The following is a 144,179-nucleotide window of genomic DNA, read 5'->3' on the forward strand; positions in this document are numbered from 1 at the left end:
GACCTTCCTGCCACTGCCACTGCTCCCCAGCTCTTCACTGCCCTTTGCTTTTTGTCTCCCTCACCTTGTGTCTCAGCCCTACCCCAATGCTGATGTCAGCATCAGGAGTAGGGCCAGCCTTGCCTCCTTTGCCTGTACCACCCTTCTCTGTGCCTCATCTTTGGGGTATGTCAGGATTTTAAGTTGCAAGTCAGTGGCAGAGGCAGCAGGAAGGGATACAAGCATGGAGTAGTGGCTTCTGCTAGTTGCTGCTACTTTGCTAGCTGGATTGCTTTCTCACGCCCTCACCCTCCCCCCCCCAGCCACTGCGTGTTTCATTGCATGTTATTCTACAGTTGCAGCAGCAACAACAATTTTATTGGCTGACCTCTAACAGTAGTTTTCTGAGGTTTTATGATACAGTTGTTTTATGATGCACGAAACCAGAAAAACCTGAGCAGCTTTGGCTCCGTTGACAGTCTCTCTGCAAAGTCTCACGAAGTTCTCTGTGTGCCCTGATGGGTGCCTCCTCCCATATGTACTTCCCCATGTTCTAGAATGGTAAGGAAGGTATTGCTTCTCTGTAGCTTGCCAAGGTGGGAGAATTGTAGAAGCACATGGCTGCACTTTGTGGTGGCACTACAAACCAAGATCACTACATAACTACAACATGCTCAATGACTGAGCATGTGTTTTACATGCAGAAGGTCTCCGGTTCAGTCCCTGGTATCTCCAGAGAGGCCTGGGAAAGGCCCCTGTCTGAAACCTGGGCAGTCAGTGGCCATCTTGGGTACATTACTCAACAGTAATACTCAGGAATTACTCTAAAGGACTAATATCAACAGGCCTTCCTCTAGTAAATTTAGTCAGGATGTCAGCCAGTGTACTGAGCTCGATGGGCCAAAGGTCTGACTCAGTAGAAGGCGGCTGCATGTGTTCTTATATTCCACCCACAGGGTGGAACCAATTGCCAGCTGAAGCTTGGGTGGCCCAGTATTGTTGCTGTTTTCCTGAAGAAAGAGGAAAATGTAGCTTTTCAAGCCAGCCTTCTTAATTAGCTACATGGCTGAAGGAGCTGGTTTGTTGCTGGATTCATGTGGAATTTTATATCACTGTGCTTTAATTTTTTTGCTTGGTTTTGAATCTGGTGGTTTTTGGCTTCGTTGTTCTGATGTTTAGTAATTTTTTTGTGGGGGTGAAGGCTGTACACTGCTTTGGGAACCATGTAATGTGAAATATAAATAATTGAATACATCTTTAGGGAATAGCCTCTTGGTGGTACCATTCATGTCCAACTGGCAATGAGAACTCAAAAAGATTGGTTGTGGTGACTGCTCCCAAACCGTCCCGACAGAGAGTTTTGCAATTGTGTTAATGGCTCCTGAATTGCCAGTTTGTGCCACATGCAATGCAACCATTTCTAGTACACAGCCTTACACAGGGTTGGTCCAAAATGCTTTGCTACCTGAGGAGGACAATATGGCACCCCGCCCACACACACCCTGCATCTGTAGCTGGTGCTCAGCATTCTCAGGCCATGTGGCTGAAACAGCAGTGGAAGCAGCACATAAGCTCTCTCAGACTCTGCCACCAAGTTGGGGCAGCTGGGGCATTTCCAACTCATACCAGGTGGGCAGGGGGAAGAAAGGAAAATGAACAGCATGCCCCATTGGAGGGTGTGTGTGGCAGCAGCAGCAGGTGGCACCTGTGTGGTAGCATCCATGGCGGCAGGAGGACACCACTTCTCATCCCTTGCTCCCCTCTGGGCTACACCTGAGATAAGTGCCTCATCCTGCCTCATGGAAGGGCCACCCCTAGCCTTGCAGCTGACTGAGGACTGTGCACTGGCATCCCATGTCCTCTTTACCACTGTAAGACACACCAGTGTGCTGAAATCCTAAGCCAGGAACAGCAAATGATCAGACTGATCATGGGCTGAGAATGCTGAGCACCAGCTGCAGATGTGGGGTGGGGGCTGGCATGCCATATTGTCCTTCCACTCAGGCAGCAAAACGTCTTGGACCACCCCTGTGTAAGGCTGATCAGCAAATGCTCAGACTGCCTTCAAAAGAGAACAAGATGCTGTAGTTGCTGTGTGGCCTCACCTTATCCATGTTTATTTGGAAGAAAGCCCAACTGCCTTCAGTGGAGCTTACTCCCAAGAAACTGCATTTAACATTGTAGCCTTGGTTATATAAACCATATAAACCAAGCTGCAATCAAAATAGTTTTGTCATTCAGCAGCTCTGTGAATTTAATAGTGTTTTCACAGGACATTCTTCTCATACTGAAGCTCAATAGATTAAAAGACAGATATATGCAATAGCAAAGATGGAAGAATGGAGGACCCAAACTCATGTCATAGAAGATGGCCAACAAATGCTGTCCACTCTTTGCTGCAAGAGTTATCTGCTAGGTACAGCTTATTAGCTGACTGGTCATTTCTTTTTTGACCTTTGTTGTCTTCTCAAATGACATGCTCAGAGATCTCAAGAGAGGTTCCAGCAATCATAGGAGAGAACATAATAAAGATTAGTTCATCTTCTTTTCAACTGTGTGATGGTGTTATATTAATTAGGCATCAACATACATGACAGCACTTTGTGTATTTCTATTCTGATGAGAAGCTTTGCTATAAAGTATCTATATTATTAATTCTCCAAGACGGGCCATGCATGGGGACGTGGTAGAAAGGAGACGATTGGCTGACAGAGTTTGCAAGCAGAAGCACTTGATTGGGCAGTGGGGATTCAATATGCAGATAGGGAGGAGGCGCTTGTGGCACTGTGGTGATTGGGCGGTGGGGATTCCCTATGCAGATAAGGAGGAGGAGCCTGTGATGGTTAAGGTCAGTTGGAATGCAACTGTTACTGGTCGGAAGATGTTCTTGATTGTAGAGGAGAGGAATCTATATATATATAAAAGGACAGCAGGCAGGGATCTGCAAAAAGATGAGTCATGAGGGAGGAAGGAGCCCCTTCAGGAGAAGGAGGATGCCGTTGTGTGAATTAGATGAGGAAACAAGATGAACAAAATCTGTTAACACAGGGAGGGAGGGAGAGAGAGGGGAAAAACATGAAGGGAGGGGGAAGAAAGAGTGGGGAAGAGCGAGTGGAGGAGACAGAAATAGAAAAAGAAGGGAGGGGGAAGAGAGACAGAAGGAAGGGCAAGGGACAGGCCTGAGCCTGTCAGCAGCCTGAGGGGAATGAGCGGCCATGGCAGCACTAGCAGCAAGGAAGGGCCCAGTCAACCACTGCTGCTGTTTGGGGCTACCGAGGCCATTGTCAGAGGGAGGCAGGAAGGCAAGGGATGGGCCCGGGCCTGTCAGCGGCCTCAGGGGAACGAACGGGGCCTCAGGGGAACGAACGGCCTCAGGGGAACGAGCGGCAGCAGCGAGGAACAGCCCGGTCAACCACTGCTGCTACTCCTGGAGGGAGGAGCAGGAGTGGGGTTCAGGTGAGGGTGGGGAGGTCTCTGGGGATAGGGGGCTGCAGCTTGGCCAATAGGTGGCAGCAGTTCTGCAGCCACGACCAAGAAGGGTGAGGGGGTTGGAAGCAACGAGATGGAGGAGGAGCAGGAGTGCAGCTCAGGTGAGGGTGGGGAGATCTCAGAGGTGAGGGGAGCAATCAAGTACTAACGTGCAGATGCTCTAGAGCATGCAAGTGTTCCAGCATTGAAGCGGAGAGAAATAATGTCAGCAGCCAGGAGGCAGAGGTGGAAGGCCGGCAGGCGAAGCCCCTCTGGCCAGGAAGAGGAGGCAGTGGTGGGGAGAAATAATGGCGGCAGCAAGGAGGTGTGCAGACAGCGGGCAAAGTCCTACCAGCCAGGAGGAGGAGATGGGAGGTGGTGGCGGGATGGCCTGGACCTGGCCCGCCCAATGGGGAGAGCTGCAGGGGGAAAGAGCGAGCGAGCTGTGGGGGGGAGAGCGAGCGAGCTGCGGGTGGTGGTGGTGAGGGAGAGCGCTGCGGAGGGGGGGGGAGCGAGGAGATGTGCAAGTTTGCTCCCATCTGTTGAATGTGGGCCCAATCCCCAGAAGTGCAGGCTCATTCCCCTGGACTCTGAAGCCATTGTGGGGGTTTGTCTTGGACCTGGGTTATGAATACAAGGCACTCAAGCCTCTTCAACAGCATTGGTGCCAAGGAGTGGGAAGGAAGCTTGCTTCCTGTTTCCTTCCCTCCCCCAGAGCCATCAAAGAGGCATGTGCTAGGCTGAGGAAGGGATGGGAAATGGCTTCATACATTTTCTCTAGTGTGGCAAACAGCAGCTTCAGGGGTCAATTTCCATCTTAAAAAAGGGTACAGAGGGAAAGGGTTAGCCTCACCGCCTGGCTCCATGGTCTGATCCAATGTCAAAAGAGATGGATTTGCATTTCTCTGGCGTGTACAAATGAAATCATTAGCAATGAAGTGACCAAAGTGGAAGAATGATCATCAACAAGAAGAACAAGAAAATGTGTCATTAGACAGAAAGAAAGACACTCTAAAAGCAGGAATATGAAGCTGAAGAAATATTAGGGAAAGAGCCACCAATTTCCCTTTTCAATTGAGTATATAATGAAAGGAGACAAGTTATGTAAGCTTTATTAAAGGAAAGATTTATTAAAGTAAATACTCTTTCTTTTTTTATTAATACAGATTATAAACCAACACTCTAAAAAGTCTTCTTGTCAGGAAATATAAAGTTCTCCCTGTATAATTTTACCTTTGAAAAATAAAGTTCTTGCATAGATTTGAGAGGATATTCTTTCTAGGTGTCAGAAATGGCCCTACTACACAAAGCTGACTTGTACTGAACACTTCAGTAATATTAGGAATTATTTGGTAACCTTCTACATAACAAAAACAGAAATAGTAATACAGAAGAAGAGGTGCTTTGGGAACAACTATGTTTAGCTATTCCAGTCACACAGAATTTGAAACCAAGCAAAAAATACAGTGGCCCACAAACCTCTCAGTGATCTGTAGGCCCAAGAGGGGACACATGCACTGCTGATGTGCCACTCGTCAGCCTTCCTGTGCTACCTGCAAAGTTGGGGCTGCTCTGTGCCTACTATGGAGTGTGTCATCTTAGATGAGATGCTATTCTCATTGGGAATGCTGGGGTAGAACTGCAACTGTTTTGCGCAGGTAAGGAGCTCCTGCGCCTTCACAAACAGCATGGACAGGCTAAAGAGTGGCATGTAGGCAGCATGTATGCCGCTTTCTCAGCCCTACAGATCTCTGTGTGGCACATGGACCACTGGAACAAGGCAGAGGCCATTCCCTCTTTTGTCGTAGTTGGGGCATGAGGACTCTGAGTTTACCAAATGCGTAGTGAAGCTATCTTGTCTGTAAATCCCACCTTGGGTTCAGCTACAGAAATTCTGAAATACATTCGCTCCCTCCAGCCAGTTTCGGAAACAGTTGAGCCCCCTCTCTCGTATCTGTTTCCTTCCTTTATCTGTGATGACTTCTCCAGTTTGCTTAACAATCACAAGTTTAGGGATGGCTGTGATGTTATACTTCTTCTTCAACTCACTGCAAAGAAAAAGAGGAGGAAAGTGGAGCACACTGATCTGAAACATACAAGCAAGCGAGTTGGATAAAAAACAGTGTTTAAAAATGACAACATTTTCCTGTTATTTATTTATGATATGGTCCCCCACCCCATCCCGGATATTTAAATCAGATTTTTTTTAAAAAAAGATGTATAGGAAGGTTCAAAATGAAATCAGGGTTTAATATCTTGAAGCTTACTCTTAATTTATTTATTAAAAAGAAACATTGGTCCTACCTGTGAAAGGTTCTTTTTCGCAGTGTCTGATTTTATCCTAGATAGTGGGTTGTGTTCCAGATCATGCCTCAGAAAGACAGGAAGTAGCATTCAAAGTTGTAGGCAATATCTGGTAGCTAGGTAGGCGGCGTCCTATACTCCAGTTCCGGACTGTTGAGCCAGGCTACTGCATCCACTAGAAGGAAAACTCGAACCATACAGGAGAAAGCAGAACAAGGTTTAAGTAATAGCACTAGGGAGATAGGAGGAGAAACTGCGGAAGGACCCATACAGGTCAACACTCAGGAAATCAAAGAGGATATAAAAGAAAACACTGTAACCTGGGAGTCACCGCCTCCCACTACTGCGCCCATACCAACCCAAAGATAGGAGATGCAGTCTGCAGGAGTGCCGGATAAAATCAGACATTGCAAAAAAGAACCTTTCACAGATAAGACCAATGTTTCTTTTTCCGCAGTTGTCTGATTTTATCCTAGGTAGTGGGACATGCCCAAGCTGTGAAGAGATGAAGGGAGGGAGAAATGGATGTTAGATCACCTGTTACAGAACTATGGGCCGTGGCTGCCTGATCAGCATGAAATGAGGAAATCTTGTAGTGTTTGATGAATGGAGAGATGGAGGCCCATGTAGCAGCCTTACAGATGACCTGGAGCAGGGCATTCACTGAGAAGGCAGCAAATGTGCTGGCGCTGCGCGTAGAGTGGGCCATGATACCTCCCGGGATGGGAAGGTGCAGTGTCTGGTAAACTAAGCAGATAGTGGCCCTTATCCACTTGGCCAAGGTAGCTTTGGAAACCTTGAGACCCAGTGACCTGGGATGGAAGGAAATGAAGAGGACGTCTAATTTGCAATGGGGTTTGGTGCGATTCAAGTAGATCCTGAGGGCCTTGCGCACATCAAAGGTGTGCCACGCCGTCTCCTCGGGGTGAGGCGCTTTCGGGCAGAATGAAGGAAGAACCACTTCCTGGGACCTGTGGAAGGTGGTTCACCTTCATTCATTTTAGGAATGAAGGTAGGGTCCAAGCACAGGATGACTGCTTCCTCCGTAAATGTACAAAGGTCCTTGTGTGCCAAAGCACCGCTAGTTCGGAGACCTTTCGCGCTGAGGTAATGGCAACCAGAAAGAGGACTTTGTAGGAAAGCACCTTCCGAGGCGCTAAACGGAGACACTCGAATGGGGACCGTGTGAGCACGTTGAGGACCTTGTTCAGGTCCCAGGATGGGAATCTGTGGTTTGGGGGTGGACCCAGGTTGTTGGCTCCCTTGAGGAAACGACTGAGATGCAGGTGTAGCATGGCAGAACCATGGGAACTGAGATCTAAAACTGACACCAGTGCTGAGACCTGTCTGCGCAGTGTTGGGTCTCAGCCCCAAATCCAACACTCCTGAAGGGAAAGAGAGAACTTCAGGAATCCTTGCCATGGTAGGGGATAGCCACTTCCTATGTGCCCATCTGGAAAACGCTGACCAGGTGGCTTGATATATGTGGTTCGTGGAATGGCGTCTGGAGGCTAGTATGGTATCCTGTACTGCTGGGGAATAACTGGCCCATTCTAGGTGGGAGCGTTCAACCTCCACGCGCATAGTTGGAGCCAGTCTGGGTCCGGATGCTGAAGGGGGCCTTGAAGGAGCAGGTCCTGGTGGAGGGGCAGGGGCCAAGGTTCCTGGATGGATAGCGATATCAGGTCTGCAAACCATGGGCATCTGGACCACCTTGGTGCGATGATAATGATGTTTGCCCTTTCGAGAACCATCTTCTGCAGAACCTTGGCAATGATGGCGGTTGGGGGGAACGAGTATAGAAGGCCTGGAAGCCAGTTTGCTGTGATGGCATTTGTGTCCTCAGCTAGGGTACAGTGGAATCTGGTGTAAAACTGGGGACGCTGGTGATTTGGCTGAGAGGCAAAGAGGTCAACGGAGGCATCCCAAACACCTCAGTGATCTGCTGGAAGACCTCCACATGTAGAAACCATTTGGCCGCATCTATGGTTTGGCGGCTGAGCCAGTCCACTGTCAGGTTCATTGTCCTGCTCAGATGTTCAGCTGTGACCAAGGCCAGGTGTTTTTGAGCCCAGCTGAACAGGACTGTGGCTTCCTTCATCATAGAGCGGGACCTGGTGCCTCCCTGATTTGCGACGTATGCCTTTGAGGCCACACTGTCTGTGCTGACCAACACATGTTGGCTGTGGAAGAAACTGGCCAAGTGCCAGACAGATGGCTCGCAGCTCCAGAAGGTTGATGTTCAGTGAGGCTTCCCCATGCAACCAAGTGCCCTGTGCCAGATGGTGGATGCAGTCCATCAGACTTCCCCAGCCCATCAGACTCGCATCTGTGGTTACCATGATCCTGCGTGGAGGAGCGAGTGGGAGCCCCTGATGGATGGCCAGAGATATCCACTAGCGTAGAGACAGAATGACCTCCGTGGTGACTGTGAGCATCTTGTGAGTCCTGGATGTGATGACCTCCTGGAAGGGCCAGAGAAACCACTGGAGGCGGTGGGAGTGCCAGTGGGCTCATGGAGTGCATTCCGAGTTGTGCTAGGATGGTGAGATCTGTCCATGGCTCAGTCAGGAGGGGACGGACCAGATCCGCCATCCTGGATATGCGTTCCGATGAGAGTGAAATGTTGCCTTGAACTGTGTCGAAGAGGGCTCTGAGGTGCTGCAGAGATTGGGAGGGCACCAGGTGGCTCTTTTGCTTGTTGACAACGAAGCTGTGGGAGTCCAGGAGCTGTAGCGTTCTTTGCACATCTCTGTGGGCTTGCAGAAGAGAGGGGGCTTATCAGCAGGTCGTCTAAATAGGGGTGCATGTGAAGCGCCTCCTCTTGCCTCCTGGCTATGAGGGCCACCATGATCTTGGTGAAGACCCTGGGTGCAAAGGACAGGCCAAAGGGCATGGCTGTGTACTGAAAGTGCCTGTCTAGGACACAGAAGTATAGAAACCTGCACTGGGATGGATGAATGGGAATGTGGAGGTAGGCCTCCAACAAGTCTATAGACGCTAGAAATTTCCTTTTGTTTATAGCCTCCTTGGTGGTATGGAGGGACTCCATCCTGAAGGGTTTCCTGATAAAATGGTTTAGGCGTCTCAGATCAAGCACCTCTCTGCACGAGCTCTCCTTTTTCGGAACCAGGAATAGAAGAGAGTAGATTCCCTGGAAGTGTTCCACTGGAGGGACTGGCTTGATAGCATGTATTTGAATCAGATGTAGGAGGGCTTGAGACATCCACCTCATCGTCATTGGATTTTTGGGATTGGGGGTGAGGGTGTAGAAGTTGTAGGGCTGAACAGTGAATTCCGGGTAGAGGCCCTGGGTGACGGTATCCCACACCAACGCGTCTGATGAAGAATGGCTCCAAGCTGTTGAGAAGAAACAGAGCCAACTTCCCACGGGCAAAGAGTAATTGTTTTCAACTCTGCTGGAATCCGGACCTGAAAGGCTGCCTGGTGGACTGGTTCCTGTTGTTCCCTCGGAATCACTGCTGCTGACCCTGTTGATGCCTGGTGTTTCTGTAGGAGTAGTTGGGAAGTTGATAGTCCCTGGAGGTGTTGGAGTAAGGTCAGTAGGTGGACCTATAGGAATGAAAATAGTTCTGAGAAATGTGCCCAGACCAGGGGCATTCCCTACGGGGCTCAGACATTGCCTTCTTCTTATCTCTGGTTTCGACTAGGACCTGATCTAGGGAGTCCTCAAAAGGTTTAGCCTCTGAAAAAGGGGAGGACCCCAGGTTGAGCTTAGACTTGTGGTCCACTCTCCAATTTTTTAACCACAAACACCTCCTTACTGCCACCTCAGCAGCCAAAGACCGAGATGCATGTTGTATGCAGTCTAAACTAGAATCAGCAGCGAATGCTACGGCTTTGGCAAGTTTATTAATGCCCTGTCTAAGCTGCTTGTTTTCCAGGGGCACGAGCTGAATCCACTCTTTGGCCCACAGTACTGTGGCCCTCGCGAAAATAGAATTAGCGGAAGCTGCCTTGATGACCATGGCTGCGTCATTGTGGACCTTACGGAGGAGGAAATCATACTTTTTATCTTCCAGAATCTTCAGTTGCTCATCACTGTCCTTGTTCATTAGCATCCCAGAAACCAATTGTGCCACCCGGGCATCTACAATGGGAGAGACTAAAAGAGACATAACATCATTGGAAAGCGTGTACAACTTTTTAGGACATGGGGCAGCTGGCTTAGATATGAAAGGTATCTTCCATTCCGCAAGCATGGCTTCCCTGAAGAGCGGGGGGAAGGGAATTGATGAGGGAGAGGCCGAGGTAAAAGGGAAGACCGCCTGGTCAAGGCTAGATTGAGGCTGAGAGACGGATTCAGGTGAAATCTCCTTAATGACCCAACATGCTTTGGCCAATAGCACTTCAAAATCTGCCTGTTGGAAAAGCCTGACTGAGCTGGCCTGAGTGGATTGCTCTTTCTCCTGGGACAATTCACCCTCTTCAGTACAAGAGGAGGCCAAGGAGTCATCTGACTGGGGGAGGTGTGGTTGGGAGGGGAGAGAAGGAGCTGGTACCGAGGAGGTGGGGGTAGGAGGAAGGTTCTTTGGAGTGGAAGGGAGGGGATCAGGCAGGATGGATGGAAGCACCCATTTCTTGCTAGGTGGGCATAAAGGACCCTCTTCTGAAGAGGAAGCTGAAGGTAATTGAATGGTCAGCCTCTTGGCTTTTTGTGGTCTGGGAGGACTGGGACAGAACTGTCCTCTCTCATTGGGAGGAATAAGCCCCCTAGTGGGGCTGTAGCCCAGTGAGGAAGAGAGGGAAATAGGTCTATTGGCCTAAGAAGCACCCCTTGGAACGGCAGAGGGAATGACAGACAGTTCAGACCAGATAAAATTCCTGACCCAGCATTCAAATTCTGGTGCAGGCTGTTTAAACTGATTATCCGAAGGAGGGATAGTGTTGCTCACATCCAGCGGGATCTGCCGTGCCAGTTCCAGGCCAGTCCCGACTGGTACAGAACTTGGGCTTGTGGTGCTGGAAGTTGATGGCTGGCATATGGGGGGAATGGCCAGCATGCCAGGTTCCCCCTCCCCCTGGAGGTAGCCAGGTCCAATATTCATGGGTGTACACAGGTCGCCTGTCCCAATAGGAAGAACTGTAGAGGCCCCTTGCGCTTGTAGCAAGGCTGGAGGGAGGTGTCTGGGAAGCCGCTGATGGCAGACCGCTTGCAAAAGCAAGTGTTCACTAAGACGTGCTACAGGCATTTTCACTTTTCGTTTGTGGCGTTTTTGCCTGAGGTAGCTTTCTGCCTTTTTGAAGAGTTGGTGCCCTCTGTTTTGTGGTGTTTTGTCTTTTAGGGAGCTTTACGAGGTGAAGCCTGCACCCCAGTGGCCAGGAGCGCAGTCTCCTGTGCTTGGGTACAACTGGGGAGGACACCGAGCAGATCGGTGTGTGGGGGGCATGTTTGCTGCCGCGGGAGTCCATATTGTGGGCTTTATCCCTGGGGGGAACCAGGTAGGGTTTGGAGGGGTGACCCTCTGAAAGAGAACCCTCCCCCCCAGTAAGTCCCCAGCATGAGTGGAGTCCATTGGAAGACCAGGAGGAACCAAAAACAATTATAACGGAAAGCAAGAATAAGGTGTCCAATAGACGAATTAGTGAACAGAAAAAATGTTTGGAATTTAGATAACACAAATATAAAGACTTCCTTCCCACTTTTGCACACAAAGAATAGGATAATAGAGAAACCAGCCTGAGTAGGAAAAAACGCAGAGCTCTCTCAAAAGGTGTGCTGCCTGAGGCAAGACAGGAATGGAATTGGAGTACTGGGCGCCACCTACCTAGGTACTTGATATTGCCTACAACTTTGAACTCTACTTCCATTCTTCCTGAGGCATGATCTGGAACACAACCCACTATATAGGATAAAATCAGACAACTGTGGGAAAATGTACTCTGGGAGTACTTCTTGACCCAGGCTTCTCTCTGGTTTCTCAGGCTGAGGCTGTGGCCAGGAGCACATTTTATCAACTTAGGCCAATACACCAGCTATGGCCATTTTTGGAGAACAACCTTAAAACAGTGGTACATTTGCTGGTAACCGTCATGCTTGACTACTGCATTGTGCTCTATGTGGGGCTGCCTTTGTATGTAGTCTGGAAACTGCAATTGGTACAAAATGCAGCAGCTAGGTTGGTCTCCTGGGCAACCCGAAGAGACCATATTACTCATATTTGAAAAGCATTACACTGCGTACCCATATTTTTCCAGGCAAAATATAAAGTGCTGGTGATTACCTATAAAGCCCTAAATGGCTTGGGCCCAGCATATTTAAGAGAGGGCCTTCTCCTTCAGGACCCCCACTGCTTATTAAGATCACCAGCGTGGTGTAGTGGCTAGAGTGCTGGACTAGGACTGGGGAGACCCGAGTTCAAATCCCCATTCAGCCAAGAAACTAGCTGGGTGACTCTGGGCCAGTCACTTCTCTCTCAGCCTAACCTACTTCACAGGGTTGTCATGAAAGAGAAACTCAAGTATGTAGTACACCGCTCTGGGCTCCTTGGAAGAAGAGCAGGATAGAAATGTAATAATCATCATCTTCTTCTTCTGGAGCAGTCTGCCTGCAGCTGCCACCAACTCACCTGGTGGTGACTCATGGCTGAAGTTTTTCTATAGCTGCCCTGAGGCTTTGGAACAAACTCCCTGTTGTTGTAGTACTGTAAGAGTTTCCCCATCTCTAGCAGGTTTTAAAAGAGCACTCAAGACACATTTATTTTACCAAGCCTTTGACTAGCTGGTTTTTATTGTTCTGATGTTTTAAAGCATTTTAAAACTTTTATGACTGTTTTAATTTGGTTTTAATTCTAGTTTTATTCTTTGTTTTTTAAATCACCATGAGACATTGAGATGTGGTACAGAAATGTAATAAATAAAGATAAATAAATGTATGACCCTCTATCAAGCAGATTGAGTTAAAGGTTGTCCATCTACGTAAGGGAAAGATCTGACTTGATCAAACATTATAAATAAGACATGGTGACTCAAATGATGCACAGCCCTCCGGTGACGGAAGGAGTGCTACAGGTCTACAAGAAGCCTTCAGTGTCACGGGGGTGGGGGGGGAGTGTTGTTTGAAAAGCAATAGCGTAGGATGTGTGGTTGGTATGCAATGTTGTCAGATTTTTGAGTGAAACCTCAGCACAAGATGTTCTTGCACCTGCAACTGCCACTTGATGCCACTTACATCCCTATAATCACCTAGAAGAACTACTCATTCTGTGAAAACATTTATTGTAAATTGACCCAGATTCCTTCAACAAATTGCACCCTTTCTGTAGGACATGCAGACAAGCTCTGCAGAGCCTTCAACCTCTCAGGGTTAGAGCTAGATGTTACATTAAATGTGCATCCACTATCAAAAACAGCAAGTGGTGTGCTTCATTTGCCCTCTGTAACATCAAGTAGAACTTGCACATATCCACACACTACGACACAGTGCATTTCTCCATCCTATGTCACTCATTGGCTGCTGATGGCAAAGATCGGGGTAACATACAAAACTGTAAAACAGAGCAAGAGGATGTATATGTGGCATGCATGTGAGCTAAGTGGAGGCGTGGCGGAAATGGGTTCAGAAAGGGTGATATTACAAGGAAGGATCATCTCTCAGTGTGGAGCACATGCTTTGCATACAGAAGGTCCTAGATGCAATCCCTGACAACTCAAACCTCCAGGTAGACCTGGAAAGAACCCCATCTGAAAGAGTCACTGCGAAGCAGTGTAGACCAGGGCTACACAATTTTGGCCCTCCAGCTGTTATTGAACTCCAGGTCCCATTACTCACAGTCACAATGGCCAACAGGCATAATGGTAGTCCAACATCTGCAGGAGGGCCGAAGCCCTGGTGCAGACAACACTGACCTAGATGGATCAATTGTGTAATGCAGCTTCATATGTTCATCAAAACAAATCCATACATGTCAGCACAGAGAGAAATGCTTGTATTTCTATTGTATGGAAGCCATGTGAGACTGGTTCCCTTCCTCAGGAGATACACTGGGCTGCCTGGCCAGATGTTGGATATCATCCACGGTGGAGGAGCCAACACATGCAGCTTCCCTAACCTATGGGGAAACATGGCTTCATCACATGTAAACTCGTTTACTAAATGGTTATGTGTGAGGGGCAATTCCCTTATACAATCTAGAGATCAACACTCCACTTCTTGTCCTCCTGGTCACAGAAATAGACGATGTACATATTTTGCTTATGTGCCTTATTTTATGCCTTCCATGTTCTCAGTGAAACATCACATGGGTGGCACCATGCTTCTTAGTAACTGGCTGGAATGTGTTGAAGAGCTTGCCAATAAGTGGTAAGACCAAGGGAAGAACAATTAACCATGGGGCAGGCGGGGGGTGGAGGATGCTCAGGGGTAAACCCAGATCAAACAAGATCTAAATGAAGGATTGTGGCTTGCACTGGCAAATTGCTACAGATGCATACAGTCCCGCTGATTTCAATTTCAACAGTCTGCTGGGCAGAGGCGTAACTAGGGAAAACGGCGCCCGGGGCAAGCACTGAAATGGTGCCCCGTGGGCCCCCCCGCGCCCCCCCAACATACTACATTATACTTAGGTTTTTCCTCACAAGCGCCCACTGCCGCCGCAAAGCCAGGCCACTGACTGGCCGCCAGGCGCCAGCAAAGCAATCGGGGGGCCTGCAGGCGGCGCGGAAGGGACCGCTCGTGGGGAAGGGGGCACCGATGTGCTCCCTTGACTGCTGCAGCGCTGCTGCACTGAGCAGGAAACATTTGTATTAACAAAAATTTTTTAAAAAAAATTTAAAAAAATTTGGTCATGGCGGCGCCCCCCACGTGACCAGAAAAGATGGCGCCCGCGGCACATGCCCCCCCTGCCCCCCTATAGTTACGCCTCTGCTGCTGGGGCATAATGTCCTACTTGCTGTTCCTAATCAATTTATCTTATTTGGTTTGCTTCGTCTCTTCTTCTTTGTCACTTTCCTTTCCTGTTGAGACTAAAAGTGGATCCGGAAAGTAACAATTGTAAAATGAAGCTGATGAAAATCAGGTGACAGGGAGTTATATAATTTGTTGTTCCAAGTACCATTGGGAAAGGTCTGTATGGAACAGCAGAGGTGTAACTTTACCTCAGGGAGAGTTTAAATCAAGAACTAAGCTTGTTTGAGGACCTCGGTTAAAGGTGAACCCGATTTTGCTTCTTGATTATAGACGTCCTGCACAATACAAAAGAATCATGCTTGACTACCTGCCTGGTTGTTAAGATCTTCAGTTGAAATGCTTCTCCAGATGCCCCCACCATCAAAGATGAGGTGGCTGGTAACTGGGGGAATATCATTTTCAGCTGCAGCACACCATTTATGGAATGCTCTTCCCAAAAAGACTCACTTGCCAGCAGGCTCTGGCCTTTGGGCCAGGGCTGAATAAATCCCAATCACCAGGGAGCCATGGTGCCTCGAAATGTGGCACCTAGATTAGGAAGTTGGTAAACATAAAAACGTAAAATGTTTTGGTGTGACACATCATCCTTCGTTTAAATAAAACAAATGAGCACAGATGAGAACCTCAGTTCTCCAGCTGTTAAATTCCTTAGACATGATAACATCTCTTACAACTTTTAAAAATGCAGCCAAGATGCATTTGTTCACCCAGGCTTTTAATTAGATATTGTTTTAATTGTGTTTTTAATAGTTTTAATGTTTTAAATTTTAATTGTTGAAACGTTTTAATCTTTTTATCTGTTCTTATTGTTTTGTTGTAAACTGCCCAGAGACTTGCATTTTGGGTAGTATACAAATGTGTTAAATACATAAATCATAAAAATCACACACAGTTCCCTGACTGGCAGAGAGATAACGAGCGAGGATGGGGGAGAGATGGAGGAAACACCTGATTCTTCTCACAGGCTAATAAACGTCATAGCATCAGCCAATGCCTCCTGAGCATTAACGTCAGGTCTCAGTTTCTCTATAAATAATGCTTCCTTGATTTTCCTTCTTTGTATAAGTTCCTTTCAGTTCCTAAAATAGATATTCTAGTGGGCACCATTTGGCCTTCATGCTTAATCCTCATATGCAATGACCAGGGTTTCGTTCTCTTTGCAAAATGCCTCTAGCAAAATGCTAGATATTCTTTGTTTCTATCTTTCAATGACCTGCTGGATTCCCCAATATAGAATGAAGTGCCACCTAAGAATTGAATCTTATATATTGTACCTTTCTTTCCACAGTTTCCTTCCCTCTGTGATGTACAAATTTCACAATGTGATGTATAAATTTCACAATCTTGTACATCACATCCTATCATACAATCTAGAGTTAACTAACAATTGTTTAAGTGTCACTGGGAAATCACCTTCATTCCCTGACTTTCCAAGATTCTCTGATTTTACCATGTAAATCTATCAGTAATGAATGGTATTTTAAGTACTGGCAAACCCTTAATGAATCTAGCTCTTTTCCAAATCTATAAAACAGGCAATTCATTCCCATTCTTCCTAATTAAGTTTTCAGCTTTCTCTCTGGAATCCTTTTCATTCATTCATCCATCCATTCAATTTCTATTTTCTATTTCCCTTCCAAAAATGGCTCAGGGTGATGTTCAGCTGTGGAAACATCTTCTGCCCTCTTTATCACATTTTTCATAGTTTTCATTTTCAGTATTTTGGGGTGTGCTGATTTATTCTTTCATAAAATGTCCTTTTTGGCTGATTTTCTATACCATTTGGTCTCTAAATGATTATTTCTTAATTTAATTTCCATATCTAGGAAAGAAAGCCAGCCCTCCTCACTTGGGTTTCCCCTCATGAGTCTTATACTCCCTCTCATATTCAAGTTCTCAAATATTTCATCTGCTTGCTTTTCAGTAGAAGCAATAATAATGACTTTTGGATTATGTACTAAGCAGTTATTGGAGGCTTTACATGGAATTGGAATGAGGGAGGAGCAGGTACATTTTGAAAGTTTTTATGCTGAGGCACTGTACACAAATGTAGACAATGAAATGGCAAGACAGAGACTTATATGGTTATTGGAAGAGAATAGTGATGTCGCTGACAAATGTGGTTTTTTGATTAATGACATTAATGCAATGATTACTGTATGCCTGCAATGCAACACCTTTAAATTTGATGGAAAATATTATGTGCAAAGGCAGAGGCTAGCAATGGGTAATAGACTAGCACCTTTATTGGCTATTTCATATTTGGATACCATTGAGAGAAGAAGCATCAATTCTGATGTAATTTTGTATAAAAGTTACATAAATTATTTGATTATTATTACTTCTACTGAAAATAAGGCCGGGTAGGCCACGCAGAGGATGCCGCAATGGAAGGAAAGCCCAGAAAGGGCTGGAGAATGCCCAAATGGGGCAATTTACAGCATAATGAAGGCTGGTAGGGGTAAGTGGGAATTTTTTTAAAAAACATTTGCAACCCCCCCTGGACTGGACCAAACTGGGGGGTGGGTTTCCGATGGGGGGTAAAACCGAACTGGCCCAGTCTGATTCAGACTTGAACTGAACCAGACCAGCCAGTTTCATGCACACCCCTAGCAAAGTGTACTCATTCACTTAAAATGTGGCTGAATAGTGACATTGCTGTGGTTAAGCCTATGGCTATGCTTGCTGGCTACTAAGGGTGCTGCTGTGGCAGCTGTTGCAAGTGAGGACGGAGCCATAATTGTGTGTAAGAGAGCAACTTGTGCCAGTGATGCTACTGCAGTGCAGGCACTGTGTCTGGCATTGGATTCTGGGTCTGTAATTCTTCTTCTTTTTTTTTTTGCCATCTTTGGATTATGTGTTTGGCAATGTGTCCGCCATCTTGAATCAGGATGGATGACATCATCACAAACTATGCCATTGAGGTGTACCTGTGTGTCATTCACTGCAACTGTACCTAATTTGGTTCAAATTGGTAAGACAGTCCACAAATTAGCCCACTTGTGCCGCAGATATTCATGTGACCACCATCTTGAATTGGAGTGGATGACATCATCACACACCACATCATTAGGGCATCCCTATGTGACCCTACAACAAATATGGTTCAAATCAGTTAGGTGGTTCACAACTTAGCTCACTTGTATCTCAAACACGTCCACCATCTTGGATCGGGGTGGATGACATCATCACAAACTCTGCTGTTGAGGTGTCTCTATGTGTCCCTACAACTGTACCCGATTTGATTCATATTGGTCCAGGCGTTGCAAAGCTGATAGTGGGGGACACACACATGGACAGACACACATACAGAATGCTGGGTGATTTCATAAGCCTACTGGAAATTAGGCTAAAAATAACAAATAGATGGCACTTCCTACTTACCTACAGCACTCCTATTTAACTCCTCAAAGAAAGGCTACCTCACCCCATATCTATGAGGGCAGTATATTATATGATCAGTCCAAAGTGAGCTATTTTTTGATCTGAAAGACTGTTATCCTGAACGCAAGTGAAATAAATGGGACAGATTTACAAGTAAATAGGACAGAGGTACTTGTAAATCTGTAACCAATGTGTTACAGAGACAGAGTACTGGAACTGGACCAGGGGATCTGGATTCAAATCCACACTCAACTCAGTGTGAAGCTCACGGGGACAGACACTTTTGGTCCCACTTTTTCTTAGCTGAATTTATTTCACAGGATTGTTGAGAAAATGAGATAACCACTCCTTAGAGTAGTGTGTCCCAAAGGTTTTTTAATCTGGTGACACACCCAAATAAATAAATTGGGGCATACCGACTTCCCAACACCCATCCATCCACCCAAAGCTGGCTCTAAAGGCAGGACATTTAAGACAGGAGCAGCTTGCAGACAGGACCTTGTGGAATGGGATACTTCCTTCCTGGTGTATTATGGGGGAAATTAGCTTCGGCTCCATGCATGCATGCATGCATTCACTCACAACTGGATCCAAAAGGCAGTGTTTAAATACCCTACTTTTAGAGTCAGTTCACTCCCTTGTGCAACTGGAGGGATGCATTCCTCCTGGTGCATTATGAAGTGAGTTGCATGTTTAAACAACCTGCTTTTGGAGCTGACTCAGAGTAGAGTCAGCATAGCACAAGGGCCAGTGTCTTGTGGCACAGGGTTTGGGAAATGCTACTTTAGCAGAAGGATGGTATTCAAATGTAATAAAATGAACAACAACAAAAAGTCCAGGCAATACACCAAAGGCTCTCTTAAATGTGTGGGGGAGAAGCATGTGCACACACATCCTCCTCCCAACCTAGCATGCCATCCCACCACCACCTAACTGTACCACTCCTAATACAATATTTATTTCACGCTTTTAGGAGCAGTTACACACGTGTGCTCACAGTCCTCTAATATTTGGGAAGGGCCAACAGACATGTCATTTGAACCAGCCAAAATTTGTTTACGATGGAGTGTTAAGGCAAGAGAGATCTTGGAAGATGTTTAAGACTGAGTTCACATTTATTTATTTATTCGATTTTTATACCACCCTTCTGAAATGGCTCAGGGCAGTTTACAATTAAAACAGAAACCATTAAAACCAACAACAATTAAAACAGAAATATAAATATAAACACCAATTAACAAATAAAACATCACAAAAAATAATTAAACAATCTGAACAATTTAAACCCTGAAAACCAGGTTACAGTATTAAAACAATTAAAACTAATTAAAAACCCTGGAAGGCCAGGCCAAACATATGGCCAGAAAAACATATGCGAAATCAAAGACTTCTTTACAATTTTGGCTGGCTTTGACTCATATACTGACTCATTTTTAATGCTGGTTTTAAGCTTGCTGCATACGACCATCTATTTATTTTTCTATCCATCTTTCTCTTCTATATATAAATTTCTTGTTTTTATGTTAACTTCTGTAAATTACTTTAGGTAAAACTGTATTTTTAGAAAAGTGATATAGAAGATGTATTTTTAAAAACATATAAATACATTCATCCTTTGATAACTTAAAGTATGGTGATTTGGCATCATGGCAGACCTTTGGGTGGGGCAACCAGGACAATCACCCTCAGCCAAGGGTGGATTAAGCCTTTTGCTGCCCGTAGGTGGCCAAGGATTTGCCACCCCCACCGCCATGAGGGTAGGGGTGGCGAGGGGAAAGTCCCCCCTTTTTATTCTAAAAGCCACCATAGCGGCAGGATGGTGGCAGAGAAAGCAGCACAGCAGTGGCTGCGGGGAGGGGGGCATGAGGGGAAAGTCTTCCCTCCAAACAGATGGGCTGCAGACAGGGGTTTGCAGGGGCGGAGCCGCCATTGGGTTCAAAGAACCCGGGCCATGCCCAATCAGGGGCCGCGCTTTGTCGTGCTGGTTTAGCTCCCGAGCATGGGGCCGCGCAGCCCCTGTTCGGGAGTTAAAGGGCCGCTGTGTTCGCAGAGCAGCCAGGAGTGGCTCTTCCCTGCCTTTAAGGCAGGGAAGAGCCACTCCTGGCTGTGCTGTGAGCGCAGCACCAGCAGAAGTCTAACTCCCGAAGGGGCCGCATAGTTAAATGGCTGGCACTGCATTCACGGGCCTGTAGGGAAGAGCCACTCCGGGCCGCGCCGCGAACACAGTGCCAGCCCGCGTCTAGCTCCCGAAGGGACCATGTGGCCCCATTAGGAGTCAAATGGCCGGCACTGCGCCAGCCTGACTCTGCAGGGCTCAGTTTGGGAGCCAGACCACGCCCCCCCACATCTGACATCAGATGGAGGGGGCGGAGTGAGCAGGGCTGCAGCTGCACACGGGCCACTGGTGGTCAGGCTCCGCCACTGGGGGTCTGCACTCATTTGGGATGGAGAAGGGGACCTGGAAGGAGCTCTCCCTCGCTGCCCTGCCATGCTGCTTTAAGGTAAAAGCGGGCACTTCCCCCCCCCACTGCTGCCACCCCAGCCTTTAAAGTGCAGTGGCCCCTCACCCCCCTCCCTGCAGCCGCCGCTGTGCGGCCTTCACTGCCTTGATCCCGCTACGTAGCAGCGATTTTCAGAAGGGGGGCTTTCCTCTTGCCCCCCACCCTTACTGCAGCCACCACCTCAAATTTTGCCACTCCTCACATTTTGCCACTGTAGCAACTGCCTACTTGGCCTCTCCTTAAATCCACCATTGCCTTCAGTCAGGCCCTGCAGTGGCTGGGTGAGCAGCCTGCTCTCTCCTCAACCGGGCACCAGGCAGGCCCAGCCCCCAGCATTGGGGGCCACGGCTGCTTTTCTTACAGCCAGGGCCCAGAGAGCAGCTGCCACTCACTTGGAGAGGAGGCACTCGGCCCCCACCACCTGTGGCTGCTTTCTCTACTCTGTCACAGTAGAGCGAAGAAAGCAGCCAGAAGTGGTGGGGGCTGGCTCTGTCTCCCACTACTGGAGCCCAGCAGCGGCAGCACCAGCTCAGAGGGGGAGTGGGCTGGGAGGAGGTGTGGGACCCACAAGCACACTCTCTCTCCCCTGCCCCTGGCTGTTCAACACGGTTCATCACAGCAACTTGCCCCAGACTCTCCTCTCCCTTCTAGCCCTTTCCCAGCATGTTCAAGTGAGCCACCAGCAAACTAGGCAAAGCTGGACGGAAATCTTTTATCTCGTTACTAGATGTAGTCAAGGGTGGTTGCTTTTTAAATGAAGGATATTTCCATACGCCAGTTATTAGGAGAGACAGCTAACGTGTTTTGCATATTTGTATTCTTTAATATACCTCTCCACACACCACTATTTGACTCATTATATATGGCACAGAGGGGAAATAATTGACTAACAAGCAGAAAGTTGCCTGTTCGAATCCCCGCTGGTGTTTCCCACCTATATCGGGCAACAGGGATATAGGAAGATGCTGGAAGGCATCGGGAGATGGCAATGGGAAACCCCTCCAGTATTCTACCAAAGACAACCACATGGCTCTGTGGTCGCCAGGAGTCAACATCGACTTGACGGCACACTCTACTTTATATTCTATTTACCCAAATAAAACATGACTCTGAATTTAAGACAACTTCCATTAGAACTACAGGCGAAAAATATCTGTATTTACCTGAAAGGCAGAGGGCTATGAATTTAAGACCACCACCCTAACATCAAAAAACAGGAAAAAAATCTAGTCGGATTCAGGTAAATACGGTAAGAACAGGAGTTTCCTTGTACTGTACTGCCAGACCAATAGTCCAGCTAGGCAGTGCTGTGACTACTCTGACTGGCAGCAACACTCCGGGCTTTCGGCAGGGGTCTGCCCCAGTTCATTCCTAGACCTTCTCCAGATCTCTCCAAATAACGTCAAATACAACTTTCTTTTGCACATGCAATTGCTGCAAGTCATCAAGTAGTAAAATCCTTAAGTGGCCAGGCGTCGGTGTGGAGACCTATCCACGCACGTGTGAACCGACCATAAACACTAGACAGAACCTGTCTCGTTCCCTGCGTGGAATCGCTTTTGTAAACACACCCTTTGCAGCACGGACACCCCTGGAATTCGAGGGCAAGAAACGAGCTCCTCGCAGAAAGGCGTCCTCCCCTCCCCACGCCGCGTGGGCCTTCGCGCGCAACCGCACGTGGCAACCACCACCACCCCCACTCCAGTGCGCGGGGCCCGGCTACTCACTGCTTAAAGGGGTCGTGGAAGGGCAAAGCAAGCCAATCCCCGTGCATCTCCTGCACGTATTCCGCCATCTCCTCGGGGCTGCGGTCAGAGGAGACGAACACGATCTCGAAAGGAGCCGACAGGTGCCTCTCCTCCACCAGCTCGGTGTAGAAGTCGCACAAGATGGGGGTGAAATCCCGGCAGAGGGAACACCACGCGGCGGAGAAATACAAGCCGACGATCTTGTTCTGCAGCGCTTCCTCGGGATCAACTGCGTGCCCGTCCTTGTTGAGGAGGACCCGCCCGCTGAAGATGTCCACCATCCTGAGCGACGCACACCACTTACGGAGGGGGAGGGTCGGTTTATTGGGTTGGTCTTTCTCGCTCCTGAGCTCCCAAAGCCGGCTCGGGGCTACTTCGGCAACCGCAGAGCACCGTGCTGGAGGAAAGTAACTTTAATTTCTAAGCTGACCCCCACAGCGCCAGTTAGCCCCGGGCTCTTCTCCAAACTGCCACGGTGCAAATCTTGTTGTGGAGGAAAAGTGGAGCAGAACAAGATCTAAAGGCAAAGCCTTTCTTAATCTTCTGGGCTCTTAAGGAGTGCCAGACGACTCTGGCACGCAGGCTGTTTGGAGGGAAAAAGCAAACACTCGAACAGCAACAAGTGCTGAATCGGATCGCAGCTCTAAATTTGCCTAAGAAAAATCTCAAAAGTGTCTGGGGCGGCGGGGAAAAAACAGGCGCTGAAGGCAGGCGGTGTGTGTCGTGCGGAAGAGAGCGAGAGCCAAAGCGTGAATGCGGGGCTCAAGGTAATTCAATCCGTTGAGCGGGAGGAAAGTGCCATAAGGCTGAGGATGAAGCCTTTGTTTGCGCGTCTATAAATGGAAGGAGCTCAGCTAAAAATAGCCGACAGCCAGACTAGATGTGCGTTTGGAAGGCCCGGTCTCTTGATCAGTCCGTATCCCAGGGTTTGATTGCACAACGGGACGTGTATCTCTTTAGCGAAGCTTCTTGATCCTCGCTCAGACTTCACAGGCCCCGCACGCGGCAGGATCTCTCACTCAGCCCTACGAAAAGAGAACAAACACACAGTCAAGGCTGTTCTGCTGCTTGCGTCCGACATGGCTTCTCTGTCGCTCTCCTCTCTCTCCTGTTCTTGGTGGAGGAGCTTCTCCTCTCATTCTCCACGTTCACACAGTCTGTAGTCCTCAAGCATCGGTGACATATAACTTTTTGTGGGCAAGTTTTCCTGTTCACCCGCACTCTCTTCTTCAGAATGGTTGTTAAGGAAAAAGGGAGTGGTGGTGGGGGATGTTTACTGGGCATAGTGAAAACGCACCAGACGGCAATTTGTAACAGTCTTAAGAGAGAGGCAAGAAAGTGTTAATGCAAACGAGGTGTTCCCAACCTTGAGTCCCCTACAACTCCCATCATGGCCAGGACTTTCGTGGCAGGGGGATTATGGGAATTGTAGTTGAGCATCATCTGGGACCCAAGGTTAAGAACATAGGAAGCTGCCATATACTGAGTCAGACCATAGGTCCCTCTAGCTCAGTATTGTCTGCACAGACTGGCAGCGGCTTCTCCAGGGTCGCAGGCAGGAGTCTCTCTCAGTCCTGTATTGGAGATGCCAGAGCAGCTCCATCTCCTAACTAAGGGGAATATCTTACAGTGCTCACACATTAAGTCTCCCATTCATATGCAACCAGGGCAGACCCTAAGCGGACAAGTCATGCTAGCTACCACAAGACCAGCTCTCCTCTCTGTTAAAAACCCTTAGGATAAACCATGCTAGCTGCAAAAAACATTCTCAGGTTTCCCCAAAGGGAATGACTTATATTTCTTTGAAAATATAAATGCCAGCAATTAGTGAGATTTAATTCAGTCCTTAGTAACTACACTATTCCTCCCTCTTTTCCCATGCCACAGATCAGATGGACAGTAGAAGTGTTTGCCTCATCACTTTTAGGGCATGAGATCCTTACCGTTTTTCTGACAAGCGTACAAACGGAATTTTTGCTCAAAGGAAAGAGAAAAACAAGTTGCTTACCTGTAACAGATGATTCTTGAGCGATCCATAGGTATTCACACGGATGGGTGATGTGTCTGCTCAGTAACCACTGCAGAAGAACTTCAATAGCTGCACGAAATGCTCATGCGATGCCCTGTGCTCACCTGCGTAGCCATTAGTATTTGGCTGTTGGAGCGTTGTCCTCAGTTTCTGAAAAACAAAGAGGGAATTTCTTTTAAAAGAAGGGAGTTTTCTCAAAGGAGAAAGCAGCAGCCTATTTTTCTCTGATTCAAGTTAGCTCTCTATGTGCTAGTTCCAAAGTCTACATAAGCAGGCTTTCCCATTTGCTCAGAGCATGATCTAAAGGCACATGATACAGCCACCTTGCAGAAGCTAGGCAGGTCTTGGTGTGCTTAGTGCCAGGAAGGGAGACCCTTGCATGCCAACTTTGGGGATGGGACCACAGCTCAGTGGCAGAGCATCTGCTTTGCATGCAGAAGCTCTGAGGTCCAATCCTGGCAGCTCCAGGTAGGACTGAAAAAGACTTGCCTGTAATCTCGGAGAAGCTGCTTCCATTCAGTGTAGAGAATGCAAGATGAGCTAGATGAGCCAATGATCTGACTTGGCTGCTTCTGATGTTCTCACAAACTCTTTAGCATGCTTAAACGTTAAGCAAAAAGGCGGGGAGGGGAGGAAAGACAAAGCTGGACATGCTGGAAAAGCCCCAGAGTTTGTACTTTGAGATGGAATGCAGGACTTTATATGCAAACTTAATTAGATTAACCTCAGTTTGGGACAAAACTAAGCGCCTTGTGGCACCTTAAAAAGCAACGTATTTATTGTAGCAGAGCTTTTGAGAATGACAATCCATTTTGTCAGATGCATGAAGTGTAATCCTCAGTAGGCAGGCATGTCTCTACCAGTGGCGGCAGCTGCTTCTTGGGGTTGGGCAGAGGGGAGGGGAAGGATCCAGGGATAATCCTAGGCAAGTCCAACCCTAAATTAAAAAATGAATCACCCGCCCATGGTTTTCTCCATCTGTACAGTTGTCTCAACCAAAATCCCCATCATTCACACCAACATTTGGCAGCTGGCTATTTAGTGCTAAATTCACCCCTTCATTGGCTGCGAGCAAATGAATCCAGCCCTTGAGTGGTTCATGATAGGTGTCAGTGTGGAAAGTAGCAATGCCTTCTCTCTCTAAAGTCCACACACCTCTTCTGCCTCTCAGTAGCTCCATCCCTTCTATCAGTATTGTCTCCATATCTCCCCCTCCTTGCAATCTCAGCCTTCTCCTCTTCACCTCATGCAGGATTAGGTTTATAGGATCAACTGAAGTTGGGGGTGGGCATGTGGATCTTGAGCACCTGTTTGCAGGTAACACCTACATATTTCACACCATTTGAAAGTGTTACCAACAGTGTTACCAACCACGGTTTTGAGTATATACAAATAGGAAATTGTGACAGGTCTTGCCGACGAGTATCTGCAGTTGGGAAGATTTTTTAGTAATTGGGGGGGCGTTCAGCAATTTTTTGGGGTTCAGAGGTTCAATCTGCTCATTCCTCTTGCTGGCACTTGCTGCCTCTTGCCAATTTAAAATGCCTTTGAGTGATTTTGGTGGGGTTCAAACAATTTCCAGATGTTCGATCTGTGCATTCTTTTTGGTTATTATTGGCAATATTATAAGATTTTTAAAAGTATTTTTTGTTATCCCCCCCCCTTTATTTTTAGGTCTTTTTGCGGCCGTGGTTCCCCATACTCCCCGTTTCCCATAGACTTTAATGCCTCACCAACTGCAAATTTGCCAACGGCAAGGTTTTGCCAGAACGGAACCCTCGTGGTTGGCACTGTACCACAGTGTGTTTGGCCACACACAGAGCCAACTAGTTTCCTTGCTTCTAACAAATATGCACATGCATACTTTTTTTTTAAAGCAAGCCTTATTTCTCCCTTTCACACAATATAAACATTTCTGGGATATGTCCTTGGGCTGCAAATCTTGGGAGTAAGACACCATGGGTTTGTTAAGGCTTTACTTGTAATAAGCTGTATAGAATTGGTGACGGTTCTGTGCAACATTTACTTGAGAGACGCCTTTATCAGATTTGAAAATTAAGCCATATAAATCACAAACCTGTACAAAGAACTTATGCTGAGGACCTCTCCTTTCAATCCTACCACTCACAAAAACAAAAAACAAAAAACAAAATACCAACCAACAGCAAACAGGAACTGGCTTGAGGACCAGAATGGTGGAGCTACTTGACTATTTTGGCCTAGCTTGGTTTTCAAGCTGTGCCTCTTAGGTTGCCCATGAAAAGAAGGCAATCATCTCATAATTCTTAAAAAATAAAGACATTTCTGCATTAATGGCACACACATTATAAACAGGATAAGCTGGAGGTCATCCAATTAGTAATTTCAGTTAAAATGCTGTATTGGCACTGGTGGCCAACCAGTGTCCAACAGGTTCTGGGATTCTGAGGCAATAAGCTCAAACCAGTGTAAATGCCAAAGAGGTTTTATTAGACAAAATTGAATAATGTTTTAAAGAGGATTACAGAACAAAAGATAAAGCATACGTCCCTGATCTGGCGCAATCTTTTTTCATCGGGGAGCCCCGGTGACGACGAAAAGGACTTGGCCCCTGTAATGCCAGCTGGTGCGTAGCACCTTCCTGGGTCTCTCGGTCTATGCTGAAGCTCCAAATTACTGGGTATCTGTGTCTTTCTTATACTTTTATGACTCTCATAAGCAGCACCAAGAAAGGGGCTGTTATCCCCCCCCCTTATCAGTAGTCTGTGTGAGACCAATGCACTTGACCAGTGGCCAAGTACATTCCCATCCCAGGCAGTGCATCTTCCCATCCTCCCTGCCCCAGGTGGGTGATTAATGCATATGTTTTAAGTAAACCTTATCCGTGCCCAGCTGTACTAATTGACATAGTAATATAAACTGAAAATATGAATACAGGAATGGAGGTGGATATACAGTTTTCTATTTTAAAAACAGGAGTACAAGGTTACTAAAGTTTAAGGCTAGAGAGGCTTAGAATGAACCCTTTAAATGCATGGATATAAGCAGTGTGTATAGTAGTCTACATGTGCAGAGGGTAAAAGTGGATCACACCACTAGGCTTCCTCGCCATATCTTCCACAGTGCCACTACAAATGCCTTGTTTTATTTGGAAGCTATAACCCCCCACTCCTCTCCTTCGCCCTCAAGAGAAGTGAGAGGGTAGGAGAAAGACAAAAGGAACAAGCAAGAGTTAAGACTTTGCTTAAAGTCTCAGAAGAGGAGGAAAGGGGGGGGGGGCAGAGGCGGCTGCTTGCTTGTTAGTAAAGTACCTACCCAGAGGAAATGCCAGTCCACATCCCCCACTTCCCCCCTCATTCTCTAGATCTCATGAGTTTTGCTAAGATTTGCTAGTGGCATTTTAAAAAGAAAAGAGCTCCCAGCAAATGCTGGAGAAATCCAATGCCTCCCGAGGGCTTGGTTGGGGTGCTGAGTGAGGAGGAAAAGGCTGGCTTCCCTCTGGAAAAGGGGAAGCTAGAGAAAGTTAGCCAGGGCTCCTACCTGTCCTGAACTCCCATTTTGCTTGCAGACTGAGTGCTCTCATTTTGCACACAGATCTCCAGAGAGCCCTCTCAGCCTGCCTAGAAGGACCCTGGGAAATCAGATGACTGGGCTGGTCTTATTTACTGCCCATTGGTCAGAATGGGTGCCTGTAAGCTATTCTGACTTCTGATTGGTTGGGGGCTGGGCTAGCCCCTGCCCACCCTTGCGGGGGGTGGGTGGGAGAAAAGAAAGGCACATCCTAATTGGTGCTGAAGCACTAAATATACTATTCTGGTAGTGACTAAATATGGTTACTTCATTTGGGGGCAATGGATCCCACTGAACACCCTAAGAAGGAAGAAATGGCTTTATAAAGAAATTTAGAAAAAAGACCAAGTGCCGTCTACTGGCAACCAGTGAAAATGCAAAGGCAGCACTCAGATGATACACACACACAGAGAAAGACCGAGAGGAAGGAAGAGATGGTATATCTGGTGAGAGAAGGGGGGGATGGTAAGTGGGGGGCAACACCCCCTCTGCCCCAAATAAGGAGCCCAAAAGGGGGCCAGTCCGAGTTTGAACCGAACTGGGCCTGGTTCGGATCGAACTGGTTCAGCCTGGTTAGAGCGGCTATGCTTATAAAGGAGGATCTGGTGAGGATTCCTCTTTACAAGCAAAGGGGATTCCTACCTCTAAAGGGGTTCAAGGGGTGGGTGAAGGGAGGGTGAGAGGGCACCTTACCACTGGCATCATAGCAGCAGTGGCTCTTCGGTGTTGGCGGCTCCTCTGGGCTCCACTGGCGCAGGTTGCCACCTTCCTGTGCTGCTGGGGGTGGCGGAACGTCGGCAGGGCCTAGAGGAGTAGCTGCTGCTTCTAAGGAGCCGGCGGCGGCAAGCTGCCAGCCGTGAGGTGCCCTCTTGCCTACCCCCACCTGCCATTTGAACCCCTTTGGAGATAGGAATCCTCTTTGCTTGAAAAGGGGAATCCTTACCGGATTCCCCTTTACAAACATAGCTCCTTGAATGGGGCCAAACCGTTTTGTCCTGGCTTGACTGCACAAACCAAACTGCCAGCTGAACCAGTTTGTGGACCAGTGGTTTGGTTCTAATTCAGTTTGAATTCAAACCAAATCGCTGAGAACGGTTTCTTGCACACCCATAATTACAATTTTTCCCCATGGAAAATGTTCCACATCATTGCAAATAACAGACCAAGCCAGTTCACAGTCTGTTTAGAGCATTTGGAAAATCAGCAAATGCTCCATGTACCCACACTTTGCCTTGATCTTTCAGCTGGACATTGGTCTGGGGAGGGATGCATCCAGGCAGACATTTAACAGGTGCAGTTTTGCTAATCACTTCCTAGAGATGCCCCTGATGAATTTCTGCTTGATGCATCTCTGATCAAGGCAAAGTGTGGGTGCATGGTGCCTCATTTCTAAAGCCATCATCATATACCAGACTGTACAAAGCCTTTACACCTTATTTGGCACATAAGTTAAGATACACATCTTAACCTGAAATTTCCATTCTCTTTAGAGCACAAGTAAAAATGTAAAGCCTCAACTCTCATCTTAAACTAAGGTTTTTGGATTGCTGAATAGCATATAACACACTGGAGGATGAGCAAATGAATGAGCCCCTGATAGTGTAGCTGACACTGGGTTGTTTCAAACAATACCAGCCAGGCGTGTAGGGAGCTCGCTGGCAAGGTCCCACCAGCAGCTCCTTTCTTTATGGATTTGTGTGCATTTGTGCGCCCAAGCTACGCCCCCCTCCCCCTTCATGTCAAATGCAGGGGCTGTGGTCTGTGCTGGGAAAGGGCTATTTAGCCCCGTTGAAAATTTCCTCTCCTCAGTCAGTGGTTCATTGAATCTTTTACTAGGAGCTCCTTTTTCTGAGGAGCTCTCTCTCAGTCAGTGATTCAGCAAATGGCCCCTAAACATGAGCTCCAAAGACTTGTTTAAAGGAGGGGCATGTAGGACATCTCAGTGGATGCTTTCTTGGTATGCTTCTCCTTCTTCATGTGTGCTGGGGCTGGTATTGTTTAAACTGGTCCACTGTTGGGTCCTCTAATGGTGTTACCATAATAAATAAGGGGACAGAGTTGGTTGAAGGGTTCCTGGCAAGTTTAGTCTCTGTGTGTTTCTTTGATGTTTGTTGTTATTGGCAAGTAGCCATTTAAGCTTATGAAGCTGTCTATAAGGAAGAACAGACCTGCCACCCAAGGCCTATGAGAGAAAATTGTCATTGTCTACAATGGGCTGTATATCACTGATGATACTTTGAAGTGGCTTGAGCTGGAAGCTGTAGATGAAACCATTGGGGTCCTGTTATTTCCCCTTCTGGGTCTGTACAGGTTATGGCTATGGACAATGGATAATGTCCATTGTATGTTCTGATTGAAAGCTGGAAGCATGTTTGTGTGCATAGAGTAGAGTGGGTTTCCACTTATAAGATGTGTCATGTAGTTGCACAGTAGTATCCTGAAAGTTCCCCCTGTTTGATGTATTGGTGGTGGGAGAGTTGTGGAAGTCCTGGAGGAATTTCTCAGGGTCCTCCTCCTGTCCACAAGTCAAGATGGTGATGTAATCAATATATCTCTGCCAGACAGGAGACAGGAGTTGTTATTATTTGTTTTAACTAATGTTAACTTTTCTGTTGTTTTTTGTTGTAAACTGCCCAGAGACATAAGTTTTGGATGGTATAAAAATATGTAATAAGTTGAGGAAGCATTCCAAATGAACCATTAAAACCTCGGCATACTGTGGTGCCATGCAAATCCCTGTGGCAGTGCCATTGACTTGAAGGTACAAGTTGTGCCCACAATCGAAGTAATTGTGGGTGAGGACAAAAAGGCAAAGCTTGATAGTCAGATGTGCTGTAGTATAATATCTGATAATATTTTTATAGCTTGTAGTCCATCTTTGTGGGTGATACTGGTGTATTGAGCCTCTACATTCATGGTTATTAGGATGGTATTCTCTGGGAGATTGTGCATGGGTTGCACTGACTTCCTGTCAGTTGGACGTGACTTGTCAATAAGTTGGAGCATTGGAGACATGAAGCCTGAAAGTGCAGTTTGTGTATCCAGAGACCCCTATTGTATAGTGCCGGTGACTGAAACAACAGGGAAAGGCTTATGAAGAAATGCTGCAGTTTTTGAGTTTAGAAAAAACATGAAGATGACATATACATAATGGATTATACAATTATGTATGGTATACAGACAATGGATAGAGTGAAGCTTTCTTCTTCAACATTATAACTATGGATCATCCCATGAAACTGATTGGCTAGAGATTTAGGACACAAAAAAGCAAATACTTCTTCACACAGCACATAATTAACCTACTGAATTTGCTGTCACAAGAAGTGGTGATAGCCACTAGGTTAGGTGTTTTAAAATGGGATTAAGCAAATTCATGAATGACAAGTCTATCAATGGCTACCAGTCTTGAGGGCTATATGCTACAACCAGGTTCCAAGGCAGGATGCTGCTGAAGGCCATTTGCAGGGAAGTAAAGGCAGGAGAAGGGGTATGCCACCACAGTTGCCATCTCCTCTTTCTGGGTTTCCCAAATGCATCTGTGGGAAATAGGCCTTGGCATGATCCAGTAGGGCACTTCTTTACAGCACTAAAATGATGGTGGCTGTCTGTCAGTGCACTGTCTAGTGTAGAGCTACACAACTCTGGCCCTCTGGTTTTTGTTTTTGTTTTTTACTACAACTCCCATCATCCCCAGGCACAGTGGCCAATAAGTACAGTGGGAGTTGTAGTCCAACATTCTGCAGCTGGAGGACCAAAGTTGTGCAGCCCTGGTCTAGTGGTATGCTCAGGGGTGATGAAGTATTCCTTGTGATGCAGATAGTGGAAATAGGCCTAGCGATCACCACATAGATTTATCAGGTGTGGATTTGGTGGGGCAAAAGGCAAGCCCCCAGAAAGAACTGACTTGTCTGTCTGACTCAGATTATGACTGGGTAATTTTACAATATTGCTGGGTGTGCTGAGGGTTTTTCTTTTGTGCCCCCACGGAGCTGGTGATAGGAGTTTCAGTTAGCTTGGTGTCATTTTTTCCTTAGAAAAACCAAGTGTTTGTATTAGATCATGCTTGGGGCAAGACTGTTTTGAGTTTGCACCAATATTACTGAGACAAAGAAACAAAACGGCTGTTCTGCCAACCCCAGTTTCTGAGGAGAGCTATCAGCAATCAAGGCTTTTTACGATGTCATGACTTATTTGAAAAACCATAGGTCTCTGAAATGGTTTCCAGGGTTGAAAGAGGTCTGAATCTGGTTTCTACATCTGGTGTGTAGTTCAGCCAGGCCCCTAGAATTCACAAATATCTTTTCCATCTGCCAGATGAATGCCATACTAGCTTAGGCACATGTTTTAGAGGCAAATCCCTAACAAAGGCTCCATCTTAACTTAGATATAGAATCCTGATTAAAATATAATCCTAGTTAGCATTAACCAGTGGCAGGTGTGTGTGCCGATGTAACTCTTAAGATAGTTGAGGCTGTAAGGGCAATTTGTGCTTGCGAGGGGAAAACGGGAAGAGAAGATGGGGAAGAATTATAGGATCCTATCACCCATCCATGCTCCCTTAACTATGATTAAGGAAGAGGCATTTTATGTTTCCTATGATACTGCTGTTTTTTGGTGGGTTTTTTGGTTTTGGTCATTTAAAAAATTACCTTGAGTTCCAATTCTGCTTTAAGGAAGGAGTTGATGAGTATCATAGTTTACATTAAAAGGTGAAAAAATGCCATAGACCACAAAAACATAAAAATAATTAAAAAGGTAGAAAATGGGAACAATAGGTTTGTTTAAAAGCAAGAATGGAAGACTGTATTGCATAGTCACAAAATACCTTATGAATATATTACATATCTTAAATATTGGCCATTTAATACCTTGGTGACATTATCAGCATCGAGCAACTGCAGGTTTATTATTGTGTTTTTAAAGACCAAAATGTATCTGGCTATTGGTGAAGATTTTGTGGAAACAGTCTGGTGACCAGAAATTCATCCGCTCTTATTGCTGGGCTACTACCAAATGTCAGCTTTCAATTAACTAACAGGTACTTCCTTCCTAAACACACTATTTATATTTGGGCTGCAGGGCGGGTGGGAGAATCACATAATGGGTGTTTTAAGTTTCCATTATGACTTGACTAGCCTTCATGGAATGTTGTGGATTTCCAGCTCTTTCTTATTGTTTTGCTGCTAGGGAATACTTGGCCAAACTACATTTTTAATGTAATGTGTAGTTTGGTCTCGTGTTTGGTTTTTGTTTTATTTAAATAAGAGCCAGTGGCTAGCAGTGAAGGGGTCAGGATTGGGACCACATTGTTTGGGAAACCCATTCCCCTTACATTGTTACCCTGATGAAAATTGTCTCCTGCCCCCATCCCCCCAGATACAATTTAAGCAACACAAGCACAGGTTCACACTTTGCATTTATCGTGAATGCATGGCAGCCCATTTAGGGCTTTGCCTTTTGTTTCTTAAAACAGTCCTAGACAGCTTGCCTTAAATCTACATCTCACTTTAGTAATGTGAATTGGTTAACAGATCTAGCATATTTCGCCTTTTGGAGTTTAGTTGGGGGGGGGCAGCCCCTCCCCCCAGTTTAGTTTAGTCTAAAAACTGAGATAGGAAATGACACTTCAGCAACAGAGAGAAAGGTTTGTTATAAATGTGTAGCCAATGCTTTGCACAGTTCCCAGCAATACAATGACATTCCACAAAAAATGATCTTCATGTTGCACCTGTTGCCCTTGTTTGACTTGATGAGAAAAGCACAGCATTTGCCTAAGAGTTTTACATGATCTTGAACTAACAGGGTTGGTAGTTCGTTGAGAATGCATAGAAGTTTTTATACTTTGGATACCCAGCTCTTTTATTCACTGCACACATTGCTTTTGCATATTCTATTCTTTTAAAGGGTTATTTGTTTTGGTCTGGAGTTAGGTTTTGGAAGCCACTCCGAGGTTTATCATCATGCCGCTATTTTTATAGCGCTCCTGATCCTTTCTCAAGGGAGCAAATTAGCTTTAGCTCGAGACTGAGGTGACATTGCCTGTTGGGAAACTGGTAAACATTGCTTGGATACTGCCAGATGTCAGTTTTTAGTCAACAAAGGTATTTCCTCCCCAACCACACTCCATTTATACTTGTATTAAAGAAAAACTTGTGTCCTCAACTTTTCCATTATGATTTAATAGGGGGTTTTTTTTGGTATGTTTTACTATAGTGGCAAAGCTCGCTTTTTCAGGCAATTGTGAAGGAATGGCAGCCTTTCTTCCACAGCAGCAAGGGATTTCGGAAAGCACTTACAAGAAAATGGGAATTTAGATCTGCTTCTCCTGTTCCTAATTATTGTCCTTGCTGTTATAAAATACTCGACATAGTATGCTCATTCCAGACAGTAAACCCAACTGTAAATGATAGGAAGGCCCATCATTTGATTTATTAACCAAACCGTGGCTTGAGACCATTTCCAAAAAGTACAGCTTCTCATAACTGCCAGCAAGTCCAGTGCCCAGGAAAATGTCAGGAACCAAGAGAGCGCACTCCCAGCAGACATGTTGTGCGAACCCCAAATCCGGTTTCTGAGCCATCACCCTAGTCTGTCTGCCCAGCTTAAAATATTGGTTCCTAGGGGGTAGAGAATGTTGGGTGGAAGTTGGTAGAATGTTAGGTGGACGACTCAGGAACCAGTCTTGGGTGGGTTCACACGACATTCCAGTTCTTTAGATTACCTCGACAGGAGAGTGCATTCTTGGGTCAACATTTTTTGGGGGGGGGCACCACACTTGGTGGTGGTCATGTGAAGCTACTGCTTGAAAAGTGCATGACAAAATCAACCCTATCTGAAAGCAGATCTGCAAGTCTAGTTTTAGGCACTTGACTGCAGTATCTTATTCAGACTTTTAAAGATGGGGTTAAAGCACGTGTTGTGAAGTGGTTTGAGTACTGATAAGGAAAATGAAGGTTCCGATCCAAGTTTTCATTGCATACTTGCTGCTGTTTTGAGTTTGTCATACCTTCCCATTGCCAGAATGGCAGGATGCTTCTAAGTTAGCAAATTTCAAATTACTTAACTCACAGGTGTAGGGTATGACAAATTCTTTTTATGACCTCTTGAGGGGGGGAAGTAGTCCATAGTAACATTTACTTTCTCATAAAGTCTGCATTTCAGAGAGTCATGTTATTGTCACACAGCACATTTTTATAGAGGCCAGGGACTTCCTCACATTTATCAAATGGATGCCTGCCATTTACCATAGCTGCCTGGAGGATGTACAGCTTGTGTGGTCCACTTCCTACAACTCTAGGAGCATCCCATGGTATGAGTAGCAATCTCGGCCAAGTTCCTGGTTGTACACCACACTGCAATGCCCTGTAGGGACTTGGGCAAACTTCTAGATTAATGCACTCTGCAGTAAAAGCTGATAAGCAGTCTTTTTATATACAAACTATACACATTGGTACACAGTCTTATGTACAGGCCATGCAGGTCAGTGAAAGTAAACAGATCTAAATAGAGCAGGATTCTGAAACCTTCCCAAGCTGAGGTCACTTTAGCTGCTGCTGAAAACCACGTTCTTTTGACTGCTCACAGTAGATTGTTTCATTTTTTGTATGCTTTAGAAAAATGTGTCTGTTGTAGACAAGCTATGAGCAAATCACATCTTTCCAAATATTCAGCTAACGGGAGAGCAAATCCATGAGCATGGTCAAAAGGGAGAAACTCTCTTTGATGCAAGAATCTGCTTTAAACATTTATTTCAAGTGTGGTTTTGTTCACATCCTTGTCCGATACCCTCTATGTTGGGGTTAAGGATTTCCATCTGATGAAGTAGTACAGAAACATGATAGCACTACAGAATAATGGGATAAAGGGAAAATAGATACCAATCAACAACATGAAAAGTCAATTAAATTATTCAAGGATTCTTTAGATTCCAGAGATTCCATTTAGCTTCCAGAGTACTATGCCTAAAAGTTAGCTTATATGAAATATCCTTTAACAGCCCACCATTAGATGACAACATGCTAAATGGAAAATAATAATTTGGGGCAATTTCTAGGAAAAGCTGTATGTTTTTACATGTTGGAGAAGTCTTAATTGGAGACAGAATCTAAAAAGAAAGCAAGTCCATGTTGCATTGACAACTAAGATCAGAGCTCAAGTTGGAGAATTTACACAGGAGATAAACTATAAAATGCTTTAGCTGTAAAAGACACGTTAGATAGACTGCAAAGTCTCTTTAAAACCTCTGCTTAAAAGCTTTTGGAATGGGTTTAGCTAGTATTTCTTATATATAGCAATTATTAGTCTTACTTAAAGCAGCATTTATATTCTGCTGAAGTTGTTTTAATGGATGTTTATTCCAACTATTATAGGCCAGGTTGAGCAAATGTTTTGAAGAGGCAGAAGATAACAAATTGTTATCTGTTAAAGGCAGAAATACCTAGGGCCTTGTTGTACAAGGTCTGAAATATCTTCATCTGGAAGAAGAGTTATGCATACTGACATATGTATAATGTAGTGCTTTTAGTGGCTTAAGTACCCTTCTCGTTCATTTGCTATTTTCAGTCTGAGGCACACAGACACTAGTAAACTTCTCAACAATACAAAAGCTAGAGGCAGGGCTGTGGAGAAGAGGAGCACATTTTCCAGATGACGGGATAGACATACATATTTCCCCTTCACACATGACTCTGAAGTGGGCAGAGGAAGGAAGCAGCATTCACACATCCTCTCTTGATGTTTCTATGAATATCTGAAGCAATTCATCACTTGATTCTTCTCAGACCACTTCATCATAGCCTATGGACCCTTTTTTATGTCCCACAGCACATACCTGTTGCTTTCTCCAGGTCAATCCAGATCTTGCCAATATGACAGAAGCTTTGGTGTGAGACTAGCACCCTGTAATCCTGAACTCCTATTTTGTGTATCAAAATAGTGTCAGTTGGACTGTTCAACTGTTTTCCCTTTTAGTGTGCCTGCTTATGTGTTCCAGACACTCCAACCGCTTCTCTCAGCTTCTAAGGCAGACATCCAAGGCAGGCAGTTTAGAGTGTTAATGGTCTGCTGGTCATGTGATGCTTCTCTAACCCCTTTGTTGTTTAAAAACTGACTAGAGGATTATATTGCTGACATATTGCTTTTTATACCATATGCCAATTTTGTATTGATTGATTTAGACGTCATAATTCGGGTAGCATTAAACAGACCTTGTACACTGTAAAGCGGTGGTCTATTCCTGAAGGGCTAGAGCACTGATTCTGGGGGCAGCGGGAGTGGTGGCCACTGCAAGAAGGGAGCCCTCTCCTTTCTTCTGGGTACAACAAGCAGAAGAGAGGTTCAATACATGAAGATACTAGTGTGTATAACTGGCTCTTCAGAAAAGGGTTGTTTTGTTGCATTAACAGGGAACCAGTAGCCTAAGCTGCAGGAAATTTAAGTACCAATAGCCTGCCCAAAATAAGGAGCAGAGTTGTTAAATTTGCTGTGGCAGCTGTTTAGTTTCGCACCTTAAGGACAAGAAAGAGACCCCCTTACTTCAATTTCTCCAAAAGCTCATCGGAAAAAACCCTGTGATTGAAGAGTGAAAGTTGAGAACAATGCAATAAAATCCCAGCTTTAGCACAATTTCTTGTAATCAAGCTCCACAGAAACTGGGCTCTTTTCCAAGCAAGTATGTAGCAGGCTCCATTTGATGTTCCTTATCCTATCGTGCTCCTTTAGGAGTGGCTAAAGTCTAGCTAAGTCTAGTGGCTTTAAAGGAAATGTGGGGTATGAATAAAATAACTCAATGCCTTTGTAGACAATAGATGGAAACAGTATCCTGTCGAACATTGTTCAAAGCAGCCATTGCTCACTATGGGCAAGTTCTTTCCAAGAGCACTATTTCTGCACTACCAAATAAATGTCTATGCAGGAGATAGACACTATAAATATTTTTCAGGCTGCTTCACAGCCTCCCATTATTCCCTTTGGTTTTGGTTTGGAATTTAATACATAATAATAGTGTTCCACAGCCAAACAATGCTATCCAATTTAAAATAATATTTTAAGTATCCTACTTGGCAAAAGGTATTGCCTAATAAGCAAATCTGCTTACGGAGGCAAGATATTTATATATCAGCATGAATGGCTCATTGTTAAAATAATTTTAATTATAAAACTGAAGAAATTTCTCTTCATAGTTTTAAACATCACTACATTTGCCTTATGAGAACAAGATTTACAGTCATTAGTTGCACATAAAGGGTTTATTTTAAATGTTTTAAGGATAGAGTTACATCATAATTATAAAAATTACTTACAGAATTAAGTAACAGATTTAAAGTGTTTATACTTCTAAATGCAGAGAACAGGGAACTGTCTACATTGTTAAAAAATAAAAAAAATGAAACCAAGCTCTAGAGATGAAGTTGTTTACCTAATTTAAATGTGAACACGAAGACCTTTGAACTATACACATACCAAGAACCATCCAAATTGCACTAATGATGTAAAATACAAAAAGCGCAGCATTTCCAAGGAACCACAAATTGTTGAAGCTTTTTCTTTTTTGGTTCTCTGAAATGATTGCAATTAACGTGTCTTTGGAGAAGCCTTTATTTTAAAAATTAATTTAAGAAGGCTAGACTTATCCAGTGAAAAGGCTTGTTCCATTATTGTTTGGGGTTTTTTAAAAATATGATTGTACTTCAACTTAATTTAGGATTTGGCACAAAAAAGCAGAGTGTTGAATTCAACTGATTTTATTTCATTTTGAGCAGTGTACATGGTCCCTTCAAACGCTGCATGACAAATACAACTGGAAAGTTACCTCCTGTTGGCACTATGTTTGCCTCACCAGTGCATTTAATCCTACTAACCACCATTAAAACAGCACAATAAGCAAATTCACAAAAAAAACACAAAAATAAAAAAACTAAAAATCTAAACATTTTTTAACATGCAAGTTTTGTTACACTGAACATTCTACCTTCTAAGCATGCAAAAAAGGATGGTCTGCATTTGTTTGTCTTAAAATTTTACAGGGCAGCCCGACATCACGCAAAAAACACACAATATACAATACTACAGCAGGTAAATGGAGAGAAAGGCCAGTAACTTTTATACACAGATCCATAGCTTGTGCCACCACAAGCCCCATGATAACTTGGAAAATCATGTTGAACCCCTAGAACAAGGAACCAACATTTAGTTACCAGGGTAACAAGCACTGCATGCAGATCTGAAACATGAGCCTCAAACAAAGCCCAACGCAGATGGGAAGGGAGTAGAATTAATCTCAAGCCTAATTTAAAAAAAAAAGGACAAAGCTATCAAAAAAGCAGACAACGTGGACACTTTAAAAACCATAAAATTTGTACAGAATATAGATTACTCTAAAACTGGCAGAATGTGGTGTATTCAAGAGACTTGCAAGACACCCTCAATTGCAAGCCCTTTGAATGTGAAATTTTCGCTCTACTTAATCCTCAGCAAATATCATTTTGAGACATACCTTGGATTCATTGTTTATGTAGCCCACAATTCAAAGTACTACATTATGTGTGTATTCTGTGTATGTTTAATACACGCACTCATTCTTGTGCCACAAATATCAACTTGGGCTCATGGAGCCAGGCTCAGCTTTGAGATTTACATGCAGGACTCTAAAGAGTCAATAGAAAACATACAGATCTGCAGGATGAAAACACACTGGGTTGCAAATCTGCTCACTTTGTTCAAGAACACAAGGAACATTTATGACTCAGGTACTTAGGGCTTAAGGACTGCACTGAGAAGCTCTTCATGGAAAAGACAAATAGACTGCCTTTGGTTGCCCATGATGAAATACTGGGATATAAAGCAACAGTAGCAATGGACAAGAGATTTTAAGATACTGTATTTATATGATGAGTATTTATTACCATTAAAGAGCATAACGAGGCACAAGCCTTAAGGCTACAATATGAAATCAGGCAAAAAAGGGGGTGGGGTTTAAAACATGGAGTTTTCAATATGCATACCCACACCAGAAATAATTTGGACCTCAAACTGATCAGCAACACTCTTCTTCCTTCTTTAAGCTATATTATAACAATGGTGTTGGCTTCCCATATATTTTTCCAAAACAGTTTTTACTATTGCAGTGTTCTGCCTTGGAAACTTTGTTGCTGCTCTGGTATTTTCTCACTGATTATTTTAAAGTAGCTGCCACACCTACCTACCTTCCACTTTGCAAAATAAAATAAAATCAAGAGCGGATTCAGTGGGCTGCTTATTTACATCTACAATCTGGCTGCAGGTAATTGAACCATGGAGACTGTCTAGCTTTCGTTAGATAGTACACCATTAGCATGCAGAACCCTAGTGTTCTTTTAATGAAGTTCACATTAAACAGCATACCTCGAGCAAACACAAACATACACCACAAAAGGCGACAACAGGTTTTGAGTTGTAAGATGTTTTGTCAGGTCATACCCCAAGAAGAAAGGCCAGAAAAAAATAGATGCCTCCTTGAACCAGACACAATAAAATGAGAAGGAATGCAGCAGATCAAGTAGAAGGCAAATTATCTTCCTTCTCTGCAACACAAGACTTTAGTGTAAGAGGACTCTTCTTGTGGTTTATGTGTAACAGATTTAAGTCTACACACAAGTATCTAGGTTGCTAATTCTGATAGAGACACTCAGTAGTTGCTGTATAGTATTCTTTAATGCTAATATGAAGTATTAGACTGCTATGGCACCAAGCACCTGGTTCTGCTAAAAGTAACAAAAAATTCCCTAACATATAGAATTGAAGGCATCCTTTTCAGTATTTTGACCAGGTCCTAAAATTTTGAAATATGGGCTTTCTCTGCATTCTCTCATCAACTGTGTTACATATCTGTTGTGTTCTACTTGCTTGCAAACTAAAATGTACAAAATTCTCATGTAATAGTAGCTTAACAGCTAATCTGAACACAGTACACTGATGTTAAATTGGTTAGGCACTCCTTAACACTGCTTTAAACGTTTTATAACCATCTCTGCCCAAACCCTGGAAACAAGGACTGCCAGACAAGAAAACTTAATGTTACATACATGAAAGCAATATAATACCATGCTACACTTGCATGTGGCAGTTGAACTGTCAAGTGAGAAGCTGATGGGAAACTTACAAATTGTAAAAAAAAAAATCAAAAAAAAAATCAGTTTAATGTTTACATTGCTAGATCCACTTAACACAGCTTGAATTTGCAGCTGCTGTTTTCTCTAACTTCATCCACATACCCCCAGAAGACTTCCTTCAAGAAAAGAAGTTCTCTTACACAATGTGACATGTTCACATAAATGTCTATTTGTATAGTTCACAATGGAATAGTTTTCCTGGCAGAGATTGTGGGCTCGCAGGGACATTAAGCTTTCAAATAAACTGGAAAGCAGTTAAGTCTTTGTGTCTACAAATTTTACATTGAAGTTCCACAAGTTTGGCAAAAGTTTGCAAGGTGGTGTCTAGGATGTCTTCACCAAATCATAGACATAAATATGGAAATCGTCATCAAACTTGATAAAATAGACAGAGGGTTTGGCTTCAACTTGGTGAATGACCATGCCAGTCCTTTTTGAGCCATCTTCTTTGGCATATTCCACTTGTTTCCCAACTAGGCTGTCCACAACTTCACCTGGTTCCCGTTCTGCTGGAGGCGAATCATCTGAGAGAATAAAGTTTGGTTGAGTTAAGCTACAACAGAATTTTGTAAAACAGATTCTTATTAGCACCTTCAGAATTAGACTAACAATCCTTGTTTAGTTTCAAGCAAGAGTTACCAGTTTGTTTCAACATTAGCAGGATGTGGATGGCAGTATACATTTGTCCACAACAGCTTTGCCCTCTATCCTCAGAACAATAAATCATTTCATATACATGTTTGAAAGGAATTACAGCTTCTCTTATCAATCCCATTCACAATTCAGAAATATAAGTGGACAAATAGTTGGTTAGCACAGACTTATAAGTGTTTGGGGTCAGTTCTCCAAGTGACTACATTTCCCCCCTTTCCAATTAATCCAGCTCTCCTGAGCACAGGGCAAGTAGTACTTTAACTACATACTCGACCCACACAGACAAGTTCAAATTATACATTTAACCTGGATTAAATGCCAATCTAGGCTGGAACATACATGTGTGTGTCACATCCAAGGACTTGGTTTTATTTTTGCTGAATTTGTATTTGTTGTATTAAAACATACACAGATGTCAGAATCCACACAATTAAAAATCAGAAATATAGCTTGTGCTGGTTTTGCAGAATCTGACAGTTATACTGCATTGGCGTGAGAGAGAGTGAGAGAGCGAGCTCACATGTTCTACAGCATTAGCTGCTGATTTGGAGCTCAGCCAGAGCACTGGTGAGCAGCCAGATGCCTGTGGAGGGATTAGTGCTTTTAGTTGATCAAAAAGTGCTAATCAAAAAGTGCTATTTGGCTGCCAGAAATACTTCTGAGGATTGCACAGCTGTCAGAGACATATTTCTAGAAGCTTAGAAGTCCTTTTGAAGGAAAGGGAGATCAGTGAAAATTGCTCCCCACTCTGCATGTATTTGGCTGCTCATCAACACTGTGGCCGAGCTCTGAAGCAGCCTCTTACAGGGACACAGCTCCTGCACCACCTTCTAGCACTGTGGGACAGTTTCAACACTCTGATCAAACTATTTCTAGATCCCAAGTAACTACAGTGATTTTGTTCTTGAGAAGTTGTTAGTTATCCAGGATATATGTGTATCAGAAATAAGTGCTTCTGAAAGGACTCTAAAGGCCAACACCAAAATATCATGGTTAAATCTAAAAGTGTGGCATCCTGATGCACAAGAGGAAAAGACACACTAATGAGGAAGATAGTTTAGAATACTATTATGCATAGTATGGCAAATACCCTTGGCCACAAAAGCCTTTAACTATGTATTAGAATTCTAAATCAACTCTGTCATCCTTAATACTAAAATGCTACCCTGATCATTAGTTTCAAATCATGGAGCCTGAAGAAGTATTCAGTAGGGCTGTGCAGCTACATCAGTCCAACAGGAATATTGGGCTGATATACCCACTATCTGGCATTATCAGAAGGATTTCTGATTTGACAGTAGGGAGTCATCATAACCAGAATTGGGACTAAAATCCCCATTGTCCTAGCAGACAGGGGCGTATCTAGGGTGGGGCAGGCAGGGCACGTGCCCCGGGCGCCACTTGAAGGGGGCGCCATTTCTTAAAATTAATTTTTTTAAAGCCTGCCAAAAACAAAATGGCCACCGCGCATGCGCAAATGGCCTCTGTGAGGCCCTAGGCCATACCAGGCCTCACAGAGGCCACTTGAGCATGCATGGTGGCCATTTTGTTTTCAGCTGCTATTTTTTTTTTTAAAAAAATATTTTTAAAAATGGCCACTGCAAATGCTCAAATGGTCCCTGTGAGGCCCTAGAGACCAGCAGAGGGGAGGGGGGACCTTTGCAGACCCCCACCCACGGCCTTTAGGAAGCCCCCCGAAGGGGCTACAGGTAATTATTTTTTTTAAAAAAAATAATATAATATAACTGTACACATATTCAGATATGTGACTTGTATGTGACCTTCAGACTTGTATTTTTCAGCTGATATTATGGTAAAGTTATCTGAAAGATGGGTGTCAGATGTTTGGACAGGGGGTGCAATTTCAATGCTTGCCCTAGGCGCTATTTCCCCTCAATATGCCTCTGCTAGCAGAACAAGTCCTACTTCCAATAGGAGTACTGGAACAAAACCAGTCTCTCGATAAGCTGGCTCCAATGTGGATTTTAAGGAGTATACCCCCCAAATTTGGGGGGGAGAGACAAAGGCAACCCCAGGTGGAAGACCTACTGGCCCTGTAAGTCTTTCGTGGGGTTTCCCTTTGCTTCCCCCACCCCCTAACTTTTGGGGGTGCTATCCTTAAAATCTACCTTGGAGAGGTGGGGGTTGTGCCCCCTTCAACCACATAGGTTTATTAGTCAGTACCAAGTCACTTCTGATCAGATTCCGATAATCTTGGGGAGGCTATCTTGGCCTTCCAAACTTTTTTAAAAATCTGACCAGATATTTTTGGTTGTGCACAGACCTACTACTCACACAATATATTCAGCACTACTACAATCTGTGTGCAGTGTACACAGGTGCAGATCTGTGCACAGGCACAGTTATTCACATGGTATGTTCAATGCAGGTACAGCAGTACACTTATCTGTACCAACATTTTTGGGTCCAGATTCTCTTTTAAGCTGAACGCAGATACAGTCACACAAACACATGTATGTGTGTATAGATATCTGAATGCAGGTCCAACACGATGTCTGAATAGGGCCTGATTATCCCAAGTTCTGCATAACAGCTAAATAAAAAACTGCAGAACAAAAAATATATATTATACCACTCTATCTTTCCCTATGGTTGCACACAAATGAACTTGAGGCAACAACCTATATAGCTATGTAGCATGCAGAGCCAACAGCAGTACTCAGCCCTTCCCAAAACAAAGACATGTCTCTTCTAATGATAGTTTGTCATTTCACTTTGCTTGCAGAACTTTCAAAATCCTGAAGCTGCATAATGTGTTCATATACTTTGCTTGCTTTGCTTCTAGAGTAGAACAGAAAAAATGCTCACTAAAATGACCAGTGTTAACATAGTCATTATAGTAAGCATTCTTTCTGTTCTACTCTAGAAGCAGAGCAAGCAAAGTATATGAACACAAACAACATCAAGATATATGAAATGCAGAGTTAAAAGAGTTCTGATTCTTCTGCAAACTCTCACTGTTCAGCCAGACCTCTTGCATTTTAACAGATTTATTTCTTTTACACAGATGATCAAATATTATTCAACTTACTGGAATCAGGCATAATACGGAGGTCACCTTCTTTATAGTCATCTAAAAGCTGGTACATGTACAAGACAGGATCTTTCTCATAGGTAATATAAAACCATGTGTTCATTATAGGTGCCCGAGCCAAGACCATTCCCCTCCATTCATCCTTTGAACCATCTTCTGTCTCAAACATATGTTCCACTGCTTTGCCAATCATTGTGTCTGCCAGATGGGCATCACTGATTCGAGATGAAGCTGAAATATATACCAATAATTGATTAAAATGTTGCTAAAAGTGTGGGTGCTACAGGCTATGAGAATAGTACACTTAATGTAATGAACAAAATACATTTGCATGAACAAAATGTAATGTTTCTAGGGCAATATCTGGACTGATATGCAGATTCCAGCTACATACTGTACTGAACAATTCCCATCATACTCTGGTCAGAAAGTTACTTCAACTGCAATAGTCTAAAGGCCAAAGGAAACAATCATCATTAAAGAAAGTTCTTATACATTGGGCACTGAATGAGATTCTATTTTTAGATATGACTAACAAGCAGAAACAGCCATAAAACTTCTATTCCGTTTGTAATGTTATGGAAAATATTGATCCTATTATTTAGAGCTAGCTATAAGATAGTAACTGCCAACTGAAAATTGAACATTTTTTAAAGAAGTGTTTAGGGTAGATGTAGATACCTCTAAATACCTTAACATAGCAATATTCAAAGAATCATAGTAGTATACTAGATCAGACAGGCATACTTAGATTAGGGGACTCAATCCTGCATCTTTGACAATGAGTAATTTGCAAGTATATATGTTTACTAAGCTCCTAATGAGCCCGTAGTTCACAAGATACAGCATTTCCCACAGCATTTCCATTTTACTTCATAAAATTCATGCCTTGGTAACCTGCAAGCTGACAATCATTATGTGTTGTAAGTGCAGCTGCCTCTGAGGAAAGTTCAGAAACCCCAATTAGTTCAAAATGCGGTAGTCTGCAGGTGTGCTCCCAATAGCTCACATTACATCTGTGCTGAGGTCTACATTGACTCCCTACTGATTACTATTTTTGAGCAGAATTAGAGAGTATAGGTCTCAACCAGTCTTAAATAGCCTTGGTCTAATTTCATTATTTTATTCTGAAAAATTATATTCCAGTTTATCCTCCTGCTGAAGATTCACAAAGTGGCTTAAATACAGCCAAAGTGAACCAAAATAAGACCATCTGAAAATGTCAAACAAACAATTTGATAAACACTGAAGTATCTCAAAGGGCTATGCTCCAAGCATCAACTCTGTCAGAGGCTAAATTAATTACCATCAGTGGGGCCTATACAGTAACTGTTCCCTCATTTTGGGTAAGAAGCTGCATAGAGGCCGATGAGACCAGCTTGTTTTATCTTCAGAAAGTTGGTAAAAATCTGTTTCAACAGGCCTTGGGGAAGTGGGGAGATTCTGTCCATATCTGTACATTCTCTAATCGGCTCAACAGGTATTTTATGTTTTCAGCAGATGCTCTATAGTTTTTATGAAGTGGTTCTGTATTTTAAATTGGTACCTTTATTTTTATGGTTGTTTATAATATGAAGTTAGCTGAACTGAGGGCTTTGTCGAGTCATATATGCAGAGTATCAAGTTTAAAATAAAGATGTACATTTCCCCGAATATCATATTGGCAAGGCCCATTCCCCGTGCATTTTTGCGCTCTTTGGCAATGATCCAACCAACACATCCAGGCCCAATCTAGACACTTACCAACTCTGTCTGGAAGGACTTCAAGTGCCGAAACTCTCTCATCTTTGTGCAGTTCTAGTCCATACACACAATCAAATCCATCATATTTAATAAGGTAGAGAGAGGGATTTACAGGAACCTGATCTAGGACTGTGCCTTTCCACTGTGTCACAGGTCCACTCCCTTCTTTCCATCCATGCTGTATTCTGCAGCCTACAATATTTCTTCTGGGTTGAGAAATTGGTTTGCTTGGTCCCATGTTGTTTCGATGCTTTCTGTATTTTTAATAAAGCCATAACTTTAGTATTGGAATAGTTTAACATATCTTTTAGATTTTTGCATTTGTTATCTAGTTAGTTAAGTAAATGTATAAATATTTTCAGGCATAGGCCCCATGTTGCACAAGAGCTGTCCTTGAGACTTCTAGTCCATGAAAGGGATGACATTACAGCCCCCCTGCACGCAAAATTGTGCAGGACATGGGAGGTGATGGACCACGCTCATGCATTTCCAGATATCTCTCTCATTCACACACACTGGGTTTTAGGTCTGCTCCAGGAAGTACACAATAAATTAGCTTCCTTATTAATAGAAGTATGCTTGGAGTTGTGTATTTTTCTTCACCATAGTCTAAAAAGCTGCAAAAGGTCAGTTAGCACAATGTTAAGAAAAGATTCCCTCTATCAGAATCTATATTCTCCTTCTCCCCACACCAACTCTCTGCATGCACTGTAACCAACCTTCGGTAAGATACAAGATTTACCCAACTAGTGATTGAGGCAGATGAGATTTTCTTTATTTTACCTTGGATCCAAAGTAAAACACAAAGTTACTTCTGCTCATGTAAGAGGACTTTTCCACTCTCTCCATCCAGCAGCAGGCCCCCACACCCTGCAAAAAGCCTCTTTGAAAGGTTGGGGAAATAGCTTTTTCAGGATATGAAAGACTGCAGCCAGGGGAAGGGGGAATCAGCAACCCTTGTGTGCTAAATGCTTTCTTCTCACATGTAAGAGGATTTGGGGGCTAAGCCAAAGGGGGTACCAAAAAAGCCAGAAAGCTTCTTTGGGTAAGTTCTACTATGAATTATATGATGCTTCGTTACGTCTTAGCCTTCAGACTTCCAGAGAGTGCAAGATTTCATTTTAGCTCTAGTAATTTCAGTTCTGCAGCAGTGTGTTTCCACTGTGCCTCAGAAATCATATTACATTTCAGAGTGAACTTATTATTGTTCAATTTTATACCACCTTTCATAATGTATCCTGTTCACAAAAGTTTAATACACAAAATTCCATAAAAGTTACATTTTATGGTTCAATAGGTTTTTCAGTTCTTGCTCTCCCAAAGTGTGTGCTTTCACAAGCAAAATGTGACCTGAAAAAAGGCACAGATCTTGGCAGTGGAAGATTTGTTAATTATGACTGGTAGTCTGCCTTAGCTGTTGAACTTTACATGGCCAAGATACTGCATTTACCTGAATCCAAGATTAGGTTTTTTCCAAGTCCTTGAATGTTAGAAATCAGGAGTTGTCTTAAATTCAGAGTCGTCTTCTTTTCAGGTAAATACAATATAACCTGTATTTTTTTTAAGGGTGTCATCTTAGAGTTGTCTTCAATTCGGATAAACATGGTATATTTCCCAGCTCACATGAGCGACACTTGCTGGGAGCTCTCACATGAATGAGACTGAACAAACCTCTGAGTGGTGCCTCTGTGCAAGCAGAAATGACTGCTATAGTGTAAGATCAGAAAAGCTGGTTTTTCATTTTTATAAGCCAAAGAGCTTTTTGCAACTGTGTTTCATTTCTCAAATTCATTTTAGGAACTTAGAAAGCTGCCTTATACTGAATCAGACCATTGATGCATCTAGCTCAGTGTTGTCTACATAGACTGGCAGTGGCTTCTCTGAGGTTGCAGCCAGGAGTCTCTCTCAGCCCTATTTCGGGATGTCCAAGGGCACTTGGAACCTTCTGCATGCAAGTATGCAGGTGCTCTTCCCAGAGCAGCCCCATTCCCTAAGGGGAATATCTTATAGTGCTCACATCTAGTCTCTTATTCAAATGCAAACCAGGGCAGACCCTGCTTAGCAAAGGTGACAATTCATGCTTGTTACCACAAGACCAGTTTGTTACTCACCACTGTAAAAAACGAACCCTACATTTAAAATGTTACACTTAATGCTTTCAAATTTTAGCAGGTTTTTTTTTTAAAAAAAACAACCCATAAATTTGTAACAAGAATTTGAGCAACTAAGCACACAGTGCAAAGTCTTAAAATGATTAGTTACACAGGGCAATGAAGAATAATCTTAAATTAACTGGACATGATTTACAGACATCTGCAACAGAAAGTAATTAGAGTATTTAAATTCGCTTCTGAAACCACCTAAAATACTTAATTCAAACTAAATTGATCATATATCATGTTTTGTACCAGTTTTCCAATATTATGAGTTTAAATAATGGAATTCAAAGCCTATCTTATATAAATTACAACTTAACACACAGCATATTGTTAATAAGGCAACAGAAGTAATCACATGTTTCAATGTGTGTACAGTTTGTGTACAGTATACACAATTGTTCATTTGTACACACACAGTCATGCATTACATTAGTCACACATACAGTAGCACACATAGTAAGTATACTACATTTTCAGAAGGACCTGTCCCTCTGTTAACTTTTAAAATGAATGCATGTACATCAGTGTTCCCTCTAACAGGGATTCCCAGATGTTGTTCACTACAACTCCCAGCATACTTAGCTGCAATGGCCTTTGGCTGGGGATTACGCGAGTTGTAGTTAACACCTGGGAATTCCTGTTAGAGCGAACACTGATGTACAGCCATTCTGACAAATAAATGAACGAGTGTACAGATGCCTATATTTGCATTTAATGAAATGTGTGAATTATACCATTGTAGAGGTGTGCACAAAATGGACTTTGAATTTCATTTTGATCTCAAAATGCAACACAAAATGCTTGAATTGATTAGTTGATATAGCAGCCAAGCACACTGTTTTGACGAAACTTTCAAAACATTTAGAGTGATTCAAGCACCATTTTCCCAGGAAGAGCTGGTCTACCAATTGGGGTTAGTGGGTAGAGAGAGCAGTCCTTCGATGCAGGCTAGTACATGAAATCCAGAGTGGAGACCTGGTCTACCTGCCTCACACAGTGGGTAGACCAGGCCTCCACTTGGGACTTAAAATGTTGGCCAGCGCCTTGGGAGGACTGGTCTACCTGCCAATCCCAATTGGTAGACCACCTCTCGCCAGAAAAATGGCACTTGAATCACTCCTAACGGGCCCTTTATTTTAAGGGCAATTTGTTTCAAGCTTGAATGGATTTGCATATCTCTATACCATTGTCTAGCTCAGTCTTTTATAATCAGCTTGTTTGCAAATATTAATGAAATGCAGCTTCACCACATCTCTTACTTCTGAAAATGTAGAATATTTGCAGTTATTTACTTAGACCCACTCAAAAGAATATTCTTGAGCCACACTGAAGTCATGTCACTGAGGCCAGCAGAAGGAAACTGGAATTCAACATGAGTTTAAATGTAATTAAAAATGAAGAAATGGGCTAAGTATTTTATTCCTTTCTTAGCAACCGTTTATGAGAAAGAAGTCTTGATATATTCTTGTTGACCCACATTTAAATATTTGCTCTAGGCAATTTGAGATAATTATGCTGAGAGGCACAGTACTGCCATCAGATTTGGCAACACAAACCATCCCTATATTATATATTTGCTTCTGTTGATATTTGTTTGGATATTTGATATTTGCTTACTACTAAAGTTATAAAGTGTGCCGTCGAGTTGGTTTCGACTCCTGGCGACCACAGAGCCCTGTGGTTGTCTTTGGTAGAATATAAAAGGAGTTTAACAGTGCCTCCTCCCACGCAGTATGAGATTATGCCTTTCAGCATCTTCCTATATCGCTGCTGCCTATATCATCGCTGTGTTTTCCATAGTCTAGGAAACATACCAGTGGGGATTCGAACTGGCAACCTCTGGCTTGATAATCAAGTCATTTCCCTCCCCACTGCGCCATTAACTACCAGGCACAAAATAGTTTTTGTCATGCCAGAATTAAAGACTAATTTCTCTTTATCCTTTGGTTTAACAGTTACCAGATAATGTCCTTAGGATAAGGACAGCTCCTATAACTAAGTAATAAAAATAATAAATAAAACTATAATAAATATAATAAATATAAACTATAATATAAACCTATGTTTTAAGGCTACAGACCTCACACAAAAGCTGCAATGTACTAGATTTTAAGTATTACAGCCTACTTACTTGTGGGAAGCTCTCTTCTTCATCATGCTGGCAGACACACCTGCATGCCCTGTAAAAAAGAGAGTGTAAGAAAAAGCAATTCTACTATTTGGTGTGTGAAGATTTTTAAAACAAATCTCAAGTTCACTGTTCAGAGATTAATTTTATATTGGTGCTGACACAATAACCTATTTTAATATAGCTGGTATATCAAGATGTATCTATAAAATTTATCCCCAAGATTGCCATGAGCACATGTTGATTAGTCACATTCCAGGGAACCTAGGGATGTGCAACCTGTTTCAGTTCAGTTCAACCAGTTCAGCTCGACGGTTCGAATTCAAACTGAACCGGGCACTGGTTTTGCCCTGCCAGTCCAAATCCAAATCAAACTGGTCCTGGTTCAAATTCGAACTGTTTCAAACCGGGTCAAAGTTCCAAGGGTCCGTTTCAGGTCTGTTCTCCATGTTGTGACAATTATTTTGCTCAGTTTGTCTGTCCTCCATTTTGGAAGACTTGTTTTGCTCAATTTGCCGACTTTGCATTGGCTGAGCTATTGATTCTGTGATTGGCCAGATGAGTCTAGCTTTCTGGTAGGCTGTGCACTGTGCCAGTGTTTGAGAGCTGGCACCCTGTTGGCCAGGGGGAGTGCAAAGGTGGGAGCTCCCAAAGGAGGGAGTTTCAAAACCTATTTAAACCCAAGTATCTGGCCTGGAAAATTATCTCTGGCTGCAGTTGGTTGCTGCTTGGCTCTGGCCCTGGCCTGTGTGCTCTCTGTAGCTGCTGGTGAGTCCTTGCAGTCTAGCTGTGCTGCTTTTTCAGCCCCATCCCCTGTGTTCCCTTCCTTGCTTTCTCTCTCTGCCCTGTTCTCCTATGCTTTAGACCTTTTCCCAGTCTGTGTTTTTCCCCCTGCTGCTGTCTCTTTTCTCTCTCATTCCATTTTTTGGCCAGAGCCTACCTGCTGGGGCCTGGCCCTGCCAGAGCACCCCCCCCCATACACACACACCTGCTGAATTGTCCTGCATCCCTCCCTTTTCTTCTCCTATGCTGCTTTTTGCTTTGTTAATTTTTAAGTGCTTGTGTTGATTTTCCCCTGGCCTGCATCCCTCCCATCCTAGTCCTCCTCCTCACTTTATTTGGCCAGGGCCTACCTGCTGAGGTCTAGCCCTGCCCCACCAGCTGCATTGCCCTGCATCCCTCCCTTGCTTTGCTCCCCCACTCCCTCTTATTGCTGGTTTGATTTTTATTGCCTTTATCTCTCTCTGCCCCAGTCCCTTTAAACCCAGTATATATATGTGTGTGTGTGTGTGTGTGTGTGTGTGTGTGTGTGTGTGTGTGTTTGTTTTCGCTCCTGTGCTTGGCCCTCCCTCCCTCTCTTGGTGACTGCCTTCCAGTACCCCCTTTCCTTCCCTCCCCCGCATTCCCACACAGCCTTACCACCAGCCAGCCTTTTAATTTATTTTCACATTTCTTATTTTAAGTTGTTTGGGCAGGTGAATCTCTGGAAAGTGGCTCATTTTGCCCTCCCCCTTGCCCTTGGCTGTGCCCTCCTGTGCCACCCTATGCTGTGTGCCAGCCTTTGCTGCCACTGGTCTCTTTTGTCCTTGCTTCCCTTGACCAGTGTGTGTGGGGCAGAAGATACTGGAAGAAGAGGGGTGAATTCTGACTTTTTCTTGTCCCCTTTCCCCACCAAGTTGGTTTTAAATAAATAAATTTTGCATTTGGGTGTGGAGAGGGATATCTTGTGTGTTTTCTTGCAGCTTGGCTCTTTTTACAGGTTTTCTCTTTCTTTCCTTTTTTTTACAGGTCCCTCCCCCTCATTAAGGTTATTGATTGCTTAGTTTTCATTTTATTATTTATTGCATTGTTGTGGGTGGAAGGGGTGGGTAGGTTTTTGTGTTAAAAGGGGTTTGAGTTAAATAGGGTAATTTTTTTAAAAAAATAAATAAAAATAAATTTATTATTATTATTATTATTATTATTATTAGAATTTTTGCTTTAGCTTTCCCCTATATATTTTTTAATTTTTAAAGGACTGGTTGGTTTTCCTTTAAAAAAAAACCCCACCCACCCCCACAAATTTTCCCCCCAAAAAAGCCCCCCCATCTGGTTTTTTAAAGAGGTTCCCACCACCCCCATCAAGTGTTGTTGGTTTTTTTTTTTTTTAAAAAAAGAGGTGTCCCTTTTGGCTAATTTTCTGCAGCAACACCAGCTGAGCCTTTTAAAAATCAATTCTCTTTCAACTACTTCCCTTTTCAAAAAGGTTTCCCTCCCCCCAATTGGCTTTCCCCCTAAAAGGTATCCCTCTCCCCAATTGGCTTTCCCCCCAAAAAAAGTTTCCCTCCCCCCAATTGGCTGCCCCCTGCAAGAAAAAAAATGTATTGCCCCTTTTTTGGCAGCTAGCTAAATCTCCCACTTAAAAAAACATTTTTAAAACAATGTCTGAGCGTCGTGTTGCGACTTGGGCTTGCAGCAAGATTTCAGACATAGGTGGGAGAAGCCGGGCTCAGGCCTGGGGGCATAGAAGACACCAGGAGACTCGGAGTGGGACCACAGTCCTCCCCATTCAGGAATTCTTTGCCCCAAGTGAGGCATTTGCGCGGAGGCTCAACTACCTAGAGCCTGCTGCCAGCACTGAACCAGTCCCTAAACCTGTGGCAGGTCCATTGCCAGGTGGTGCACCATCAGTTGTGCTGGAGACTGGTGGTGCAGGGTTTTTTCCTGCCACGGCCCCTTCCATGGCAGGAGTGGAGGAAACAGAGGGCAGGGAGGATGAGACAGCTGGTAGTATAGCCAGATTTTCTCTCCCTCTTGTGGCCTCTCCACCGATTCTTTTGCCACTCAGTGCCCCCCCCGAGAACGTCCAGATCGTGTCATAGTCCAGTACTAGGTCCTCCTCCCAGTCTGGCTCCTCCAAGGAGGAGTCTGCTGTGGCTGAGGTCGTGGGGAGATCTCCCCCTCCTATGCCAGTGAATCCGGGGCCCCCTTCTTCCACGCAGGGTGGAAGGGGGGTGGGTGACAGCAGTGGACGAGCAGCAGCGGCCGCTCCCCCCGTAGGACTGCGGTCACCCAAGAGAGTGACCCAAAGAGGGCTCCCAGGGTAGCGGGATCTGGAGGCATTTTGACGTCCCTCAAGATGCCCCACTTGCTGCCTACACTGCAGGTAACAGGTCAGTCGGGGCAAAGATCGAAAGCACCTGGGGATGACCTCCATGTGGCGGTACATGCGACGGCATCCCCATAGCGTCCTTGACCTTTACCCCGCTGGCAGCGCTAGTGCGCCTGGTGTTCCTGCAGCTAGTGCTGGCAAGGGCAGCGTACCAGCTTCCATGAAGCAGGCACGCTGCCAGTCAAACGGTGGACACAGGCATTGGGCAGCAAGTGGACTGGTCAGCTGGACCCACATCGCCTCACCAGCTTCACAGGAGAGATGATGGCCACTGACGACCAACCTTTCCAAACGTGGTCCGCTCCCTGTACTGGCAGTACAGGGAGCTTATCTGTCAGCTAGGCTGTGAGCAGCACCGGCTGGCACCACTGTGCATTTCATGACTGATCTCTGGACCACTATCAGTGGAATGCATGCTGAGTGAGGGCTTTCCTAGCCCTCACTGCCCACTGGTGGGGCCCGGAGAGAGAGGGTCCAGCTCTGGCTCCAGCACATCTCAAACTTTGCATTGTGACAAAGATGGGCTATCTTGCATGTGGAGACCATGGGTGTCAGGCACACCAAGGAGGAGGTGGCGGCCGTACTTGACCGCCAGATAGAGGAGTGGATTGGCGGCTGTCCACACCTCTTCCAGGGCTTCATTGTTATGGACAATGGCTGCAACGTGGCCGCTGCTGTAGAGACAGTGATGGGGTGTGTCAACATATGGTGTACACACTCCACTTGACTGTCAGGGATGCCTTCAGCCTTAGGGAGCTGAAGGCATCAAGGGAACAGGCCCACCCCCCCTGCAGGTGCTGTTGCTGCCACAGCCACGCTTGTCAAGAAGTCTCACAAGATGGTGGCCCACTTCCACCGCAGTGAGAAATCCAGGCACCTGCTTTGTAAGAAGTAGCGTGACCTCGAGTTTCCACGCCATTTCATCCAACGGATGTAGAGACGCAATGAAACTCCACCTTCCTCCATTTGCAGCACCTGCTGGAGCAGGAGAGAGCCCTTGGTGACCTGGCGAGGAACGAGTCCTAGGGTGTGTGCAACCTCTCTAATGCTGAGTGGAAGCTCATGTCCAAGATGGTGTCAACACTCAAGCCCTTCCTGTTTGCTACTAAGAGCTTGTGTGCTGACACCACTCCTCTGAGCCAGGCCCTGCCCACAGCTCTCGGCCTCGAGAAGCTGATGGGCTAACTCCAGACTTCTCTGACCAAGCCAGAGGGGCGTGCTCTGGCTGGAAGGCTGAAGACTGGGGTGGCCAACTGGCTTGTCGGTGTGTTGGGTGACAGGGAGGAGTACGTACTTGCTTGTCTCTGTGACCCAACCATCAAGGGCAATGTCGTGCGGGCCAATCACTTGCCCAGGTGGAGGGACTTCCTGGTCCAGAGAGTTAGGAAGGAGGTCACTAGGACCCACAGGAGAGACCAGGAGGGTGGTGCAGGTGCACCTCCCCCCGAACGACCCGCACCCAGCAGTGGCAGCAGTGTAGGTGGCCAGGTGTTAGCTACCCCTTCCCCTTCTTCCCAGTCCAGCAGCATGGCATCCCAGGGAGCGGCGCCAATGCAGCAGGCACTTCCTCCCGTGAAATCAGCTCAGTGGTTTCAGCAGGTGTGCCTTAGCGCCTTGCCCGCTGTGCAGGAGGCTCGGCCTACCAGGCCCACCAGTGCTGAGCAATGCGTTACCCAGTATTTGGAGGAGCCTGTAGAGAAAGACCCAGAGATGGACCACGCACAATTCTAGGTAACCCACCGCCAAGTTTGGCTGGACCTGGTGGTGGTTGATGTGCGCCTCCTCTCCTGCCTGCCAACCAGTGTCCAGAGCGAGCGGGTGTTTTCACATGCTGGCGATGTAGCACTCTGTCTCGGTTGGACCCTGGTGTGGTCGAGCAGTTGGTCTTCCTCAAGGTCAACCTCCCCCTGCTGGGCTACCCTGAGTTGGAGATTGAACTGGGCGAGTGATTGGCCCATGGTTGACCCATGGTGTTGGTCACCTGCCTGGCAGTAGCCTCTGTTCATCCCTACTGACGTGACAACCATGCCAGCCAAGTCGCAACGGGCTGTGACTTGGCAACTGATACACCACATCCACTGGCGAAACCTGATGCTGACGACAAGCCCCTAGTTCCACCTGACAGCATTTGGGGGGCTGTGGGCACACACACACATCTGTCCTATACTAGGCACTGGCGGCAGTCTACATGTGTTGTAATATGTAAATAAATGCTTGATTTTCAACAAGATAATTTATAAAAAGCTTGATTTTCAACAAAATGAATTTTAATAAATGATGATTGTTGAAAAGATGAATTGCTGAAAATGTTGATCACTGAAAGATAAATATGCTGCTGATCATTCAAAAGACTGATTTCTAAAGATGCATTTATGTATGTATGTATTTATTTGATTTTTATACCGCCCTTCCGAAATGGCTCAGGGCCGTTTACAATTAAAAACAGAAACCATTAAAACCAATAACAATTAAAACAGAAATATAAATATGAACACCAATTAAAACATCTTAAAAAACAAACTATCAGAACAATTAAAACCCTGAAAACCAGGTTAACATTAAAACAATTAAAACTAATTAAAAACCCTGAAAGGCCAGGCCAAACAGATGGGTTTTAAGGGCTCTCTTGAAGGTCAGTAAGGAATTAAGATTATGAATTTCTGCTGGGAGTGCATTCCGCCTCTGAGTTGCCCGCCTCTGAGTTGCCACCAAACAAACCGGTGGTAACTGGAGACGGCCCTCCATAGATGATCTTAATGTGCGGTGGGAATCATGTAAAAGAAGGCGCTCTCTAAGATATCTCGGACCCAAGCCGATCGGGCTTTAAAGATAATAACCAGCACTTTGTATTTTGCCCGGAAACATACTGGCAGCCAGTGTAACTGATTCAAAACAGGCATAATATGGTCTCTCTGGGTTGCTCCAGAGACCAATCTGGCTGCCGCATTCTGAACTAACCGAAGTTTCCGGACTATGTACAAAGGCAGCCCCATGTAGAGCGCATTGCAATAGTCAAGTCGGGAGGTTACCAGCTGATGCACCACTGTTTTGAGGTCATCCTCTTCAAGGAATGGGCGCAGCTGTCAAATCAGCAAAAGCTGATAGAAAACACTCTTGGCCATGGCCTCCACCTGAGATACCAGGGTGAAGCCTGGGTCCAGGAGTACTCCCAACCTGCTCCTTCTGGGGGAGTGTAACCCCATCCAGCACAGGAAGATCTAACTCACCCCTCAGATTCTGAGTCCCCACAATGAGCACCTCCGTCTTGCTTAGATTCAGCTTCAATTTGTTCTCCCTCATCTAGCCCATTACTGCCTGTAGGCAGGCATTTAGAGAATGAGTGCCATTTCCTGAAGAAGAAAAGGAGAAGTAGGTTTGGGTGTCATCAGCATACTGATAACACCCAGCACCAAATCTCCTGATGACCTCACGCAGCGGTTTCACGTAGATGTTAAAAAGCATTGGTGACAGAATGGAGCCCTGAGGGAGTCCATATAACAGCTCCTGTTTTGAGGAGCAACTGTCACCAAGCTCCACCATCTGGAATCTACCTGAGAGATAGGAACAGAACCACTGCCAAAGCAGTGCCCCCTATCCCCAACTCCTCCAGGCGATCCAGAAGGATACCATGGTCGATGGTATCGAACGCCGCCAAGATATCCAGAAGAACCAGCAGAGTCACACTCCCTCTGTCGATTCCCCGGTAAACGTTATTCATCAGGCTGGCCAAGGCTGTCTCAACCCCATAGCCAGCTCTAAAGCCAGTTTGAAATGGGTCTAGATAATCAGTTTCCTCCAAGACTGCCTGGAGCTGGTCGGCCACCACCCTCTCAATCACCTTGCGCAACCAAGGGAGAGTGGAGTGTATGTGTGTTATCTATCTATCTATCTATCTATCTATTTTTAATATTTATCTATCTATTCATCTATGTATTCATCTATCTATTTATTTAACATATTTGTATACCATACATACCACCATCCCTCCCCTCTCTCTTGTTTGGTTCTGTTTGTCAACACACATGCACCGGCTACCATGAGTGCCAGACTTTCCTATCTCTTTAATTTTTCTCAGAGCTCTCCCCACTTCCCTCTCGTTTCTTGGTTCCACTGACATGCACGCATACACACACCAGAAATGCATGCACTGCTTTGGCAAAATGATGAAATAGTCTCCCACCAAAAGCACATGTGTGTAGTGCCTCTGACCCGTCCCTTCACACACACACCAAATACGCATTCACACCGCTAGTGCACTGCTGGTGCCACCACCTGCCAGGCTGAGGCCCTATGGCCTCCAGCAAGGATGTAGAGGACCAGACATAGCCTGAGGCGTTTCTTTTCCCACACAGGCAATAGGCATGCATTGCACATACGAAGAGCAGAGCAGAAGAGAAGATAAAAAAAGAACCAGGTGAGTGTTACTGTAAGTTCTCTTTCAGCATTGTAGTAGTTTCTAGTTTGGTGTGCTTTTGCCCATGCCTTCCCCCGTTTCTTGCAATTGCGTGCCGGGTTGGTTCTACTACTGCCTTGCACCATCTTAGTTAGGTCTTGTTGTTGGCTTGTGGCTGGCTCTGGCTGTTGTGTGTAGCTAGTCTGTGGTTTTGTTTGGATTGGTCCCCTTGCCTTTGCTTTTCAGCTGTGTGTGCAGGAGCAGAGCAGGTCTGCTTCTGTGGCGGCACTGGCTGGCAGTGGCTTTTTAGTTTTCTTTCCAGTTAGTTTGTCATCTTAGTTGTTTTGGTATGTGGCCTGTGTGCTGGGGCAGCCTGCTAGGGGCACGAAAGTGGGGTGGCCCTACCACCCACCAAACCCCAAGGCAATCGGACACTTCTCTGATTATTGGTGAATTTTAGAAGATATTTTCCCCATAGGGAATAAAGGGGATTTGTGGCAGCCCCACTCCACCCCTTTGGGGTGTGTGTGTCAGGGCACCCCAAAGTGGGTCTGGGGGCACAGCAGGGCTGGCCTCAACTCCCTCCAGGCACCCCCAAGCTGATAGGAATTATTGTTCTTTATTTATGAATTTTTAAAGAATTAATTTTTCTGGCTCCATAGACATGCATTGGTTCACTCATAAGATTGATTGCTGCTGTTGTAGTACTACTGGAACACTGTGTTCCCTCATCCTAATTGATTTGAACTCTCTCAGAGTTCAAATCAATTGGGTCAGTAGTACACTAGATCACTACAGCTTAATTTTTGGTGTGTATTATTTGTTAAGCTTTCGTGGTTTTTAGCTATAATTTTAATTGCATTTGTTTTAAAATGACTAAAGTCAGCTTGGGGCCAATTGACAAAAGGTGGCCTAAAAAGGCACAAATAAAATATTTAGGCTAGTAAAATGTTTTGTAGGCTAGTAAGTTTGGTGGGCTGGTTACAAGGCTGGCCACAAGGCTGGCCAAGTTGTCTGAGTAATGTTGAAGAGATGTAGGCATCAAGTGACATTGAGTGCAAGGCCTTGCGTGAAGGAATTACCCCTTCCCACTTTGTTTTATGGTTTGCAATTTGATTTGTACTTGCCTTGCTCTGTGTCTACTCCAAGTTCTGTAAAGGTTAATATTTCTGCTATCTCTGAGGTAAATGTTGTCAGCTTTGAGTTTTGGAGGAACAGTTGTAAGGTGTTACTATTGGTTGTCTCCAGGCAGAAAAAGAAGGTTCTAGCTGCCTGGGGTAACAAACTCTCTCATTGGCCAAGGTATCCCTTAAAAATTGTATAAAATAAAGAGAGTGTTACGGCCCACGGGAGAGGGAGGGGAAAGCTCAGTGCTGTGAAAGAGGAGAGTTCCATTAGATATTTTGCTCCTGAGTGTTGTGTGAGCTGGAAGGCTGGAACACCAGAAGGGTCAGGTCGGGCTGAAACTGCTAGAGAAGATAGCAGCGAGGGAGCTGGTCCTATTGGAACTTGCAAGGCCTTGGGAGAGATGGCTAGCAAGCTGCTTGTTTTGTATTATGAAATTTGTACTCTTGTCAACCAAAGTTTTCAACATTTATTCATGTACTGGTTTTTTTTAAAAAAAAAATTGCAACCTTTTATTATAGTAAACCGGTTCTTTTTAAAATACAATTTTACTGGTGTCTCTATTTTAGTCCCACCTCATGTCTATCTACCCTTTTTACCACACTACTAAGTTTTGGTCTTGTTTTTGCAGTGACAGAGGGTTTAGTGGTTGTAAGCCTAAGCAGCCACACTAGCTAAAAGTCTTATATTGGTGGCAGCGGATGGTTAGACTGATCATCAGCTGTCACAGAGGGCAAGAGTGAAACCTGCACCTAGAGTTCATGCTCCCAAACCCATTCTCCAAAAGGCAATCCATACCTCGTAGAAGAAATCGTTTATCAGGACTTAGTAGCAAGATAAATCTTCTCCTTCTGGTAAAAGCAGATTTTAGTCATGGCTTGAAAGTTCCTGTGCAGCCAGATCACCTTAGTTGAGCAGGTTGCTCAGTTCAACTGGATCAGTTAATGACTTTTGCCCAAATAATTATTTGAAAAGTGATTAGGCTTCAAATAAATACTTAATGTTTGTTAAATATGTACTATTATTTCTTGTGTCCACATTCACGCAAAACCGGTGTTGTAATGTGAAAACAGAGTTCGCCAGACCTGCAGTTTCAATTTGAAACTGAATCTCATCGCAGACTTTTGCCCAATCGCAGCCCAGCAACCTCTGGTTTCAGGATGGAAGAGCCTCTCCCTAGTCCTGATCCACCAAGGCCACATCCCAGCTAGCTCCGTAGCACTTGCATTGCCAGACTGTGGGCAAGGTGTCAGCACATCACTAAGAGCAGCTGCCAAGGCCACGATCTTCAAGAGGGTGTGCAGAGCGCAATCGTGCCTTTTCAGAACTGTCCGCCTGCCTTTGGCATGGAAAGGGCATTTAAATCCCTTTAAATGCCATGCCAGCACTTATTCTGATAACGATTGCACTGCTACCATCCTAAAACCCCGAAACAAAACTGTCTCACACGTGCACAATTTCTGGGGAGGGGGGACACTATCTTCCTGTTACTCAGGAAAGGGAGGAGAACATGACGACTTCCTAGGAGGGGATATGTATATGAAGGGCAAAGGATCCTGGGGAGATCTGTCCCGCTGCAACCAAGGATGCTCTTGCTAGGGCTCACCCCAGTAAAGCAGTCTATGCAGACCAAACCATACTACTGTTCCAGTGTTCCCTCTAAGAAGAGAGCATGTGTGCGCACATACATTTTTTGATGGCTGCTCAATTAATTTTAAAATCCGCTCAGTTTAAATCAGGAGGGTCCCACTCCGAATGCATGTGTATATCCACTGCCTTGATACTTCCACCCAGAACAACATATGAAAAAAATTAGAGAGAACACTGTCCTGCGCCCCTGGCAGTTTGCTGCCAGTGGACTAGCACTCTCATGAGAGGGCCAATCTATTGGGGAGGACATTGCGGTCAAATACCCACCATCTCCCATCGGACTGCATGCTCATGAATTAAGCAAACCCAACAAAGGGGGTCCCATTTGTGTGGGGCCCCCACTCTCTGTGATTAAGAATAGAACTTTTGCACAGCAACTCCCTCCTCCCCGGGAAGCCTTGCACGCACCCAAAGGAGATTTTGACGCTCCATATATCATGGAAATATAATGGAAAACTTATTTTCCTGAGGAAACAGTGAGAATACTGGGTACGGGGACAGATCTTTACTCTCATTCAAAGTTCCCGGGTTTGGACTAGTGTTGTGCTGTATGCGCATCTGCCGCTGCAAGGAATCATGGGAAAGGGGAGCCTTGGTTTCAGCGACCCCAGGAAAGCAGGGTCGCCATTCCAGGGCACAAGCAAGGGTGGACATGTCCAAATGGGTGGATGGACTGGCACAGAGCACACTTTGACAGCTTTTTGGCGGCAGTCACCAAGACAGAAAGAGCTATTGGCGGGGTACCCATCCCTGCTACTAGCTTGTATAGAGCAACCTGGCTGGGTGGCACCTGCCTTCCGGCCCCCATGGTCTGACACTCTCGTGAGACAGCGTCAGACTCTCATGATGGGAGGAGGAGGATTGTTGTTGCACATTAGTGATTCAATCCGACACCCCTGCCCCCACAGACGGTTGTTCTCATGAGTTGTGAGGGTGTATCCCCCATAGCCTTACACTCATGAGTGAGCAGTCTGCTTAGAAACATCATCCCTCATTATCACAGCTGAAGGAATCTCTCCTTTCACAGGGGGCAATGCTGATCCTGCTGCCTGGCCCTGCTCATGAGTAAGCCTCAGGAATGCACAGCTACCAACAAGGGGAGGAGGCTGGGTCCCCCTTTCCCTAACATCATTGTATTAAAAAAAAAAAGACCTTGGCTATTCAAGAATCCCTGGTTTGGGCTACCTTTTAAACCCAACCCCGGGTATCCTCACCCTGCCATAAGTTTCCATCCCAGTGCTCTAATGAGGTGCGCTGCTTATGTTGCCACCCAGAGTGTTTGTTTTTACACATCATGGTCACTTCCATTTTCAGGGATCAAGGCACTTAGTGCCCATCCCCTTTCCCTCCTGCTTGCCAGGAGGGTGGGGGGAGCAAAGGAAAGCATTGGAAGAGGGAATGCCCCATATTACTTTGCCATTTGAAAGGCTGACAAGCTAGGGCTGAGACATGGTGGCATCCCTGTTACTGGGCAGCTACTTTGTTGGATTTGAGACATGAGGGGCAGGGCAAGTGCTCAGAGAGGTGGCCAGTGAGAAGCGCTACAGGCATGGAGCTGGTGTGATCCTGAGTGGGTGTGCACCACTGTCTCTATGATTGCAGTTCCAGAAACTGTTTTGGCAGCATCCATGTTTGCACACAAATATGCAGTGGCCAAACCACAGGTTTCTGCGGTGAACTTTACTGCAAACTGAAGGTTCAAATTGGAGTTTGGCAAGGCAAACCTCAGGTTGCTTTTGGCTCAAAACTGCGGTTGCACGAATTTGGACAGGATCAAGTTCCAAGCTCTGCCCCGTTTAACTCTGGTTTCACGTTACGTCAACTGTTTCAGAAAGCAATTCTGATGAGATGCTCGTGTTTGCTAACAACAGATTCCTTGACATTAGTTCTCACAGCAATTTTTGAACCCATTAATCTGAGCTTTACTAATATGAAAACTTCAGGCTTAAGAGCTCGCCCAATGTCTTGGAATAGATGCCGATACCAACTCAAGTTTCCAACTTAGAAAAAGTTCATTAGAATTGAACAAAAGTAGTTGAATTATGCACAGGATGACAAGATATTAATATTCAACAGAAATGAGGGGATTTGTTTATGTAGCCGTTTCCAGTGTCGAAACATAATTTGTTTAGCAGCTAAAGGAACATGGAGAAGCTGCTCTTTGTATGGTTTAGAAAGGCCATATAATTGAGCCTTATTGCAATAAACAGAGAGAACCAAGTTAATGCAACATTCAACCTAATGTCAAAGTGTGCTAAATGGGGTGGGCGAACTCTTGAGGGACAGATTCTAGCTTGTAACATCTAAACAAACCATAATGCAGCATACAGATCTACAACATACAAACTCACAACCATTGATGTTACCATTTCTGGCAGCAAGTGTGGAGGCATTACCTACCTGCATCAGCTCTGGATCGCTGACCTGGTGCCTTTCCAAATGGGGTCTTCATTCATCTGTATTTAAGTGAGCAGCAAAGCTGCTAAACTAGGGTGAAAATCCAGTTCTAGGTGGTGGTGTGACGCTCTCCTCTATCTTGGAAAAATAAATTAACCACCCAAATCAGGATCCTCTTTTCCTCCCAAGCTTAGCGGATGCTCCTTCAATTACAGTATTCTGCAAGAGAAAGACAGACGGATCTAAAGGACTGCTAATAAGCAACTGTTGGATAATGGTTAGAAACTGGAACCTTGTGGGTCATATTGACTACTGGAGAGCTTGAGCATGCTCTTGTGCTTCCCCCCCTCCTCATTAGGCAAGATAACTTCTTAGGTACCAATTCTTCTCCCACCACCTCACTATAGCACTGCTAAAGGATCATTCCTTTACTGCTACTATCATTCCTGTTTGGAATGAGTAGGTATGTCACCAGTGCTCAACTACCTGCCTGGAGGAAGGTATTATCTTCTTCACTTGCCTCACCAAGTTGGGTCCCTCCTATGCACACAATTCTTTCTCCGTTGCTTAAGCTGCTTAAGAAGTGGGCTGTTCTTAAAACCCAAGGCTGTCAACAGCCCTAGCTTTAGGAGTTCCATTCTTTCCTCCTTGCAAACTAAGTGGCTGTTTGTAAATGGTGCAAAGAAACATTGCCTGAAGGGTGTGTGGAAATTGAGTTTCCAATTTCCACACAGGTGGAGGTGGCAGAAAGATGAGGGGGAACGGGAATACAGCAATATGTGCATTAGGGAAGAAGGGTGACAAAAATGGAAGGAAATCTGGCCCACCACCCCACAGCGTCTTCTCATTCACAAATCCAAGCTCTTGCTATAAGAACTGGGAGCAGGTCATCCTTTTATTCCACATTACTTGGTGGTAAATCCACTAAGAACTCCTCATCAATGTGTGAGGCCTATTTCTTTGCCTTATATGCTGCTTAACTCTAGAATAATGATGTTAAAATGCAAAAAACATGGTAGCAGCTTACAGCCAACACATACATTATGGTAGGTTATAATGATGGGACCAATTTCACATTTCCTCAAAAGGTGATGAACCCAAGACAGACTCTACACACCAGCAGTATGCTTGATACAAGCTGTAACTTTAAAAATAAGAATGATAGCACCCTCTTGTGGCTAATTCTCTGCAGCAACACCAGCTGAACCTTTTAAAAACCAATTCTCTTTCAACTACTTCCTTTTTCCATGCAGCATTTCTTCCTTGAATTAGGGTGTATAGAAACAGATTTTAAAAAAAAAATTCCCCAGAGATTTCACATACGTTTCTCTTTAACGAGACTTAAGTTAGACGTGTCTCATTAGTTTCAATGGCAGTTTGCAATGGCTAATTAGTCTGGATGCTGACATCTCTTAAAATCAAGTTTTATTATTCAATGGTCAGAAAACCTATCAGTTTAAAACCAGAGTTAAGGCTATCTCAATAAGGCTCAAGCTCCACAAAGCCGGGAAATTGGCACCTAAGGTTTGTTTATGTCTTGACATGCCACATGATCAGTAATGTTGTGCAATGTCACAAGTTGTAAGTGAGCACAACTTGCCCTCAATGCACCCACACTTTTTCTTGGCCTTCAAAGCCCAAATCAAGTAGGGGAGGATCGAGTGTCTGGCAACAGCAAAGATGCCCACATTGTCTTGGTCCAGAACTGCCTTATGAAGCATCTGTATTGCTAGAGAAATCCTCCTGGGAGTTGACCCATGACTGTTTGTTTACATATTTAGCTTGCAGGATGGGTTCAGTAATTGGGAGGGGGCCTTCTTCTAGCACTCGGCATTATCCTTATCTTGTGTGAAGGAATCACTCCTTCCCATTATGTTTTGTGGCTTATTTTCTTTAATTTGTTCTGTGTTCCCTCCATGCTCTGCAGGGGTTAAAAAGGTAGCAAACTCTAACAGCCAAGTCTGAGGTAATAGTTGTCTGCTGCAGAGTTCTGGTGGGAAAGTTACAATGTGTTGTGATTGGTTGTCTCCAGGTAGAGACATAAGGTTCTGGCTGCCTGAGGGAAGAAACTCCATGATTGGTTAAACGTATCTCTTTGGAACTGGATAAAAGGGAAGGTTGAACAGCCAGGAGGACATAACAACAGTCCTGCTGGATCAGGCTCAAAGCCTATCTAGTCCATTATCCAGTTTCACACAGTGACCCAACAGATGCCTCCAAGAAGCCCACAGGCAGAAGACTTGCCCCCTCTCCTGCCATTGGTCATGGACAAGGGCTGTGGGAGAAGAGTTTTGTGAGACAGTGTGCTGCTGCATGTTGTGTGAGCCAGAAGGCTGGAACACCAGTAGGGTTGGGCTCAAACTGCTGGGAAAGTAGAAGTGTGGGGACTGGTCCTACTGGCCCACGGGGCCTTTTTTGCTGGCCCACGGGGCCGAATACCCTGCTGACCACCAGCAGGAACTATGTGGAGCTCTTGGTCTATCCAGATGACCACCAGCAGCAGCTGAATCAGATTGGCTGCTTAAGAACAGATCTTCCCTAGGACTGGAGTGGCCACTGACATCATTCCTCTTTGCCCTCGCCTTTCCCCGACTCCAATCCGCGGCCTCCTCACATTCCTTAATATTTTTAATTTTAATGTAATATTCAATGTGCTGAAAATTGATCTCTGCCCCTGCACACCAAGACATGGTTGGTTCCAGCCCAGTGAGGAATTTGAGTTGTGCACCCCTGTGCTAGGCCTTGCAAGAGAAGGCTAGTAAGCTTGTTGTTTTGTATTTTGAATTTTGTACTCTTGCCAACCAAACCTTTCAACATTTGATCCTATACTTAGACTGAGGGCCGGTTGCAGCCAAGCCCTCACAGAAAACTCAACAAAAAAAGATATATTTTTGGTGCACTCCAGTAAAAGCTGGATAGATGTACTGCATGCATTGTGCACGCTGCAACTTGAACTTAGTGTGCATCCATATTTTATGTGTTGTGAGTTTCTGTGGAATCTATTGCATGTGTTGGTGTGATGCATATGTATGTTTGAGAGTAGGTTTTTGCATCTGTGCTGCACACAAGTTTGTTGTGTGGGTGCTTTTGTTCATTTGTTTTGCATATGTCTGTGTTGTGTGTGGCATGGGCATGTTTCTGTGCTGCGTGCATGTTGCATGTTTCTATATAGTGTGTCCATGCCATCTGTTTGTGTGTATATGTGCTATTGTTTATTTGTATTGTGTATGCACATGTGCTTTTATGCTGGGTATGTTCGTCTGCTGCGTGAATGCACCTGTGTGCATCAGGTATCTGTGCTTGTTGTACATCAGTGCATGCCATGCATTTGTGCAGTGTGTGCTCATATGTTTGTGTTGCGTGCATTTGTGTAGTCTGGTGCACATGTTTCTGATGCATGCATGCATTTGACAGATTATGTCAGTCATTTTCATCAAAATTGGAAAGCAATTTATGCTATGCTATTCTAGAACAGTGTTCCCTCTAACAGGGATTCCCAGAATCCCTGAAATAGCCTTTGCTTTGTAGTCAACAACTTAATAGCAACCTAATGGCGCAGCAGGGCAATGTCTTGATTAGCAAGCCAGAGACTTCCAGTTCGAATCCCAGCTAGTATGTTTCCCGGACTATGGAAAACACCTTCAGCAATATAGGAAGATGCTGAAAGGTATCATCTCATACTGCGCAGGAGATGGAAATGGTAAACCCCTCTGTATTCTACCAAAGACAACCACTGGGCTCTGTGGTCGCCAGGAGTCGGCACTGACTCGACGGCACACTTTACCTACCTTTAACTATAGCCAACATCATCTGAGAATCTCTGTTAGAGTGAACACTGTTCTAGAGATGTGCACAAATTGTATTTTGCGATTCAAGCTTGAATCAAATTGCAAAATACTCTATAATCCATCAGCGTGATATGGCCATAGGGAACAATAGGGAATTTGAATCACCCCACTGTTACCCATGGGCAGGTCTTAGGGACACCAAAGTGGGTTGCATCGTAGGGCGTGATGAGTGCTACCCACCACCCAACCCACAAAAGAAATGGGCAACTGTTTAAAATTTTTTAACCTTTCCTCAAAACCCATAGGACCTTATGGAGGTTTGGGGGAAAGATTAAAATGTTTGCTCTAAAAATCACTCACTTGCCCATTCCTTTTGTAGGTTGGGTGGTAGGTAGCACCCATCACATCATACCACCCACCCCACTGTGATGTTCCTAGGACATACCAATGGGGAACAATGAGGTGTTTCAAGTTCCTCATTGTTCCCTATGGCTGAAGCAGGCAGTGTACAAGTTTTGCAACCCTACCTTGAAAAACACCATAGAACAGAAGCACACAGTCTCTCCAGACACGGAACACAGTATTTTTCTAAAAACAGTCCAAATATGGCCAAAAAAGCCAGCTACAGTGCTTGTGCTACAGTAAAATCATTTGCACAAGTTGCTGTCACATACAATTATGACTCCTTACTTCTGCATTGCAACAGCTTCCACAGCACAGCAGCACTCTTAGCAGCAGCAAGCAGAGCCATAAACTCAACTACAGTAATGTCTTCAGCCACATTTTGACTGAGCACACCTTTCAATGCACATTGCAGAGCAATGAGTGAAGCACAAGTTAGTCTCAAGGCTGGACATGGAGCTCAATCACAGCAATCACCAAGAAATATTACTACACACAGACAGAGAGCTGAGCGGTCATTGTCCACTTCTCGCTACAATACCATCTCACAGGCCAAACCACAACTCAAGGATGGCAGGCAGGCACCCAAGATCTGCCTTTGTCAATCTGAGATCAAACAAAATCAGATAGTTAACAGCACAGCAAGCACATTACACTTACTCAGTACTGAGAAAACTGCAAAATCAAACCTACCTTCCTTCCATCCTACTGCCAGAGAGAGACAGGAGAACAGAGCAGTCATGGCCTGATAGACCAATGGTCTGACAAGAAACAAAACTTGTACTCTTACCACGGGAAGATGTCTTCTTTCTTCTTCTTCAATGTACATCCCTGCCTGTGTTTGGATAATACCATGGCCTCAGGTTGGTGCTGGGCCCCAGCTGACAGATGGACAAATGAAACAGGGCACTTAGTCCATCATCTCATCAGATATGGCATTGGGGTGTGTGTGTGTGTGTGTGTGTGTGTGTAGTACTAATGGACAGACTGTACTGTCCAAGGTGGGGTGAGTTGCCAGTCTTGTTGCAGTGGGTGGGGATGACCATGAGTAACTCAACCTGCATGGCCAGCTCAGGATAGCCCAACAAAAGGGAGGTTGGCCTTCAAGACCAGCTGTTCCACCATGTCAAGACCCATGCATGTGCAGTAGGTTGTCACCATGCCCCCAGCCATAGAGAACACCCTTGCTCTGGATGCTGGTTAAAGCGCACAGCAGGAGCCTTCCAGGAACCACGTCCAAGACTAGCCAGACTGGGCGACGCATTAGCCAAATCTGGATTTGCACTGCTGAAAGGCTCAGTGGGCTCCTCCCATACCCCTGGCAAGATGCCAAGAAATCCCTCCATGAACCACAGGGTAGAATGTGGAGGTGGAACCATCAGCTCATTTTGCCCTGCTAGGGATACCACAGCCATCTAATGGCGCCGTGGGAAATGACTTAACTAGCAAGCCAGAGGTTGCCAGTTTGACTCCCTGCTGGTATGTTTCTCAGACTATGGGAAACACCTATATCGGGCAGGAGTGATATAGGAAGATGCTAAAAGGCATCATCTCATACTGTGTGGGAGAAGGCAATGGTAAACCCCTCCTGTATTCTACCAAATACAACCACAGGGCTCTGTGGTCGCCAGGAGTCGACACTGACAGCACACTTTACTTTAGAGATACCATACTGCTGGGACAGGAAGTGGCGGTGTTGCTGCCACTAGGGATAGACTGCATTCTAGTAGTAGGTGCTCCAGTACCCTCATCCTGGTTGCACCCCAGCCTCCCTTCCTCTCCTCACCTAACCTCTACAACCAGGAGGCTCCTCCACTTGGTTAGGTTGACCAATTTGCCATTCATCCTTGGGTCACTTAGGCAGGACAAAATGTTCTCTGCCAATACACCCAAGGGTATGCTCAGTCAATCCACAACTCTGCCAAGGCGATTGCTTCCTTAGTGATCAGCATGGTCTGGATTCTCACCCGTGGTTTTCACAAGGAAATGTGTGGCAGGCAAAATCTGGCTCAGCTTGTCTGGGCACACAAGCCATCTGTGGCAACAAAGAATGGCTCAAGTGCCAAGACTATCTCAGAAAGGAGTGCCCAATCCTGGTTGGATAAGTCATACACTTCCAAGTCATGCTTCCTTGCCAAGGCGTGGGCGGCTGGCTCTTGCTCCTGCATGGTCACAGACGGCTCAACTGGGGGTGGGGTGGGGGGCAGCACACTGCCAATAGGGATTGGAGAAGATGGTGAGAGCGATCTGTCTGGGCTAGCAACCGATGACACCTCCTCCTCTGCTGCCACATGAAGAGCTTCTTCCCTGAAAGGGGAGGACATGCCTCCCACATTCTACCTCAGCTGCCACAAGCAGCAGCACTGCAAGATCACACTCCTTGGGAAGGGAGAGCCTGCACACATCACCAGTGGGGTCGACTCAGGAAGTAGGCTCATCATCACCCCTTCCTCTGCCTGCCACCCAACCTTGACTCAGTTTTGCACCCTGCTGGATATCTAGGCCCCCCCCCTTTTTAAATAGCCCTAACTTTGGGGCGGGGGAGAAGAAGTGCCATTAGGGGCCATGTAGACCCAGGGGTGGTCTATTTATGCTCTTTGTGCCACACACAGCACTATGTATAGCACTGTGATACATACAGAGAAGCTAGAAAAATTAACCCACCCACCCCAATAAAGAAGCAGCCTCTATTGGGAGGGGCTATTTTGAGGGCAAAAGCAACAATAGGGCAAATCTAAGCAATGGAAAAGGAAAGGGCAAGGGAACCCAAACCCACCTACAAGTACCTCATCCCACCCTCCCCAAACTAGGCTCTATTTAAAGAACTCTAAGTTATATAACCTGATCAAGGCGGCGGGTGGGGTGGATCACTTTCCAGCATCTTTGGCTTGAGTCTGCCAGGTGTTGCTCTCAGAGGCACTCTTGGGTCAAGCAGACACCAGGACTCAACAGCTGGGGAAAGGGCAGATGGGCTCCAGTCAGGCACCACCCACCCAATCAACTAAAAAACCCGGGTGGTGGGGGAGAAGATGGAATAGACCTTAGCAGGCTGGGCACCAGACAGAATGTACCAGCCTACAAAAACCAAATATGAACATACCAGGCACACACAGCAGCAGCAAAGATGCAGATTGGGGCTGCAAAAGAATGTGTGTGTGGGAGGGAATCACAACATCTCAGTTATTAAAGCCACATGGGGCTACAAGCAATAACTGGGGGTTACTGGTACAATTTAAAATAAAAAATAAAATAAAAGCAGTTGTTGGCACTGCAAATTAAAGAGATTTTTTTAAAAAGGGATAAGCCAGCAGGCATCAGTGTTCCCTTTAAAGCATGTGCACGCTCACATGGGTTTTGATGTCCACTCAGTTGATTTTAGATCCCGCTCAGGTTTAATTAGGAAGGTCCTTCTCTGAATGCATGTGCCTTCTGCCGCCCAGAACAAAACTCATTCTGCATACAGATGAAAAAAATTAGAGAGAGCACTGGTAGGCACTCTCTGTACTCACTGAGCCAGGCAGGCCCAGACCACTACCACTAGTACCTGTAAACCAGTCAGCAAGGGAAAAATTGCTCTCCAAAATGGCCACTTGGCACTCAAATCAATTCAAACTGTAATCAGGCCCTTTGTTTTAGGGGCAATTTGATTAGCATTCAAACCACCCAATAGGAACATAGGAAGTTGCAATATACCGAGTCAGACCATTGGTCTATCTAGCTCAGTATTGTCTTCACAGACTGGCAGCGGCTTCTCCAAGGTTGCAGACAGGAATCTCTCTCAATCCTATCTTGGAGATGCTAGGGAGGGAACCTGGAACCTTCTGCTCTTCCCAGAACGGCTCCATCCCCTAAGGGGGATATCTTACAGTGCTCACACTTCTAATCTCCCAATCATATGTAACCAGGGTGGACCCTGCTTAGCTAAGGGTCTGACCAGCTCTCCTCTCCCCAATTCAAGCTCAAATCGATTTGCACATCTCTACACTGTTCTAAAGATTGGTACTTTTTTCTCCGAAGTGTCAATTTTCAGTGTCAATTACTGTAGCTGCAACAATTTTTACCAGATCTCCTTGAAATTAGCCACATTTGTAGACCTCATCAAGTAGACCACACCAGCCAAGTTTCAAGTTATCAGCTCAATACTTGTCATATTTATAAGCAAAAGCATTTGAGGCTTATAATGGCAGAACTTTTTTTTTTTTTTTTTTGCTACTTGCCTTTACTGAAGGGCATTCCAGAGTCCCTTTCCCTAATATTTTATAGACTGTTTTCCAGCAAAGTTCATAGTGTGGTTTACACAGCAAAAGAAAGGGTATGGTTCCAAAGAGACTTGTTACCTAAAAAGAAATGCGACACACTAGCAACAGCCACTGAAAGGGAAGTTATGCTACTCCCTGTGCAGAAAAAAATGACAGTCAGAACTTTAAAAAGGTGCCTATTTGTCCAGTTAGAAACTAGAGAAGCTAGCTGTCTAACCTACTACAAGGGAAGCTTATGACCCTCTTATGAATGTGTGAACTACTTTCCTTTGTAAAGCAAGAACCATGGTTGCCATGGTCGTCATACAGCGTAACAGCTGATGTATTCATATTATGACTTGATAATGGGGCCAGGCAGAAGTCAACAAGCCAGCGCAGGGATTATCCACTATCCATCTGCGTGACTATTTAATATTTTATGCCTAGTAACTACTTGATCATACAGCCACCTAATGGCTCAGCGGGGGAATGACTTGACTAGCAAGCCAGAGGTCGCCAGTTCGAATCCCTGCTGGCATGTTTCCCAGACTATGGGAAACATCTCTATCGGGCAGTAGCGATACAGGAAGATGCTGAAAAGCATCATCGCATACTGTGCAGTAGGAGGCAATAGTAAACCCCTCCTGTAATCTACCAAAGACAACCACAGGGCTCTGTGGTTGCCAGGAGTCAATACTGATTCAACGGCACATTTTACCTCTACAACTACTTGATCTCTGCAACTGGCTCAGTCAGTACTGCAATTATAAATACTGAGGATTGTCAGAGTTAAAGAACAGGGACATGTGTGTATTAACATGACAAAGAAGATCTATGTGGACCATGCCACTACAAAGTTACAGGGCATGGTTTGATGACACATAATATAGCTACTTTGCTGAAGCTAAGCAGGTCTGGTCAACACACAGATAGGTGACCATTTCATTTAAAAAAATAATTATATGAGCAGATATAAACCACACATTTAACGCTCTACCTGGCCCTCAAAGTATCTTGGGAAAATGACTTTCAACAGGAAAGCAAAGACCAGAAGTGGTTGAACATATGGAAATGCAAGCCAGTTACTTCCTTCAAGGCCCAAATTAAGAAGAACTTTTTCATCTTTTTCATTTTACCTGACATCAGTAAAATTAGCACACATTCATAAAAACTGTTCACCATTTTGCTGGAGTGGTTGTGGGATGAAGTGAACCTATTTTCATCTTTGGTGGACCTGCCCCGGGGTCTTGCACTTTTGGTCAGAAGTATTCATGGAGATGAGCAAGATCACAAATGAGAAAATAATAAATCTTCTTAATTTTATCTCATCTGTGCATCTTGGGTCTCAGAGGTGGTAGAAACTTAACCAGAACCAGATAAAGGTTCTGCAATCTCTGAATGCTTCATTCCTAATTGGGAGGAGGAAAGTTCTGTTAGGTTTTTTTTAAATCTTACAGTAGTCAACAACATCTGGGAATCCCTGTTCGGGGGAACACTGATTTGTAAGTGCCACGGAAAGAACAGAGAAGTGATACCTCTTTCAAAGGCAACATATCATGTCTGTGTCCACTGCAGCAAGCTTAGTTCTCCTAATCTTACATCAGTGAACACAGACACACCACTGGAAATATATTACTGAGATCTGGCATGGAAGTCAAGTGATGCTTTGTCCCTTGCTTCATAGAATCAGTAGCACATCTCCATTGCAATGTATAGGCCCTTCCTGCTTACTCGACTTGAATCCCTTTATGCACATTGCACATCACTACTGTCCTCTTAGTGTGTAATTGCCAGATAGGATATCACATGCACATACTTTGGTTTAAAATGAGTTAAATTGCTTACAATTTTCAGTCATGCTCTAAAAAGCATGGAAATTGCAAGCTGAGATGGCCACCTTAGCTTCCATGCCATGTAATCAGTAAAGATTTTGTACTCTCTTGTATATTGTACAACCTTTTCAAATTGGGCTCCATGCATCCACACTGTCTCGATCTTTCAGTGCAACCGTTTGCTGAGGGACAGATGCATCCAGGTAAACCTTTAATGGATGCAATATTCCCAATCACTACAAATGCACCTGTTAAAAGAGGACTGCTTTATTCTATCCTCCCCTTGTGTTTTTTTCCTTTCTCTTTTTAAAAAAAACCAAGGATTTTTCCATTATTCTTTGTTCCATATTTTTTTTAGTAAGATCATTTTATTATCCTCCCCTTATTAACAGTAGGACTTGCTCTGGAGTAAGCATACAAAATTATTACTGTAAGGCAGCTACTGGAGACATAAAAAGCAGCTCAGAAAGATGGTAAACTCCACCCTGATCAAGAGCCAACTTGGACCCACAAGTTAACTTGCTATGGTGGCTTAACTGGTCCACACAGCTAAAGAGAAAGGCAGGCAGAAGCCAACTTGAGCAATAAGTGTGGCTCCCTGCAGAAGTAATTTGAACAATTAACATATTTGTTTTAAGAGAGACTTTAAAAAACAACTGCAGAAATACTCAGACAGAAGTCATGCGGGTGGAAGGAGGAAATACTCAAATGTAGAATGTTGATGTCCAGCAGCAAGGTAGATAGACTCAATTACAACAGCAATGAATGCACCACTGAGAGAGCTTAAAGGCCAAGTTGAAGGCAGATCATCCTGGAGAGAATCTATGTGGTAGCTAAGAGTAGACACCGACCTGATGGCACCTAAATCAATCAATCAAGTGGTTAGCTGGCTACTGTACTAGAAAAAGATGGAGGTGGGTGACGTTATGGCATGGGAACAAGAGGAAAATAATCCCCCCCCTCAAATTGGAGTATGAAGGAAACAGACAAGCTTGTATGAAGATAAGCATACGAGAAGAAGCATATGCACCCAGAGAATGGTCCTAAGACACAAGCTGCTGTCATAAAGCAGATCTCTGCTTGGAAGCCAGGGTGAACAAAATAGTTCTAAAATAACCTAGTTTAAAATGAAATCTGGTCTGGACTTATTGCAAACAAATAATAATCTTAAATCTGCTTATGACCCTCTCACAAACTTATGGAATACTTAAGTTGATAAGCTGCTTTTCTTGGTAAAGCGAGGAACCGCTAACTGCAGGAAGAGGTGATGATGGATGGCGATTCCCTAATAAAAGGTGCAGAGGTGGTGTGAAATGTGCTGTCTCCCTGGTGCTCAGATCCAGGATGCTACAGACAAGTTGCCGAGTCTTAAGTCCACTGATCATTATCCTGTCCTTGCTTAACCATGAGGAAATGAACACCACTGCTCAACACAGCAATGAAGATATATCTTTTTACAAGGCTATGGGAATGAAGGTGAAGGAACCTGGAGCTCTGGTGGTCTTGTCAACTCTCCCCTTTAAAAAAAGGTAGAGAATTACAAAGACAATATTCCACATGAATGAATGGTTGTTCAGATGGTGTCAACAAGAGATTTGGTTTCAGGGACCATAGTCTAGGCTTCCTTAAATATAGGACTATTGCGTGGAAATTGGCCTCAGAAGAATTGGGAAAAATGTGTTTGGCAGAAGCAGTCAGGAAGGTTTTAAACTAATTTATGTGGGGAAGAAGGCCTGAAGTACAATGATTAATACTAAAGATAGAGACTTGGGCGCTACAGAAGAAACACAAGAGTTGGGGCATTGGCCTAATAAACCTCAATAAAATAGCAATACAGACTTCGGATTACAAAGTCCATGTCTTGTGCGTCTATACACTAGTGCAGTGGAGCCTCCAGCTGTTGCTGAACTACAATTCCCATCAGCCCCAGCTACAATTTACTGTTGCTGGGGATGATAAAAGCTGTAGTTCAGCAACATCTGGAGGCTCCCAGTCTGGGAACCACTGCACAAGTGCAGAGCATGGGAAAACAAGTTGAGCTTGAACTTGTGGTACAAGAATATAAATAGGACTTGACAAGCATATCCAAGTCTTATTTGATTAAGGGAGGGAGATTGGAGAAGGTGAGCTGTGGCTTTTTACTATCAAGCCTCCTTTGTTGGACAGCTGGAAGCCTTGGGAGTTGCCCCTCCCCACCCTTTGTTTGCTGGACAGACCAACTCAGCCCAGCACAGTCCTGCTGCCTAACTGGGATCCTCCCTTCCCTCAAGTGCCAATGCTTACCACCTGCAGGCACTAACTGATCACATCAGATCTACCCAGGGTCCTTTGTGAGAGGAAGGACTCTGGGGGGCTATTTAAGGGAAGGACTGCAGCCAACGGCCGCCGAAGGTGGCAGTCAAAGGGAACCAGCCTTTGGTGCGGGCTTTCGGTGTAGGGCTGAGGGTTGGGCTGCACTCTATTCAGCTTGGCTGTTTGAAGAGTTGCAGCAGTAAGTGTGCCAACTTTGTTACTGAGATTGGGTAATGTGTTTGGGTCTGCCTAGAAATGGGGAGACAGGGGGTGCCTTCACGGAATGTGGGGCAGCTATTCCAGTGGTGGTGGGGAATAGAAGTGGTAATGTTGGCAGGCCAGCAGGCCATTCCACGGGAAGGGTAATCAGAAATTGAATAGCTGTCTCCCCTTCCGGCTGTCCTGCCAGCTCTTTGACCTTGGGGAGCATTGCCAACAACCCACATAGCCTTACCTTGCTCCTCTGCAATGTCAAGTCGGTCCAAAATAAGCCAGAGCTCATCCAAGATTTGATTATGGATGAAGGGGCCGACCTGGTATATATTACTGAGACTTGGTTGGGGGAAGCTAGTGGTCCAGTTTGGTCCCAGCTCCTCCCTCCAGGATATTCTGTAGAGGAGCAGGTATGGGGACGTGGGTGGGGATGTGGAGTGGCTGTGGTCTGTAAGGATGACATTTCCCTTACCAGGGTCCCAGTTAGGGTATCGGACCATATTGAATGTGTGTACTTAAGTTTGGGGACCAGGGGTAGACTGGAACTTCTGTTGGTATACCGATCACCCTGCTGCCCAACTGAGTCCCTTATTAAGCTCACGGACTTGGTTGCAGAACTTGCGTTGGAGTCTCCCAGACTCTTGGTGCTGGGCGACCAATGTTCATTTCGGGACCAATCTGTCCGGGGCAGCTCAAGAGTTCATAGCGGCCATGGCAGCTATGGGCCTATCCCAAGTGATCTCTGGACCGACGCACACTGCAGGTCACACGCTTGATCTGGTCTTTTACTCTGATCAGGGTGGTGTTCTGTGGGTAGGGACTCCTGTGATTTCCCCATTGTCATGGACGGACCACCATCTGGTTAAGGTTGGACTTACAACTGCTTCCCACCTCCGCAAGGTTATTGGATCCAGTAGGATTCCAAGAAACCGTAGAGGGATTTAATGTTGGTTTTGCCAGTGAGCCTGTTGATGCTCCCTTCTTATCCTCCCTGTAGGATACAAACAGATCATAATCCTTCCTGAAGACCTTCATCCTGTCCAAGTAGAAGGTCAATGTTCTCCTCACATCCAATGTATGTAGTTTCAGCTCTAAATCCATTTGTGGGTTGCAGAAGAAGGAGGTAAGTATGTTATCTTGGTTAATCTGGGAGTTTGTATTTATTTTTGGTATGAAGTTTAAGTCTTTACGTAGAACAACTTTCTCCTTATGGAATCAGATGTAAGGTACATCTGCCTTTAGCGCATACAACGCGGTAACTCTTCTCACAGTTGGCATTGCAATCAGAAATGTTTTTATCGACAGAAACTTAAAATAACACTTTTGCTGTTGGTTCAAAGGGACAGTTCATCAGGCCTGTTAGAACTACTGATAGACTACATTGGCTCACTGGTTTCCACACTGAAGGGTATAAATTTTCTAACCCTTTTAGGAACTTGTTGCAAAGCAGATGTCAGAACACAGTCCATCAATCTATGCCAGTGTGGCAGCTGGAAATTGCTGCTTTATGTACTTTAATTGAGGAATTGGAAAAACCAGTCAACTTTAAGTTGAACAGGTAAGTCAATATCAGAGTTATTGTAGCAGATGCTGGTGGGAAGGATTTATCATCGGCATAGGTTTCAATTTTTTCCATTTTGTCACATACATTTTTCTAATTGATGGTTTATTCTCATTAAATAGAATTCTTTCTAGTAGTTTGGCACTTGCTGGATCTCCCCATGATTCTTCCTGCTGTCAGTTTCAACACATTTACGTCTGGGTGTAGACTCTTGCCTTCATCCATAGATAGAAGATCATATTGTAGAGGCAATGTTTTCACTCTTCCTTTGGATAAGCTCAGGAGAGTTGTTTACCATCCCTGTCTTTGCCATTTTGGTGTAATCAGGATGGAACCTGTCTTGTGGTACATTATCTTTTTCACCACCTGTGTGATAAAGGGGAATTGGTGGATACATGCAACAGAATGCCCTGTCCCATGTGAGCATAAATGAATCCCACAGAGATTCTCTCCTTATGCCTGAGAGTTTGCAGTACTGTCACATTTCCTATTCTCTGGAGACACAAATAAATCTATCTCTGGAGTCCCCAATGTGTTGAGTATCTCTTGTAAATATTTAGGGTGGATACTCTACTCATGGATGTTCAACTTGGTCACATCTCCACTCAAGATGTCTACTTCTATGTTCTGTACCCCTTGATATGTATCACAATTGGGTGAATTTTATAGTCTGTTCGCCAGTTCCAAAACTGCATTGCTAGACTGCATAACAGGTGGGGCACTGTTCTCCACCCCCAGTTGTTCATGCATGCTATTGCAGTAGTGTTGTCCATTACTACTTGGAACTTCCCCCCTACAATAGAGGCCTGAAGGCTTTAAGTGCAAGGAAGAAGCTAAAGGTTCTAATATGTGTATATGTAGTTTGTTGATTTCTGTTGATTTTCTGTCCACTTTCCACTCACTTGATGCGCTTGGCAATGTGCTCCCCATCCTGTTTTCAAAACATTTGAGGTCACTATCACCTCTGGAAACACGGGCTGAAAATTGCATACCTGTGGTCAAAATCTCATCATTTCTCCACCATAGGAGGGACTTCGTGGGTTGCATTTTGGATTTCTTGTGGCTGATCTTTATGCCTAAATCAAGTGATAAGGACATCATTTCCTCTAAATCTCATTGTAATTGGTCCAGAGGATGAGCCATCAATAACCAAATTATCTAGATACAGAAAAGTTGCATCCCACTTCCTTTCAAGTATGCAACTGTGACTGCCATACACTTGGTAAACACCCTTGGGTGTTGGAAATTTTGAGGGGTGGTATTGATACACCTGGTTTCCCACAGGGAACTGTAGGTACTTGTGATGTGGTCAAATTATATGGAAATACACATCCTTCAAGTCTGTGGCCACAAGCCATCTGTTTTCCCTGCTAACTCAGCAAAAAGGCACCTTTTAAAGTGATGATTCACTTATATTTAGCAGGGAGAGAGCAACTGGCCCTATCCAACCCCAGCATAACATCCCTCTAGTGGCTGTTGCTGGTATCTGCCCCCCCTTTTTTTTTAAGATTGTGAGCCCTTTGGGGACAGGCAACCATCTTATGTATTATTTATTTTCCTATGCAAACTGCTTTGAGAAATTTGTTTAAGAGGTGTATATAAGAAGAAGTGGAAGTAGTGGAAGTATGGCCAGTATTGAGATCATTCTGAATTTTGTAGTTTGTATCAATTTGTTCAGTGTTTATGAATACAAGATTGGGCAAACACCCCCACCCTTCTGTAGTATCTGAAAGTACCTTGAATAGAATCCCCCTATCCATTGATTTGGGGAAACTTGCTCTATGGCATCTTTCTGTAAAAGTGTTATTTCCTCTAATAAGGTTGGAGTTGGTTGGGTATATCTGATACCCTGAAAAACTGGTTTTATGTGAAACTCTATGCGCATGACCATTCTAAACAATGCAAAGTACCCATTTGTCTGTTATCCGTTCTCATACCGAGCAGTGGTCTGCTATGAATGGGACTTCTGTCAGAAGGGTCTGAAGGTGAGTTGCCGATACATCAAAGACTTTGTTTATTTTTCTTGCCTTGTTTTTGGCAGGATGTATTCTGCTTAGTTCTAAGAACATAGAGTCTACTTTGATTCTTTCCTGTCTTTCTGTAATCTCTTCTGCCTTGGCCCTTATACTGCTGACTATGTCTTCCATAGGTCTGGCTGGAGGAGTATGTCTGTTTATGTTTTATACCATAGCTTTGCTGAGAAGTTAGTACTGCAAACATTTTAGCCATTAATTTTGATTCCCCTCCCACACAGGGTTTCATCCATCTCTTTACTGAACAGACCTCCTCCACCAAAAGAGAGAGATATTCTTATCTTTTTTCTTGTATTGTAAAGAAGAGTGTAGCCAAGCATGCTGGCGTAGCACAATTGTTCCAGCCATGTTTTTTGATTCACAGTCCATTAAATGTCTCAATGTGCTGATCTGTTGTCTCATGATGTCCACAGATTTAAGCTGCAGTTCTTTGATTTTCCCCCCTCTAAGTTCTCTGGCTTAGTATTAGCAGTACCCTGTAGCTTATGTTGCACTCCAAAGTGCATACTGGTATCTGGATTATATGGTACATGCCATATAATTGGCAAAACGCATAGACAAGGTTGACATCAAGTAAAACCTATGTCCCATTGCATCTAACTTCTGTACTTCCTTGTCCACAGGTGCTGCTCATTTCCTACTGGACCTGGACAAAGAGGCATAATCAATAACCAAATAATTTGGAGACTGGTGTTTAAAGAGATATGCACAGTTTTCCTCCTGAACTTTAAACATATTCTCCAATCTTCTGGAGGTAGGGGCAGTACTAGATGGTTTCTGCTACACTTGTTTGGAGGCCTGCAGTAATACAAAAGTATTGGTTGTCAAGTCTTTGCAGTTTGCAAGGATTTAAACACTGGGTACTGGACCTCTTCTTCCACCTGCTTTAGTTCTAAACTCAGTACTTGCCATATCTATTATCAGAGTATGGTAATTTTCATTTTCTTCCTTTGGAGAATCCAAAAACTTTTTCAGAACTTTATCATTGGGTGATGGTTCAGATGGCGACTCAGTGCATTCAAATTTACCTTCAGAATGTCAAGGATTCCCCTTCCTCAGAATTTCCTTGTTCACTTTTCTCCTCCTCTGCTATCTTCTCTGGCTGGTCTTCATGTGGAGAACTAGAGGAAGTGGAAACTGTTGTTTTCATTTGGGTAGTAGTTGCTGTCACTAGTTTGGTCATTGCCGAAGCAGTAGCAACCTTTACATCTGATTTTGTGCCTGTTGTAATATGTGATGCACAGGCTGTAGCTGAGGATGAAGTTATAGTGTGGATCACAATATGTGGCTGAGGAGGTCTGACATCTAGTGGACACCAACATGCCCTCATCTTTTTGGTACATCTTCTGTATAGTTTAATAAAATACATCTGTGGTTCATATTTCCTATTTGGAATGTAGTAGTCCAATTAATTCAAATGGGGAATATGGAGTGTATATTCTTCTGTAAGTGATTGTGTGTTGATCTTTAGGGGGGGATAATCATATTACCTTCTGCCATGCACACACCATGCTAATGGAGCTGGTCTCACAGGGCTGCATTGGTATGGATGCACTCTGAATGTCTGTTCTTGTTTTGAGTTATACATCCCGCCCCTCTACTGGTGATCTATATGGAGCAGGTGGCATTAAAGGGATGCTCTTGAATTTCTATCACCCCCTTATCATATCCCATGTCACCTCCCAGTGAATATGTTGGAGAATGGGGATATTCTCTGGTGTGTACTGTGACCTTTGGCACTGCTGGCGTTCTGTGTATCTTCCACTCTTATGGAAATGTCCTTACCCATGGTCAAGGTATCCAGTGTTGGAACTGTGGATGCTCAGTATTGACAATGGTGTCACTGATTTTGCAGTTGTAACTATGTTCAGTGTTGAGATAAGATGTTGAGCCGGTCAATAGCAATGGAGTCAGCTCTATCAACAGGGTAGGTTCTTTGTCCCTTTGTTTTGTTGGCTCTTTCAATGTTGATGTAGATGCAGAAATCAAACTAGATGTGGGGGTGCTTTTCAGTGTCTCATGTTGAGGACGTTTTGTGGAGTTTCTTCTTCTTAGCCTCCTTCTGGTCACCGTCCAAAGAACCTACGGTTGATATCAAGTGCTTAGTCAATGTGGAAGCCTCCACTTGGACTTGGGAATTTATGTTGATGGTGTAGATGTTGGGATAGTCAACCTGATAGATATTGTGGTGGCCAGCCTCGATGGTGTAGAGGTCCGTGTCGATGTTGAAGCCTTTGCCAGGGTGGCTATTGACATAGTGACTTGGACTGGCTGTAATGCCAAATTATATAAGGCATCTTTTAATGAAGTTCACAGTTCTTCCATGTTTCTTTTGAAGACAAGCAGATATTTCATATGATTGTCTTATGGTCTTCCCCAAAACACAGAAGACAGACCTTAAGTCTATCTGAAGTGGGAAGTTTAGCTTTGCAAGTCCAGTAGCATTTAAATGTTTTGTAATCAGTCATGAAATTGCAATCTGGGCACTGTAAATAGAGCACTGTAACATAACTCAGTTCTTTCTGGCACTTGAAGAGTTAAAGACCTCAAGTAACTCGAGCTATTCCCCTCCAATGAAGCTGAGGTGGCGGTCAGAAAGAATTAAAGGCAACAAGGCTCCAACCACCCTTTTTAACAGTGCTGTGAGAGCCTTACATGGAGCTTCAGCGTCTTGCTGAGGCAGCTATTGTGCCAGCACAGATCCAGTTGTTTGAATGCAACCGGGATCATGTCAAGGATTATTTATGGAAACAAGTCCCAACACGTTTCGAGACTGGTGAACCTCTTCTTCAGGAGAAAGTCTTCAAAATACCCCATATACAGCTTCTCTAATAAATGAATAATGTTGTTGCCTATAGGAGAACATAAAAAGGCATTGGTTGTATTCTAACTAAAGAACACAAGTGCATGCATGCAAACAGTCTTCCTCAAGCCCTCTCCTCCCTAGGGGAGCTCCCTGAAAAGCCAACTCCTGGGGATCAGGTGCCCTTGAGAAAAGTGTGTGATGAGGCAAGGGTGGCACAATTTTCAGTAGTGTGTTACCAGTATGTTTCATGAATGGAGATCTGTTTGCAGAAGGTGCCTCAGCATAGTTTCTGAGGATCCCCCTCTTCTACTGCAGAAACTGCATCTCATGCAGACCCTGAGGGTCCCCTGAGCTCCACAAGTGGCTTTTCAGGGAGCTTGAGGAACCACCCTAACAAGGTGGGGAAGATGGTTTGGGTGAGTGCTGCTGCACTCAATGCTCAGGGGTAGTCACAAAACTGGTCTACAAAAGTCTTCTCTCTTTTTTCATCTGTGTGCAGAATGAGTTTTGTTCTGGGCAGCAGTATCAAGGCAGTGTGTGCGCATGTGCATTCAGAATGGGGGTTTCCCGATTCAACCTGAGCAGCATCTAAAATTGGACATCTAAAAACTTGTGAGTTGGCACACATGTGCATGCCTTAGAGGGAACACTGGTCTACAGTATCAGAAGTAATGCTTCTAATATCAGACATTGATATTTCTCCACCTTTAGTCCACGATAGCTGCTTAATCCTATAAAATTAAATTCTTTTTGGCTTCCAAAATCACACAGCCATTGTAAAAATGTCAAACTGCTCCTTTGTTATCATTTGAGAAAGGGTGTGATTCTGTAATTATTCATTAAAGCAGCAAGTTAGCGTGAATGAACAAAGCTCAACATATTTCTCTTTCAAGATAGTAAACACAGTATGGTTCCTATTTCACTATCATACTTCAAATATGTTTTAGTTAATATGATCTTCATTAGCACATCATCTTTATTTAAATGCCTTAATATGTAACTTGAATTTATTGTCTTCTATCTTAAAAAAGTTCTGAAAACAGCAAGATTGATGGAGAGAACAATGTGGCAACATGAACAGCATAAACTAAACACAGTATTAGGGTTTTGTTGTGCCTGAGAGATGTAGCAGAGTGCAAACAATTGGAAAGCTGACTTCTCTGTCTGAATGAGATGTGTAGTATTTGGCACCACTCTTCTAGGATATAACCACCTTATTTTTCTCTATGTAAACTGCTTTGAGAACCTTTTCATCAAAAAGTGATTAAGTAGTAGTACCGCCCCAATATCTACACCCACACCAGGCACTTTGACCCCAAACCAATGTGCTGCCTCGGTCTTGATACCAATTATTCATATTTGCAGCAACAAAGAGTGTAGGCCTTGCCAATTTACCTCAGATCAACATGGTATTTGTCACTAGCCATTTAAAAGTTTTTAAAAGCTTTGGAGGAAAAGACAGAGAAAACTAGTATTACTGCAGGAAGTTAGAGGTAAAAGGTAAAGTGTGCCATCAAGTCGATTTTGACTCCTGGCGCCCACAGAGCCCTGTGGTTTTCTTTTGGTATAATACAGGAGGCGTTTACCATTGCCTCCACCCGCACAGTCTGAGATGCCTTTCAGCATCTTCCTATATCGCTGCTGCCCAATATAGTACCAGCGGGGATTCAAACTGGCAACCTTCTGCTTGTTTGTCAAGCATTTCCCCCGGTAGTTCTACCCAAAACATAACTGATATACAAAAGTAGCTGCAATTACTCTGTATAGGCTATAGACCCATGAAGTTGGCTCTATGTGCACAAGCAGGGTCTTCAATCACAGTTAACACAACACAAAGCTTTGGTTTGATTCGCTAAACCATGGTTTTGCATTATGCCTGAACATGGTGTTTGCAGTCTGTCAATTAGGAACTGAACAATAGATTGAAGCTGGTTTGCAAACCAGTTTGTACCAACTCCCACAAGGGAAAGGACCACTACTCAGTGGAAGAGCACTCGCTTTACATGCAAAAGGTCCTGGATTCAATTCTTGAAATCTCCAGGTAAAGCTAAATACCTGTCAGAAATGGTGGAAAGTCACTACCAGTCAGGGCAAACAATACTAAGCTCAACAGACCAATAGTCTGACTCTGTATAAAGGAAGCATACTATGTTACTGTGGTTTTGTGTTAAGCCTGAATTCAAAGTTGCTCTGCCTCTGCTGCATTATGAAAATGGAAATGAATTTATGAAGTTGAGTCCTGTGCAAATGAGAAACAAAAGCAGCTCTTTGGTTGGAAGCTCAAACCACAATGCAGGTTCATAACTATGGTTAGCAGATCTCTGCAATTCTTCAGCTCCAAATATTCAAAGCTGACTAATTAGCAAGTTAGCATTGAATTCTATTAATTCAAACATTGAATCAAAAGTAATCGGATTTAAAGTAGGCTTAAATGACTGGTGAATTTGAAGTTGAAAAGGAGCTCACCATATGGGATAGCTGTTCAAAATGTAACATCAGAATCTCCAAAAATGAATCTCGCACAAACTTGCCAGTTTGACTAAGAGTGAGAAGGGGGATATTTGTAACATGATGATCTGGATAATGGGCAGGAATAGTGTCGATTGTTTGGTGATTTGAAAATTACTCCAAACATCTGTCTTTTGGGGACTGAGATCTCAGGACCAAAAGAGTATCACTCCAGGACAAATAAATGTCCCACATGCAATAAGCCTGGTAATGCCTGTAATCATGTCTATACATACCACAGGGACATGGCTCTTCCCACAGATACACTGGACATTGGGTTCAATCAACAGTTGCTGGCTTCTGTCCAGCTCCAGCAAAGATGAAATTAACTCCTGAATCCTAGATAGAATATATAGAGTAGGAACTGGAAGTACAGCACATTCTTCTTTTTGTTCAATGATGGAATTGGTTACAACAGTACCTTTGGTGCTGACTTTGCCCTTGGAACAATTCAGAGTTTATAGTACCTATGTCATGTTCAATGTTCTATTTTTCCCCATCTGTGTGAGGAATGGGTTTTGTTCTGGACAGCCGTATCGAGGCAGTGTGCATACATGTACATTTGGAGTGGGTCCTTCCTGATTAAGCTTGAGCGAGATCTAATGTTGAGTGGATATCAAACACAACTTGTGCACATGCACACACATGTGCACCTTAGAGAGACCAGTGGCCAGGTTTTGCTCTTCCCATATTATATTGTGGTAGAGTATGAAACAAAAACTGTGGACTGAGGTCTCGTACTGTGTTCTTTCTGAAAGGTGACCATTAGAGCTTTTCCACACAGAAGCTCCCTTAGATGTAAGGAACCATTTCTTTGGGCCTACTTTGTGAACCTGAGCCAGTGCTGGCAAATATATTGTGTGCCAAAGCACAAAAAGGCACTCACTGTGCCTATCAGATGTGAGGACCTTCCCATCACACACAGTGAACTTTTTAAAGGTTGTTTTTACATTCATAAGCCAAGCCTGAAGAGAGAGACTGGGTCTCTCAAAGAAAATTATTGTGAGGGGTTGAGGTCTGCGAGAAAAATAAAATTGTGAACCTTGAGAAAAAGAATACAAGAGGAAAAAAATCAGAAAAAAAGAACAGAAAGATTCCAATGAAGTAATCAATGGACAAATAACTAACGAAAGGAGTGTTCTGCTAGACTAAGGGCAACACTGGGCCAAAGTTTAAATAGTCCCATCTCTCCCATTTTAGAACTTTATTTCTTAGCTTAACAAACTAAAACAGCATTATTAGTGAGGATACAGTACTAGTATAAGCCTGGAAATATTCAGATACTCTTTTTTTCCTAGTTGTGTATGAAGGACAGCAAAGCACGAGTTACAGATGACAAAGGAAATTGCTCCTAACTATTACATAACCTAACTTTGTTATTTCCATATACTCTGAACAGCTTTATATTGAGAAGTAGGCCGGACAACTAAACACACAAGAATATGTGTATGGTACCCAACTTCAGGGCATTTACCACTTTAGTTTATATATCCAAGGTGGTAAGGGTAACTGGTTAATGGAAGAGGAACTAAACTGATGTACAACCCTAACACAAAAGCTTTCCAGCTTAGGCTTGTGAAATCAGGTTGGGTCTTATATGGGTCTAGCTGGAGGAATCAGAAGAGAACCAGGGAGAGGAAGTGTTCCGGAAACAAGAACTATTCAAGTATACGCCAACAGGCACTACGTTCTCCTAGCATAGGTGTTAGAAAGCTAGGGCATGTAAGGTGTTCAAGTAGAAATTTCTTTGAACTCTTGGTAAGCAATTTTCAAGCACGTATTCACTGTCAAAAAAAAGTAACTAGTCTGTCAACTGTAACTGGCATGATGATTCAATACAGACTATTTAGGCTGCTACTTAGATATGCAGAACTGAAGCCCTTTAAATTAAGTCTCTAGTTTCAGTTTTAGATAGTGACCTCATGAATCAGATGATTACAACATTTCAATTACATTTCAAACTTGTAGGTGGGGGTGGGGCTTAAAGAAATCAGTGTGGTGCAATGCACAGAGCTAAATCACGACAAAGAAGCCCAAGCTTCAAATTTCCACACATCATGAAGCTTGCTGGGTGACAGTAGGCCAGTTGCTACTCCTCAGCTTAGCCCACCTTACATGGTTGTTACAAGGACAACATTAGGAAGAGGCAAGCCTGTCACTCAAACTCTTTGGAGGAATGACATCCTACACTGTTCTTAACACTGATCTGGAAGAATCTTCAGTCATCTCTAGCCCAATGAGCCTGAATGATACAGAATCTGTGCAAAAATAGAGCTGTGGTAAACTTGTAGTTCAGAGTCCTTCATTTAAGTACAACTGGATATACACAATGCAGCTCCACCACTGTCAAGGGGGGAAACACCCCCCCATCTTAATATACGGAACAGCATATCAGTTTTCTCCACATTCATTATGCAGAGAAGAGTCTTAAGTAAATTCCCTACTTCTATTCTAAAAATATTTGGCATCCTGACTTAATTTCCAGTCAATCTTGCTCTGAGTGTAACATGTGAGTAACTAAAGATTGTATATACATTGAACATGATGTGCAGATAGGGCTTGAGAGTTGCCTTGAAAACAAGTTAAGACATCCAGAAAGTAGCAATTTTTAAATATATATATTTTAAAGTTGAAATAAAAAACTTCTGGGTCATTGCTTCTCAAATACAACCAGATTCCATCTAGCTTCTATAGGATTAGACATCTCTAGCTTACAGGACAAACTCTTTCAAGAGCTGGATAGGGGTGCCATCAACATGCTCTACACCTGTACTTTTACCCAACCCAAGTCATGCATTATTCACTTACTATGAAGTGAAATGGTTAACTGGGCTTGTAACCTTGTGGAGAGGAAACTTCTCTTGCACTTCTGCTGGATCCATCACTAAGTATAGGATGTCATATGGAAGCAGGCCCAGCATCAGCCATTAGAGAGCCAGCGTGGTGTAGTGGTTAGTGTGCTAGACTAGGACCGGGGAGACCCGAGTTAAAATCCCCATTCAGCCATGATACCAGCTGGGTGACTCTGGGCCAGTCACTTCTCTCTCAGCCTAACCTAAATCACAGGGTTGTTGTGAGGAGAAACTAAAGTATGTAGTACACCGCTCTGGACTCCTTGGAGGAAAAGTGGGATATAAATGTAAAAATAATAATAATAAAAATAATCTTTATATGGTGAGAGATTTAGATTTCATAAGAATCTTTTCTTGGATGCAAATTTGACACACTGGGACAAAAACATGACCACTGAGACAATGCTGAAAATTATAATCCATTTCTTGAGCTGAGTGGGTCAACTAAACATGTTAAAACAATATTCCAAGGTCTGTGTTGGCTTCCTATAGTGACACAATTCCAAAGGTTTTCTTTGACCTGTCAAATCCTAAGTGCATGATCATGTCATGTCTAGATTGCAATGAGCTTTACATGGGGCCACTCTTGAAAAGCATTTGGAAGTGCAACTGGTGAAGAATAATGCTATTAGGTTGTTGGTGGCACAGAGGAGTCTATGACAGCGCATACTGCTCCAATTCTATTTGAATTTCATTGGCTCCTTATTTATTTCAATTGGTACAATTCAAAGTGGTCTTTAAACCGCCATGAATTTTCAGCTTGAGGTATCTTAAGGGCTACCTGTTTCTCTGTGAGCCTCTCCACTTGCTACAATCTTCAGAGGAGGCTCTACTTCACATGCAGATGCCTATCAAAGCTTGATTGTCAAGCGGGTGACTGAAACTTCTCTTTAGCAGCCTACAAACTTCAAAAGTTCAACCCCACAGCAGGAGATCTGTGCTGCCCTATTCTCTTAGTCTTTCTGGCCATTCTCCCATGGGCCTAGCTGAACAGGGTACTCTCTCAATGGATCAAGTTTTATACAGTTTTTATTCTTTGTCTTTATTTTTATACAAATTGTATCCCATTTCATTATACTGTTAACCACCCTGACGTCTTGTGATGAAAATCACCTATTAAAGTAAAATGAGACACCCAGGACCTTCAGATCTAGGATAGTTTTCTCCCATGTCCTTTTGTGATCCAAGAGCACCAAAGAAGTGTAACAGGTTTCATCCGCATAGCACTCCCTGACATGTGAAAAGCCTCAACCATAAACATACCAAGTTACATGACACAACCTGTCTCAATTATACTAATATAGCTAGCAGCAATTCTTGCTAACACAGCCAGCTACTGCAATCTATTGCACTAAACAATAGAGTGCTTGGCTCTATTGGTGCATTGCCCAGTACAGTGACTTTTTCCAAATGCTGGAGGGTAGCTCCAGACTGTATGCATATAGAGAAAGAAATGAAGCATGAATGAGTCCAAAGACAAGTAGAGATGAAGTATGCAAATCCATTTCCTCAGACTTAGATAAAAAATTTCCATGAATTTTGAAGCCATTAACAATCAAATTTTGGAAAAAGTTAAAATGTGTAATATATTATTATGAGCTAAACCTACCTTAAAAACATAAGAACAGCCCTGCTGGATCAGGCCCAAGGCGCATCTAGTCCAGCATCCTGTTTCACACAGTGGCCCACCAGATGCTCCTAGAAGCCACAGGCAGGAGTTGAGAGCATGCTCTCTCTCCTGCTGTTACTCCCCTGCAACTGGTACTCAGAGGCATCCTGCCTTTGAAGCTTAAGAACATGATATACACAATGCATAGCTTTGGGCATAAAGTTGTAACCTTGTATATTCATGAAATTTAAGTATTTAAATGCTTTAGATTTATTCAAAAAATTACAAACAATATACCCAGTATTAGAACACAGGAACATAGGAAGCTGCCATAATGAATTAGACCACTGGTCCATCTAGCTCAGTACTTTCTACACAGACTGGCAGCAGCTTGTCCATGGTTGTAGGCAGGAATCTCTCTCACCCTGTCTTGGAGATGAGGAAGGGAACTTGGAATCTTCTGCGTGCAAGCATACAGGTGCTCTTCCCGGAGTGTCCCCATCCCCTAAGGGGAATATCTTACAGTGCTCACATGTAGTCTCCCATTCAAATGCAACCAGGACAGATATTGTTTAGCAAAGGGGACAAGTCATACTTGCTACCACAAGACCAGCTCTCCCTCTGCCCCACCATTGTTAGCAACAAGCTGCTGCAAACTAAACTGCATTTGCCTATTTAAAAAATTAAGGGAAGAAAGTTGAAATTAGAAACCATCAACACTGTAGCAGACAAAATAAGCTTCTATTATCTATATTTAGCAAACAGAAGGAACATGTCAGCATTATCAAGAAAACTTTTACCAGAGTCAAAAGAAATGCACACCTCACATGCAAGGATTCCTCAGACTGCTTCCACCCTCGGTGGAGTGGAGAACCTGGTGTCCGATTCCAGTCTAACACATCACAGTGTTAAAGAATATCAGTAAATCAAGACAGAGTTAAAGTTTGAAATATTGAGCTCTTCACCATCACCACATACAGTGAGTATTATTGTAACTTAATAAGGTTAGCAAGATGCAAAGTATATCATGTTATTTGAATAATTAATATAGCATTGAATACTACCATCTCAAGTTTCTTTTTTGAATCTGAATCAACTTCTGGAAGATCAATAGCTTCCTATTATGAATTTTAATATTTATCTATATGGACTTCATAAAACTGAAGGTTTGAGTGATCTCTGCTATTTCTTAACTTTTTCTTGATTTCAAAACATGGTCTTGTGCTAGCAAACATGAATTGCTCCCCTTTGCTAAACAGGATCTACCCTGGTTTGCATTTGAATGGGAGACTGAGATATTACGCTCAGGTGATGGGGCTGCTCTGGGAAGATATTTGCATGCTTCCATGCAGAAGGTTCTAAGTTCCCTCCCTGGCATCTCCAAGATAGGGCTGGGAGAGAATCCTCCCTGTAACTTTGGAGAAGCCACTGCCAGTCTGCGGGAACAATACTGAGCCAGATGCACCTATGGTCTGACTTGGTAGAAGGCAGATTCCTATGTTCCCAAGATGGAAGATAGGAAGCAGCCAAGAGGATTTGAGAGACTCCCCCCCACCGCCTTCTTTAAATGTATGTTCTTCTTTTCAGGCCACAGGCCTTACAAAGCGGCTTACAAGTATAATCTAAAAGGAATATTAAAATACCTAATCAGAAAGATAGACCAATTTTCTTTAAGCCAGCAATAGAATAGAGACCAATGGGCTAAAAGCAGGTACAGTCATAAAGTCAATTAAAAGCTTAAAGTTTTACAGAAGAGGAGTGTCTTTACAACCTTCATAATAAAGCCGAAGAATGGCTAAGCAAATATCCTCAGGAGAGTTCCAGAGCCATGGTGCAACTAAAGAAAACGCCCTTGTTAGGCAGATGCCACATATTGGCAGGACAGAGAGCAAGGTCCACATAGGCTCATATGGGTGCAGATGGCCCTTCAGGTACCTTGGTCTCAGGCCACACAGGGCTTTATAGTTTAAGGCCAACATTAGAGTTATGCATGCCTATAAAATACAGCAGAGAGGCAGCTGGTGATTCGCTTATATTTAGGAAGTGGGGAGCAACTGTTCCTATCCAACCCAAGAACTGCGGCAACAGACACCAACAGTGAGGGGGGAAAGTGATGGAGTGGCAGTGGGGTGATGCCCATGGTGAGGGGCAGGGTCAAGTGTCCATCTGAGGCCATCACCTCATTCAAGAGTTGTTCCTGCACCAAGTATTCAAATCCATGTGGTGTGCTTACAGCCCCATTCTAAACATATCAAGAACTGATTCATATTTACAGCCAGTAGCAAAGGAGTTGTTTCCCTGCAGTGCAATCCCATACTATGGCGGAGAGTATGAATTTTATCAGTGGACGCTACTGCATGGTTTCCCCCCTGTTGTTCCGAGTGAATGAAACTGCTCTAATTTGCAAGTAACTTCCACCAAGACCAATGGAACTTGGTACTAAGAAAGAATGCTTATCATCAGGGTATTGCAGTTCAAGCATTTGATCACACTATTGGTATCAATATCTGATCTATCATGGATGGTATACAGACTAAGTGACAATATAAGTTCAGTAGTAAAAAACCTCCCATTTAAGATTAAAGTTAAGATGGGCCTACATTTTCACTCATGACCTAAAAAAAACATAGCAACTGAACGATAAGGTTCCCATCTTAACTTCCGCTACTTTTGGGGTAGCACTGTGCTTTGTAGAGATGCATCAGGCAGAAATTCATCATTCACTCATCATCTAGAAAGTGATTGGGGAAGCTGCAGCTGTTGAATGTCTGCCCGGATACATCCCTCCATAGCCCAATGTGCAGCTGAAGAATCAAGGAAATGTGTGGATGCATGGAGCCTCATTTCTAAAGCCAGCATGATATACGAGACTGTACAAAGTCTTTACAGCTTCTATGGCATGGAAACTAAGATGTGAACCTTAACTTGAGATTTCCATGTTTTTTAGAGCACGAGTGAAAAAGGAACGTTGGTCTTACCGTGAAGGGTTCTTTTTCCCTGTAGTAGGAGATCCTCATGATGGGTAGTGAACTAAGCATGCTCGAGACAGAACTGGACCATGTGACTTGTTTGTGGGTGTAGCCTCCTCCGTCCTAACCCCAGTTCCAGGGCTGTTGAGCGAGGTGGTATGTCGAGTGGAGCGAGCTCTGTGTAAGTACTCTGTAAGCTGTAGGTAAAGAAGAAAGTGGGAAGAACTCGGACGAGAGGTTAGAGAATAAGATAGACAAGTGCAAAAAACAGCCTAGGAGTCTACTCCTGAGGGGCTGCCTCCGTCCCCGATCAGGGCCATCCTCCAGTTGGCCCCGTTAACCATCTGTGTTATCTACCTCCCGAAAATACATCCGGGTGGGGCTGAGGATCTCCTACTACGGGGAAAAAGAACCCTTCACGGTAAGACCAATGTTCCTTTTTCCCCTGAGTAGGAGATCCTCATGATGGGACGTGCCCAAGCTGAAAACACTAATCCCTGGGATGGGAAGAATGTATTCGAACCCCTTGTCAAAGCACCGTGCGCTCCAAGGCTGCCTGTGCCGCTGAGTGGTCAGAACCTTATAGTGCCTAGGGGAATGGATCATCGGAAGGCCAGGTGGCTGCTGCTCTGCAGATCCCCAATAGTGGGATGGGCTGAAAAAAGGCTGCAAAGGTAGCTGTGCTTCTGGTCGATCACGCCATGAACCGAGTGTTGAGATCTGAGTAGGCCAGGTGAATGCATGATCCGATCCTGCCAGTCGAGGTGCCTTTAGAAACTCTGTTCCCCAAAGAGGAGAGATGGAAAAAGACAAGGAGGGTGTTGGACTTCTGAATGTGTCTGGTGCGATGAACGCCAAGCCCTGGGCCCATCAGGCTTGTGCTACAATCATTCCCCTGGCTGGACAGGGGAAAGGCAGAATGAAGGAAGAATGTCAACTCTGGATCTATGAAAGTGAGAATTGACATTTTGGGAGGGAGGTGGTGTTCAGGCCATGATGCACTGCATCTAGCTGGAAGGTGCAATATACCTTCTGTGCCAAGAGGGTACCTAGCTCAGAAACCCTTGAGTCAAGGTAATAGTTACCAGGAAGAGGGCCTTATAAGACAAGAGCTTCAGTGGACTGGTAGCAATGGGCTCGAAGGAGTCCTTCGTGAGAGCATTTAGGAACTCAGTTGAAGTTCCAGGCAAAGAACGCCTGACTAGAGAGGAGATAGGTGTGTCACTCCCCCAGGAATTTGTATGAGAGTGGGCGCAGGTTCGGTTGGCCCAAGTCAGTGGAAGAAAAAATGGCAAAACCAAGGCTAATGAGGAGGCTTGGTGACTCAGGGTGCTTGGTTGCAGAGGAAGGTCTAGGCCGGCCTGGATAAAGATGAGGACCTTAGGCAACCCTGTGGGGAGTGGATCTCTCTTTGTGAGATCAACCCTCTGCGGAAGGCGAGCCAAGAGGTTTGATATATTCAATTGGTTGATTGGTGTCTGAAGCCAGAATGGTGTCTTAGACCTGAAGTATCTATCTATCTATCTATCTCTATCTTTCAATACATACACATAATAGTAAGACCGATACATAAAAACATCTATTAACCGTCCTTCCAGATATGTAAATAATTAGATGGAGGAGAATAATTACAATTATCTTGATTTGTGAACAGAATAAAACTGACCAGATCCTAAAGAAAAATCAGGAGAATTAGCTTGATCTGTTCGAAGATGAATAATATGAGTCAATCTTTCCCAGATATGGTAATGTGCCACAAAGACTGGTGCCAAGAAGTCAACAACATAGTTTTATGCTTCCAACGTAGAAAATGAAAAATCCAGCCTCAGTTAACATAAAAAATATAAGATCCTTAGGTGATAATGTCAAACTAACTTCCGAAAATATATGTAATAGAGGCAACTCTGCCCAAAAGCAGAACAAGACCAGCATAAACAGAAGTATGTACCCCTATCACAACAGCCATTCCAACATAATGGGGACCGACTGATTGACGTGGGCTGCTCTAGAAGGGATCAAATACCACCTGAGAGAGAGCTTAACAAAATACTCTCTAATTCAGGAAGAGGTAGAAAACACCAGCTTCCATTTTGGTATTCCTTTCCACAGTAAGTTGCTAATAGTTTGCTGTAGGTCATTTTCCCAAGCCAACTTAAGGCCAGTTAATGGATCAGATGACTGGCTTATTAAAATCTCCTATAATCTAGAAATCAGGCCCTTAGAGTCTTCTGAAGCCTTTAACATTAATTCCACAAACATAGTCAAACTCATATTAGCTTGCTTAACTATATCAGGATGTAAAATAGAGGAGTGAAACTGAAGAAAATTTAACCAAGAGCAATGCTTATTCATAAACTTCTCCCAAAATGGTTCTAATCAATTGGCGTATCGAAATAATAAAAATCCTTTAATTTATTGTGTGACACCTCCCAGACATCAAGTAATCGGGAGGGAGAGACAAAAGTTGGAAATTTGGGATGACTACAAATGGTTAACAAGGGGAAATATGGGAGGGCAAAAATTTTATGCCAAATCCCCCAGATCTTAAAGGTGGTACTTAAGGTGGATCTGTAACAGATTTAGAACTCTTAATAAATTCAAATATCAATAACTGGTTGATGAAATTACCAAGATGTTCCTCGGGAACCTTCATCTTCACCCAGAACTTTTCCAGGTCTACTATTAACCACAAAATATCCCTAAGATACGAGGCTTCATAGTAGGCCATTAAGTTTAGAACTCCGATACCATCCTGTTATACTTTCCTATATAATACACTATTACAAAATCTGAACCTTCTGACAGAAAAGCATCTTTGTGGCCCTTGGCCACGAAGTCCGCGCACTCAGCCTCCCGGCAGAGAGCTGTACCACTGGAATCGGTGTGAAGTAGTGTTGCCTGTAAGGGTGAAAGGGAACCGGACCAACAACGGGGGACCCATTGGGCTCTCTGTGTGGAGAAGACATAGCCTACTCTTATCCCATGTTTTGACCAAAAACTGGGTCTAAGTGGGACCAAAAGGGGTAGCTCCCACAAATGGAGTAGTAATCAAAGGAACCTTAGAATAATCGTCAGCATTTCAGGTCTTAAGCCAAGATGACCTGTATACAGCCACGCTCACTGCTATGGCTCGACTGTGTACAATCTAAGCTAGACTTAGCTCTAAGAGCAGCAGTCTTGTTCATTTAGTTAATGCCCTGGTGAAACCTTAGGCCGGTCGGGAGGGACCATCTTGAACAGTGCCTTGGTCCAGAGTCGAACGCTTGAGCAAGATAGGGTTGGTGGTGCATAACTTGAGGGACGTGGCTGAAGGCGTCTCGGACCTTCAAGAGAAGGAAGTGTCAGCGCCTGTCGTCCTGGGGCTAGAGAGGTCCCTGTCCTATGGGTGTAGGAGACCAATTGAGCCCCCGGAAGGGACAACCTTAGGCATGGCCAAAGGTTTTGAAGGGTCCCCTAGGACTGGAAATGTTGCTTGGGGAGGTCAACCATTGGTTTGGCTGAGGCAGGGCACTGCCACTCCGCGCACATCACCCTGCGAAATAGAGGGGGGAACGTAACTGTGGATGTTACCGGATCAGCTGCAGTGAAAACTTGTTAGTCCAGGGGTGAAGACGGCTCTGCAGTTTCCGACAGGGAGACTGCACTGATTGTGCGCTGCGCCTTAGACAGTAAAACCTTCCGAGTTCTGTAGGGAAAACTTGTTAGTCAATGGGCGAAGACGGCTCTGCAGTTTCCGACGGGGAGACAGTACTGATTGTGCGCTGCGCCTTAGACAGTAAAACCTTTCGAGTTCTGCTAAGGAAAAAGGTCTGGCAGAGTTAGAAATGGGCGGCATCACATCCCCCCCTGATAATTCCCCTTCCTCCTTGTCTGGCTCCAATGGCCCAGTAGGGTCCAGAGGCAGAGATTGCAAGGAGCCCCTTTTTCTGACTGATGGTCAGGTGGTAACTGGGCTGTAGGCCTCCCTGGTCTTTGGGGAAGGGGAGGGTACGAGGTGATGCCTTTCAGGCTCTTCGTAAATCACTGGTAACTGTATAGCTACCCGCGGGGATTTGAGCAGGCACCCTTCTGCTTGTTAATCAAGCATTTCCCTGCTGCACCACTTGAGGTGACTGGGGGGAAGGGAAAAGGGGAATGGTGCAAGTTGACCTGGTGTGAGACCGGAAGGCCGCCTTCTTCTTATTCTTATTCTTATTCTTACATTTATATCTTGCTCTTCCTCCAAGGAGCCCAGAGCGGTGTACTACATACTTAAATTTCTCTCACACAACAACCCTGTGAGGTAGGCCAGGCTGAGAGAGAAGTGACTGGCCCAGAGTCACCCAGCTAGAATCATGGCTGAATGGGGATTTGGACTCGGGTCTCCCCGGTCCTAGTCCAGCACTCTAACCACTACACCACACTGGCTCCACTAGGAAGCATGGGGCTTTAACAACTCCTGTTCCACCAGCGAGGGTGGGAGGAAGAGGGGAAAGAATCCCTGCGCCTTCTCTTGGTTTTGCATGGCAAAAAATCTGGGCATACACCAACCACGCTCATACAGAGGAAAAAACCTCTGAGCCATGGGCTGCTGGGTTCAGACGAGGGTGGAAACAACTTGGGAGTCACGTGTGTCCCTGTGTGTAAGGGGTGAGGCCCCTGCAGAACTGGTAAGGGCCATGCCAGGGGAGAAGCAAGCAAGGCTGTAGGTGGCTCAATGGAAAACTTTTATATCTTACAGCGCTCAGTCTCCCAGTCAAATGAAAACCATGGTGGACCCTGCTTAGCAAAGGGGAAAAATTCATGCCTGCTGCCACAAGACCACTTTCCTCCCACTGCTCCGAAAAAACTCACGCAGCCATTGAGAATCCTGGGTGAGAAAAGGTCTATACTTACAGCGGTGACTGCTGAGGCTGTGCAGGGAGCGTGTGAGCAATCCATCATGCAGCGTGGAGGGAATGCGCGGACCAACCGGTTCCCCCTCAAACGCTGAGGCCCCAATGGCCGGAGGATGAGACACCAGGATAGTGCCCACCGGGCTCTGGTCATCTCCCTCAAAGCAAAGGCGCTTGTTTGATTCAGCCTTCCACTTGGCGCCATTTGGTTGCTTTCGCTTTTGATTTCCAGCTGGCCACCTGAATCAACAGGCGCTCCCTTAAAAGTACGTTGGAAGGACTCACTCAGGCTGGCGCCTCTATTTCTTGGTGTCCACTGCACCTGGACCTCTTGGGGGTTTTAGCTAAGTGCCCCCCCAAGGTCCCTGTCCCCACTGTCTGAGCCATGGCTGCAGTCAAGGGGGAAGCTGAAGCAGTCATACTGGACTAAGGCACGGCAACAACAATAGCTGAGAGAACACGTGCTGAGAAGCCTGAGCCTCCAACGCTGAGCCTGAAAGAGTTCCTCTGACCAGGACCCCGCCAAACAAATGCAAATACTTTAGTAAGTAGCCAATCAAGCCGAATGCAAGCTAAAAGGATTAACTTGAGTAGGAAATCTTATCTGATTGTTTGTTTGTTTGTTGGCTCCAAATAGAGGCAGCTCCCTTCCCCACCCTTGCAGAGCAAAGCGGAGAGGAAGGGGGGGGGAGGGAAACCACCAGGCAGGCACAGACCGAAGAGTTATGACTCCTGTTTCCCTCAGTAGCCAGAGGCTGGTCATTAAGGAGAATAAATAAAACAAACTGAAGAAAAGGCTTAACTGCATGAGCTCTCTCCTAAAACGTCCTATCCCGAGCAAGACAGAACTGGAGGCTACGCCCACAAACAAGTCACATGGTCCAGTTCTGTCTCGAGCATGCTCAGTTCACTACCCATCATGAGGATCTCCTACTCGGGAAAATGTAAGCCCATCTCATCTTAAACCGGATATTTTTTTATTACTGAATTTGCAAAGATTTGAAAAGTAAGGTCTGGCTTGGTTAACTAGCCCATACATATACACATACTGCAGCCACAGCCACACACCCGCCACCCCACACATGCATACACAGCCAGAAAAGTGACAGGCATATTGGACAAATGGTTTTGATTTTATAAGCAATTGAATGTTCAGGACTTATAATGGTGGACTATTGAAACTACTCTGCATCTTAATATGCTGACACAACTGTGCCAGTATAATATTAGTTCACATCTTGCTGAACATCCTCACATGTATTCAGAGTCCAAAGGAAAAGGTATTCTGTACTCTCAGAACCTTGGGAACAGGGATTCCCATTTTTGGTCAAGATAATGTTTCTCCTCCTCTAATCGCTGATTAGGTGGATAAACTTTTTTCCCCAAATGGAAGATAATAAACGTGCTGCTTATTTTGATAGAACAGTGTATAAGAATATTTACTGAAGCATGCAAACATGTAGTCTATGATGAACAGTGCTGCAACCTCCATTTTAGATTCTATCTTAATTTGGTGTAAACAGACACAAATTTTTACAAGTCACACATGGAGAATTGGCATAAGAGATTTCCCCCACTCTCTCACACCTGTCAATTTTACACATTTAGCTCTGCTCATATAAAGGACCAGGAATGCCACCCAAAGTTATGCATTGTTGTGAGCTCAGAGGAAAGACAGAAGTTGATGTACTTTCTCCATACAATTCCCAAAGTGCACATACAATCCTGAATAATGAAAAGAGTATTCACTTTCTCAATGCGGGTATATTCTATTCTGAGACACCAAAATTATATGAATCCATTCCTGTATTTTCATTATCCATAAGACTTTTGTTCACCTCTGCAGTTAAGCAAAGACCCAAGTTAAGGGGCTTTGGTCTCCAATACGCTCCCATCTTTCTAGGATCAATCAAATGCAAGTCTAAAAAACCAATTAAGCCCAATTTCCCAGCACACAACTGATTTTTTTTTTAAAAAACAGACCATGAGAACCAGGTTAGAGTTTGAGGAAGCTTACTGATATATTAAATTACAATGATAAACCAATGATTATTAATGGGGTTATGAATTAATATGAAAGTTCTTTTACAAGTTACAAAAATTAGAAACTTAATCCAAAGAAAAGATCTAGGGTATCAAACCACTATGCTTAATAATACAGGAGTTGAACTTCATGATCAAGTAAGAGAGTGCCATTTTAGAATTTCAAAGATAAAACCAGACATTATTTTACTTAGCCAGACTGAGACAGGTATGTCTTTGGGGCAGGGGGGGAGGGGACAGGCAAGATTGAGTAGATAACCAGGGGAATCACACTTCAGAGTGGCTCCCTAACCATGACAAACCCCACTTTACTGGTAACGCCACAAATATTCCTGGAAATCTCCTAAGGTATGAGAGATCAGCCGGCTTACAATATTGAAAGGTATCACTTAATTGTTGTTACTAGTCACACTCGCAATGCCATTTTTTGGGATGCTTCAGTGTTCCTCTAAAACCTAGCCTTTGAGCCATTTTTCTTCCCTTTGCCTGCTTGGAAGAAAAACGCTGGCTGCATTCCAGACTCTGAAGTCCATTTGCAAAACACTGCAACAGGCCAGAGGGAATGCCCCTCACTGATAGAAAGCACTGAACATAGGCAGAGGGATTCAGGGCGGGTCCTAACTAAAGCTGAAAGGAGACAAAAGAGGGAAATGCAAACTCTTCCTCCCATGAAGTTTCAAGGCTAAATCAATCTTCTTACCTTGCCCTTATCAGAAGAGGGAGCAAATGCCAGAATGCATGATGTGTCCCATCCCAAATCTATTCAGGTTACTGCTCAAGGTAATCTCTCTTTGCTGAAACTATGTCTAAAGGAGCATACAGGGGAGCCACTCAGACATAACCTGATCAGTAACCAATATTCACACCTTATTTGGAGCAAGTCTCCCAACATCAGGAATTCCTTAAGCAAGGCCTGTAATCCCTCAGTCACACCTGAGGGAATGTTTGTGCCTATAAAAAACCCCTCAAACATGGCACCTGGCTTGCTCGTGCCCTCAATGAGTGCCAACGCTTTTGCCACACTCACAAGACACTACGTACCATGTTGCCTGAGTGCACCTCATGAGCTTGCTTCACACTTCAGCACCCCGGAGAAGGATTCTCTCAGCTAGATTCAAGTAGCTATGACCAATGCTTTCCCTCTTTCTTTCACCCTCAAGCATCTTCCCCTTTCCAGAACTGCAACTTGGTAAATGTGCTTCAAGAATAACCCACCTCTTCTTCAATTCCTGTACCCCTATTATCCCTCAATAGAACTCTTTACTTTCAAGAACACATCCTCATTCTTTTTTATCCTCTCTGATACGTCCATCCTGCAGCCACAATCCTGCAGGACTTTTGAGTATTCTCTTGCTGTTGATTGGTCTGCACCCATTTGATGCGCATTTGATGACACCTTTTTTAAAGTCTCTAAAGAGACCTTTCACCCAAGCTTTTAAATTGGACTGTGGTTTTTAAGTCTTCATTTTTAATCTGTTTCATGTTGCTGTAAACTGCCCAGAGACAGAAGCTTGAAGCAGTCTACAAATTTGAAAAGTAAAAATTAAAAAATTACACCCACTTTGAAAAAAGTACTATACCCACAGACTATACTACCCGACATGATGAAGAAGAAATAGACGTGGTAACGGTGAAAATAAGGTGCTCCTCATCCAACAATGCTGTTACAACTCTGACTATTATGGTGCGCCCCCAAAATGCCACTGCCTCTGTGAGAACTCAGCCAAATGAAGTCATCTTAAAGCGCTGCGCCCTTATCCACCAGCAATATAACTATGCCATGCCTTCTCCCTATATGGAAAGTGAAGATGCACCACACCAGAAAAAGCTAAAAAATGAAGCACCCCTTCCAGTGAAGCCCATGACTCAGCCAAAGGCCCAAGAGCTCAAGTCCTCGAAACTCTGACTCAGAAGACAGTGAGCGTCGATGGAACCACAACATTTTGGAGCGCCAGCAGCGTAATGATCTGAGGTCACGTTTCCTTACATTAAGGGACCATGTGCCAGAACTGGTTAAAAACGAAAAGACAGCAAAAGTTGTCATCTTGAAAAAAGCCACTGAATATGTTCATTCCCTACAGGCTGAGGAGCAGAAGTTATTGCTAGAAAATGAAAAATTGCAAGTCAGGCAACAGCAGTTGATAAAAAATTAGAACACCTACAGACTTGCTAATTTGTTAAAACTTTTTTTCTTGCTTTCATTTTTTTAATTGTCTGATCTGGACAGCCACTGCCACTTTGCACGTTTTTGATTTCTTAAAGAGAGTTGTGTTTTTTGACGTTAAGAACGTTGGTTTTCCTTTCAATCCAGTCTGTGAAGTACGTGACAGAACTCTTTTATCTGGGTGGAGAGTAGATGGATGTCCTTGTACAGAGTTTATCAGACTGCCAAACCGTGATGGAATGCCTTTGTATTTCCTCTTAGAACTGCATATGTTTTTTCAATGTTGTGAGCGTTGGACCTGCTTATGACATACAGTTGAGTCTGGAAACATTCATTCCTTTTTAATGGTGCTTATGAGAGCCAGTGTGGTGTAGTGGTTAGAGTGCTGGACTAGGACTAGGGAGACCTGAGTTCAAATTCCCATTCAGCCATGATACTTGCTGGGTGACTCTGGGCTAGTCACTTCTCTCTCAGCCTAACCTACTTCACAGGGTTGTTGTGAGGAGAAACCTAAGTACCAGGAGTCCAGAAACCGCTCTGGACTCCTTGGAGGAAGAGCGGGATATAAATGTAAACAATTATTATTATTACTAGTGTTTTTTAGCCCGTTACAATAACGGGCGCTAGCGTTTCCCCGCCCCCCCTTACCTCCCGTTCCCTCCGTCTCTGGCCAGCACCAGAGTTCTGCCTGGGAGTTCCCGCCGCCGCCGCCCGCCCACCCGCCCGCCCACCCAGCTGCCCGAGTCCTCCTCAACCCCGGCCCGCGTCAGTCGGGTGATCAAAGACCATATTCTGAGAAGGAGAGAGGAGCTCGCAAACAGAGCTCCTCTCTCTGCAAAGCCTCTGGCCGAACTGGCGCTTTGGGCGCAAAGGACGCCTGTTGTGTCCTTTGCATCCATAGTGCCAGTTCGGGCAGAGGCTTTGCACAGAGAGGAGCTCTGTTTGCAAGCTCCTCTCTCCTTCTCAGAATATGGTCTTTGATCGCCCGACTGACGTGGGCCTAACGGGGTGAGGAGGACTCGGGCAGCTGGGAGGGTGGGAGGCGGCGACAGCAATTGTTTGGGCCGATTTGGCCCTTAATCATGTGGGGTGGGGGGGGCGGGTGAGGAGGACTCGGCCAGCTGGGAGAGCAGGCAGGTGGGCGGCGGCAATTGTTTGGGCCAATTTGGCCAACATGGCCGCCCGTGTCTGGGCGGCCGTATCTTTCTCGGCGGTTCTGGGCATGTGCTCCGCGCATGCCCAGAACTGCTAGAAAGACACGGGCGGCACGGGATCACACTTAAGGGTTTTATTATAGAGGATTAGGACCTCTTAACATTGTCTTGAACTTGTGTTTGATTTAAGACCATATATGGAACCAGTCTTGATGTGTCAACTATAGATTCTGATAGTTACCATATCAGATACAGGTTTGTCACCTGTATTACTGAAGATTGTGCACAAATTAAGTTTCTGGCCACTGGGAAATTTTCAAGTTATTTTATCATCATCACTATATTGCTCTCCATCTTCCATATTTTTGGCCTATTTCTACTGAAAGTCCTAATTGTTGACATCAACATTTCCAAACCCTTAAAATGGCAAACAGCTTGCCCAAGTCATACCAAGGAATGACAGCTGTACAAAGCTTGCTTGAATACTCCATATTGGGGAGGTGAGAAGAGGTATATAAATATTCGTAGTAGGTGCACAACTAGGTTCTGACATGCCACATTCATATTTTATTTATAATGTTTTTCAGGCAAACCTCCCAAAGCGGTTTACAAAAAACTTGAATAAAGAACATAGGACAGGACTTGATAAATCCAGCCATGTTTCTGTTCTAAGTAGATTACTTTGTAAAGGAGATATAGAGAAGCTCATTTATCCTTCACAATGTCCATAAGAGTCCAGCAATTGTGTCAAGTGTCCATGTCTGGATCCTAAATTGTAGAGCTGGATCCTAGATCCAATGAAAATCTGTTAAGGCCCCATGTAAGAGGAATGAGGGAAGAAAACATCAGCGCAAGGGCACATGGACACGTTCATGTGAAGGCTCCATATTATGGCTAATTGTGATGCTGCATACAGCTTTGGAAATCCTGCAAGTTAACAACAATATTCCAGACTACTGACACAGATGACTTATCAGATCAAAGCAACAGCAGCAGGTAATTATAGGGCTTGCTCAATGTTATGAATGACTTGGACTGGCAAAGAACATTTAGTTTTTTTAAAAGGCCTAATCCTATACATACCTACTCAGAAGTAAGCCATACCAAGTATTATCAAAGTAAATAGAAATTTCAATAGAAACATATGAGGCCCTTCTCTTAGCTGTGCTTGAAGGCCATTTCAGAAAGATCCCACTCGCAGAGCGACAATGCCCCTGCGGCTCTGGGCAGACTGAAACAACTGAGCATGTCCTACTTCACTGTTTGTATTACAGAGTCATTCGCTCTTCCTTTATCCACCCATTGCTATGCAAGTACCCAGGACAGTTGAGCCGTATCTATGTCTTTAAGCTGCTTTCTGACTCTAAGCCCACTACTGCCTACAGCATTGCCAGGTTCTGTGTAGGGGTATGCACGGAACCGCGGAGCTGCGGCCCGGCACTGGGGTGGGGGATTCCATTAAGGGCGGGGGAGGTTTTACTTACCCCTCCCGCGCTTTCCCCACTCCGGCCCCGTATTTCCTTTACAAATCGGGCAGCAGGATACTTCCCTGCCACCCCTTTCCAGGCTTGGCTGCAAAAGGCTGTAAGAAGGTATCCTGCCGCCTGATTTTGAACGGAAGAAGGAGCCAGCGGGGAAAGGGGCGGCAGGGAGGTATCCTGTTGCCCGATTTGTAAAGGAAATACGGGGCCGGAGTGGGGAAAGCGCGGGAGAGGTAAGTAAACCCTCCCCCACCCTTAATGGAACCCACCCCCACCCCAATCGTTTCAAACCGGACCGCCCCCTGTCCGGACCAGTTCGGAGGCCTGTAGAATGGCCTCCGAACCAGTCCGGGCACATCACTAGTTCTGTGTGGCAGTGTCCAAAATCTGTCAGACACTGGTAAGCAGTAAGTCCAAGTAGCCCTAGTCTGACCTCCTGATGGTTCGAGTGCTATAATGCGTTCATCCAACACAGCACACCATCTGAAAGACTTATGCTCCTCCACCTTTTTGCGCTATAGCTTTGCACTTTTGATAGTTATATAGTCTTACTGTATCTGTCACCTAGGCTTTTATGCAATTATGCCTTTTTGTGCCTTGTATCCCTTTTTATGCCTTTTATACCTTTATGTCTTGTATACCTTATGTCCTTTTATGCATTTAAATGCTTTTTAATGTTTCCTTAGGCCTTTTAACATCTCGTTACGCATTATACTTTGTACTGTGTAATCACCCCCTACATTTTATGCTGGTCTATGACTGTAATAAAGATGATTGAGACATATGAGAGAGCAAAAGAACACACACTCTTAAGCAGATGGTTCACCTTCTCAGTCTAGAGCAGGGGTGGGGAATCTTGACCCTCCAGCTGTTTTTGAACTACAACTCCCATCATCCCCAGCAGAGTTGTAGTTCAAAAACAGCTGGAGGGTCAAGATTCCCCACCCCTGGTCTAGAGCAAGCTTGCACAACATAAGGCCCGGGAGCCGGATCTGTACCGCAGGGATTCTTTTACTGGCCCCAAGGTAGAAATATCCTGCAGCAACACAGGAACTGAAAACTGCCTTACAGTGCCATCCTATGCATATTTACTCAGAAATATGCCCCATGGTGTACCCACTGAGGATTAGTCCAATGTAAACATGCCTAAGATTGCAGCCTGAAAGCAACGACAATTTAGGGAGAGGAGAGGGCTTAACATTTGGGGCTGGCATGCACTCCAGGGGCCCCACTGACTAAGCAAGAACAGGACCTACTTTCTGGCCACTATCTTTAGTTAGAACTATGGGTCACTTGACAGGGGAATAGATCCACAATTAACTAACCATATTTTTAATTTTAATGTAGTCATGTGCTAAAAATCGACTTCGGCCCTTGCATGTCAAGTTGTGGTTAGTTCTGACCCACTAGGGCATTTGAGTTCTGCAGCCCTGGCCTAGAGTATCCTTATACTACTGGTGAACTCTGCACAAAGAACCAGAACCTTTCTGGCCAGTTTATTTTAACATTTCTAATCCACTCCAAAAACGAGTTATAGTATATCAATTGTTGAATTTACTGTATTTACCTGAATCCAAAACTAGGTTTTTTCCAAATCCTTTGATGTTAAATATTTGGGGGTCATCTTAAATTCAGAGTCCTCATTCTTTTAGGTAAATATAGGAATAACCTCTTGTGAAGAAATCACTCCTTCCCATTATGTTTTGTGGTTTGTTTACTTTGTTATGTGTCCCCTCCAGGCTCTGCTGGGATTAAGAGTTAGCAACCTCTAACACCAGAGTCTGACATAAAAAGTCGTGTGCTGCAGAGTAGTGGAGGGAAAATTACAAAATGATGTGATTGGTTGTCTCCAGGAAGAGACAGAAGGTTCTGGCTGCATGAGGGAAGGAACTCCCTGATTAGTTGAGGTATCCATTTGGAACTGGATAAAAGGGAGGGTTAAGCAGCCAAGCAAGGGAGGGCTGTGGGAGAAGAGTTGTGTGTATTACCAGCAGCCTTAGGGCAGCTTCTGGAAGGAAATGGTGTCTGTGTTTGTGGGGATGCCATTTTGAGTTTGCATGGTGTTGCAGACCACTCAAGATGGCATCCCCACATGACCAGATACCATTTCCTTCCTAAAGGCTGCTGGGAACAGAGAACTGTTGCAGCTGGAGCAGCATGCCTTTTTCAAATAGACAGCTCAGGTGCTTAATACAAACAGTGCCGGGCTGGGGTGGTGGATGAGCAGGTGAAACCTGCCTTCCTCCAGTTAAAGTGGCCAGCTCGCCTCCGCCAAAACGATTCAACTGGGGCAGCTCAAAGCGTTTCGGCGCCTCAAAAAAGAGGCAATTCCCTACTTAACATAGGTTCCCTTCTGGGGTAAGTTGATTTATTACTCTCAACCTGTGATCCCAGCCCAGAACTCTACACTGTAGGGGTATAGCACATTCTTATATTATGGGGTGCTTGTCCACCCCCCTCTTATTTTAACAGTATTTTTTGGACACAATGTTATAAACTTTGAAATCAGAGTGTCTACTCAAAAATTAATGTTCTAAGTGTGGAGCTAAATTTTTCCTAAAAGTCCTCCAAGCTTTATTATTTATTTGATTATATGTATATTTATTGGAATTTTTATAGCACCTAAATTTTATACCGCCTACCTAGATGGCATCTGGGCACCGCTAGTTACTTGGAAGACACCTCTGTGACCACTTTGTTAGGCATTTTTCAGATAAACTGGTTGGTTTCTACTACAACATGGACTCTATATTAGCAGATCCATATGAGATACTGGTAGCATCTGCTTGCTCAGTAGTAATTTGGGATTCTTTTCAGCTTGTTCAACCTCAGAATGTGGACAGAATCCTTGGGTGAAAGAGTATCTGCCTGCACCCTCAAGCCTTGCCCATCGTGGCTGATTAGGACGGCTAGGAGGGACTGGCCAAATGGGCAGGAATGAAAATTAATGCCTCACTTGTAAGAGGTATTCCATTGAACCTCAAATTGGCAGTGGTCCCCATATGCTGAAGCCTTGCCTAACACTAGAATATCTGGATAACTATCAGCCAGTCTCCAACTTGCCATTTTGGGGGCAAGATGTTCCAGCATGTAGTGGTGATCCAACTACAGGGATTCCTAGATGAACCCTAGACCCTCTCCAATCTGGTTTCCAGTCCAGCTTTTGGACTGAAACAGACTTGGTAACTCTAGAGGGTGACCTATGTTGAGAATTAGATGGGGGAGTGCATCTATGTTAGTTCTACTACACCTCTCAGAAGCTTTCAGTACCATTGGCCATAGTATCATTTTTTTAAAACATTTTTTTTATTTTTACATTTTATATCCCGCTCTTCCTCCAAGGAGCCCAGAGCAGTGTACTACATACTTGAGTTTCTCCTCACAACAACCCTGTGAAGTAGGTTAGGCTGAGAGAGGTGACTGGCCCAGAGTCACCCAGCTAGTATCATGGCTGAATGGGGATTTGAACTCGGGTCTCCCCGGTCCTAGTCCAGCACTCTAACCACTACACCACGCTGGCTCCCTGGGCCTGGTGGTGATAAATATGGGGGAAGGGTTCTACAATGGCCCCACTCATTCTTGCAGGGCAGGCTTCAGAAGGTGGTGCTGGGGGATCCATATTCAACACTCAGACCATTGGTTTGTAGCATCTTACAGGAATCTATTCTGTTTCCATGTTTAACATCTACATGAAACCACTGGAGGCAGTTTTCTGGGGCTTTCACATCAGCATCCTGATAATATGGAGAGGAAGTGGATGCTCTGAACTGGTGCCTGGAGGAGGGAGGTGAAGAGTTGAATGAGAGGTTAAAAGCTGAAATCAAATCTAGGCAAGACAGAAACTCTCCTGTGACAACTGCAGACTCATAGATGGACTGGGCAAAGAGGCACCTTTTACCGTGGTGATTCTCTTTATTTAGCAGGGGGAGAGTAACTGGCCCTATCCACCCCCAGCACAGTACTTCCAGTGACTGTTGCTGGTGTGTGTCTTATGTTTCTTTTTAGAATGTGAGCCCTTTGGGGACAGGGAGCCATCTTATTTGTTTATCTCTCTTTGTAAACCGCCCTGAGCAATTTTTGGAAGGGCGGTATAGAAATCAAATAATAATAATAATAATAATAATAATAATAATAATAATTATTATTATTATTATTATTATATAAACCCATTCTTGATGGGTCTGCACTGCCCTTGATGGATCAGTTCAAAGCTTGGGAGATTTCTCAGATCTAGCACTCCATCGGGATGCTCAAATGTCAGTGGTGGCCCAGGGGGCTTTTGTCCTCCTTCAGTCATACCTGGCTGTGGTTATCCAGGCCCTTATTACCACTAGACCTCATCACCACAATGTACACTATACAAGGCTGTTCTGTTCCAACTGCATCATTCGCCAGTTTGCTTCCAAAGTGCTGGCAATTAACTTTAAAACTCTAAATGGTTTAGTGCCAGGATACCTGAAGGACTGCCTTTCTACACATGGATCTGCCATTATAAGATTTAGGGAGGCTCTCCTGCATGTGCCACCTTTGGAAAGGAAGGAAAGACTGTGCTGTCGAATCAGTGGTGACCAGGAGTGATTTTCTTGGCACAATACAGGAGTGGTTTACCATTACCTTCCTCCACGCAGTATGAGATTATGCCTTTCGGGACCTTCCTATATCGCTGCTGCCTGATATAGGAGTTTCCCATTGGCAGGTTGCTTCCCCGCTGTGCCATTAGGTGGCTATGTGCCACTTTTAGGTGATGTTTAATGGTGGCCACACAAAAGAGGTAGTAATCTGTGGCAGCCCCAGTCTTTTGGAATTCTCTCCCTTGAAATTAGATCTATCACTTACTTTTGGATGCTAACAAAATCTTGGCCTTTTATGTCAGCTTTCCTGCATCTTGCCGAGGTCTAATGTATTGCAGATATGTTTTTATTGGCAGTGCTGGCGGGTTTGTTTTTTTTAATCATTTTTATTGTATGATCTGTAGTATGGTTTTTAACTTTTTCTGTTGAGAGCCACTTTGAAACTTGAAGGGAAAGTAGGATATATTTTTTAAAATAAAAGTTCCTTTAAGGTCTACAAGTAGTTTCCCCAAATAAAGCTGTTCTAAGTGAGATAAAGTTCTTCAACTTCACATCATGGTAACATTTTTTATTCTCCTAGAGCAAAGCTTCTAAGAGATGCCAAGCAAAAATCTAATATAATTGAAAGAAAACTCAGTCAGCACTCCAAGAGTATTGAAAAGGTTTCATATACCTTTTCTAAAAACTAGTTAAGAATATTGGTGCGTCTCTCTCTCTCAGAACTGCTACAACTGTGGTGCCGTGACCGAGGAAGCTCTGCTTGAGATCACAATTTTGATGTCCCTAAAATGAAGAGTAGAGTACCATAACAAATGGACAATGGCCCCACAACAAGAATGCTGAAGTAAGTCCAATCACTGCAGAACCAGGTGCTCCCTGTTGCAGCCTTAGACAATGGATTTCACATTGGCCTCACCAGCAATGGGAAAGAAATCCATCCCTCATTTCAGCAGGCATCTGGCACAACTCTTCATTTCAGTGGCCCTCATTTATTCAGCCAATGCACCTTGAAAGCATTATTGTATATTAATACAAGTTATGCAACAACAATTTCTAACAAAGGCTTGTGGCTAAGCATTTACACAGTTTGACAACTAATTTCAGAATTCAAATCCAGAAGATTTGGCTAAAGATCCTATCATTCACAGCAGATTGATAAAATCGTCTTGAAATATCTTTATTCCACCAAACCACTCAGAGTTACACTAGAGATTATACTCCGTGTTTTTGAAAATTACTAACTTCATTGATAATGGAATTTTACAAAAAACCACAAGACAGTATTTAAACATCAAGATGCATGGAGATTAGCATAGTCTGGAATTATAACATTAGACAACAGATAAGAGCTAGGTAAAGTGTACAAGAGCAAAACAGCTCTTTTTAACAATCACACCCATCCACAAAAAACAGAGAACAAAACCTCTTATCTTTTAAAAAGGTAACATGCAGATTCTTCTGCTGTAAAGTGACCTTGAACATAGTTGCAGAAAAACCTGTCTGCTAAGGATCTGCATGTACAGTATGCAACTCAAAAATGTTTCATCAAGTTTTTGTGGAAAACTGAAGTGGTGCCAATGGTTGACCATGAACGTGGGGGTGAAAGCCCCCATATGGACTGCAAGCTCTATTCTCACTAACCAACACGGGAGTGTAGAGCATCAGACCTGTATACTCTCTAAAATACAAAAAACCCAGGCACAATTTTTAATTGTATGCACATATTTCAACCATAATAGTGTCACTAAGAGGACAAGTTATTTTACACCATCACAATACAAAAGCTAAACCTTTACTCCAGTTGTTTCTCATAGCAAACAGCTTTTAAGATGATGTCACAAGACTGGGAAGGGTGGATTATCAAGGAAAAAATGTATAGTTCTGCCACCCTGTTCCAAGCAAACACACTGTCTGATACCAGGTAATGAGGCATATCCCAAAATAAAAGAAATGGCCCTGAGCATTCTGCTAATGCATGCAATACCTATTTAATCATCACCATTTTGGTGCATCAACCTCCCTTCCCCCACATCTAGGAAGATAGACACACACACACATTCCAGTCAAGCTTCTCAGCAGAGGTCACCCACTCACCACCCCCTCCCCGCCAGAAGGCCTTACTTTTAGTTCATAATGTATCCAACAAATCAAAAGGAGAAAGCTTCAGAACAAGGATCCTTACCCATGGTATTCTATCACACATACATACACACCAAGGAGAGTGAATTGCCTTTTCTGCCTTTGGGGTTGGGTAAAGGGAAAGTAAGAGGTAGAAAGGCACAAGTAGGAGGAAAGACTAAAAAAAACCAGACAAAATAAGCTTGCTGGAGAAAAAGGAAGAGCGTCAGCCATGTTTTGCTTGTGTGTGTTGTGTGGGTCCAGTATTTACAAACCTGCAGCTGCAGCAGCTCTTGGAGTCTGTGGAGGAAAGGAAGGGAGGGGAGAAAGAGGGGAGGGAAGGGGGAGCTACAAGGAAGGGAGAAAAGCAGAGACACAGAAAAAGAAGGGAGGAGAGACAGGCAGCAACAGCAGACAAAGGAACCTAGCAAAGCCCCTCTTTCTTACATACACACACAGCTGCTGTGCTGTGAGGCACTGTGGTGTGGCGTTTTTCTTCGCTCCACCATTCGGCCACACAGTAAAGGGGGCGAGGCAAATTCTCACGCACTTCTCTTGAGCAACAAGAGATTCCCTCGCACATACACACATCTCTACAACGCATCCTTCCTTCATTCCCAAGCGGCACTGAGGGAGACTCCCCAGGCCCATTCCGAGTACCCGGGGATAAGGTGCGGGGGGAGGACTGGGCATCTGGGCACCCCTGCGGGGGCCCCAGCTACACACAATAGTAGAGAGGAACCAGAACACTCAGGCCAACAACTGGGGGGGAGGAGGAGAGAGAAGGAGAGCAGCGCCCGGCACCTCCCCCTCGTCCCCTCCTCCCAGAGGAGGAGCAATTAGAACATCGTGGGGAAACCGGGGGGGTGGGGGAGCGAGTCGACTCCCGCTCCCCCACCAGGTTACTGAGGGCTCCCCTCTGGCCTCGCTCCCTCTTTCTTTCTGGCAACAGCTTCCGGGGGGGGGGAGAAAAAGAGGTGGGGGGAGGAGCAGCGCGGGGCCTTCGCGAATGAATAATAAATAACGCCAGCCCGAAGGGAGGGGAGCGGCGGCTGCGGCGACTCCCTCACAGCGACTCCCTCCGGTCGTGGCCGGTACTGACTGGCCGGGCCAAGGGCGGCGCGGCGGCTCCAGCTCCCCCCTCCCTTTCTCCCGCTCCCTCCGCCGGCTCCGCGCCGCTTCCCTTCCTCCCCGCTCGCGCCCTCTCACCTGCTGCCCGAACCTCCTCCTTTTTCGCCTCCGCCGCCTCCGCCTCCACCCGGGCGGGCGTGAGGTGCCCGGCGGGGGGGTGGCGTCGGCGGGGGTGCGGCGTCGGCGGGGGTGCCAGTGCTGCAGAGGCTTCGCCACCCCCGCTTGCCCAGACAGGCCGCTCAGCTCCTCGGCGGCGGTTGCTGCGGCTCCCCTTGTCTCGCTTGGCCCCCTCCTTCGCCGCCGCCGCCGCTGCTTAGCCCTCCTCTCCCTTGCCACATTGGGATCCTCCTCTCTGCCTGCGCTGGTGCCGTTGCCAGGAGAGAGGCCTCCTCACCTTCCTGCCAAATAGTGAGCCGCTCCAAACATGCGGCCCCGCCTTCCGCTGTTCTGCAGCGCGCAAGCGCACTTCGCCTATTGAACTGCGACAGGAGAGCCGAGACTCGATTTCTCTAACTCACCTCCCTCCCACCCTCGGCGAGTAAGCACGCCTGCGCTTGCGCGGACTCAGCCCGGTTGTCTGTTGATGTAGGAAACATAACTTCACTCTCCATCCCTTCGCAGTGGAGCGGGTAGAAGGAAAAACATCTTTTGCGGCTTCGGTACTGTTACTGCAGCAGACTGTACTCCTGAAGCACAGAATAAAAACAATCAATTTCACATTGTATTCTCGCTAATTTTAGAACAGTCATTTTTTATAGTGAAGAAAACCGAGCGAAGGTCTCTTTATCTTGAGGATTGTTCCCTCTGCATACTCTGCCCACACCATCTGTTTCCTTTAATAAAGTTGACTCCCTACCACTACGGATATTTATATACCGCTTTTCAACAAAAGTTCCCAGAGCTGTTTACATAGAGAAATAAGGATAAACAAATAAAGATGGCTTTCTCTCCCCAAAGGGCTCACAATCACTAAAGTGTAACTTACTTGTGCAAGTAATCTAAAGTGTCACTTCACGTGTGACACATCGTCAACATGGAAAGCAATCTGTGTAGGAAATAGCGTGAAATATACATGTAACCTGTCTTGTGATGGCTGATCATGCGTGCCTTTAAACCATATACACAGGGTGATAAATGCTTGTGTGACTGTCATGCTTGACACTCTGTTTTATAAAACCTATATGCAATGTGTTTACAATAAGCCAAGCAGACAAAATTTGCTTGATTACTTTTCTGGCCTCACTGTAACATTGCTGAAACTTGCCATGCAGTTCCTCTACATAACAAGGAGTTTCCATGAAGGGACAGACTTCTCAGAAACATCTGGTGTGGGCAAGAATTCTTTCCATATAATCAGAAGGATCCATGTGGCAAGATGTGGGGTGAGAAGATTCACCAAGCAGAAAGAGTTTGCCACAAAAACATGATAATGTGTAGAGTAGACGAAGCCTAATACTCTTTATAATAACATGTCAAAAACCACAAATATTTTTGTGGTCCTTAAATGCTTATTTTATTTTATTTAGCAAAGGGTTTCATGAACTAGAGCTCATTTCTTCAGATGCAGCTAACTATTTCAGTTTCATTCTTTTCACATAATTTTTGGGCAAAATCATATATTCAATATAAAATCACAACCTGGCAGTCAACCATCAACTCATGACAGGGGCTTTCCTACAAGTTTAGCTTTCTTTGCTGAGTAACTGACATCAATTATCATATAAATAGTTAACCTATGAACTCTCCCCTAATTCTCAATACACCTCTTTTGTTGACAGAATCAGGTAGTTAAGAGCAAAGGAAATATTTTTCCTTCTTATTCTTTTAGTGCAGTTTTCTATATCTTTGAATTAACTATGAAATGTAAGTCAGTTTTGATTAACGTGTGTTCTTAGAGTCACTAATGTGAATTAAAATAACAATGTTATCCCTTAAAACTTGTTGGAGGGAAATGTGATAGTTTGTCCTTTTGTTAGCCTTTTACACCTTTATTGTGTCAAGAACAACTGATCTATACTATTTCCTTGTGTACGTTTCATTAGGCCAATTGACACAACAGTTCTAGAAATCTGGGGTACCCTCCAGCTTTTTACAGGCCCAGGGTTGTTTCCGTCAGTGATCTATTCTAGTCAACTTGCCTTAGCATTTGCATAGAATAATTCTAGATGATTATTTATGTTAATTTGTTGCCACAAAAACAAGAAATAGTATTGTGGCATTGTAAGGACTAACAAATATGACATAAGCTTTCATGGGCCAGAGCCCACTGAGATAGCTGCATGAAATAGTCACCTCAGTGGATATAGGTGCAGCTATTTTTAACACTTATTTATATGAGGGTTTCTTCCTCTGAGGAACCCAGAGTGGTGAACATGGTTTGTTTATCCTCACAACAATCGTGTGAGGTAGGATAGGCTGAGAGATAAATGACTGGCTCAGAGTTACCCAATGTTTTGTGGCTGAATGCGGATTTGAACTCAAGTCTCCCTGGTCCTAGTCTAAGACTCTAATCACACCATCACGCTGGCTTTGCATGACTAGAGAAGAGAAGAGCAGAGTAGAAGAAAAATTATAACAAAGTGAGACCAAAAGGTCAAGATATTACTATGCAGAGCATAAATCTGGTCAAAAGAGTAGAAATTCCAACTGTGTGACACACTCCATTCTCGATGAATTGCTAAATCAGGATGAATAGTGCACACTTAAGCATCTGAAGCTTAAACACTTCAAGAGACTTGTGTGACACCTTGAAGACGAACACATTTATTTTTTGCTTTTGGGCACCAGAGTCCGCTTCATAAGAGGCATAAAGTATTGCCTTCAGTTAGCAGGTACATGGAGCTAGAGAAAGAGAAAGAGAAAAACCTGTAAATTAATTATTTTTATAGGAAGCTTAAGTCAGGGATAGGCAACCTTGACTCTCCAGCTGTTGTTCAAGTGCAACTCCCATAATCCCCAGCCACAATACATTGTTGCTTGGGATGGTGGGAATTGTAGTTCAATATTGGAGAAGAGATAATTAGAGATGATGGGAATTGTAGTTCAATAATGGAGAGCCAAGATTGCTTACCCCTGGTTTAAGAGTCAGAGATAAACTCAGACTGGCATCCAGACTAAAATTATTCAGGAGTAGTCCCATTGAAATGAATGGAAGAAGTTACTTGTCCCATTGATTTCAACAGGATTACTTTTAAGTAATTTAGCCTAGCTGTCATCCAGTGACAATTTGCAAGAACAATGATAGCAGACAGAGCAGTCTTCCTAGCTATGCAAATTAACTAACATGTAATGAGATGGACTGCTACCTAATGGCACAGCGGGGAAGCAACCTGCCTAGAGTGCAGGAGGCTGTTGGTTTGAATCCTTGCTGGTGTGTTTCCCAGAATATAGAAAACTCCTATATCGAACAGCAGCAATATAGGAAGGTGCTGAAAGGCATCATTTCATCTCCTACTGCGCGGGAGATGGCAATTGTAAACCCCTCCTGTATTCTAATGAGAAAACCACATGGCTCTGTGGTTGCCAGGAGTCATAAGAACATAAGAACAGCCCTGCTGGATCAGGCACAAGGCCCATCTAGTCCAGCATCCTGTTTCACACAGTGGCCCACCGGATGCCTCTGGGGTAGTGGTGTGCATGGAGCCGCGCTTCTGTGGTCCGGCGCTGGGGGGGGGTTCTTTAAGGGCGGGGGAGGGTGCACTTACCCCTCCTGTCACCCCGCCTTGCCACTCCCCCCCCACCAGTGCTCCTTTAAAAAAAACTTCTTGGGGTGGCAGTGTACCTCCCTGCTGCCCCTGCCCCTGTTTTCTGCCAGAAGTGGCCGGAAGTACCCTGCGCACGTGCGCACGTTGGTGTGTGCATGTTGTGCACTTGTGCTTGCACGTCCTTGTGCTTGCACTTGTGCTTGCACACATGCATGGTACTTCCAGCCACTTCCAGCCAAAAATGGGGGCGGAGCAGCAAGGAGGTACGCTGCAACCCTGCAACCAGTATTGAGAGGCATCGTGCCTCTGAAGTTGGAGATGGCCCGCAGCCATCAGACTAGTAGCCATTGATAGACATGTCCTCCATGAACCTGTCTAAGCTCTTTTTAAAGCCATCCAAGTTGGTGTCAATCACCACATCCCAAGGTAAAGAATTCCATAGATTAATTATGCACTGTATGAAAAAGTACTTCCACTTGTTGGTCCTAAATTTCCCAACCTTCAGTTTCATGGGGTGACCCCTGGTTCTAGTGTTGTGAAGAGGGAGAAAAATTTCTCTTTGCTACCCTCTCCACCCATGAATAATTTTATACACTTCGATCATGTCTCCCCTTAGTTGCCTCTTTTCCAAGGTAAAGAGCCCCAGATGCTGTAGCCTAGCCTCATAAGGAAGGTGCTCTAGGCCCCTGATCATTTTGGTTGCCCTCTTCTGCACCTTTAACAGTTCTACAATATCCTTCTTAAGATATGGTGACCAAAGCTGTACACAGTACACCAGATGTGACTGCACCATGGATTTCTATAAGGGCATTATAATATTAGCATTTTTATTTTCAACCCCCCTCCTAATGATTCCTAGCATGGAATTAGCTTTTTTCACAGCTTCCGTGCACTGAGACAACACTTTCAACAAGCTGTCCACCATGACACCAAGATCTCTCTCCTGGTCAGTCACCGACAGCTCAGATCCCACCCGCATATATGAGAAGTTGGTGTTTTTTGCCCCAGTGTGCATCACTTTACACTTGTTTACATTGAATCACAATTGCCATTTTGTCACCCAGTCCCCCAGTTTGGAGAGATCTTTTTGGAGTTCCTCACAATCCGTTGTGAATGAAATGAAATGAAATGAAATACTTTATTATGATCATTGATCAGTTATATATACAAACAGATGATACTGCATTCAGATAAGACATAAATCATTCAGAATACATCAACATAGAAGCTTTATGTAACAACATCTAAAAAGAAGGATTAGAGGTTAGCTGTTGATAGATCTTAACAGCAGCTGCACAAAATTTGGCAACCTTGTAGGAGGTAGAAGGTTTCTTATCTGCCAAGAGGAGTATGGCGTAAAATCAGCAGTTCAGCCAGGAAAGCGTGATAGCAAGGGAGAAATAAGACTGCACCGGCTATCATTATACAAAGGACAAAACAACAGCACATGGTGGACAGATTCGACCTCACCTGAGTCACAGGGGCATAACCGACTGGCTAGAAGGGTTTTCAAAAACCTTCCCGATAAGACCGCTGATGGTAAGGCATCATATCTTGCTCTAAGGAAAATTCTGTGATGGCTTGGTAAAGAGCGGGACAATAGATAGCTTGCATGTTCCCAGTCAAAATCACCAAGGCGCCCTCTTATGGTCTCCAGGATGGAGCTTAAGTCGTTCTGATGTTCAATGTCCAAGACCCTCTGTTTGAGGATCTCCTTGGCCTGACTGTAATCCAGTAATGACAAATGTTCAGCAGAGGGGCCGAGTGATGACAATCTACCCATCAGTGCTCGTGTCCAGGTAGACTGAAACCTATCGACCAACATAAGAGGGATCAATCCCAAAGGGGAAAAATGTATCCTAAACCAATAACTGAGGATTAAAATCCATGCTTTTGTTTCCACCGTCTGGAAGCCTGTTTCCATCCTCTACACTGCATTGGAGATACATCAAGGGGCCCTGAATACTGCTCTAAGAAACTTAGATTGGATTATCTCCTGCGGTCTATAGTTAGGGTAGGGGCCCAGTTGTGAGCCATACAAAAGTTGGGCCAATGATTTAGCAGAAAATAACTTTAGCGCTGCAGGAATAACTTCTCCACCTTTGGAGCAAAAAAAAAATCTTAATGTTGCTGAAGCACTTTTTTGTGCCTGTTGGGCAATGTAGTCCACATGGGCCTTCCATGACCCAGTGGCATGAAAAACCACACCCAGATATTTAAAACTATTGACCTGCTCTGTATAATGGCCTTCTATATACCAGTTAAATCTTTTAGGCGTCTTGGCAAAGACCATCACTTTGGACATCTAGAGGTTAATTACCAAGTGGTTGTCCTTGCAGTAAGTGGCCAAGAGCCTAAGGGCTCTCCTAAGGCCCACAGGAGTTCGTGAGATGATAGCAGCGTCATCTGCATACAGTAGGATTGGGATAGCTGCACCCGTAATAGTTAGGGAATGTAGTGCTGGATTGGAGAGATTATTAGCCAGGGTATTTATGTAAAGGTTAAGCAGGGAGGGTGCCAAAAGGTACCCTTGTTAAACTCCTTTACTAGTGGTTATTAAATGTGAAAGTGAGCCTTGAGGATTACATCTCACTCTTACACTGGTATTACCGTAGAGCTTCTGAATAAGAAAGAGTAAGCACCTATCAATATTAGTGTCTCTGAGTTTTCACCAGAAGCTTATCCTCAAGATTGAATCAAAGGCTGCTTTGAAATCTACAAAGGCCACATACAAGGAAGACTTAGGTTTGTTGCTATATTTCTCAATCAGATGGTGTGATATCAAGGCATGGTCCATGGTTGACTGCCCTGTAGGGGTGTGCACGGAACCGCCACCTGTGGTCCAGCACTGGGGTGGGGTGGGGTACCTTTAAGAGCAGCGGGAGGGTTTATTTACCCCTCCCACCGCTTTCCTGCTGTGGCACCCGTAATCCTTAGAGTAATTGGGGCGGCAGGACACTTCCCTGCCGCCCCTTCCCCGACGTTGCTTGTAAAAATTCCCAGAAGTCCTTTGCACACACGCGCGCACGTCACAGAGCAGGTCATTTTAAAAAATCTACTGGGACTAGTTCCTCCTCCTGGGCCGAATAAAGAGCTTTAAAGTGCAATTCCCATGTCTCCATAGGGACCTGACTAGTCAAATGGGAGGAATAATGCTCCGAGCAGTCAGCTATAATACACCAGAAGAGAGGGGAATTCTTCTAACTGAAGCAATAAGCCACTGCCAGGACAACCTTTGAGCCTCTTTTTTCTTAGCTTTGATCAAGGATTTATATTTCCCCCCCAGGGCTAGTAGTGTTGAAGGAGTTGCATGTTGAGGGTCTTGTCAGTACAATGTATAGTGTGTAGTCAGGGGCGTAGCAAGGTTGGAGTGGGCCCAGAGACAAGATTTTAAAATGCCCCCCCCCAAGTCCAGGGCCTCCGCACACCCCAGGCCCCCAAGGATCTAAGTCTGATATTCCAAAATAAGTATGCTGCCTGCAAATACATTTCACTGAATACACACACACACGTCACAATATATAGTGATATACATTGAGTACTATACATTTGTATTACTTTTAATGCCTAGAACACACTAGAAAGATGAATTATTAAAATGGGCCCCTCGCTGCAGATTAGCAAAGGAGACTTTCAACCATGCAGGGTGAGCCTATGTTTGTTTTCTCAGAATTCTGAACAAATTCAGTCAAGTTTGATTGCAGGAGGTTTTTCACAGGAGGCTTTTAAAGCCCTTTAAGACACATCTCCTCTGGAATGGAGGTGCTGCATTCACATGTTGGTCAGATTTACCCTGAAGTCCCTGCAAGTTATTGGGGAGCAGTTCACACACAAGAAAAATAAAATAAAAGCACCACACATGCTTCACAGTTCTCACTCAGACCTTCTGGGTTGCAAAACAACTTGAACATAAGTGCATTTATAAATGAATGAATGAATGAATAAAATTAATAAAATACTGTTCCAGAAGTTTTTGCAATTTTCTGCCATGAAACAAGCCACTTATAGGACTTTTTAGATAGTTTTTTTTAAGTCAGCAAATTTTCCAAGCTGTTTCAAAATAAATATTCAGAGACTTCTCGGTCCCTCCTCCCCCAGCCCCATATCCAAGCCCTATGGCAAGCAGATCCCTATATATGGGGGGGGGGGCAGGAAAGGTAACCACAAAAAGGAGTTCACACTCTACCTGGCAAATGCTGGTCTGGGTTGAGCAGGGCAGCAAGGGGTCTTCTGCTGCAGAGAACACTCTGGCTGCCTCCTCCTTCCTGGCTTGCTTGGGCCCTACTCGAGTTCAGGCTTCACTGCGGCCTACACGGAGGCCTCTGTGGAAGCCCCGCCCACCCACCGATCAGCTGAGAGGCGGGAGAAAAGGAGCTCTTTGCAGCTTGCCTGCTGCTTCGATTGCGGGCCAGCAGAACATGCAGGAGAGACGGCGAAGAGGGCAAGTGGCTGAGAGGCTATGGGGCTGGGCAGGGGGCAATGGGGAGTCACATGAGGTGCCTCTGGGGGGCCCCTCCAGGCAGTGGGGCCCCCAGACAACTGTCTCCCCTTGCCCTATCATTGTTACGCGCCTGTGTGTAGTATAGTGTATTATACTCGCAAGAGTATAGTGTGTTATATTCTTGGTGTGTAGCCCTACCCATTGGCTCTTTGCTGCACAAGATGGTCTCGTATCACATGAATGAATGTCCCATAATGATCATATATAAGCCCAACTTCTCCCCTTATTAACTCATCAAGAAGTCCCATCATATAATCTGAGTTTAGCAAAATGTCCATAACTTGAGCCCATCTCTCATCCCATTTAATCTGTGCTTCCCCAGCCACCACTTCCAAAGCCAGCGCGGTGCAGTGATTAGAGTGCTGGACTAGGAGCAGGGAGACCCGAGTTCAAATCCCCATTCAGCCATGATACTTGCTGGGTGACTCTGAGCCAGTCACTTCTCTCTCAGCCTAACCTACTTCACAGGTTTGTTGTGAGGAGAAACCTAAGTATGTAGTACACCACTCTGAGCTCCTTGGAGGAATAGGAGGACATAAAATGTAAAAATAAATAAATAAATAAATAAATGAAATTGTGCTTATCCTTAGAATGAGATGTCCTAGCTGTCAGGTTCGTCCTTAGAATTAAAGGGAGATGGTTGCTCTCAGGGCAGGTGTCAACCTCCATTTGAACAACACTACTAACCAGGTTATGGGATGTAAGCCAGTAATCCAAAGTTGACATCCTTTTCCCAGACCAGTAGATAAATTCTGCTGCGAAGTCTCCATGTATTCCATTTAGAATACACAAATCTAAACGATAGGCCAACTAGGACAAACACAGGCCTGCAAAATTGTATTTCCCATCCTTGGCCAGCTGTGGGGTGGGGGAGAAGGGAGTCTCCCATATCTTCTGCTGGGACAGCATGGTAATAGGTATATAAAGCTGTGTCATCCTGCCCCATCTTTGCATTGAAATCACCTCCCACTAGAATATAAGCTAGGGGGTTGGCTTCAATGCATTCCTCTAGATATTTTCTTAGATATTGCCATTACTGCACTACCTGGGAATGCAGAGTGGTTAAGTATATATTAATCAGAACCAACTGAACATGATTAAATTGCAGTAAAATGGCAGTCACCCACTGGGAATGAAAGGGCATGGGAGAAATCTTCACATGAAGTCCTGTTGCAATTAATAAGGCCAATTCTCCTTTGGGGCTACCCTCCTTTTAGCTGGGCAGGGCATTGACATGTTCTACATAGATACCATCCATCTCAATCTTATCCATGGCCCAAGTCTCCTGCAGGAAAAGAATATCAAATGTAGACAGGTATTCTATAAAAGAGATATCTAGCTTTATAAGCCCAACTGGCTACATTCCATGTGCAGAGGCAGAGTCCACGTTGATGTGATAATGATACAGTAAGTGGTGATTCTCTTTATTTAGCAGGGAGAGAGTATCTGGCCCTATCCACCCCCAGCACAGTACCTCCAGTGACTTTGCTGGTGTCTATGATGTTTCTTTTTAGATTGTGAGCCCTTTGGGGACAGGGATCCATCTTATTTATTTATTATTTTTCTGTGTAAACCACCCTGAGCCATTTTTGGAAGGGCGTTCTAGAAATCGAATTATAATAATTGTCGAATAATAATAATTGTCACTTGGGTAATTTAGCAGTGTCTGGGAACGAAGCCTGCTTATAATATTATAATAATAAATCGAATAATAATAAATGTCACTTGGGTAATTCAGCAGTGTCTGGGAACAAAGCCTGCTCTTCAGATGGACACAATCAGTTGTGTATTTCACTACCCTAAATAGTTTAGTGTCATCTGCAAATTTGGCCACTTCTCTGGTCACCTCAACTTCTAGATCATTTATGAACAAGTTAAAGAGCACTGGTCCCAGTACCGATCCCTGGGGGACCCCACTTCCTACCTACCTCCATTGTGAAAACTGTCCATTCCTACTCTCTGTTTCCTGTCCTTCAACCATTTACTGATCCACACATGAACCTGTCCCCTTATTCCATGACTGCTAAGTTTATTCAAGAGCCTTTGGTGGGGAACTTAGTCAAAAGCTTTTTGGAAGTCTGAGTATACTATGTCAACCGGATCACCTTTATCCACATGCCTGTTGACACTCTCAAAGAACTCGAAAAGGTTAGTGAGGCAAAGTCTTAGAGAAGCCATGCTGATTTTCCTTCAGCAAGGCCTTTTCTTCTATATGCTTAACAATTTTGTCCTTAAGTATGCTTTCCATCAATTTACCCGGCACCAAAGTTAAGCTGACCAGTCTGCAATTTCCCGGATCCCCCCTGGATCCCTTCTTGAAAATTGGAGTTGCATTCACTACGTTCCAGTCATCTGGTACAGAACCTGATTGTTGGGACAATGTATATATTTTTGTTCAGAGATCAGAAATTTCACATTTGAGTTCCTTCAGAACTCTTGGGTGGATGCCATCTGGCCCTGGCAATTTGTTAATTTTTAGTTTTTCAAGACAGTTTAGAACATCTTCCCTTGTCACCCCAAATTCACCCAGTTCCTTAGCCGCTAAACCTGAAAAACTCAATTCTGGAGAGAGTATATGGTATGTATCCTCCACAGTGAAGATAGATGCAAAGAACTCATTCAGCTTCTCTGCAATCTACTTTTCCTCCTTAATAATCCCTTTCATGCCCTTATCATCTAGGGGTCCAACCGCCTCCCTGGCAGGTTTTCTACTTCTGATATATTTAAAGAAGTTTTTGTTATTCCCCTTGACACTTCTAGCTATAGCTCCTCAAACACTCTCTTTGCATCCCTTATTGTCTCCTTGTATTTCTTTTGCCAGAATCTATGTTCCTTCCTGTTCTCTTCATTTGGGCAGGACTTCCATTTTCTGAAGAAAGTCTTCTTCCCTTTTATAGCTCCCCTGACCTCTGTTGCCAGATTTGGCTTTTTTTAAAGCCAAATTTTGGGTTACGGCCCATTTGACTCACAAGTATACCCCTTAGGTTCTGGACACACCCCTGACTCTGCTTGTTAGCCATGCTGGCATCCTCCTGAACTTGATGGTACTTTTCCTCCCTCTTGGTATACATTCCAACTGAGCTTATAGTACTGTGGTTTTAAATAAGTTCCATGCTTTCTGGAGTGATTTGACCCTCCTGACTTTCCCTTTCAACTTCCTTCTTAACAGTCCCCTCATTTTTGAGAAGTTTCCTCTTCAGAAGACTTCCTTGACAATTCTCCACTCGCATATATGCTGAATTGGAACACACTATGATCACTGCTACCCAGTGATTCTGCAACTCTGACATCTTGCATCAGGTCATGGGCACCACACAGGATTAAATCCAAAGTTGCCATCTTTCTATTTGGTTCCACGACTAACTGTTCTAAGGCACAGTCATTTAGCACATCTAGAAATCTGGACTCTCTGTCATTACCTGAATGTGAATTTACGCAGTCTATGTGTGGGTAGTTGAAGTCACCCATTATTACTGCCCTGTCTCTTTGACGCCTCTCTTATTTGTTTCTCCAACTCCAAGTCACTCTCAGCGCTTTGATCTGGAGGGCGATAGCACATCCCTAGTAACAAATTTCCTTTCAGTCCTTGTAATGTTACCCATAATGATTCTGTGGAGGACTCTGGTCCACCTAGGTTTTCTAGCTTATTGGAATCTATCCTTTCTTTGATATACAGCACCACTCCTCCCCCAACCCTCCCCTCCCTGTCCCTTCTATAAAATTTATATCCAGGAATTATTGTGTCCCACTGGTTCTCACCATTCCACAAGGTTTCTGTTACACCCACTATATCTATGTTTTCATTAGTAACCAAGTACTCCAGCTCACCCATCTTGGCTCGGAGGCTTCTGGCATTGGTATACAGACACCTTTACGCCAGGTCCCTCACCTGGTGTTGGTGTGTGCTATCCCCCTTACCATCATTTAACCTGTTTGGCAAGCTGCCCTGTGTTTCCTTCTGCTCACCTCCTGGCTCTACTCTGTCCCCTTCTGGTTTATCTGAAACATGTTCACCCTCACACCTTAGGGGATTTTGCCGGCCAAGGCAGATACCACCCTGTTCCTGCTGGCAATCCCTCAGGCATCATTTTAAAAACTGCTCTGCAACCTTCTTGATTTTTAGTGCCAGCAGTCTGGTTCTTTTTTGGTTCAAGTGGAGCCCATCTCTTTTGTACAGGCTTTGCTTCCCCCAAAATGTATCCCAGTGCCTAATGAATCTAAACCCCTCTTCCCGGCACCACTGTCTCATCCATGCATTGAGACCCCTCAGCTCCATCTGTCTCACTGATCCTGCAAGTAGAACAGGTAGCACTTTAGAGAATGCTACCCTGGGGGTCCTCGACTTCAGTATGCTACCTAGCAGCCTAAATTTGGCTTCCAGGACATCCCAACTGCATTTCCCATCATCGTTAGTGCCAACATGCACCACGACAGCTGACTCCTCCCCAGCTCTGCCCAACAGCCTACTTAAATGCAGCATGATGTCCGCAACCTTCACACCAGGCTGGCAAGTAACCGTGCGGTCTACACACAGGTCACAGACTAATCTCTCTATGACCCTAATGATAGAATCACCCAATACTAAGAGGCCCCCACCCCCTGGAGGCGTATCCTCTGTGTGAGAGGATATGGGCGCATCACCCAAGGAAGGGGTCCCTTCTAAGGGAGTGTTTCCCTCTTCCTCAGACTGATGTACTCCTTCCCCGAGACCCTCATTCTCCATGACAGCAGAAGCGCCATCAGCATGGGAGTGGGATGCCTCTACCACATCCCTGAGGGTCTCATCCACACACATCTCTGCCTCCGTGAGCTTCTCCAAACTTGTTCCCTGAGAGCCAAAAGCTCTAGCACCGAGCGCATACCCATGACTTCTGCTCTTCGGGCAGATAGTCATACATGCGGCATTCTGTCCAATACACTGGGAAGCAGACCCTCCCCTGCTGGAATTCTACCTTCATAACTAGTTTTATTGGCTATTTAGAGTATATGGGGTTTGAAGCTAGGTACTGGGTACAGTTGTCAGCTAATTAATGGTTTTTAGTTTTGTCCTCTAAGAAACTTACAAAGGTTGGGTAGTACTTGCCTTATTCTTGCCTTGTGTGCCTCCCCACAGCTTTCCCTGCCAATCTCCTGCTAAACTCCTTCATTATCTGTTTGAAAATTCCTGTTAGGAAAGCTCCTGGGATCAAAGCTCCTCTGGTCCGAGCCTTGTATTCAACACTAGCAGTCAAACTGACTCAGCTCTGGAATGTGGGGCCTCTCACAAGCTGGGGCCCTCTCCTGGAATGAATGAATCCCCCACTCAGGCTCCTCCTCTGGCAAAGACACAAACACTGCCAGCCAGCCAGAAATCCAACCCTAGGAGATTTCCAGCCCTAACAGACCTAGCTTCTCAACACTAACTGGATGGCACAACCTTTCCTTTCAGTGAGATGGCAACAATAGTTTGCTATTCAGTACTATTAGGATTCAGACCTGTGAACAATATGCCCAAATGGTTATGGAATTCAAAGGTACAGTAGATGGCTATATGTATGCAAAATGTATGAGATAAGCACAGTGGTGATTTACATCAGCAATAATTGGAGATATACAGTATATTTGCGGTAGTAGTTCCTGTCTGAACTACTACCACAAATATTTATATGCTGCTTTTCAACAAAAGTTCTCAAAATGGTTTACATAGAAAAATAAATAAATATTTATTTATTTTATAATAATTATAATTATAAATATCTTTATTATATAAAGATATTATTATTAAAATTAATTATAAAAATAAAAATAAGATGAGATAGGAAGCCTTTCTTAAGCCCAAATGCATGGAATCACATCTCCTGATGTGACTCCTAACTGTTTCATGCATGGGGTTTCCATCTGAAGTCTGTGTGGTATAAAATGGTTACTTACAAGTAAGTAGCAGAGTGTCTGAGGAGACTGAAATGTTCTCCCACCAGTTTCTTAAGAAAGCACTACAATTATTTTCCAAAGTGAATAAGTACCTTCCGGTTCCTACTGACCTCAACTCTGAGAGTGTCAAATCAAATCTGCAAATGAATTAGCTGGAATCTCCCTTTGAAATACTTTGGCTGAAGCATGGGAACTTTCAAGGCAGCTATGCAACAGAATGTCCAGGGAGATGGAAACAATCCCCATCCAAGTGTTACCATATATCATGTCTGATTTGTGCCCATTTATTCTTCTGCATAGAAGCTGTCTGGTTTGGCCTCAGTGTTCCCTGTAACAGGGATTCCCAGATGTTGCTGGCTACAATTCCCAGAATCCTTGGCCAAAGGTCATTGCAGCTATGAATTCTGAGAGCTGTAGTCACGAACATCTGGAAATCCCTGTTTCAGGGAACCCTGTTTGGCTTATGTAGATAGGAGAAGCTCATTGCTGGCACATGAACATATGAAATTATCTTACACTGAGTCAGACCATTGGTCCATATAACTCAGTAATGTCTACAGCAGGGGTTCCCAACCTGTGGTACTCCAGATGTTGCTGAACTACAACTCCCATCATCTCCAGTGTTAAACAAAGAATAGGGCATTTTCTTGTTCTATGGCCAAGCTGACCTGTGTGCTTGCCATTGGTTTTAGGAGAGTTAGGCTTTGGGGGCCTGAGATGACAGGTGTGCTATATCCAAGCATGTTTCCAAGATGTCATGAGGTGCTTTTTCAGATTGAATTAATAATAATAAATGGTAGTATTTTGGGTGACACATCAGGACACTTCCCCAGTTTAGTCTATATTTTACTTAGAGTACATTAGAGCAGAACATGCTCAAACCACATGAGTTTGCATGAGTTTCAATCAAAACACCAGTGATATAACTTCTGTAAGTTTCATTTACGCACATTTTGGAATTGACCAATGGGTCAATATGTCAAAAGGGGTGACAAACTGGGTTATAGGTTATCCATGGTGTGGATTCTTTTGACCAATCATTATTAGTAAGAGTGGGAAGCAAGGTTGTGGGGGTGACTCCACAATCGAGCTTAAAAGAGGGGCTGTTAAAAGTTTTTAGAGGAGAGAAAGGGAGGAAGAAGAGGAAGGAGCGCAGGAGATTCAAACAGAGAAGTAACCACAATGTGTAACTGCAAGGAAAAGAAAGAGGTATTATAAAAATACTTTTGATTTTTAATCATAGAAAAACTCTGTTAAATGTTTGTGGTGTATTGACTGAACTTAAAACTGTATCTTGTTTTTATTAACTGAATAATGTTAGAATTTTAGGGGGAAATAAATACAGTCAATTTTTCATTCCTTGTCTGTGTGCTTTCATGAATCTTGGGGGAGCAAAACAAGCTAAGCGTTAGCAAGAACCTAGCCCTCTGAGAACTTCTGAGTTCTTCATTCCACATATGTGAGAGGAGAACTCCGAAGTATCTCATTTTTCTTACACCAGCTACAATAAATTGTGGCTGGGAATGATGGGAGTTGTAGTTCAGCAACATCTGGAATCCCTCAGGTTGGGAACCCCTGGTCTACAGCAAGTGGCGGCAGCTCTCCAGGCTTGCAGACTCAAGTCTCCCCAGCGCTATCTTGACCTGCCAGGGACTGAACCTGGAGCTTTTTGCATGCAAAGCATTTGCTCTACCACTGAGCTATGGGCCTATCACATTAGAAAATGTATAGATGAATATGCCCTTGATTGTATGGCTGATGTTGTTGAGGCCTGTTAAGGATACTCATAAAAACATAAGAACAGCCCTGCTGGATCAGGCCCAAAGCCCATCTAGTCCAGCATCCTGATTCACACAGTGCCTTTGGGCTTCCCACTAGATGCCTCTGGGAAGCCCAAAGGCAAGAGCTGAGGGTATGCTCTCTCTCCTACTACTACTCCCCCGCAACTGGTATTTCAAGGCATCTTGCCTCTGAGGCTGGAGGTGGCCTATAACCCTCAGATTAGTAGTCATTAGTAGACCTGTCCTCCATGAATTTATCTAAACACCTCTTAAAGCCATACAGGCTGCTGGCTGTCATCACATCTTGTGGCAGAGAATTCCATAAGTTGATTATACGTTTTGATTGTTTTAATATTGTTTTTAGAATATTGTTTTAAGATTTTAAATTGTGTTCTAAATTTATTGCTTTTAATTTTTTTTTAAAATTAATGTTTTACTTTTTTAATCGTGTTGTAAACCGCCCAGAGACATAAGTTTTGGGAGGTATAAAAATATGTTAAATAAGTATATAAGTAAGTAAGTAAGTAAGTAAATGTTGTGTGGAAAAGTATTTCCTTTTGTTGGTCCTACATTTCTTGGCAATCAGTTTAATGGCATGACCCCTGGTTCTCTATCATGTCTCCCCTCCAGTGCCTTTTTTTCTAAACTAAAAAGCCCCAGGTGTTGTAGCCTTGCCTTGAAAAAAAGGTGCTCCAGGCCCCTGATCAACTTGGTTGCCCTCTTCTGCACCTTTTCCAGTTCTACAATGTCCTTAAGATATGGTGACCAGAACTGCATGCAGTACTCAAAGTGTGGCCACACTATAGTTTTGTATATGGGCATTATAATATTGGCAGTTTTATTTCCAATCCCCTCCCTAATGATTCCAAGCATGGAATTGGCCTTTTCCACAGATGCCGGCCATTGAGTTGACATTTTCAAGGAGCTGTCCACCATGACACTAAGATCCTTTTCCTGGTCAGTCACTGACAGCTCAGACCCCATCAGCATATATGTGGGTTTTTTTGCACCAATATGCAACACTTTACATTTAACACTGAACTGCATTTGTCATCTTGTTGCCCACTCCTGCAGTGTGGAGAGATCTTTTTGGAGCTCCATGCAATCTCTTTTGGATTTCACTACCGTAAATAGTTTGGTGTCATCTGCATGTTCGGCCACCTCACAGCTTATCCCGACTTCTAAATCATTTATGAACAAGTTAAAGAGCCCCAGTACTGATCTCTGGGAGACTCCAGTTCTTATTTCCATCCATTTAGAGAACTGTCCATTTATTCTACCCTCTGTTTCCTGTCCTTCAACCAATTACCAGTCCACACATAAACCTGTCCCCTTATCCCATAACTGCTGAGTTTTCTCAAGAGTCTTTGATGAGTAACTTTGTCGAAAGCTTTTTGAAAATCTTTGTCAACTGGATCACCTTTATCCACACACCAGTTGACACTCTCAAAGAACTCCAAAAGGTTAGTGAATCAAGATTTACCTTTGCAGGAGCCATGTTGATTCTCTTTCAGCAGGGCCTGTTATATACGCTTAACAGTTTTATCCTTGAGAATGCTTTCCATCAATTTGCTTGCAACTCAACTCAACTCACTATTATCACCCCTCTCAAATTCAAGATCAGGTAATGGGGAACTAGAAAATTAGCAACAGAATGTGTGGCATTTTCTTTCTGTCACCTCTTCACCCTTTGGATAAGAAAAGTTTGAGAATTCAGCAAACATTTCTGGTGCTGTGAATTAAAAGTTCCAGTACCTCTAAGAAGCATGATTCTGAAGGTGCATAATTCCCCGGGAACCAGGAGGGAATAGCTGTTCTGCTGATAGCTTTATCAGGTATGCAAAAATAAAGGCCACACTTTAAAAGAATTTCCCTTATTGTCTCTCCTAAATTCACTAGAGGGAGTATTTAAGCAAGTACAGTTGTTTTGTTCAGAACCATTAGAAACCATTCTTGAACCATTAGTGGTCACTCCAGGAACAATTAGTATCTCCTGAAATCATTTCCATGCTTTATATCAGATACCACATATAACACTTTATACCCAGGGGTTTAGCAAGGTTGGAGTGGGCCATGGACCCCTAACTGCAGATTAGTACTTTCAACCATGCAGTGAGAGCCTATGTATGTTTTCTCAGAAATTCTAACAAATTCAGTAAATTTTGCTTCCAGGAAGTTTTTCACACCAGGCTTTTAAAGCCTTTTAATACACATCTTCTCTGGAATAGAGGGATTGCGTTCACATATCAGCCAGATTTACCCTGAAGTCCCTGTGAGTTATGGGAAGCAGTTCACACAGAATTTCTGTTTTTACTGCTCATTAGAGTGTAGCCTGATTAATATCCAGGGTAAAAACCCCAACAATCCACTATTTGCATTGGTTTATTGGAACAACTTCGATTTCACAGTAAAGCCTCCCAGTAAAGCCTCCTGTGTGTAAAAGTCACAGGTAATTGTGTGGAGAAATGCAGCCTCAGGCAGCAAATCTAACCACATTTAGCTGGAAGTACATTTCACTGAAACTTAAAGGATTTACTAGAAGCAAAGCATATAAACTCCATTGCATTCAACTGTCTGAGATCCTTCCCTGTTAATTGCATATAGGATTGCACATGCTCAGTGATGTAAATCAAACCAAATTTATTTGTGCTCCTAGCATATTTTGCTCCCTATGATTGATTGATTAAGTGCCATCAAGTCTGTGTCAATTCCTAGCAACCACATAGATAAATTTTCTCCAGGATGATCTGTCTTCAACCTGGCCTTTAAGGTCTCTCAGTGGTGCATTCATTGCTGTTGTAATCGAGTCCATCCACCCTGCTACTGGTCATCCTATTCTCTTTCCTTCAACTTTCCCCAGCATTATGGACTTCTCAAGGGAGCTGGGTTTTTGCATAATGTGTCTGAAGCATGATAGTTTGAGCCTGGTCATTTGTGCCTCAAGTGAAAATTCTGGATTGATTTGTTCTATGATCCATTTGTTTGTTTTCCTGGCTGTCCATGGTATCCTCAAAAGTCTTCTCCAGCACCAAAGTTCAAAAGCGTCAATACTCTTTCTATCTTGCTTCTTCAAAGTCCAGCTTTCGCATCCATAGAGTGTCACGGGGAAAACCATTGTCCGAACAATTCTAATCTTTGTAGGTATAGACACGTCACGGCATCTAAATATCCTTTCCAAGGCCTTCATTGCAAACCTACCAAGTGTTAGTCTGCAGCGTATTTCTTAACTGCTGGATCCTTTACTTTTGATGGTTGATCCTAAAAGGCAGAAGCTATCCACCACTTCAATGTCTTCATTAACAATGCAGAGGCTGGTTGCTGTACCCATTGTCATTAGTTTAGTCTTCTTTATGTTTAGAGACCAGTAATAGGGATGTGCATGAACCTGTTTGGCATCCTATTCTTAGAATGCTGAACAGTTTTGGAACCCCCACGTTTCAACCGGTTCAAAAGCGGGGGCGGGGGTGGCTATAAGGATGGGGGAGGGTGCACTTACCCTGCTCCCCACCAGGCTTCCCCCTCCGGTCCTCTGTGTATAAACAGTCTGGCAGAGTGGCAGCATAACTCCTTGCCACCCCGTTGTTTCAATGACCAGAAGTGACTGGAAGTGCCATGTGTGAGTGTGTGCGCACATTGTGGGCATGCTTGTGCACCCGCCCATGACATGCTCAAGCGCATGGCACTTCCGGTCACTTCCGGTCATTGAAACAATAGGGCGGCAAGGGGGTACGCTATTGCCCTGCCGGACTGTTTTTACACAATGTGTCAGAGGGGGAAGTGTGGCAGGTGGTGGTGGTAAGTGCACCCACCCCAATCCTTAAGGCCAGCCCCGCCCCACCATCGGCTTGAAGGGAGCTGGTTCCATGCACATCTCTAACCAGTAAGTCCCACTGAAACAAGGAAGATAGGTGGGGAGAAATAGAGAAATGAGCAAGAATCAGCACTGTTCCTCAGAAGAAAAGGAGAGGGGGAGAATGAGGAATCTGCCACTTCTTGGTAAAATTTTAAGATAGATGAGACATGCTGGGGCTCAAGGAGCTCCTGAAGTTATGCCCTCCATCCTAAAAGTCATTCTCCCTGATCCCCAATGTGGAAGGAGGGCTGGTTGTGGTCTCTCACAGTACTGAGATAAAAACCACTCTCTGCTGGTGCTGAGAAGCAGGGCTGTCCCTAGGTGGGTGCGGGGCTGGGGGCGATTGAGCATGTGCAGGGCCTCCTCAACATTTCATATCATTACAGAATCATACTGATTGATAACATACAGTGTAAATAATGTGAGTGAGGTTTTTGGACGTGTCCAACCAGCTTAGACATATAGTGCATTTCTAAATAAAAATAAAAATAAAAGCACAACACATGCTTTACAGTTCTTACTCAGACCTTCTGGGTTGCAAACCGACTTGAACATAGTGAATTTTATGTATGTATGTATGTATGTATGTATATTGCTTGTTTATTCCAGAAGTTTTTGTAATTTTCTGCCATGAAACAAGACACTTATAGGACTTTCTGGTGTTGTTTTTTTAAAAGAAAAATCAAAAAAATTGTAAAAAACAACAATTTGTCCAATCCACTCCAATTTAAATATACATATTCCTCTGACCTTGCCCTATATCTCTGCTCAATACCAAAGGTGGGGCAGAAAAAGGTGTTGTTTTTTAAACCTGTTAAAAAAACCCAAAAACCTTTTTATGAAGGCAAAGGGTGGATTCTTTCATAGTTGGGTGAAATGATGATCTAATGGGGTGGGGGTGGGGAGCTCCAGATCCAGACATTTTTGTAATGTTCTTCCATGAAACAAGCCACTTAAAGCGCGCAAGCACGTGCGCACACACACACCGCTTCAGATATATATATATATATATACCGCTGCAATAAAGTAATCTCTGTAGTGCCAAAAGAAAGATTTGCATCTTGAAGTACAGACTTCTTACAGCAAGGAGAAGTTTAATTGCTCTTAGTTTGCATTAAAATATTTTGAAGTGAGGAGGGAAATGTGTGTTCCATCCAGCTCATGTACAGTGCTGCTATAGCTAATGTACTTCCTTCCTTTTGGAAACACAGAAAAACACAACATTAAAATTACTGTACTATATTCCTACAATTTCATTTCTGATTTTGATCCTTAAGAAGAACCCTAAGAGTGAACAGTTGCATTTGCACCACAGATTGATTGCACAGACAGACAGCAAGAACATTAAAATACACAGGTATACACATTTCTGAAACTTGCAGGGCTGTGTGGGGAAAGGGAGTTAGTTTGCTGGCTGCTAATATACCATTTTTCAATCAACATTCTCAAAGTGGTTTGCACTGGAAAATAAATAGTGGATAAACAAATGATTCTCTGTCTCCAAAGGGCTTACACTGAAAAAAGAAGAAACATGTGGTAGACACCAGCAACAGCCACTGGACAAATGCTTTGCAGGGGCTGGAAAGGGCCAGATGCTCTCCCTATGCTAAAGATATAGAGAATCACAACTTTAAAAGATACTTCTTGCTCAGTTAGCAGGGTCTCTTAGAATTTATATATACAGGATTTGCAGCAGAGACCACAATGGGAAGGGAGCAGTCTCAGGCACTGTTTTTTTCTATCTTTCTTGGAGAAAAGTATTCTGGCATGAACGTGGCTAAACCTCAGTGAAACAAGGATGCCTCAGCAATAGCTTTGCCATGTTCCCTGGAATTTAGGGTAGCACCAGGATTTGGGCTCCTCTACCTAGCTGCTAAATTCCACCCAGATTTACATGGATTTCAAATGTGCTGCCCGGATTGCCCGGATTTTACTCTGGATCTGATTACATGGGAGGGCAGAGAAGGAAGGGAAAGTATACAAATCTGTCAAATAAATAAAATGCAGATTGGTTACCATATAATTTGCATAATATGAAAATTAGGCCACCCAGATTTGTGAAGCTTGAATATGGCAACCTGTCATGGCTCAGACCTCTCACTCAGAAGAGTCAGAGGAGGAATGGGAGGACTCGGTTGGTAGTGAGGGCTCAGAGGCACAGCAACAGGATTTGGCAGGGAGACCAGACTCTGGAGCTGAGGAATCTGAACAGCTGCCAGACATGAGGGCTGAGGTGGAGGCTGATCAGGAGGAGTCTGGGATTTCACCTGTCTTGAGAAGACGTCTCAAGAGGAAAGCTCAGTGGGAGACATGCAGGCGCAGGATATCACAGGAGAGGAAGTAGAAGTGCTGACTCAGGGAAGCCTGATTGGCTGCCAGTTCTCTTGAGCCATACATTAAACAGTCTGTGACTTGCACAGATGCTATTAGCAACTTTCGCTTACTGCAGACTGTGTTTCTATTTAGAATTCCTCAACTTTTCGAGTTCCAGTTTGCCCTTGTTCTGTTCTTTTCTGCTCTGTATTTCTTATTCCGTTAATTCCTTGCTCTGGTGTCCTTTGTTCTATTCATTCCTTGCTCTGTTATCTTCTTTTCAGTTATTACTCAGTTATTGTAGAGCAGGGTACCTAGTTTAGTTCATGGGACTTGATTTGTTTACTACTATTTTTCTTTGTGAGTCTTTCGTTTTCCTTTGTGCAGCTTCGCTGCTACTTTCTATTTAACTCACAGGGGGAGAGCTGAAGGGGTTGTAAATCCTGTTGGGTTAGCCGAGCTAACAGATTTATGACGCAACCCTACTCAGCACTTTCCTTCCTTCTTCCTGTGGGGCTGGGGGGCTGGGGGAGGGGCTGTGGGGCCGGGAGGTGTATGCAATGGTAATCAAGAACCTATCAGTGGCATATATGTCATGCAATTATATTAATAATAATGCTGCTGAATATTATTATTTCTTGTTTACACAGTCAGACAGGTGTTATTCACTGGTTTGTTTTATCCAGACATCGAGTCCTCCCCAAGGACCTGGGATGGCTGAATTTTATCATCAGTGCTGTTGGTTATTATAGATATCATCGCAAAATATAGGCTGTTCCCAGTAAAGTTGCTTTTTGTAATTGGCTGATGGTGATTTCTGTGGCCCCTATGGTGTTGAGGTGCTCTTCAAGTTGTTTTGGAATTGCACCTAGGGTGCCAATTACCACTGCGACCACTTATTATTATTATTTCTTGTTTACACAATCAGACAGGTGTTATTGACTGGTTTGATTTATCCAGACATCGAGTCCTTCCCAGGGACCTGGGATGCCAGAATTTTATTGTCAATTGTTATAGATATGGTCGCAGAATATAGGCTGTTCTCAGTAAAGCGGCTTTTTGTAATTAGCTGATGCTGATTTCTGTGACCCCTATGGTGTTGAGGTGCTCTTCAAGGTCTTTTGGAACTGCATCCAGGGCACCAATTACCACTGGGGTTATTTGGGTCTTTTTCTGCCACAGCCTTTCAATTTCAATTTGTAGATCTTTGTATTTGGTGATTTTTTCTATTTCTTTTTCTTCTATTCTGCTATCCCCTGGTATTGCTATGTCGATTATTTTGACTTGTTTTTCTTTCTTCTCGACTACAGTTATATCTGGTGTATTGTGTGGCAGATGTTTGTCTGTTTGTAGTCGGAAGTCCCATAATATTTTTACATCTTCATTTTCGATAACTTTTTCAATTTTATGGTACCACCAATTTTTGCCTACAGGTAGCTTGTATTTTTTGCAGATGTTCCAGTGTATCATCCCTGCTACCCTGTCATGCCTTTGTTTGTAGTCAGTCTGTGCGATCTTTTTACAACAGCTGATCAGGTGGTCCACTGTTTCATCTGCTTCTTTACAAAGGTGGCACTTGCTGTTTGTTGTGGATTTTTTGACTTTTGCTCGTATTGCATTTGTTCTTAGTGCCTGTTCTTGTGCAGCCAGTATTAAACCCTCTGTTTCTTTCTTCAAGTAACCATTCTTAAGCCATTGCCAGGTCTTGGTGATGTCTGATTTTCCACTTATATTGTGCAAAAATTGACCATGCAGGGGCTTCTTTTTCCATTTTTCTGCTCGGTTCTTGACTTGTTCTTTCTTGTAGGCCTGCTTTCTTTCATTGGTGTTGAATAGTTTCGCGTTATTGACCATTTGAAGTGCATCTTCTTCACTGTCCTTGATATATTCTTCAAGGCCTCTTTTCTCCTCCTCTACTGTTTGATGTACTTGCAGCATTCCTCTTCCACCTGAGCTGGGAGGGAGGTATAGCCTATCGACATCTCTGCGAGGGTGCAGAGCATGATTGATGGTCATTATTTTCCTGGTCTTACGATCTAGCATCTCTAGCTCTGCCTGGGTCCAGTCTATTATTCCTGCAGTGTATCTGATAACAGGTATAGCCCAGGTGTTTATGGCATGTATGGTGTTCCCGCCATTGAGTTTGGACTTGAGGATTTTTCTAACTCTCCTGATGTATTCACTTCCAATTTTTCTTTTAACTTCAGTGTGTGCGATGTTATCAGCCTGGAGAATGCCCAAGTATTTGTAAGGTTCTTTCTCTTCCAGGTTCTTGATCTTGCTTCCATTGGGCAGTTCTATTCCTTCTGTTTTTCTTATTTTCCCTCTGTTCATTATTAATGCAGCACACTTGTCTAGTCCAAACTCCATTGCTATTTCGCTACTGAATATACGGACAGTGTTTAGCAGTGATTCAATTTCTGACTGGGACTTTCCATACAACTTCAGATCGTCCATGTACAGCAGATAGTTGATTTTACTGGATGTTTTAGATGTTTGGTATCCGAGGCCTGTTTTGTTTAGTATTTGTGAAAGTGGGGTCATGGCGATTACAAACAACAGAGGGGATAGTGAGTCCCCTTGGAAAATGCCTCTTCTAATGCTAACCTGTCCAAGTGTCTCGCCATTGATTGTTAACTGTGTACTCCACATGCTCATTGCTTTTTAAAATAAATATCTGAATGTTTTTGCTGACACCAGTTGTTTCTAAACATTTTAGTATCCATGTGTGAGGCAATGAATCTAAGGCTTTCTTTTAGTCAATCCATGCAACACTTAGATTGGTTTTTCTTCTCTTGCAATTTTCTAAAATCATTTTGTCAATCAGCAGCAGGTCTTTTGTGCCTCTGGTGTTCGGGCAATTTCCTTTCTGTTCAACTGGGAGCTTTTTGTTAGTTAATAAGTGTCACTTCATCTGCTATTATTCCAGTTAATAATTTGAACATGGTTGGCAGATAGGTTATCAGTCTATAATTACTTGGAACTGCACCTTTTGCTGGGTCTTTCATGATGAGATGAGTTTTCCCAGTTGTTAGCCATTGTTCAATATCACCTCCTTGCAAAATGTGATTGAACTGTTTTGATAGTTGTTTATGAAGGCTTGTTAGGTGTTTAAACCAAAAGCCATGTAGTTCATCGTCGCCTGGAAGAGTCCAATTTTTAATTTTCTTTGCTCTTTCACTTATTAATTCTGGTGTTATTATTAGATCTTGCATTTGTTGGTTACATTTTTTGACCTCTTTCACCCAGCCTGCTTTTTTTATTATAATCTATTGGATTGTCCCATAATTTTCCCCAGAATTGCACTGTTTCTTCTTTATTTGGTGTTTCTAGGTTTCTTGCAGTTTCTCCTTCTATGCTTTGGTAGAAACGTCTCTGATTTGACTGGAATTGGAGATTCTGCCTGTGTTGTGTAGTTCTGGCTTCATATCTGCTAATCTTCTTTGACACTGCTGTTATTTGCTGCTTTATTATTTCCAGGACTTCTCTCATTTTCCTTGAATCTAGGTGGTATTTTTGGATCAGATACTGTTTGGTGTTTTGATTCTTCAGCTTCTTGTCTTTCATATCTTTCAATTTACTAGCATCTGATCTAAGCCTGGAGATTTTATTTTCTAATCTAATCTTCCATTTAGGTGATGTACTACTTTCTTTTTTTACAGGTCCATTGATCTTATATCCGAGCTCTTGTGTTGTTATTGTTGCGGCACTGTTCATTAGTTGGTTTGTTTTTTGCAAATTATTGGTTGTTATTTCTGCAAGTCCAGCATTGACATCTTTTAATACCTGAGCAAGTTGTTTTTTGGCAACTCTTTTGAGAGCTGGAAGTCGAACCCTGGTGGTTGTTTGGTTCATGTGCTCAGTTATTTTTTGCTTTAGTTCTTGTTGCTTTTCTGTTAAACGGCATTCAGGTTTTTGAGATGAAGGCAAAAGGGGAGGTTGCCTGGTTTTGATTTTAAAACAGTTCAGCAACAGTGACATCCTCTATTTCCAACACCTCCTCTACCTGCACCTGAGCAACTTCTTCAGTTGGTAGTAATTCTTCTTCCATATCTTGAGCCTGTGTTGCTCTTTGCAGTTCTTCCAGCTCAACTCCTGTGAATACTTTATTTCTTATTATGAATCTTCTCTGGTCTGCTAGCCTTTGTTCTGTTATTTCTGTATCTGGATGCTTCTCTTTCCAAATTTGGTACATTCTTTTAAAATAACCTCTTCTAGTTGGACTAGACTTGTAATAGCAGATCATTATTTCCTTGTTGGCATTTTCCATATTTTTTTTTCGGTTAAGCGACGTTTCTTCTAGTAACTTTGCTGTCTTCAGCCCTGGTTGCTCAACTGAAGATCCTGAGTCCTGTTGCTCACTTGCCACCAGATGTCCAGGGACTCCAGCACCTGGCGTAGTCCTTGTTGACCCGGGCGACGACCGATCTGGTATAGATTTATTAAAGTTACGTCTCACCATATTGTTGATGGGAGAGGCACTCTTTGTCTGGCTCCTCTGGTGAGACCTGTCCAGTATGGTTGGACTTCTGGCATAGCTCTCACCTTCCTCAGAGCACACAAGCCCCACAACCACGCCAAGGTAGTGCCTCACTGGGGGATGATGATGATGATGATGATGATGATGATTTCAGCTACAGGCTGAAAATTAGGTCCTTTAGTTGCTCCAGTGGGCAAACTGATGGGAGAACATGTGGCTGGAAAAACCACACACGCTGACAGAAAAGCGACTCACGGGTTTTACTGAAACAAAGTAAAGCAGTTTATTCCGTCATTGTATTTTACAGAAAAATAAGGCAAATCAGACAAAGGAACTTAGAAGCATGCACAGAAGAAAACATAGAAACATTCTCAATGAAGTCAATTTTTCAGTACTTCTGGTTTAAATTATCACCTGATCTTCACAGACCTCCTCACCTATTTTCTCCAAGGGTATTTCTTGTTGTTCTTCACAGCATTTAGGAATTCTTTGTCCTTTTACACAGACTGGAAGAACTCCTTGCATGACATGTTAAAGTTTGTAGAAGCCTGCAGTTCACTTTTGACTGGGTCAGTGCTGCATCTGTTCCTTGTATCCGACCATTTGCTACCCATCAATGAAAAAATTCTTTCCACAAAACAAATGACACAATCCAGAATAAGTTCTTCAAGTTCTCTTTCCCAACTTTCTGAAAGACAGCCACCCGTTTTTCGCTGGTTGATTTGGGAGAGTCAGTTTTTGCCATATCAATCTCATCATGGCTTGCAATGAATTCTTCATACAGCTGGTGAGTCTTGATCATTTCAGTCAGCTTATGAGTGCCTGTCAGTTCCTCTAGATCTTTAAAAGACAGCTTATCAAAGGGGCCAATGGACTTCAGCTTCATCATCACATTACTGGTGGAGGAATCAAACCATTTGTCAATATGGTAAAGACTTGGCTTTTTACCCAGGCTTTTACATAATCGTTTTTACTGCTGCTTCTGTGTGTTTTTATCTGTTGTATTGTTTTTATGCCTGTTTTTATATGTTTTTATATTTTTTAGCTTGATGTTTTTATTGCCTTTTTATTGTATGTTTTAACTTTTGTAAACCGCCTTGGGGTTGTCTTTTAATGAAAGGTGGTATAAAAACACAAAAATAAATAAATAAATAGATAAATATATGCAGTTTATTTATTTATTTATTTTATTATTACACTTTTATACTGCCCCAACCCGTGTCTCTGGGCGGTTCACAATGATAAAACAGTTTAAAACAAACATAAAAACACATAAAAACAATTAAAAACTGACAATTTAAAAGTCGATCACAGAATTAAAAACCGCTGAAAAAGCAAAAAGATGGGTTTTTAAGCATTTTTGAAAAATTGTCAGAGATGGGGAGGATTGTATCTCAATAGGGAGCACATTCCATAGTCCCAGGGCAGCAACCGAGAAGGCCCTTCTCCGTGTGGCCACCAGACGAACTGGCGGCAACTGGAGACGGACCTCCATGGATGACCGCAATGGACGGTGGGGCTCATAGTCAAGAAGATGTTCTCTCAAATACCCAGGGCCTAAGCCATTTAGGGCTTTATCCTCTATAATAAAACCCTTGGTGTCCGTCCGTGGACGGACACCAAGCGTGTGTCCGTGCCTCCCTGGCCTGTTCTGTGCCCCAAGCGCCAGTTCGGAAAGAGGCTTTGCAGAGGGAGGAGCACTGCTTGCGAGCTCCTCTCTCCCTCTTCAAATTAGGTCATCCTTTGCTCAACTGTTAGGGGCTGGGGTAAGGTGGTTTCGGAAGTTGGGAGGGAGGGAGGGAGGGACTTTGGCGTCAGTATTTAAAAAAAAAAAAAACAGTAAAGGGGAGAGGAAAAGGCTAGCACCCGTTATTATAACGGGCTTCAAAATACTAGTAAGTTATAACTAGCACATTGTATTTTGCCCTGAAACCTATAGGCAGCCAGTGTAACTCCATCAGCAGAGGTGTAATGTGGTCTCTTCAAGATGACCCAGAGACCAGCCTGGCTGCCGCATTCTGAACCAACTGAAGTTTCCAGGCTACATACAAAGTCAGCCCCACATAGAGCGCATTACAGAAGTCCAGTCTGGAGGTTACCAACAAATGTACCACAGTTTTGAGGTCATTCATCTAAAGAAACGGGCGCAGCTGGCGTATCAGCCGAAGCAATGACTGTCATAGAAATTAAGGAATTCCTGTTTGAATTTTGCTTCTTGTTTTGGTAGTAATTTCTGCATCAAGTGTTTGGTCTGGAATTTAAAAAAAACCCTCATCATCCTTTCAGGCAACCATTTTTTGCTTTAAAACTGCTCATTTCTACATAAACATCAGTGATGCAGAGTTCAGAGTGCTCTAGCTTTTTCACAAGCTTATAAAAAACAATACCCATATTTTGAAGGGGGAAAAACCACACCTATTATATGCTATTGATTAAATGAGGGACAAATGCTATCCCTATGGGGACCAACATTTCATCCCTGAAATGAGGGACATCCTGCATAATGAGGGACAGTTGGCAACCCTATCTCCACTTGACTTGAAGTACAAATAAATCACTGACCAATTTTGCAACAGGCGATCAACAACAGGATAAAGAGAGAGCCATCTAGCACTGACATGACGCAAAATCTCTCTCCACTCAATGTCAATGAAGGGAAGAGCTCTTCTCAATGAGAGGCAGATGCTGAAAAATGGCTGTAAATGTTCAACACAATGAATTCGATATCAACGGTCAGTTGTTCACTTCCATGTTTACAGGCGTAGTGGGATATATGAGAGGGACAATTTGCTTTCAAGATGTGGTTGTTTTCATTGTGCAGCAACTGGTAAATGGAATGATGTTTCCCATAATTCACATTATTTATTTATTTATTCATCATATTTTTAAACTGCCTATTATGTAAATCTCTAGGCAGTGTACATTAGCATTGTCTGAAGAGTATGCAGTAATATAGTTAATGTTCAACTGATGTCTTTCGAGGCAGGCCATAAGAGCCTGATGAATACAACTTGCTGTTTCATCACTATCCTCATAAAAATCAAGACGTTTACACTTAATTCCATCACAGGTGAAGTACCTAATGGATACTGGAAACATTTTTCTGCTTCTCTTATTTGAGGTATCACTGGCAATAGAGAAAAAGAGAGGTGCTCCTTCATTTGAGGATGACACGTCCTCCAAAATATTCCTTACAGACTTTGGCCCAAGAACATTGACTGCTAAGAGCTCTCCTTTGGTTCTTCCACAGCTGATTTTACTTGCTGTGTTTGAGTAACTAAACATTTCAGTGTTTAACTTATTGCTGCAGTCCATGCTGTTGTAACTAAGGCCATGTTTAATTGTGTGATAAACAGATGAAATCTCACAGGCAGCCACTTTGTCACTTTCAGTTGCTGAGACAAAGAATTGGACAATGCTTATTGCACCTTTGGCGTGTGATGCTCATTTATGCTCTCACCTCTGCTAACGAGGCAAAGAGGTGCCTTTTTAACATGGTGATTCTCTTTATTCAGCAGGGGGAGAGCAACTAGTCTTATCCACCCCCAGCACAGTACCACTCCAGTGACTGTTCCTGGTGTCTATCTTACGTTTCTTTTTAGATTGTGAGCCCTTTGGGGACAGGGATCCATCTTATCTATCTATCTATCTATCTATCTATCTATCTATCTATCTATACATACCATTTTGGACACTTTTGTTAAAAAGCGGTATATAGGTATTTGTTGTTGTTATGCATTTGTGTTGCAGCATGCTTCTTGAGGTCATTCTCACCCCCATGGCCAATGGTAAACACACAACAACATAATGTGCAAAAGGCTTTTCCTGGCTCTGCACTAATGCGTTTGACCCAGTCATAAAGTTGTTCCCATTGACTGAGGTAACTACATAATCTCTTCCTTTTGGGGGGCACAGCAGGACTGTTTCTGCCAAGAAAGAGAGTGGGGATTCTCTTATTGCAGTGTTTTTTAAAAAAATTAGAATTCCCAAAATTAGTTCTCCCCCCATCAGAGATATGCAAGCAAGCAAGCAAGCAAGCCCCCCCCCCCACCAATAATTTGCCTACCTCAGGGACATAATGGCCTTGGCTGGATCTCCCAGGCAGCAGGAGGCGGCAGCAGCAGCTTCAGCACGCCATAGCAACAATGCACCCACCACCTAGCAGCAGGCCAGCAGCACAGCAGGCAGTAGGCAGCATCCAGACTGTAGAAACCCCAGCAATGCACAGGTGGTCTGTCTTCTTTGTCCAGGAATGGAAAGATAGTCACACTGCAAGAGTAACAAAACTAAAGTAGTCTGTCTTAGTCAGGATTAATGGCTAAAATTTCCTGAAATGGCTTGAGATGCCAGGGTCATAGACCTGCTTGTGCAGTTGTTACAGTTATTGTTGGAAGTTAAAGGACTTTGCGCTGTCTCTTGTCTCAGACAGTGGAGGACAGACTAGTGAGTCAGAGGGCTAGAGGGTCAAGACATGGGTCACCCCTTCTCCACTGCTCTGACACTATCCCTTTGGATATGTAGATTGCTAATCTCAGGGACTAACTTCCTTCTTCTTCTCTCTCTTCCCTACCTGCCCTTCTACCTTGCAACATGGCAAGCCTCTCTCCCTGCACCATGTGTGCAGAGAAGATGCAGAATCCATCTGCATCCAGCTAGATAGATAAATTAGAGATCCTAACTCCTCACTTTCCTATCTAGAATAGAGTTCCTTAATAAATGCCTTTTATATTGATTTGAAAGTATGAACTGGCTACAAGTTACTTTACTCTCAGCATACACGCATGCCTAACTAAATCCGCTGTGTTGTGCCTCTGTGCACTCTGCTATAATGAGAAAGGGATTCTCTCACCACAGAGAATTTCCAACAGTTATAAGGTTATAGATTATAGATCACCGCTCTCAAGCCTCTGACCCTGGTAATATGCTGCTTCCACAAGCCTTGGATCCCTCTTTCCTTCTCCCCCTCCCTCTTCCCCTACTAACTCTTGATGCCAACTATACCACTCCTGTACCTTCCTTACCTCCCCACCCCACTTCCATCTATATCTGAATTATGTTAGGCTTTAGGAAGATTTAATACACACACATATGGTAGTTAGGAACACTGGGTCAATCTTGCTGCTAGCTATTATTTAAATATTGCTTAGTAATGCTGATTGTTCTGTTTTCTGCTCAGTTAGATTGTGTAAGGAATATGCCAGAACCGTGGTTTTTTAAATATCTAGCTGAAAATCCACACACCTGATTTTCCTCCTCTGGGTAGAAAAAAAGTATCAGGCACTGGCTCAGTTCTGGAGCCATTGGCCCAATTGTTGGATTCATTTTATAACAGATGGTATCTGAATGTACATCTTATATTAAAGATACAAAGCATTTTATTAATATTATAGAACCCTTGTCTATTCAAACATAATTCTCATTTGTCACTTTGGATGTTCACTCTTTATATACATCAATTTCACATGAAGGTGCCAGAATGTTGAATGAATGCATGCTTTATT

The 144,179-nt window shown here is 44.1% G+C and overlaps 2 protein-coding genes, 2 long non-coding RNA genes and 1 pseudogene across 9 annotated transcripts; 2 read left to right on the plus strand and 3 right to left on the minus strand.

The window, feature by feature from the left end:
• Window positions 1-4,543: 4,543 nt before the first annotated feature.
• NXNL2 (nucleoredoxin like 2) lies at window positions 4,544-37,028 on the minus strand. Its single transcript, XM_053289715.1, has 4 exons — window positions 36,725-37,028; window positions 24,322-24,492; window positions 22,293-23,338; window positions 4,544-5,495 (listed from the first exon to the last, which is right to left on the minus strand). Exons 3-4 carry the CDS (start codon window positions 22,592-22,594, stop codon window positions 5,327-5,329), a joined length of 471 nt encoding a protein of 156 aa, XP_053145690.1. The 5' UTR covers window positions 22,595-23,338; window positions 24,322-24,492; window positions 36,725-37,028; the 3' UTR covers window positions 4,544-5,326.
• Window positions 37,029-38,126: 1,098 nt separating this feature from the next.
• SPIN1 (spindlin 1) lies at window positions 38,127-112,552 on the minus strand. Of its 5 annotated transcripts, none has more exons than XM_053289711.1 (6): window positions 112,531-112,552; window positions 63,501-63,716; window positions 50,785-50,833; window positions 46,495-46,748; window positions 44,749-44,982; window positions 38,127-41,566 (listed from the first exon to the last, which is right to left on the minus strand). In XM_053289711.1, the coding sequence occupies exons 2-6, from the start codon at window positions 63,550-63,552 to the stop codon at window positions 41,367-41,369; spliced, it is 789 nt and encodes a 262-aa protein (XP_053145686.1). In that variant the 5' UTR covers window positions 63,553-63,716; window positions 112,531-112,552; the 3' UTR covers window positions 38,127-41,366. The 5 variants fall into 5 exon arrangements, with proteins under 5 accessions (XP_053145686.1, XP_053145685.1, XP_053145689.1 ...); XM_053289710.1 differs by lacking the exon at window positions 112,531-112,552 and adding an exon at window positions 112,215-112,524; XM_053289714.1 differs by lacking the exons at window positions 63,501-63,716; window positions 112,531-112,552 and adding an exon at window positions 112,215-112,448.
• LOC128342433 (uncharacterized) lies at window positions 67,736-81,608 on the plus strand. Of its 2 annotated transcripts, none has more exons than XR_008314980.1 (3): window positions 67,736-75,286; window positions 77,260-79,808; window positions 80,480-81,608. It is a non-coding gene; the product is annotated as an uncharacterized LOC128342433 (long non-coding RNA). The 2 variants fall into 2 exon arrangements; XR_008314979.1 differs by having other exon boundaries at window positions 77,260-77,820.
• On the plus strand, window positions 101,076-101,681 carry LOC128343642 (N-myc proto-oncogene protein-like; annotated as a pseudogene).
• A 4,407-nt stretch (window positions 112,553-116,959) lies between the features above and the next one.
• On the minus strand, window positions 116,960-120,110 carry LOC128347925 (uncharacterized). The gene is made up of 2 exons (XR_008317841.1): window positions 120,027-120,110; window positions 116,960-117,651 (listed from the first exon to the last, which is right to left on the minus strand). It is a non-coding gene; the product is annotated as an uncharacterized LOC128347925 (long non-coding RNA).
• Between the last annotated feature and the right edge of the window lie 24,069 nt (window positions 120,111-144,179).

The sequence above is a fragment of the Hemicordylus capensis genome, chromosome 2, assembly GCF_027244095.1.
Source record: "Hemicordylus capensis ecotype Gifberg chromosome 2, rHemCap1.1.pri, whole genome shotgun sequence".
Classification (NCBI taxonomy): Eukaryota; Metazoa; Chordata; class Lepidosauria; order Squamata; family Cordylidae; genus Hemicordylus; species Hemicordylus capensis.

Coding starts and splice junctions, on each gene's coding strand:
- SPIN1 (XM_053289711.1), bottom strand. CDS start 63,552: ATGAAGACCCCATTTGGAAAGGCACCAGGTCAGCGATCCAGAGCTGAT. Junction 50,834..63,500: donor GCGATCCAGAGCTGATGCAG/GTAGGTAATGCC, acceptor TCTTTTTTACAG/GGCATGCAGGTGTGTCTGCC. Junction 44,983..46,494: donor AGTCCTTCCAGACAGAGTTG/GTAAGTGTCTAG, acceptor TATATATTTCAG/CTTCATCTCGAATCAGTGAT.
- NXNL2 (XM_053289715.1), bottom strand. CDS start 22,594: ATGGTGGACATCTTCAGCGGGCGGGTCCTCCTCAACAAGGACGGGCAC. Junction 5,496..22,292: donor TTCCACGACCCCTTTAAGCA/GTGAGTAGCCGG, acceptor TTTTCTTTGCAG/TGAGTTGAAGAAGAAGTATA.